The sequence below is a fragment of the Trachemys scripta genome, chromosome 4, assembly GCF_013100865.1.
Source record: "Trachemys scripta elegans isolate TJP31775 chromosome 4, CAS_Tse_1.0, whole genome shotgun sequence".
NCBI lineage: Eukaryota > Metazoa > Chordata > Testudines > Emydidae > Trachemys > Trachemys scripta.
Genome location: NC_048301.1, coordinates 20969538 through 21113716, shown reverse-complemented (window position 1 = coordinate 21113716; position 144179 = coordinate 20969538). Strand labels below are relative to the sequence as shown.

Genomic DNA, 144179 nt, shown 5'->3' with positions numbered 1-144179 from the left:
CAGACTTCATGACACAGACCCTCCTCCTCACTTCAAACCTGATGCTGCTCTGGTCAGTCGCTAGGCTCTTGTCACTTTCAAACTCATGCAGGGTATCTGGCTCTTTTTCAGTTCTCAGGTTAAGAAAAGCCTCTGCATTTTGTGAGGGCTTCAGCATTCACATTCCTACTTCACAAACTGTCTGCCTGACACATTGCTCCCAGGACATTCATCTTTATTCATTATCGGCAGGTCCATCAGATTAACAAGCAACACGGGGAGGCAACACAATGGTGTCAAGGATTTTTAATTTTTCAAACCACTTTGGCCTCAACAGGGATAACAGCAAATCTGGACAGAGCAGATGGGTGTCAGGATGGGTTTGGGTATTTATTTATTTTTTTAAGTGAAAATGTTTGGGTCTGAGCAAAGGCTGCAAACTTCCCTTTGGAAACCTCTGCTGATCTTTTGCCCCAGGGGCTAACGACAGCCTGGAATCCGGGACAGATTTCCACATCCATGCAGGGTGAGATGATCGGGGTGGGGGGGGAGGAGGAGGGGAGGGACTGTGGGGGAGGCTGTTGGAACAGGAGCAGGGACTGAGGGCAGTGGATTGAGGGTGGGGGGCACAAGGGGGACACTGCGGGGCAGGCTGAGGGAACAGGGTAAGGATGGGGGCTGAGGGCAGTGAGTCGGGTGAGATGATCGGGAGGAGGGGAGGGACTGTGGGGGAGGCAGAGGGAACAGGGTCGGGGGGCTTAGGGCAGTGGATTGAGGTTGGGGGCCACAGGGGGGGACTGCGGGGGAGGCTGAGGGAACAGGGTCAGGGTGGGGCCTGAGGGCAGTGGGTCTGAGGGGAGCCCCCCCCCAAGGGACCTGCCAGGAGGCCAGGTGAGCCCAGCAGTGCTTACCTGGAGCGGCTCCCAGGAAGCATCCATCAGGCAGGTCCCTCCTAGTGTCAGGTCGGGTCAAGGGGAGGGGGGCAGGGATGGGGGGGCTATCTGCCTGGCGACCGCTGCCTGCTGCCGGAGTCTACAGGCCCCGCCCTGCTGCAGCACACAGGGGAGCAAGACCTCCTCGCTGCCTCTCTGTGTGCCGGGGCCGGGGCAGGGGCAGGGCTGTGCTCTGCAGGCTCGTGCCAGCCAGGCAGGGGTCCCCGTGGGCTGGCGCCGCCACGCTGGGAGCTCACTGCGCGCTGCCCCAGGGCTCAGGGAGGGAAGGTGAGTGGCGCCAGCGGCACCGGCTTGCCCCCGTCCCCCTCATATAGGGAGACCAGACGTCCCGACCTTACATTGGTCGGGACACGGGACATGTCCCCTAAAATCGGGACTGTCCCAATAATATCGGGACGTCTGGTCACCCTAGGTGTATGGGTCAAGACCCTTAGCAGGGAGCCCAGCTGCAGGCCCTAATGAGGGCTGTGTGACATTGTGCAGTCTATGTGGTTTTATAAAAATATGGTAATGAATGAATATAATGTAACTGGAATATGCTTCATGCAAAGGATCTCTTGTAAGGTATCATTACAAAGCTTATAATCTACAGAGTGTGGTAATCCTATTTGTATAACTGTACCACTCTCCTAGCTGGGACTAGAAATATGAAATATAACTGTGAGGGCCTATTGTAATTATGCAAAGTGTGGGCCATTAATGGTGGTTTGGAATCTTAATGGCTCCCATCAACCATGACAATTGACTGGGGCTCTGTTTGCAAGCAAGCCTTCCTGTGAGTCAGGCTGGAAGGAATGAAGGCTTGGGGTCCTATAGTGACATGTGATCATATCACATGAACTGCAATCCATCTTTAATCTGATGCTTTTCCAGCAAGGGGGTGGGGGTGAAACCCAGAGAGAGACAAAGGATTCCCGCTTTATGCAAAAGATATATAAAGGGGTGGAAGAGAACAAAGAGGGAGAGGAGCCATCGTGAGGAATCCTCTAGCTACAACCTGAGCTGGAACAAGAGCTGTACCAGGGGAAAGAATTGTGCCCAGGCCTGGAAGGGGTCCAGTCTGAGGAAAAAATTTACTGAAGCATCTCTGAGGGTGAGATTATCTGTATTCAGTTTGATTAGACATAAATTTGTGCATTTTATTTTATTTGCTTAGTGACTTACTTTGTTCTGTCTGTTACTACTTGGAACCACTTACATCCTACTTTCTGTATTTAATAAAATCACTTTTTATTTATTAATTAACTCAGAGTATGTATTAATACCTGGGGGAGCAAACAACTGTGCATATCTCTCTATCAGTGTTATAGAGGGTGAACAATTTATGAGTTTACCCTGCATAAGCTTTATACAGGGTAAAACAGATTTATTTGGGTTTAGACCCCACTGGGAGTCTAACCCAACTAACTTCTGTGAGCTGTTTTCAGGTAAACCTGCAGCTGTGGAGCAAGTAATTCAGACCCTGGGTCTGTGTTGGAGCAGACGGGAGTGTCTGGCTCAGCAAGACAGGGTGCTGGAGTCCTGAGCTCGCTGGGAAAATAAGAGCAGAGGTAGTCTTGGCACATCAGGTGGCAGCTCCCCCCACCTCCGGCCTGGGGAGCCATGCAGCAGCTCCCCACCCCAGCTCACCTCTGCTCCGCCCCCTCCCCGAGCCCTGCGGCAGCTCCCTCCTCCAACCTGAGGCACCCCCGCCCGCGGCAGCTCCCCCAGCCCGGGGAGCCGGCGGCAGCTCCCCACCCCAGCTCACCTCTGCTCCGCCTCCTCCCCGAGCATGCCGTCGCTGCTCCACTTCTCCCACCTCCCAGGCTTGCAGCGCCTATCAGCTGTTTGGCGCCGCAAGCCTGGGAGGGAGAGAAGCAGAGCGGGGCGGCGTGCTCGGTAGAGCAGAGGTGAGCTGGGGCGGGGAGCAGGTCCCCTGTGTGCCACCCCCCTTACTTGCTGCAGGCGGCCCTCCCTCTGCCCCCCTGCCCTAGCTCACCTCCACTCCACCGCCGCCCCGGAGCACACTTTTGTCCGCCCCCCAACCACTTGGCGCCCTAGGCAGCTGCCTAGTTTGCCTAGTGGTTGCACCTGCCCTGCTTTTGCATAAGGCGGGAACCCTTTGTCCCTCTGGGTTTCCACCCACCCCACTGGAAAAGCACCAGGTTAAAGATGGATTCCGGTTCAGGTGACATGATCACATGTCACTGCAAGACTTCATTACCCACTTGCCAGCACACACGTATACAGGAAGACTCTCAGGTAAAATGCAGCCATCTGCGGACAATGGTCCTGGTTAATGAGAGTCATCAAGATTCCAAACCACCATTAATGGCCCACACTTTGCATAATTACAATAGGCCCTCAGAGTTCTATTTTAAATTTCTAGTTTCAGATACAAGAGTGGTACATTTATACAAATAGGATGATCACACTCAGTAGATTATAAGCCTTGTAATGATACCTTACAAGAGATCTTTTGCATGAAGCATATTCCAGTTACATTATATTCACTTATGTTTTTATAAAACCATATAGACTGTACCGTCACAATGGTGCTAAGTTGTGTTGTGGGAAACTCCATCTACTACAGGGTGGGAAGGATGGAGATTCAAAGATGACTATTGAATGTAGGGCTACTTGAATCCGCCCCTGAATCTTAGCTACCTCTGAACAGGAGGGATCCTTCCACAATCCTGGAAGGATCTACAGGACTACAGCCCTGTGAAGCGTCAAGGAGCAAGACAAGGATGTGAAGTCTTGAGTAGTGGGTCATGGCGCACAGTCCATTTACACGCAGACTGTGCGCAGGGAGCTAGCGATGGCCCATGGCACTCACATGGCGAAGCCACAGCAGCACAGAACTATTGACATATCGGAGGAGAAGGTGGGCGTTTTACTGTGTGCTCCCTCCATCCCTGTTCTTCCTGAAAAATCCATGACAATCTGCCAGCAGTGTTCAGAATGCAAAAGCAAGGCAGATGCCAGCAGCAACATTGGATCAGATCCTCAGCTGGTATAAATCAGTGGAGTGCTATTGACTTAAACAGATTTATACCAGTGGAGGATCTGACCCGTTACATCCAGATTATGGGTATAGAGTTTACACAAAAGGAACTTATTGTCGCTTTGCCTCTAACCTTTCTATCCCCCTCAGTGATATGCCCCGGGCCTCTGCTTTGCTCCAGGGTCCACTACTCCAAGACCGGGTCTCTGGCGTCAGCGCATCTTTCTCACTATGGCTCCTTCAGCAGGGCCAATGCCCTTGGCCTTTCCCTCTTGGGAGCTGTGCAAGCGGCAGATGTCTGCAGTGACACAGGACAGCCTTTGCAAAACAGGACAGTGTTGATTAGACACCAGGTGGCTAAGTACTTTGGGTTCAAAAGGCAAAGCCAAGCCTAAATGCAGAGCTCTTGCCCCTGGTCTGGAAGGCAGCCTGCATGCACACTTGAAGCTAACCTCCCCCTCTGAATCTCATCACTGAGCCTGTCAGCTTTTCACTGACACCCTGGGCAGCCTCACCCAACTTACTCGACCCCCACGAGTGGCCAGATAGCAAGCGTGAAAATTGGGACACTTTTGGGGGGCGGGGAGGGTGCAGTATAGTTGCTTATATAAGACAAAGCCCCTAATATCAGGATGGTCATGATAAAAATCGGGATGTCTGGTCCCCTTAGACCTTCCCACCACCCCCCACCCCAAATCTGAAAACTCAGGCTTTAGGGATTCAACACCGAAAATAACTTTCTTGGGGTTCAGCTTAAAAGTTACAAGCTAAACAAAAGAATCTTGGGTTAGCACAGAGGAACCCACAAACCAAAATAACCAAAAAGGTTCCTAATCGCATCTGTCTTAACTTTTCCTGTGCTACTTACATATCTGGGGTTCCAAATGAGGAGTTTCTAGGTATGATGCTGATGATTTCCCATACCTGGCTTAAAGCTTACAGCTTGTTGCTGCCTTCTTCTCTCTCCAGCCCAAGAGACAAAGAAAAAACCTCCCACACCCAGCAGTTTTTTCCAATTTGAAAGGGTACAGCCTCCCTATTGGTTCCCCTGGTCAGGTGCCAACTCAGGTTAAGCTTCTCTAAACCCTTTACAGTTAAGGCAATTAGGGTACAACCAGGGGTAGCTCCAGGCACCAGCGCAGCAAGCGCGTGCCTGTGCCGGGAAGCCACGGGAGGCGGCCTGCCGGTTGCTGTGAGGGTGGCAGGCAGGCGGCTTTCGGCAGCGCACCTGCGGGAGGTCCACTGGACCCGCGGCTTCGGGGACGCCGATGGCGCAGCAGCGGCGGACCTCCTGCAGGCGCGCCGCCGAATCCGCGTGACCAGCGGACCGCCCACAGGCGCGCCGTCAAAAGCTGCCTGACTGCCGTGCTTCGAGTGGCAAAAAACATAGAGCCGCCCCTGGGTACAACTGTCAAGGAGGATTCTATCGCTACTGACTGGCTGGGTGTCCATAAAAGGGAACTACCTTCCCCCATCCCCATTTATCACACCAAGTCTTGTGATTTTATCACAAATCTTGCAAGATTTTGTTTTTCTTAAAGCTCCAGCTTCTGAGGCCTGGGTTCACACGGGAATCTCAGCTTTCATTTTCTAGCCTTGCTGGCTGCAGAGGAGAGCTTGGAGTTCAAAACATCACCCGAATGCACCCTAGAGCCTCAAAAACCAAAAGGCAAATGAAAAGCACCCCCTTGTTTATTTACTAATTTCAGTCTCATGATTTTCTGGACGAGACATGATTTTTCAATACCTAGAGGTGCAATCCTGTTTCTAGGCTTTGTGATTATGTGCTTAGAACTATACAAGGCGCCACTATAGACAGTTGCTGCTCTGGGCCTTTTCACCTGTTAAGCTTCCAGGAAAAATCCAAGCCAGCCTGGTACCAACAGAAGCAGGTGGAAATTGAGGAAAGCTCTCACCCATGTAATATCAGGGTGGCGAGGGCATTTGACAGCTGTGGGTGAGTGTTGATCAGCTTTGCAAAGAAGCAAATCTTGAGGCAGGATTTGAATGAGGAGATGACAAGGCCAGGGGCTCTTGAGTGAAGAGCTATTTATCCTATAACATGCATTTGAATGTTAGTGAATCGGCCTGGTTTTATTGGGAAAACACTTCATTTGCCAGGACAGTGAAAGCAAGGATTAATGATGTGTGTATTAGTAAGTATCTCACTCTTGGGTAGTAAGTAGCAGAGCACCATTAAACTGGTGACTTGCTGTGTTTGCTGGTTGAAAAATGCATTGTCTACCACTAACCCACAAGGGCAGACTGGGCGACACTTGTATTAGTTTCCGGAAGAGGGGCAAACTGCCTGCATTACTGCTGGATGCACTCCAATCCTTTTCTTAAGGATTAGAAACTTGGTCTGCAGATTCAGAACCAGCTCCTGCCTGCTGAGTGTTTTGCAAGCTGCCTCTGAAAGTCTATCTGCTCTGGTGGATTGGGTTGGTTTCTAAGCCAGTCCATACCTATGCTATGATGCCTTGATTTGAGGGCTGATAACATAGTCAGTAAGGGCCACATCCTGCTTGCTTTACTCCAACTGGCTTCAATGTGAGCACGTGCAGATTTAAGGCAAGCAGGGGTGACCTCAGAGTTACGTTATTACTCTCAGTAAGCCAGAGCTTTAGGATTCTGCTCTTTTCTCAAGTTTGTGTTGTATCCGATCTAGTGTAAGTTTATATGAAGTTGATCAAATATATTGAAAAAAAATTAAAAAGAAGGGATAAAATTCTGGCCAAGCTTTACCATCCCACCGGTGATTATTTTTTGCCCATTCTATAGAGATGATTTGAGAAAGTACAAACTGATCCCTAAGAGGCTCTTAACTGCCAATAGATACATGGTTTGATTACAGAAAAGGACAAACTAAACTCCTGGCATTAGAGGAAGTGTTAGAGATAAAGTTTAGCAATCTGGTCAAATCAAGCCCCTCCCGCTTTCCATTCATGTTCCACAGCAAGACTAAATATCTGTAAAATTCAGAGAAAGATCTAGTTTGGGGGCACTGACGTTTCAAGTAAGGAGCTTGATTCTCAACCAAGTGTTAATTATTCCCCAAGGACATGACTGGAATAACCTGCATTTATTCAAGACAGATGAAATGGTCTTGTTACAATGGTGCACAAAATCAGGGAAATGCAGTGAAAATGATGGTCTGCAGACCCTTTGAGAGAAATTTAGGGGCCCCGTACATCATGTTTGCTGGGGGTCCCACACCCTCCCATTTCACTTTATTTACACAGATGTTAGATGATTTGGGGGACCCCTGAGCTCACCTTTTCTCCCCCCTTCATCAACACTGATGGCCGGTTTCTGTATTCTAGATTGTAGTTTGTCTTTACTAACATTCCATACTAAGTTACTTAGAATAATAGCAGTGGCCAGCAATTCTTTGTACTTCATCAGGCAGTGCCTTTCATTGAAGCATCCCAAATCACTAACAACATTAAGCTTCTCAACTCCATTGTGAGGTAGGTAAATAATCTATTACACCCATTTTACAGATGGGAATGTATGAGGAGACAAATCTAGTGATTTGTACAATACCACACAGCAAGCAGGTAGAGTTGGGAATAAACTATCTAATAAATGCATATTATGGAGGTGCATACACAGCTGAGTTTTAAATTTATACACAGACATAGTCTATGCTGGGATTTAGGGGATATATAGTCCAGACATGCTGCTGACATCATGACCACACCAGATTGTAGGGTAAGCACTTTAATGTCATCAGAACCCCATGGTGTTAATATATTTTTTATTTGATAGGTCAGATGATTGATTTTCTATACTGTTTTTTTAACCTGACTTTTTTCTTCTTTCAGTTTATTTAAAAAAAAAAAACGAACACCACACACCACTCTCTAGCCTGCATTAGCTGAAAAGCAAAATCTTGAAATCACATATGTTGGTCACAATCCTGTATTCAGTTTCATGAAGTCAATAAAATGTATACACACAATTCTTCTATGTCCATCTTTTTGCCAGTTCTGTAATGTTTTACAGAATAGAAACAATGACACCAACCAATAGTTAACACTTGTATTGGTCACCCTTTAACTTTGCCTCAGACAAGTAAGATTACCTCAACATTTGCTATATTCCCTATACTTCCTTATAGTTAGCAGGGGAAATACCTCAAATCTAGTAAATACTGAGTTTCTTATTTGTCTAAAACAAAGTTAGCAGGTTTTGAAAGGGTGCCCACCGGCAGGGCTAAGTATTATTACACCATACAAGGTTATAGGACTATGGGGAAAAAGGCCACTTACTGTGCTTTCCATCTGCCAGCTACTATTAAATATTAACCAACCCTCAGCACACCTGTGTGAGTCAAGTAATCTCTTATTAACAGATGAGGAAATAAGTAAATTAAATGGCTTGCTTGGGGGATGTAGAGGAAGCCAAGGAGTGAACCAAAATTATCACTTTCAAGTTCCTGCTCCCGCCCAATCCCAGTTAATATTTGAAACAAGTACACCAGGGCTTGACACAGAAGTGTTTCTGGCACCATTACTAGACCCTGATTGTACAACTGGATCTGTGCAGGTGGGCTGCCATTGAGTGCATTAGAGGTCCATTGTCTCAGGCTGAAGGGGAACAATTAGATCATATAGGCTGATGGGCATATCACAAGTCATTAAATGTCGCCCAAATATCCCTATGGCAAACCAGATGACCTCAGTTAAACTAAAGTATTTTAAATTGATATAAAATTATTCTACTTAATTGCCAGGGGGCAAATTTGTCACGTACACATGGGAGAAAGAAGGACAAAATGCAGGGTCAGCTATAGGTAGTCAGGAAGTTCCTTCAAGAGGAAATGTAGCCAAACTCCAAACCTGGAGACAATGGACCTTTCTGTGCCTGCGTCCTGTAGATAGCTAACCCCTTAGTTTGCAAAATAAGCAAGGAGAAGGGAGCAAATAGATGAACATTAAGGGGTCATAAGAGGGGCAGATACATGTAGTTTGCTAATTATGTATGGTAATGATGGCAAATTTTGGCCAATCATAGAGCGATAGATTATCATAAGCAACTGCATATAATGCTTTGGCGTAAGTGTTTTCTTTGTTCTTGCTGACTTATGAGCTCGAACCCAATTGCAATTGAAATAAACGGATCGCCCCTCCCGGGGCTCCTTGCTTGATTAGCTGTGTCCGTCTCTCCTTATTCCTCAGCTGGAACTGACAGAAATTTCTATGACATAATCTTCACCCTAAGCTGTGGTGTGCCACAGGCAGCAAACAGCTGAGACTGAGGTGCCACCAATGTGGAGGCCCTGCAATGGCAGGGAATTGATTAGGTGAGATGCATCCAGATCCTCACAGATGATCTGTGCCACTTGTTGTGGAGTGTGAGGTCAGTGCAACAGAACCCCCATTAGCCAGGGAGTTCCTCTTGCTTGGGGTTTTCCCCTTGTGCTAGGCAGGGTCAGCTGGTCCTGGTGCTCTGAAAACCCCTTCACTTTTTAAAAAGCAACAGAGGGTCCTGTGGCACCTTTAAGACTAACAGATGTATTGGAGCCTAAGCTTTCATGGGTGAATGCCCACTTTGTCAGACGCATGTAATGGAAATTTCCAGAGGCAGGTATAAATATCTCCATACTGATTCTTGCCTGCATATTTATACCTGCCTCTGAAAATTTCCATTACATGCGTCTGACGAAGTGGGTATTCACCCACGAAAGCTTAGGCTCCAATACATCTGTTAGTCTTAAAGCTACCACTGGACCCTCTGTTGCTTTTTACAGATCCAGATTAACGCGGCTACCCCCTGATACTTCACTTTTTAAGTCTCTCAGGGGGCTGGAGCTGAAACTGAAAGGGGAACCCAGGCCAACCTACTCCACTGGGCTCCAGATCAGGGCCCTTAAGCTAGACAGGCAGATTTGGGCCTCATCAGCTCCCGCTGTGTCCTCATCTCCTTCCTACCTCCCCTGGTTGCTGTAAGCTTTTCTAGCTTGTAGTCCAGTTGTCTCTTCTCATGGTGTTGTCTCTGCATGGCTGGCCAGAAGTTTCCTTCTCTGGCCAGTTTGCTCCTCTGGCAGACAACAGGCTCCTCTGTATCCCAGCTCTTTTATTCTCCCAGCTCCTATGAGGCTGCCACTCAGCACTGGCCAGCAGTACCTGCTTTAACCCCTTGGTTGCTGGGCCAGCACCAAGTATATACACCCTATGACACAGAGGAAGGTGGGGGGGGGAACAAAACAAAGGTCCCTACCAGTGTGATCTGGAGGAAAATTCCCAGCCCCAAGTTTGGTGATCAGTTTGACCCTGCACATGTGAACAAGACACACCAGCCAAGCATCTAGAACAGAGGATTTTCTGTATGACCACAGAGCATCTGTGTGCCTCAGCTGGTATCCTATTTCTAGCTGTAACCAATCTCTCATGCTCCAGAGGAAGATGAAAAAAAAAAAAAACAGATTTCAACAGTGCATCGGGGGAGGGGGAATTTCTTCCTGGCTCCTGCACGTGACTGGTTTAAATACTGAAGCATGAGATTAGATTATAATCTTTATGATACAGAGCTACAAGTGTTTGGAATCTGTTGAGGGGAATGTAGGCAATCATGCTCTCCCCAAGGCTCATGAAAGAAAGAAATGAACACAGGAACTAATAGATTCACAGATTGCAAGGCCAGATGTACCATCTAGTCCAACTCCCCTCATATACAGGTTACAGAACTTCTCTTAAATTTCCAGCTACGGGATCTTGTTCAGTGGTGGATAAACGCATGGGCCCATGGGGCCAGGGCCCAGAGGCCCCAACCAATTTGGGGGCTCCCACGGAATGCCAGAACCTATATAGAAGTGCAGGGGCTGCCAACACTGGAACTGTGGCCCCATCCCCTGCTCCTCCTCTTCTGCTCCCCCTGGGGACCTGCCACCCTGCTGCTCCTCTTCCCCCTGAGGCCACGCCTGAAGCCAGAGCCGGGCAGTGGTAGGGTGACCATATTCCCCCAACCCCTGTACCAGAGCTGGCCCAAGCCACTTGCCCAAGTGTGACCAAGAGTCCCAGGGGAGCCACGCAGTAGTTACTCAATTAGGGTGAACTCCAAAGAATGGGGTAGACAATCCCCAAAGTTGGTGGATAGCCCAATACTTAGATTTACCAAATCAGCACAAAACAGCTTCTATAATACCTTACTGGTTACCCAGAAGTCAACAACACTGTTCCCTTAAAGCAGTGGTCTCCAACCTTTTTATGCCCAAGAACACTTTTTGCATTTAAGAGCAACCCAGGATCTACCCTGACCCTTCTCTGAGGCTCCTCCCCTTTCCCAAAGCCCTGCCCCACTCACTCCATCCCCCCCCCCATCTCCATCACTCATTCTCCCCCACCCTCACTCACTTTCACTGGGCTAGGGTAGGGAGTTTGGGTGCAGGAGGGGGCATGGGGTGCTGGCTCTGGGAGGGGAGTCAGAACTGGAGTTTGGGGTACAGAAGGGGATTCGGGGTACAGGAGGGGGTTTGCGGTGCTAACTCTGGGAAGGGGCTCAGGGCTGTGGGTTGGGCTGCGGCCTCCCGCCAGGCAACACTTACCAATGGTGGCTTCTGGTTGTTGGGGCAGTATGGCTGCCGCTAAGGCAGGCTCCCTGCCTACCCCGGGCCCACACCGCTCCCTGAAGGGGCCAATGCACCCCTGTGGTCCCTGTGGGGGGGCGGGCTGCACATGGCTCCGCACACTGCCCCCTCTGCAAGCATTGCCCCCGCAGCTCCCATTGGCCAGAGCTCCCCATTCCCGGCCAATGGGAGATGCAGGGGTGGTGCTTGCAGGCAGGAGCAGTGTGCAGAGGGAGACCCCTACCCACCCACCCCTGGGGCCACGCTGGCCGCTTCCAGGTGTGGCGTGGGGCTGGCGCAGGCAGGGAGCCTGTCTTAGCAGCAGCCCCGTTGAGCCACCGGAGATTACGATGGACTGGGAGATCCTCTAGGATCGACCAGTCGATCACGATGGACCAGTTGGTGACCACTGCCTTAAAGCATCCCAGCCTTAGGCTCCACCCAGACACCCAAGTCAAATATGATGAGAATTATTGAAAATATTATTCATCATATAAGAAAGTTCTACCAATCCCAAAGGACCGGACACATTACCCCCCAGGTTAATGAATATTCCAGATTTTACCCAAATACATGCTTACAGCCAATTCTTATTAACTAAACTAAAATTTATTAAAAAAAGAAGAGAGAGTTAAAAGATCAATATGCATACAGACTTGAGATCAGATGCATAGGTGAGCTTTGTAGTTGTAGAATTAGTCCATAGTTTATAATCCAATGTCCATATTCAGGGTGATCCAGATAGGACTGAAGATCTCAGTGTTATGACTTAAGCTTCCCCTGCATGAAGCATCAAGCAATTCTGAAATAAAAAGGATCAGGACCAAAGGGTTTTTATACAGTTCCAGGTCTTCTTTTGACAGCTCAGAGTCCTTAAACAATAGGTAATCAAGGAGACTTTGAAATAGACCTATTGCCTAAGTAGCACCGGTAGTTAGCTACAGGGATTAACACAAGGCAGTTGCCTGTTTTCCACCATTCGGAGGTGACTTGCTACACATTTCAAAGAAAGAATACAGTGATACCACTATGTTTACAGTTCATTTAAATGTTAAGATGTCCTTTTGATATCTCTGCATTAATAGCTATAGTAACAGATAGGAACTGTCTGTTTACATGGTTAACATCTAACAAGATACAAGTAAACACATACAATTAGTATCACTTCCAATTCTCTAACACTACAGGTTTGCATTTCAAAGTTCTAGTCTATCTATCATGGAATGGCCCTAATGACTATTCACATACTTTTCTAACATGTCTCTAAAGGTTGACTCTGGGTCATTTAGCCTGTGAGCCACTTAACCCTTGTTATTGACACCTTACTTAACACACTTTGTATAAAATTAGTTGTAATTATATAACAGTGGTAGCAACAGTTATTTGCATGGTCATATTCTAATCAGATAATGTCACACCAAGCTCCTCTCCTCGCCCATGCGGGCCTCATCTGAACCCCACCACTCAACCCCCTGAGTCCCACCGCTCACCTCCTCCCCGAGCCCTTTTTTGGCAAAACTGGGCATTTGTCCTGTTTGCTCTTGCCAACTGATCATCAATTGGCAACAGCAAACAGGACAAATGCCCAGTTTTGCCAAAAAAGTTAAAAAAGGGACTGTTTTGCTAGGATGTATGGTCACCCTAGGCTGTGATAAGAGCCGCCCAGGGATCCCTGGCAACTGCAAGGCACCACAGACCCTCCACCTGCTGTGGCCGGAGGCCTAGGGTGCCCAAGAGCAGCCCCCAGCCCATGTCCCTGTCCCGTAGCGCGCACCGCCCAGGGTAGATCGAGGGTCCAGGGATCCCCCAGCAGCCCAGGTTCCCTAGGCACCTCTTACCACAACTCAGCTTCCAGCCTGGAGAAACCAAACACTCTAATTAACATGTCTACCCTTAAAGGAGAACTTGAACAACAATTTAAAGGTTCTTACCTCAGAGTCTAGGTTTGGATTGCTCAAAACTTAAATTTCAAAACAAAAGTCTCTGCATAAACCCAACCCGCAGGGAGCTGGGCCAGAGATCACCAGCTGTGCTGCTCCTGGTCGCTATGCCCCATCACCTCAGCTTCCTGTTTTAAATAGAGCAGCCCTTGATTGGAGCAGGGAGGCTCCTTGATAATATGAAGGTGGTTCTCACTGCAGCACCCGGCTCACCTGTAAAAGGTAGTACACTCTGTAATAGCAGGAGATTCAAATTGTTCTAACAGTAACCTGTCTTCATTATGTACTACCCCACCAATCATTGTGTCAGCTGCAAACTTGAACAGCAGCGATTTTAAATCATCTTCCATCTGCATGGATCGAATTGCAGGATGAGTGAATCAGATGAGATTGTTGACTACACGAATCCTATGGCCGTATGAAAATGAGTTAGTGAATCTGATGTGACAACAATATGTTGAACCTGCTGCTGCTAACACCTACCTATCTTTTATACAGCACTTGGAATCTTCAGGGCACCATACAAACACAACTAACCAACCCTCCCATCACCCATGAGGAAGATCAACAGAACTGACCCCATTCCATAAAGGATGAAACTCAGACATGGTGGTTAAGTGACTTGTCCAAGGCCACACAGTGCATCAGTGACAGGAAAGGGATTTAAATTGGGGATTTTAGCGCTCAGTCTCAGGCTTAGCTCAAATAGTGCATTCAGTTTGCTCTTGTTCTATTGTAACCCATGTAATCGGATTTAAAAAACTGATATCTCGAGCAACTGAACATGGCATTCTGCATGGCTCATTGGGTGCATTAAGGGGATCTCACATCTTGGAATCTATTTGCCTTTCAATATGAGGAGGCTGTGCTATAAGCATAACATTATGCCATTTGTTGGGCATTCAGTGGATAATGTGTAATTATGGGATTATACCTCAGGGGTTCATTGGGGATTTGGATGGCCAAAAATGTCAGTGGATAAGTGCCTTTGCCACAAAGAATGTGGAACTTTCACACATGAATATCCCAGCAATCCGCTCTTTCTAGAACACATTGATTGCTCTGCAAGAATGCAATACACAGGCTTTCCTTATGAGACTCCCTATAACTGAATGGGTCCTAAGAATTTTATACCACCAGAGAGAGACCATGAATGAATTACCTGTTGGCATCTCAAGACTATCTCCAGATTGTGTATGTTCTCACTGAACACCTGGTTAGTAGTAGCAACTCACATGTTCCGACATAAAGTCACTCCAGAGGACCGACACATGTAATGTATTAACAGAGTTGTATGACAAGGAATGAATATTTCAGAAAGAATGTGCTGGATTTATAGTCAATCTAGAGTTACTCCACTCCACGACCTCCAGAAGGAGCCATTATTTGGAAAGTTCTCACTTTGTGACTCATTTAACCCAGCAGGAAGATGTTGAGAAACACCAAGCTGATGAGGGTGATTTTTCTTTGACCTTTGATGACTGTGAGGGGAGCAGAATGGTTGTGCACTGTGGGGTGAGGTGCAGAGAGCACTGTAGGGGAAAGGGGAGGCATTCAGGGATGCTATTTGTGCTGCTTAATCCATGCTCCTTCTATCGCTGATGTAGCCAATGGCCCAACCCTTCACTTGCCTCTGCCCCCACTGAGAAACCCCACGCGGAGCGATGTCTTTCTGAACACTAGTTCCAGAAACCTAGGATTTCAATAGCTCCCTTGGATCTCGTGCCTGGAACCGCTTGAATTTTCAGCCTTTGCGGCATTGTGCATGAAGCTCTTTTCCATGAAGTACATGGTTTCAAGTACCATTATTCCTTTGGTTACTTTCAGATGAATTCATTCTTCTGTTCTGCACAGCAAGATCCGTGGAGCCAACTTCAGCCCTGTAATAAGCAGGCACAATTCCATTGACTTTAGAGTAATTGCGCTGCTTACACACAGGCTGGTTGGGCCCAAAGAGCCTCAATCACTTTAAAGCTTGTCAAAGGCAAATTGCTCTTTAAACACAACTGGATTCTCAACTATTAGTCTGTACCTATGCTCTACTGAGACAGCCCTACAGGCCCTCAGCTGCAGCACTGTTTGATGGTGCCAGAGGCGATGTGTAGCTGTTGATAGAGTGGGGTCACAATGTAAAGGTTCTAGGGGGGTATGTGACTGCCCCATGCATCACCTCTGGATCTACTAGGTTTTCAAACAGTGGGATGTGTCCCCCTACGGGGGTGCAGAGGAATGTTTGGGGAGGATAGTGAGCGGTGACGCCAGGCAGCTCGGGGAGGGAGTGCCACCTCCACCCCCTGATTCACCTCAGCAGGGCACTCAGCCTGTCTGGGATGTGTGTGAGGAGGAGGGGGAGGGGGAGGTGCAACCAAAAATTGTAACTCAAAGGGAGCGGGGTCAGCTCAAAAAGTTTGAAAACCACCCTTTTGGTTGCAACCCCCACCCCCAATCCAGACAGGCTGGGTGGCCTGCTGAGGTGAGTCAGGGGGTGGAGGTGGTGCTCCCTTCCTGAACCCTGCCAGGCAGGGCTGGCCTGAGCTGCCTGGCGTTGCTGCTTCCCCCCACCCAAAAGTTCCTCCGTGCTCCCGTAGGGAGGTGCTCCCTACAGTTTGAAAACCTCTTATAAAGCTGTTGCTAAATGGAAGGCAGAAATCTGGGGTTGGGGGGGACACATGAGGAGAGATGAGCTACCAGCGAGGAGAGTCTGAGTCAGAGACTGCTACCTAGACCCCTGTGAAATTTGAATCTGCGACCCCTGCAGTCCAAGACCACTGCTCTAACCTCCTGAGCAACAGAGCTGGGCCCTAGGTCTGTAACTGAGGAAGCCTCACTACTACACTGAGACCAGGTAAATAATGGCTGTTTACTCATGTCTAGAGCAATCTCACTGAAGTTATGCAATACACCAAAGTCACCCCCGCATGTGGCCTCTGGGTGATGCAGATAACAGCTCGTACAGATCAGATGTGATAGATGTAGGGATCACACTTCTGCTATTGACTGGATCATTACAGCGCACAGCATGTGATGTTTTGAATCGATGGTGCAGAGCTCTGCCCCACAGAACACAGAGCTGAGCTGGCAGTTCATCTGTTGCCTGCCTCCCTCTTCAGAGCAGAAATGGAGCATTTCCACCGCACTTGGGCCCGGCCATGCATTCAGCCTGAGCAGGGCCGGCTCCAGGGTTTTTGCCGCACCCCCCTACTCGCAAAACAAAAAACAAACAAACAAACAAAAAAGCCGCGATCGCAATCTGCGGCACTTCGGCAGGTGTGAGGGACCCACTACCAGCCAAATTGCTGTGGAAGAGCCGGAGGTGCCGCCCCTCTCTGGTGTGGCCGCCCCAAGCACCTGCTTGGTAGGCTGGTGCCTGGAGCCGGCCCTGAGCCTGAGCAGTATTTTCTGTGTCCTCTGACAGTCTCTCTTGTGAACCATTCCCTATTTAAACAAGCCCACGGTTGCACATTTCTTTTACTGGATTACCATTAAGAAGCCCCTTTTGCTTGTGGGAGTACTGGATAGGTTAGTTTTGAGCAGGTGCCTGTTTTTGCTTGATTAAGCACCTAGGACAAAGACAACACGGAGCCTAATGGAACAGCTGCCTGCTGGCTATGAGCAAAACCAGCTGTAGTAAGTTACAGCTTCATAGAGTTACTCTCATGCAGCTACAAATGACAACTACTATTTTTTGCCCTTCCTGTTTAAGAAATTATCACAGCGCTCGGTAGGTAAGTTTATATTCACTGTTGCCGCTTGTAAATTCCTCCCTTAGCCTCCTAGCCCCAGCTCAGCTAATTTATTCACTGCAAATTTGTGAATGGGCATCGCAGGAGCCAAAAATAGCCTGGGAGTTTCCCAACAGCTTCCCAGCACCAGAACTTTTTGCTAAAGGAAATAGAGTAATTGTTTTGAGAGACATTCGTGCTATAAGCCCTATAAACAAAGCCTATTCCAGCAAGCCCTTTCTTACACAAGTAGCTACAAATGCACGTGAGTCCAGTGGTCACCTTTACAACTGCTCACATTTTGCCTTTGATGACTAGTTAATGCTACAATAATGGCACCGTTTTGCCCGTGCTTACGATAGGGAATGCTACCAATACTGTGGTAATGCTATTGCAGGCAGAGATGATTTAAGAATGGGCTCTGTACTCCTTTGGAGTTACTGGAACAATTTGCATGAGTGCTGGCATGGGTCCATGTATGTGAATCACCTCACCCGTCACTGCAATTTGACTCCCTCTGGGATGGAACGTAGCAACACTGCACAAGAGGGCAGGGCGGGAAAAGAACATTTTAACAAACTGACTGATCAGTGAGAGTTTTAGGGAGGCAGAATGAAGTGACTGTTATCTGGTCAGGACATTACAGCTACTGCTTTCTCTGAAATGGTCCATGGGAATTTTATCGTGCACAGAAGATCAGGGGGGCCTTAGGGTTTAAGTCTCATCCACAATCATCAATGGTAAAAGCCCCACTGACTTCAACTATTGAATCCATAGCGCCAGCGGGATTTTCCCTGGAAGACTTCTGTGCCCTACTAACCAACCCTGGTTAGGGTTTTCCCTGGAAGATTTCCATGCATTACTAACCAAGCCCGCTTGGCTTAGAATATGTGATGAGATCACAGCTGGAGGAGAGTGCCTGTGTAAATGCCAAATGTGAAGTCTGGGGAAAATAAAGATGCAATGCTTACAAATATAACAACCTTTCGCTTTCTCTCCCATGGTTGCAGTTTTGAAACCTTCAGAGAAAAATATATCTGTTTGTACAGTGCTTAACATAATGGGGTCCTGGACAATGACTGGGGTTCCTCCAATACCAATAAAATACAATTCATTCAATTTTTAGAACCTAGAAATCTCAACAACCTAATTTAACTGATACAAACAAACGGGATGTATTTCCTCTAGAAGTGTATTCACATAATGGACATCACGGCATTGTGCTGACGCTTGCACATCCACCTGCCATTACTGCCGCCCTCTCCCACTGCATATTGAGACAATTGTACTTCTTAAAGCCAGCGATCCATTTCAGAAGATTCCTGGATTGAAGGGGGCAGTGTGAGGGGTACTGTCCCCTTACACATTCAATGAAGAGAAGTTACTAATCTTGCAGCAGAACTCTTGCTAAGCTCTCAGAGAAGGTTTCTGATTTTGTCTCCAATCAGATATGCCACAACAGTGGTGAAATGCAACGTGGAAAGCACCCCCAGCCAAGGCAGGAGGATTCAAGTGAAAAGATACTGTGATCACTCATGGTAGGTCTAAATATTACATTGTAGGCATCACTGTATCCACATACTTAAGTCTCACGGTTGCTTCATTTCCATAAGATAGGCAGGATATAGGACTGAAAGTAACCTCCTGGGTCATCAAGTCCAGTCCCCTCCTATTACAGGCAACCCTGTCATATAATCCCAGGATCATTCAAGTTAGCTGTTGACAAAGCCCTGGCCCAGTTTTTCTCTTGGGGATTCCACATACCACATAAGATATTACAGAGCACACCAAGAATTCACAGTACACTTAACAGTGTTCAAACTAGTGACACTGATCCAGCCTCATTAGTAGTTATTCCCTGGCCTACTGCCTTCTTGTTGTTTGTAATGTCTCTTTCATTATGAGTGGAGTGTTTGCAATTATTTGTATCGAAACATGTATTGTAAGCGTCCAGCTCCAAAGAATTGTCTTTTGCCGCTTACTATAGTAACAATAACATAGAGTAATCATCCCAGAGTGCCTCCTCATGGCAAGACCCAGCATTGCAGCCCCTCTGTCTGACCCTCCTCCTACGGACTTTGGTGGTCGGTCCAGTGACTTAGCCCTCCAGCCACATCTCTCTATTGGTAAGTCTACACTGGTGTGCATGCCCCTATCGTGGATTGTGTCCATGCAGTCGCAAGCTAGGCAAACCCACCCCAAGAGTCCACATTTGCTGTGCTGGTCATGCATAGAACTCTGTGTACTGCATCCACACTGCTACTCCAGATATGCAATTCTGGGGCTATGGTTTCAGGGGGCATATCCCAGAGTTCTTTGTGTCAGACGGAACCTCCCTAGGAACTGGTTTGTGGCGTGTTGTTGGTAGCACATTCCTGTTCTTTCTGGACTCCTGTGCAGAAGAGAGTCTTTCCCCACCTTCACGTTGGCCAGTGACTCTTCCAGATCAGGTCTCTCCTCACTTCTGTCCATTCAAAACTGGGTCACAGCCATGAATCCATTGAATGAGCTGATCCTGATCTTTCTTGCAGGTACAATGTTTGTGTAGTGAAGTATGAGCACAGCGAGATGCTGGATTGTATTTCAGGAGCATTTTCTGAGATGTCAAAGGCAGCTGGACCTGGGGGATGAGGACTATTCATTCATGGCAGACTGGACAGACATGAGGAATGCTGCTATTGCCATGGAATAGCCTTGGGTTTACCATCACTGCTGGTGCAGGAGAACTAGTGCAATCTGGTGGGCTCACATTGTTCTTCAGACTTAGGATGATCAGCAGTGGCTCCAGAACCTCTGTATGAGGAAATAGATCTTCGTGGATCCACATGAGGAGCTTGCACCAAGCCTCGGCTGCCAGAAAACGCAACTGAGGAATTCATTAGCGGTACAGAAGCAGGTTGCTATTTCCCTCTGGGGGTTGGCTACCCCGGACAGCTACAGGCTTTCAGCTGACAGGGACCATGGCACTTGAACCCTGCTCTAGAGGGCTCTTTAGAGCTAGTAAGTTCCAACCTGCCACCCAATGACCTGCTAACAGTTGTCAGAATAGTGCTGAACTCTGACAGAGGACCCCAGTCGTGGGAGCTGACTGGCAGAACACTGGGGGTCCGGATTGGTTCAGCTTCTATTTAAATCAAGCACAAGAACAGGAAATTGTCCTGTTCTCCCTGCTTAGGACAGCTTCCCCTGCAAAAGCTGGTCTTACTGCCGATCTCCTGGTAACCTGACCCTGCCTGACACATAACTCTCCGATTTCCCCCTGGCCTGCTGCAACTCTGACCTCCTGTTATCTAGCAGGGGGAGGGATAGCTCAGTGGTTTGAGCATTGGCCTGCTAAATCCAGGGTTGTGAGTTCAATTCTTGAGGGGGCGATTTAGGGAACTGGGGTAAAAATCTGTCTGGGGATTGGTCCTGCTTTGAGCAGGGGGTTGGACTAGATGACCTCCTGAGATCCCTTCCAACCCTGATATTCTATGGGTATGTCTACACTATGAGAGTAGTTCGATTGTACTTAAATCAAATATGTGGAATCGATATTACAAAGTCGAACGTGTGTATCCAAACTAAGGACAGTAATTCGACTTTGTGAATCCACACTAACGGGGCAAGTGTCGACATTGGAAGCAGTGCACTGTGGGCAGCTTTCCCGCAGTCCCTGCTGCCCATTGGAATTCTGGGTTGAGCCCCCAATGCCTGCTGGGGAAAAAAAGTGTGTCGAGGGTGGTTTTGGGTAACTGTCGTCATCCAACCATCACTACCGCCCTCCCTCCCTGAAAGCGCAGGCGGGCAATCAGTTCGCGCACTTTTCTGGTGAGTGACAGCGCGGACGCCACAGCACTGCGAGCATGGAGCCCGCTGTGACCATCGCTGCAGTTATGGCCATTGTCAACACCTCGCACCTTATCATCCACCTTTTCCAGAGGCAGATGCTGAGAAATCGGGCGAGGAGGCTACGGCAGCACGGTGAGGACATGAAGTCTGAGAGTGGCACAGACCTGTCACAAAGCATGGGACCCCGCGCCGTGGACATCATGATGGCAATGGGTCATGTTGATGCTGTGGAATGGCGATTCTGGTCCCGGGAAACAAGCACGGACTGGTGGGACTGCATAGTGCTGCAGGTCTGGGATGAATCACAGTGGCCGTGAAACTTTCGTATGCGGAAGGGAACTTTCCTGGAACTTTGTGAGTTGCTGTCCCCTGCCCTGAAGCGCAAGGACACCCGGATGCGAGCAGCCCTGACTGTCCAGAAGCGAGTGGCCATAGCCCTCTGGAAGCTTGCAATGCCAGACAGCTACCGGTCAGTCGCGAATCACTTTGGCGTCGGCAAATCTAATGTGGGGGTTGCTGTGATGCAAGTAGCCAACGCAATCGTTGAGCTACTGCTGTCAAAGGTAGTGACCCTGGGAAATGTGCAGGTGATCATAGATGGCTTCGCAGCGATGGGATTCCCAAACTGCGGTGGGACTATAGATGGAACTCACATCCCTATCCTGGGACTGCACCACCAGGCCAGCCAGTACATTAACCGAAAGGGCTACTTTTCAATGGTGCTGCAAGCACTGGTGGACCATAGGGGACGTTTTACAAACATCAACGTAGGATGGCCGGGCAAGATTCATGACACTTGTGTTTTCAGGAACTCTGGTCTGTTTAGACAGCTGCAGGAAGGTATTTACTTCCCGGACCAGAAAATAACTCTTGGGGATGTGGAGATGCCTATAGTGATCCTCGGGAACCCAGCCTACCCGCTAATGCCCTGACTCATGAAGGCCTATACAGGCGCCCTGGACACTGAAAAAGAATTCTTCAACTACCATCTGAGCAAGTGCAGAATGGTGGTGGAGTGTGCTTTTGGATGTCTCAAGGGGAGATGGAGAAGCTTACTGACTCGCTCTGATCTCAGTGAAACCAATATCCCCATTGTTATTGCAGCTTGCTGTGTGCTCCACAATCTCTGTGAGAGCAAGGTGGAGACCTTTATGGCGGTGTGGGAGGTTGAGGCGAATAGCCTGGCTGCTGACTATGCACAGCCAGACAGCCGTGCGATTAGAAGAACCCAGCGGGACGCGCTGTGCATCCGGGAGGCTTGAAAGCTAGGTTCCTCAGTGAGCAGGGTAACCTGTGACTATTAAGTCTGTTTAAAGAGAAGCTGAACCTGCCCCCGTTTCTTTACCCACTTACTGTTGACTATCCTCTCCAGCTACATACCCCGTTCACCCCATCCCCCGCCTTCCAACACATGTTTAAAAATAAAATAAATGGAACTTTGTTAATGAACACCGTTTTCTTTATTACAGATTTCGCGGTAAAGTGTTGAAACTAGGATGCAGACTATGGTGCGGAGCGGGAGTAGTGATGGAAAGAACGCTTCTAAACTCTAGGAATGACAGGCTCCTGCTCCTAGAGTGGTCCACAGTGGTGGACTGGTTGTTTCAACAGAGCCTGCCACCCCTCCTTTTCAGGACTCTGTGTGTGGAGGCTATGTGACTTTGTGGCAGGGGAGGACAGTTACAGATCCCCTGCTGTGTGGCTCTGTGATCCAGGATAAGGACCGCTGCATAAGATCTCTATCCGCCCTCCCCCGCCACAAAGTCACATAGCCCCCCCCCCACACACACACACACAGAACATGAAAACCACCTCCCAGACTGACCAGGGTGCCTAGTGACTGCAATGTGTGTGTGACCTTCTGCTGAACCTGCCCCTGTGTCTGTACCCTGGTAAAGGTGACTGTCCTCTCCAATTACCAACCCCGTTCAAACACAGTCTCCCCTAAAAGAACATGATTGAAACAGTAATTAACAGAAACGTATCTTTTATTAGCAACTACATAGTTAGGGGATGAAACTGGGACGGGGGCTTGGGTGAGGCGGGAAGGAAAGGACTTATCAAATTTTTCAGAATGAGAGACTTGAGCGGTCTGCAGGGGTGGAGTAACAGTTTTCACGGCCCCTGCCGCCCCTCCTTCTTGGGACTTTGGGTGAGGGGGGTATGGGAGTTTGTGGCGGGGGAGGGCGGTTAGAGATAGACTGCAGCGGGGCTCTGTCCTCCTGCCTCTGGTCCTGCAGAACATCCACAAGGCGCCGGAGCGTGTCCGTTTGCTGCTTCATTAGTCCAAGCAGCATTTGAGTCGCCTGCTAGTCTTCCTGCCGCCACCTCTCCTCCCGTTTGCTGTGTGCTCGCTGGTATTGCGACATGTTCTCCCTCCACTGGGTCTGCTGGGTCGCATCGGCTCGGAAGCAGCCCATAAGTTCTGAGAACATGTCGTCCCGTGTCCTTTTCTTTCTCCGCCTAATCTGCACCAGCCTCTGCGAGGGGGATGCCAGGGTAGGTCGGGAGACAGTCACAGCTGTGGGATGGGAAAAAGGGAGTGAATTCCTCAAAGATATTTTTTTGTGAACAATGAACATAGTCTCTCTGTGAACAAGACCATGCACAGCACCTATCACATGCGCACTCAGGACAAGGTCGAATTTTCGGCCTTCGCATTCAGTGCCTGGGGTCTTGCAGTGGAGATCAGACAAACGGGGCAGGACAGCGGAATTTGGGTAGCAGGCTGACATAGTAAGCCGTAGACTTTTGGCTGCTTAAAACTTAAATTAGAGCAGTGCCCTCCTTTCACGTTCAAAGCAATGCTCCTATCATTGGCCAGTTCCTGCTGCCGGCAATCTGGCAAGCACGAACTCTGCCCCATCCCACCCCCTCGCAGCTGTCCCTGGGAAAGATCCCTGTATGCCGCCCTTCTCCCGCCTCCACCACCTGGCTGTAAACCGCCGGTGACAGTTCTGTAAAGGAACAGGCAAGCAGTCCCAATAGTAACATTCCCCTAATTCTAAGCAGGTCACCATAAGCGACATCACTCTGCTGAGAATTTCTGAGACTGAGAAAGAACGCATGCTGTGTGAAAGCCAGAAAAAAAACAGGGCCATATGCCTCCATGCTCTGCAAGGCAATGATCCCAGAGTACTTGATGATAGCCTGGTGAGGAAAAGTTTCCTACCACGGAGGACACAATAAGGCCACTCTACCCAGGAACCTCGTGCAAAGGCTTTCCAATGACCTCCAGGAGAGGTTCGTGGAGATGTCCCATGAGGATTTCAGCTCTATCCCCGGACATATAGACCTTCTTTTCCAGTAGCTGCACTGGCAAGGACTAAAAAGTAGAGCGCCTAGGACAAACTAATCATGATAAACCCATTCTTAATATTCCTGTTCTGTTCAAAATAAATGTTTACATGTTTAAAACACTTACCGACTGATCCTTCCCCTGATTCAGGGTCCAGGTTAATGCCTGGGGACGGTTGGTAGGGGATCTCTGTGAGGGTGATGAAGAGATCCTGGCTGTCTGGGAAATCAGCGTTGTAAGCGCTGTCGACTGCCTCATCCTCCTCCTCACCTTCCTCATCTTCCCCGTCAGCTAACATCTCTGATGAAGTGGCCATCGACAATATCCCATCCTCAGAGTCCATGGTCAGTGGTGGGGTAGTGGTGGCGGCCGCACCTAGAATGGAATGCAGTGCCTTGTAGAAACGGCATGTCTGGGGCTGGGATCCGGAGCGTCCGTTTGACTCTTTGGTCTTCTGGTACGCTTGTCTCAGCTCCTTGATTTTCACGCAGCACTGCGTTGCATCCCGGCTGTATCCTCTCTCTGTCATGGCTTTTGAGATCTTCTCGTAGATCTTTGCATTCTGTCTTTTCGATCGCAGCTCCGAAAGCATGGACTCATCGCCCCACACAGCAATCAGATCCAATCAGTCCATGCTGGGGCCCTCTTTCTATTCTGAGATTGCATGGTCACCTCTGCTGGAGAACTCTGCATCGTTGCCAGTGCTGCTGAGCTCGCCACGATGTCCAAACAGGAAATGAGGTTCAAACTGCCCAGACAGGAAAAGGAATTCAAATTTTCCTGGGGCTTTTCGTGTGTGGCTGGTCAGAGCATCCGAGCTCGGACTGCTGTCCAGAGGGTCAACAGAGTGGTGCACTGTGGGATAGCTCCCGGAGCTATTAGCATCGATTTCCATCCACACCTACCCTAATTCGACATGGCCATGTCGAATTTAGCACCACTCCCCTCTGTGACAGGGTTGGGACTCACCACCGCAGCGTCTCCTACTGGTCGTCTCAGGGAATCAGTTCGATCCAGTAGAGCACCTTCTTCTGGTGGTGTCCCGTCTGTCATCCCGCCAGGGGTTGGCGTGTGGACCCGCTGTGCTCCCAACGCACAGGGTCCTCTTTCTGGAACACTGCCCTCCGACAGTGTCCTTCTGTCTATTTGTGCTCCCTTCGGGGGGGGGGGGGGGGGATGATCAACAGTCCCACATCTTTAAGTCTGATCCCTACAGTCCAGGATCTGGCGTGGTTCCAGCTGGCCGCTCCCTGCGGCCTATGGTTGAGTGTATGGCCAAAGGGAACAAAAAAGGGGGAAGGGGGGGGAACCCAGGCCCACCCACTACTCTGAGTCCCGGTCCAGAGGCCCTCTAGTGACCGCCTTGCTGTCCTCCTTCTCCTTCCTCCTCTGACTGCTCCTCTGGACCGCTTCCCCAATGGCCCTCCTTCCCGCTAGGTCCTTTCCTACAAGGCCAGTCGCCTGGCAGGCTATGGAGTAGGACCTTCTCCCGCTCTCCAAGGCTGGCCTGCACGGCGCTGTCCGTGGTGCTGGCCTCCCAGCTCTGGAGAGAGACCTTCCCCTCTGAAGGCCTGGGACAGACTGACTGCTCACTCCCTGAGCAGTCTTTTATATGGCTGAGCTGGGCCCTGATTTGCTGGCCCCAATCTGTTCTCTGATTGGCTCGCAACAAGCCCTTCTCTCATTGGCTGCCGGAATACGCAGGCGCCTGGGCCTGCCGCAGCCCACACTCTCTGGGCGTGGGGCAGCCGCCCCACCACACCTTCGTTGGGGAGGAGTACAGAAATCGAATTTAAGAGACCTCTATGTCGAACTAAATAGCTTCGTTGTGTGGACGGGTGCAGGGGTAATTCGATTTAACGCTGCTAGATTCGACATAACCTCCTAGTGTAGACCAGGCCATAGGCCTCTAACCCAGCCTGAGTCCTGAGCCCTTCTCAGACCACTCACGTCCCAGTTGTGACACTAGCACACCACTTTGATGCTGGCAAGCCCACTATTGGGGTCATGATAGTGAAGGTTTGTGAGGCAATTAACCCTGTGATTTACACACAGGTGGTTGGCATAAGAAATGTGCCTAAAATATTTGCTGGCTTTCAGAGGATGGAGTTCCCAAACTGCACTGCGGTCATAGTTTGCCAGTCAGAATGGGCAAGAATGAACCACAATGGATATCATCCCATCATTCTTCAGGGCATGGCTGACCACAGAGGCAGGTTTCTAAACGCAGATAGGGAAACCACAGGAAAAATTCATGACGCCAAGGTTCTGAGGAGATCTGCCGTGTACTTAAAGTGGGGAGCAAGGACTTTATTTCCCAACAAATGAACTTCTGCTGAAGATCTGCTACCATCTTCTCTGAGACAGGAGGAACAGTGCCTCCAGTTCCGAAAGATGCAGGTGAACCCCATTCAGCTGAACTTCCTGGGGGCAAAGAGGTAAAAATATGGTAAATCTTAAAGTGGTCCAAGTTACTGCCACAGGACAGCTGTACAAGGGAGGGCCTAAGTGGGATAGAGACAGTCTCTGCTTGTTTGCATTCTATATCTAAAAGAAAGCGAATGTACCATACGGGCAGTAATACTCCTTCCCTTTACGGATTAAGGTCCTGATCCAGCAAAGCACATAAGCATGTACTGAATTCTAACCACTATATTCTAACCACTGAATTCTATAAGTAGTCCCATTGGCATTACGGCATGGTTAGAGTTAGGCACATGCTTAAGGGCTTTGCTGACTCGTCAGAGCCCAGGATGGATAGTTTATAATGTTTGACATAGTATGTGGTCCTTGTGAGGCTCCTTTGAGCCTTCCTCCCATCGCCAAGAACACTCTAATCTTTGCCCAACATCTCTCGCTACTCTTAGAAACCCTCCCTTCCTCTTTGCAAAAGATTTTGGGATCACAGTTAACAGGGCATACTCCCATATATGTCAGGAACTACTACCATCAGACAGGACTCCCCTATTGTAAGTTGTAGCCCAGACAGGATTTGGTATGGTTGGATGACCTTTTGAATCAGCACTTCATTCCTTCTGATCTAAAATTAGGCTCCTTACCTACAATATAGAAGCTACACTATGACACTTACATAACAGCCTGCATTTGAGCAACTGTTTCAGGGAGGTCAAAGACAAATCTGAACTAAAGATTTTTAAGGACATAAACATTTCTACCTACATAGGGGAGGTTAGCTATAAAAATGGCCCCATTTCCACTGAGAAACTGACAGTTTCAAAACTGTTTTCATGAACGGATGTGTAGTGAGGTTGAGTAGCCTCCCTCCAAGCAGGGAGGGAGGAACTATTACACGCCTCTTGGAAGACATAGCCTAGATCACCCTGCCCCCTTCACCGGAAGTACCGGGGCATGGCTGGACGTATAAGAGGCCGGCTCTGTGGCGCAGTTGGGGGAGAGCCTGAAAAGGAGGAGGACGCTCTGCCGGTTGTCCCACGTCCCTGAGAGGACCCTGCACCTGGCTGTTCCCAATTCCCAGACGCTGACGAGGACTGGCCCGGAGTACCTGCTGCTGTTTATCCTGAGGAGTCGGAAGAGGCCTGGAGGCTGCAGGTACCAAACCCCGGGGAAGCAGGAAGTAGCCCGGGGGCAGCCACGGAGCAGCCGGCTGCAGAGCCCGGTGTGACTCAGTCAGCGTGTTGTGGCTGGACCCCCACCGACGCAGGGGCAGCCACTCCTGCCCCTGCCAGGGCCCTGGGCTGGGACGCGGTGGGGTAGGGTGGGCCCACAGCCCCCCGCCACCCCACCACAGGACAGCTGACCCCCTACACTGTGCAAGGAGGCTCTAGCTCAGGAGAGGAGCTTCTCTTACCACTCACCTGAGAGACTGTTTGCTTGCTGGCTGCCTGAACCCTGCCCCAGGCCAGAGCCAGCCCTAAAACACTGTTTGTTTTCTGGTGGCCTGAGCCCCGCCCCAGGCCAAAGCCAGCCCTGAGAGACTGCGTTTAAGGGCTGACTACTAGAGCTACCCAAGCCCCGGCTAAAGCCAATAGTGATTCTTAATCACCCGACCCTATTGTGGGCTATGGGCTGCCTTGTAGACTCTGGGCCTGGCCAGACAGGGCCGGCCTGAGTGGCCTCCCTCTGAGCGGGCGAGGGAGGAACTATTACAGGATGTCAAAGGGTTTCAGGTAACAGCTATGCTGCCCGCTGGTAGCCAGGGTGTAGCAGGGTAAACAGAAGGCTGTTGAAAACGATTTGACTTGCAAGCTGCCGGGCACCATTTTAAATATCCGTTCTTGGAAACTATTTCAGAAGGTGTTGGATTGCACAGTGCATGGGCACCTGAGTCGAAGCACTTGCCTACCCGCACTCACATTAGGCACTAACCAGGAGGTACCTGGAGTCAAAAGAGGAAGGATACATCTGAAATACTGAGCAATGGTGAGTAACAAGCGGTTTTGCTGAGCGATATTTGGAAATCTGGGATTCTCTGGATAGCACCAGTAGCTTAAGTATTTGAGGAAAATATACAGCTTGCACATCCCCACCTCATTTGGTGTTGTAGAGGGTTAACTGCTGCATGTTTGTGATAATACCACAACAGGTGTGTGCCTTCAGAAGTTGTTAACAACGGCAAGTTTATATAAATAAGGAGCATGAACGGCATGAAGATGGGGTCATAAGACAACTATAGTGTGGTGTTTTCATATCGCTTTCTATTCCAGAATCTCAAAGTATTTAACATGCATAATTATGCCTCATACCCTTCCTTTAATATAGGTAATTATTGCCGCCAACACCCTAGTACAGATAGGGAAAATGAAGCACAGATGTTAAGTAAATTGCTCAAGATCACACAGCCGGTGGAAAAGCCAAGGATAGAATTCAACTCTCCTGACTGTCTTCTGCTCTAACCACTAATCAATGCTCCCTCCCTATTGAAAAGGCAGCACTAAGAATAGAAAGTGCTGGAACACATTTGCATTTTAATTCAGGTGTGCTGCAGCTTGAATAACCCCATTTCCGCTCCTTGAAAGCCTATCAGCACCAGCAAAGAGGAGAAAACTAATCTTTCTCTTTGCAAACCTCCAAGCACAGATTTCTCAAGCCCAAATCAATTCCTGGCAAAAGATGTTTCAGGCAAAGATGGGGAAGTGAGAATATTTCCTGTGCTAACACCGTTCACACAACTGTCTCCATTGACTCTGCCACAATGATAGCCACAAGAATCGTAGAAATAAATGAGAATACCTCTATCATTGGACTTTTTGCACAAAGGGTCACCATAGATTCAGAGTGTTCTCAGACATTATTCCTTAATATTCACCATTAAATATATTTAACAATAATACTACTTAGACCTCACATAGCACTTGACAAAAATAAAGTATCAGCGTCCCGATTCTATAAATGGGGAAACTGAGGCAGAAAGTGCTAAGTGATTTGCCCAAGGTCATAAAGCAGTTCAGTGGCAGACCCAGGACTAGCACACAAGTCCCTTGACTTCTGGGCAGTGCCCTAGCTGCTAGACTATACTGCCAACATTATTAGCTCCTGTACATTTAAAACATACCAATGACAGCTGGGCCCAAACTGAAACCTCAAATATGGATCTTCCTCCAACAAGTATCCGGGTGAGGATGTCAGACCAGCCACAAAAATGAACTCCTCCTCCAAACTACATTTCAGAGTGCTGCTGTCAGATTTGAATTTGATTTTGGTTTTGATTTTGGGTTGGGTCAAAACCAGATGGCCCTACATTGACAGTTCAGTACGAATGTGGCTCAAGATGGCACAAATATCTTGCACAGCTGATTGTGAGAGATTTATAGCATTTGAAGCCAAGATCTCAAAAGAACTGCTCAAGATCTTGGAACCATCAAGCCACCACCCTGGCTCAGGTTAGTCCTCTAACCCAAACCTAAAGTTTGGCAGCTGGTGTTCACAAGGCACTCTTACAGCACGTCTACACTATGAACTTAACTTGATCTATGTTAGGTTGACTTACAGGCACCGCAGCAATTACTGCGGTGGTTCATGTCCACGCTGTCCTCCCTTCTGTTGGTGGTGCGCGTCCTCACCAGGAGTGCTTCCATTGACTTAAAAGGGGCAGTGGGGGGCTGAGAGCCAGGGCTCTCAGCTCCGTGCACAGCTCCCCACCTGGAGCTGGGCTGCCCCCACCCTCGGCTCCCCTCTGGGAACAGGGCAGCTGCACCGGGCTTCTCGGCTCCCCTCTGGGAATGGGGCAGCCAACTGGACACCAGGTGCAGATCTCCCCACTGGGAGCCTGGCTCCCCCTGCCCCGGCTCTCAGCTGCTTGCTTCCCGCCAGGAGCATGGCAGCTGACTGGACTCAGGGTGAAGAGCTACCCGGTGGGCTCAGCCATGCTCCTAGTGGGGAGCAGGGAGCCGAGAGCCCGGGGAGGCAGCCAGGCTCCCGGCATGGAGATCTACACCCAGTGTCTGGTCAGTGTTCTGTTCATGGCAGGGAGCAGGAAGCCGAGAAGCCCGGTGCAGCTGTCCGATTCCTGGTGGGGAGCAGAGAGCCCCAGGGGGCAGCTGGGCTCTTGGTAGGGAAACCCGTGCCCAGAGTCAGCTGCCATGCTCCCAGCGGGTAGTGGGGAGTCAAGGGCCTGGGTGACATCCCTGCAGGGAGTTGGGGGGCATCAGGGCTCCTCTCAGGGAGCGGGGAGTCCAGGCAGCAGCCTGAGTCGGGAGCCTGGGTAGCAGCCTGGCTTGGAGTGGAGACCAGGCAGCAGCCCAGCTGGGGAGCCGGGAGCCAGCTTTCTTGTCAATTTCTCCAGCAGAATGACAGCCAATAGATATAAGTAGCGCAGTATCTATCAGGACACTGTGTTGCCCTAACTACACCAACATAAGCCCTATGCCTCTCGTGGAGGTGAAGTTATGATGTCAGTGAAGTAGGGCTCTTACACCGGCGGGAGCAAGGCTGTAGTGTAGACACTGACATAATTAGGTCGACATAAGCTTCTTTTGCAGTAATGGGAGGCGGGGCACAGGCACATTCCATTACTGGGGGTGGGGGGTGCGGGCTGACTGGAAAAGTTTGAACACCACTGGGTTAGAGGGAAAGAAACCCTGATTTCAGGTCAATATTTAGATACTACGTTGCCGAAGAATACTGATAGCTCTGTGCTCTGACTCATTTTGGATAAAATGCAAAGCAGTTTCAATAACTGGTTCCATTGCCCCCACCTCTTAAAGCGAGAGATCACATTTCCTCATTCACCCATCTCACAACGATCCCTTTGAGCTACCAGCTGCTTTCTTTCAGACACTTGACACTTTTGGCTCAAACGTCTCAGCCTCATCCTGCAGGCACTACCACTCCCCCCTCCTGAACCAGGTACCCCCTTTTCACACAGGTACTATTGGCTGATTGGCTGTTTCCCCTTACCGTCTGGGTTCCATCAATCAGACTTATTGAAACTGAAAAACCCTCAGCTAACACTACACCCCATACACACCTATACTTCTGGCCCAAAGACACAAAAATATGGTCACAGGATCTCTTGGCACACCTACCTCAATAAATTCACCAGGGCCCTCCATATTCTGTTGCTCTTGGCTGCTCCCACTCCACCAATATGCTCCACCCTAGCCAATATGCTCCATTCTTTTCTCTTAGGATCTCTGAACCAATGACCAGCTCAACATCTATGACCAATGCAGGGCACACAAGATATTGGTCACGTGTCCCACATCAATGTATCCAGCTCAGGCACTCCCATCAACAGATTTTTTGGGGAGGTAGGGGAAATGGAGGTGTTTGGAAGGGGACACAAAAATTGACCTCTGCTGTTGTATGTGGTTGGCTGTAGGATTGCATTGTTAAATCTGATTATGGTGACCAGGAAGTTGATGCTGGTGGGGGACTGTTCCAGAGGGGGTTTAATGGATGGGTGATGGTTGTTGAAGTTGTGGTAGGAATCTATGAGGGATTTTAAGCCATCTGTCCAGAGAATAAAAATATCATTGATGAATCTCAGGTATATCATTGGTTTTGTGATGCATTTGTTCAGAAATTCTTCTTCAAGGCAGCTGTGGGGGGGCTTCCTGGACCCCGCATATCCAGTCCCACCATCTGTTGTTTACCCTCTCTTCTCCCCTGGTTGGCAGCACTTGCGGGAGCTCTGTCAGGAAAGCCACCCATGGGCAGAGGGTAGCTCCTCCTCGTCTCTTCCCCTTGCAAGAGGGGAGGATCAGGCTGGCACGAGGACCAGTCTCTCAGGCAGTCCCTAGAGATTCAACTCTAAGGGCTCAGTCTCTCAGAGTCCATTGCCCCTTCACAGGGTTTACCTTCTACCCCTCTTCCTGGGACATATTGCTTTGTTGTCAGTCAGGGCATCTTCAGGAGTGGTGTGTCTTGCAGCTGTCTCCTCCTCAGCTGGACTACCTCTGTTACCGGCAGTCTCTGGGTGGAGCAGCCTTCTTCTTGTTCACCACCCCTTCCTGTGGTAAGTTTCCCTCTTTTAAGCTCCTCCCTCTCCAGGCTGAACAAACCTTGCAGGTGCATCTCGTTAGCATGGAACAGGCCCAGAGGAGCCCATGGAACAGGCCCACAGGAGCCCTTCACAATGGCCCATGAAGAGGATGGCATATTGGGGAACCATCCTAATACACAGGGCTGTTCCCATGGTTTGGACAAAGTGTTTGTTGTTGAATGTAAAAGTGTTATGGGGAGGATGAAATGGATGAGTTTGGTGATGTGTTTGGGGTGAATAGCTGAGGGTTGTCCATTGTCTTGTAAGTATTTGCGGCAGGCAGTGATGCCATCATTGTGATGGATGTTGGTGTATAGGGAGGTGACATCCATGGTAGCAAGAACGGTGTTCTGAGAGAGGTTGTTGTTAATGTTGCGGGGTTTGTGGAGGAACTCGGTTGTGTCCTGGAGGAAGCTGGCCCTTTGTGTGGTGAGTGGTTTGAGGGTGGTTTCTATGAGTCCCGATATTCCTTCAGTGCCGAGGCCAGATATGATGGGTCTGCCTGGGTTCCCTTGTTTGTGTATCTTGGGAAGCATGTAGAAGGTCCCTAGGATGGGTTCGTGAAGTTTGTAGAATGTATGTTGGAGTTGTTAGGAGAAGGAATTGATGATATCCTTAAGTTCCTGGGTAAATTGTGGTGCAGGGTCTTCTTTGAGTTCTTTATAGTTGGTGGTGTCAGAGTTGGCGGTTAGCCTTGTTATTGGAGTCATCAAAGTTGAGGCCTATAATGGTGCCCCTTTGTCTGCTGCTTTGATCTCTATCTGGTAGTTAGATTTCACGGACTGTATGGCTGTCCTCTCGGCAGTGAAGAGATTATGGTGGATGTGAGCTGACATTCAAAATCTTGTAAGGAAACGGGTGTCTTGCTGAGTTTCTGTGAACCCACTAAGTGACTTAGTTACTCTCTTCTGCGCAGAATAGAGCAACTGTTTGATCGGTTTGGTCACGTGAGCAAATTCCTGTGTGGGCTAAATTGATTCCAGACTTTTTTCTGTTTGTGACATATGATAAGCTCAATCCATGTATCCATAAGAAAAAGGCTACTGCATTAACTCAGCTCCCTATAGCCTCTATGGAAAAGCTAGTTTAGTGTACAGTAGTTTTTCCAGTTCAACCTGCTTTGGGAACTATTCCATAAACTCAGCTACAGGGCTGCACTTATTTTGTTTTTATGCAGTTAAACCCCTCCAATTATTTAAGACTCAGAAAGTGAATGTGTTTCCAAATCAGATTCTAAGATATCTGAAACAGAGACCATGGCTAGCTATGTGTTAGCACATGGTTTTAGTCTGTAATCAAAAAACAACCTGATTGTACATGTATTGGCATCCTAGAACTTATTCATGGGCAGCTGGATTCATGCAGGATTTAAATTAGCTCAGCTCTTGGAAAACCCCAATGAGGAAATAAAATTACCTATCACTGGTAATCCAGTTAATTAAACGTGCTTAACCAGAAATCTCAGACACATCCCAGTGAATAAGTGTATTCAAATAAGAAAGCACTTATTCTTTTATAATTAGCTTGTTGACTCTGGAATGTCACAAGAGGAACTTCATAACAAACCTGATCATATTCACACAGTAATTGTACCAGTTTCTTGCCTACACCATAATGGGTATAAAAAAGATGGTTGCTTATACAGATAGCGAGGTTATCTTGCATTTCCCTTATTTTTGAAGGGGAACTGATTTTCATTCTGTTGCACAAAATGCAAAATCAGTCAATCTTGCATGCATTCATTACAGGACATATCACATTTGTATGATCTTGGCCATTAGAATGTAGATATCAGGACTGGCTCTGGGTGTGCAGAAGTGATCAGTGAACCTTAAAGTCTGCTGTTCAGCTATGGGTAAGGATCCAAAATGCTTATCCGAATCTTATCAGATGGTTTATCCTCTGAACCCTCTCGAGCTTGCAAAATGAGGATTTCCAGACTCTCTCTCTCAGATAAATCGCCAGCTGGTGTAAATAGGTGCCACTCCACTGAAATCAATTGAACTGCATTGATTTTACACCGGCTGAGGATCAGACTAACGGACAGATCCCATAAACTAAGATAATTTACATCCTTTCATTCATTTGCTCATGAAACAGTGAAGGGTACCACTGCATGTACGCCTATGCCTATTTGCACCAACTGAGGATCAAGCCCTCCCTCTCCTCAGTTCTTCTGCAGCATCTATCACTTTAGCATCTAGAACATTAGTTCTCAACTTTTGTACTGGTGATCCCTTTCACACAGCAAGCCCCTTATACATTAAAAATACTTTTTTATATATTTAACACCATTATAAATGCTGGATGCAAAGCGGGGTTTGGGGTGGAGGCTGGCAGCTTGCGACCCCCCCATGTTATAACCTTGCGACCCCCGAGGGGTCCCGACCCCCAGTTTGAGAACCCCGATCTAGAACCTTTGCTCTTGGCCCGGAACAGAAAAACTGCTTCAGTGACTGTCCCGTCCCCTGATATTGTGATGCTGGTGGAGGAGATGAGATCTCTCTCTGAATACAACAAAGCTTTAAAAAAGGTTCAACGCAAGTTTGGGTCTGGAATGAGTCGAGAGGCTGCTTCACATTCCTGAGCCAGTGCTTTCAACCCCATTATCTGCACTACACCCACGTGGGGATCCACCTCTAATCTTGTATGTATGCCCCTGAATGCTGCCTGGAAAGCATTATCCAGGAGGTAGGGCCTGCGGGAAGTGGTGCGGGCCAAGGGATGTGCTTGCCACCGCTTCCCGCAGCCCCCATTGGCCAGGAACAGCGAACCGCGGCCAGTGGGAGCTGCGATCGGCCAAACCTGCGGATGCTGCAGGTAAACAAACTGTTCCGGCCTGCCAGTGGATTTCCCTGATGGGCTGCATGCCAAAGGTTGCCAAACCCTGGTCTAGGCTTCAACCTGGGCCGGAATATCTTGTATGGCCCCACAGCCCAAGCCCTTGAGCCCAAGTCATCTGATCTGAACCAGCCACAGCTGTGCCGTGGGTCTTTTATTGCAGTGTAGACATACCTAAAATTGCATACAGGTGCAGCTGCCTAATGACATTCAAATGAGTGCAGCAGCTGGGCAGAGAACAGTGAATGGGAGACAGATTGGTAGAAGGAGGGAAAAACACCCAGGCTTTTCTTCACTTCTTTCACAAACCCTCCTGGGCTGTGTTCTCACCAGGCAAGCCTGCATGTCAGAACTGCATGACCTGTGTATCAGAGTTGGACTACCTTTTGGGGGCAGGGACACTGTCATCATCTTACACATTCTGCAAAGCTCCAGGTGCATCTCCAGTGCTATATGAATAATATATCTGACTTGAATTGAGATAGTATGCATGGCACAGCACATTAGCCCTTTCTGGTGGCCTGCCATGGTACTCAGACCAAAAGCATTGATGCCTGCCCCCCACCCCCACCCCCTCACAGCTTCCTCTGAGCAAAGTGGGATGGAGGGAGTGGGCATGAAACTGGCAACAATAACTGTCATAGCCCATTCCCCCTCCCTCCATCTCCTGCTTCGTGCATGTAGAACAGGACAGACAGAGGTGTGAAACAGCAGGAGACCCCATCTGGCAGGGCCAGAGGATCAAGCAAGGCCAAAGGACAGAGCACTGGGGCTCCAGGTCTTCCCCACTTCAAGAAGTCCCCAATTGGGTTGGTGCTTAGGAAAGCAGAAAAGCAACAAATGGATGTTATTAATCCCCTTGAGCACCCATCTGCCTTTTCCCCCCTTGTTGCTCCTATAGGGCTTAATATACCTTCAGCCACCTCTCAGCTGTACCTCCTTTAGTCCTAAAGTAACCTACATTCCACACAAGGAACGTGCCCACCTACATTTGGAGGATAGGTCCATGAATGACTATTAGCCAAGATGGTCAAGGATGCAACCCCATGCTCTGGATGTCCCTAGCCTCTATTGCAAGAAACTGGGACTAGACAATAGGAGATGGATCTCTAGATAATTGCTCTGTTCTGTTCATTCCCTCTGAAGCATCTGGCATTGGCCACCGTTGGGTGACAGGATAGTGGGCTCGATGGATCATTGGTCTGACCCATTCTTATGTTCTTCTGTACAAATTTGGTGCCACCTATTGAAGCTTATTTATCCCAACGATGCAGAATCCTGAGGCTGAGGCAGTGGAGAGTCATTTACACTGGGGATGGGGGTGGGGATGACCCCCAAATCATTAAGTTTTCTACATAGATGGGTTAGTTTTAGACTGGTGCAGCACTGGGATTTTCATCCCGGGGAAGATTTCTTATTTCTGAAACCTTTAATGTGATATTTTACATGGAACAGGATGAACAAAAAAATGCCATTGAATGTTTTGAAAATTTTCCACTGGCTCCCTTGGTGGCAATGGCAGGCAGTTGAGGGCACCGGGAAACCACTTACCCAGCAACTGTGAACCCTGGTGATTTGAGCGGAATCAGCATTTCCCAAGAGAAAGCACAGAAGGGCATGAGACCAGCCTGTGGGTGTGGACCATGTTCCTTTTGCGGGGGCGAAGGTTCTTTTGTTTTAAGTTACTATGTAACTATTTGGGGAGGGAGCCATGGAGAAAGGGAGGCCAATGCTGGAACAGGAGATGGAATCCTCCCAAAGGGATATAGCAGATCAAGGACACGCTCCTAACAGGCACCTAGCAAAGCAGGGATGAAGGAGCTGAGGCCATCTTAGACTGTGTCTTGAATGGGAATTTACACGGAGCGATGACAGCCTTGTGACTATGACATCGCAATAAATTGCCCAGTCGGTCAATCAGAATTCCGCTTTGGACAATCCGCGGCTGTGACGTCACGGGGATTATTGACCAATCAGTTTTGCCAGGTCCCCTCCTGGGTATTATGCTCGGGTGCCTCTCATTGAGGATGAGAGCTTCAGGCAGCCGTCGGAGCCCAGCCCTGCTCCTGCCATGGGGGCAGCAGCTGTGCCGTAGCCCCACCTCCTGGCCTCTGCCCCGCGAGCCCCCGCTCCCCGGCGCGGGGGAATTCCGGGCTCCCCCTTTCCGCAGCCCCCTGCTCGGGCCCAACCGCGGGCGGAGTTCCCCAGTGGCCGCCCTCCGCCCCCCGCCCCCCCTGCGCTGCTCGCTATATAGCCGCGGCACCGAGCTCCTCCTGCGGCAGTGGAGCTGAGTCACCTGCAACAGGAGCGAGCGCAAGCCAGGCTGGGACTGCACGACAGAGTAAGTCACCCCCAACTCCTTGTGCCTTCCAGCTGACCTGCCCCCCCCCACTAGTGGGGTCGGTGTCTTCTCCCCGCGTGCCCCACTCTTCCGCTCCCCCCTCGAGCCTGCCCCTGCTGAAGGGCTTGTGACGGGAGTAGGGAATCCACTGCGGGCAAACGCTAAACCAGGGGTCGGCAACCTTTCAGAAGTGGTGTGCGGAGTCTTCATTTATTCACTCTGATTGAAGGTTTCGCGTGCCAGTAATACATTTTAACGTTTTTAGAAGGTCTCTTTCTATAAGTCTATAATGTATAACTAAACTATTGTATATAAAGTAAATAAAGTTTTTAAAATGTTTAAGAAGCTTCATTTAAAATTAAACTAAAATGCCCCCCTCCCCCTCCTTCCGGGACCGGTAGCCAGGACCTGGGCAGCGTGTGAGTGCCACTGAAAATCAGCTCGCGTGCCGCCTTTTGGCATGTGTGCCTTAGGTTGCCTACCCCTGCGCTAAACCCTGGATCTCCCTGGAACCTCCAGTTTTTGTCCCCTTGAAATAGAGACCGAACCTAACTGCTCCCACTACATCACAAAAGCCCAGCCCACGCAGCACGAATCCTGGATCTGGCCCCTGGAGTCTGGTGGATCCTGTCAGATTTTGGCCCCAAGCTCCCAAATTTTAAAGCTTAACACGGATAGCTGGTCCTGGGGCACTGAAAAATCACCAACCCCCATGAATCCCACTGCAGCAGTATTACACAAACCCAGTTCTGTCTTCCTAGATCCATCCTATTTTTGGTATTCACCCCCTAAATTCCATGACAGAGTACACCTGTAGCTGCTCCTCCAGCACCAAAAATTCCAGAGAAAAGTGCTGCAAAACCAGGGATCCAACATGGAGCTCCAGCTGGATTTTAGCAGTTTGGGTCCCAACTCCCAAATCATGCTAGGGAGAAAACAGTTCCTCCTACTTCACTACAAAAATCTAGACTGGTCCTGCCCTGACACATCCCAGCCCAATAACATTGGAAAGACATCTGGTGCCTGGATTCTGCCAGTTTTTAACCACAACGGCCAGTTACGGTATTGCTGTATACTGCTGGACATACAGTATGTATGTCCTACCCCCTGATGTTTTAGCCCCCTTTTGAAGGTGCAAAGGTAATTCCCATCCTGGAATCACTCTACTTGGAGAGCTCACCTCACCCCAACATCTCCTACCTTGTGGAATCGCACCATATACCTAGGAAGTGATCCTTTCATCAGCTATCAGGGCAGTTAAGTGTATGATGTTTTCAACTCCAGAGTTAACTATCTTCTTAACGTTTGTATAGAGGGCTTCTCCTTGATGCTGTTGCAGAGAGGGCTGTGATTAAAGCATATGACTGAAAATCACATCTGGTTCTGTTTCCATTGTGCCCATGGAGAAATGGGGCTCACATTTTATGGTCAGATGTTAAGAAATACTCATCACCCAGCAGCTCCTCTGGGATTCTCAATTAAGAGCTCAGCTCTTTTGAAAGTCTGGCCTCTTCATATAACTGACCAACTGGGAGTCAAGCTCTTTTGAAAATCTGCCCCTTAATTTCGGTGCTTCACTTTCCTCGTTGGGGAAAACAGGGATAATAGCTGCTTCCTAGAGCTAATTTTTTTTCGCAACAGGCTGAGCCATCCTGGCAAGGAAGATGCCTTGTAAGTACAAAGTATTGTTAGAACTGTTAAGTTGCCTGTATCCTTCTCGCATTCTCTTTGTTTACATCTTTTAATAAGTTTAGACAATGTTTCTAACTACAGTACTGAAGGAATGTCCTACAGATACACTAGGAAAACGGTGTGTGGGGAAAAATAAAATGAATAATAATTTACCTTCTGCACACACACTGGTATTTATTTAAATATAGTACTGAGAGTTTTGGCAGGCACACAAAGTAAATCCATTACAGGAACCAGTTTTTAAACAGCTAGAAAGTTGTCTAATATCCTGGGGCCAGATTAAGCTCACTGATATACATGTGCCGGTCCCACTAATGTCCATGGATTTGTGTTCAGGTCTGAGAGCACAATTTGGCCCTTGGAAGACTGTGTTGAAATGGAGTCCTAGATTCTCAAGATGCTAATTTCTCTGGCTGTGATAGCAAGAGAGAGAATTGTTTAAATTTAAACCAACTTGAAACCTAGTTTCAAAGGGAGGTGAAAGAAATTTCAGCTACTACACTTTCCTGAGTCCCCTGGTAGGTTTTATGATTTTTTTTTTTTTTAATTTTCTCCCCAATGTTTTTTGAAAAATCCTCATTAACAAGAGAAAATGACTTAGATGCCTTAGTCACATAGGGGAAAAATTTCAAAAGCGCTTAAGTTCTATTTTCAGAGGTGATTTAGGAGCCCAAATCATTGGGACTTGCTCTCCTAACTGCCTGAGTCACTTTTGAAAATAGGACTTAAGCACTTTGAGAACTTTACCCACAAGCTCCGATTCTGCAGTGAGATGTGGCTGTGACAGCTGCCATTTTGGCTGACACCTCAGGAAATGATCTGGGAACTTCCAGAGCTAAAGATTCCGAACTGGAGCTGAGCAGATAAGTGATTTTTGGTTTGGTGGTGGAGCCAAAAAAATCATGGGGGTGGAGTGTGGGGGGGAAGATTAGGTTTATTTCATATCGAAACTGGATGTTTCAATTTTTCTGTTTCTAAGCAAACGGTCATTCCCAAATGTCGCTTCAGTGAAAAAGTGTCGAAATGAACCATTTCAACTTTTTATTCTCTCCCCCCCCCCCCTCAGTTTTTAATTCAGTTGAAACTATTTGCTGAGTTTGATCTGAATTTTCAAATAGTTTGGGTTGCCCCACAACTGCATTTTTCAGTAAATTTATTAGTTGCTGGAAAAAAATGTCACCCAGCTGTACTCACACCCTCTGTGGATCAGCAGATTTGGGGACCTGTAACACACACACTCTCCAGGGGGTTACACAGAGGCAAACAGACCCCTATCCCTCTATGGAGCCCCATTCATTGAAAGTCGCTAGGAATACTTGCATGCTAAAACTTACACGTGTAAATGTTTGTGAGATCGGGACTGTCCACACGGCAGCAGTCAGCGAGCCTCCCAGCACAGGTAGACAGATGAACATTAGCAGGACTTAAGCTATCACGCTAATGGTAACTGTGGCTATTGCAGTTTAGGCAGCAGCACGGGCTCTCAAGCCCCTGGCTCTGAGTGTGGGTGGCTAGCGTGAGTCTGTGCCAGAAGCACAACATGCACGCTGCTGTTTCGAGTGTGCTAGTGTAAGCCACACACTTTCTGGGTGTGGTGTTCTGTCCCATCTAGTGGCACCGAGACCACTTAGAGAGAGAGTTAAATGAGTCTGCTCTACAGCCTTCGCTAAGAGCCAGTTGGCTTTTAGCTCTTGCGGTAGAGGTTCATGCACTAAGCTCCAGAAGTCCCCAGTTTGATCCTGCCCACCGATAACCGGGGTCTGTCAGTGTTCCACTAGCTCAAACCCCACTAGTGCCCATCTATCTACCGGGGCTGGGACGGTCACTCCCAGCTGCAGTGTAGACCATTATCTAAGTGGTTATATTATAGGGGGGAAAGTGAAACTGACTATACACAAAGTGCTGTCATATACACAAAAGGAAGCAAATTGGATGGGATTTTCAAAAATGCTCAGCATTAGTTTGACTCTGCTCTCAATAGAATTCATGGCAAAACTGATTTTGAGTTCAGTGAAAGCAGAGTCAGGCCAATGTTGAGTCTTTTTGAAAATCCAACCTTTGTTGCAACGGAACGGAAAGTTGGTAGACAGCTTTTCAAAAGAGCTCAGAACCCACATGCTGAATTCTTCTGCAAGTGTCATGTGGCACTTGTATGTGAAACGTGTCAGAGTTGTCTGCAGTGTTGTTGTAGACGCGTTGGTCCCAGGATATGAGAGAGACAAGGTAAGTGAGGTGGTAAATCTTGTTGGTCCAATAAAAGATATTACTTTACCTACCTTGTCTCAGACACATTTCAGACAGAAGGATGCTAAGGCTGATGATGTCTCTTTTAAAGCCGAGGGTGTAGCAATATGGATTTGATAAATATGGTAAGGTTAGAGGCACTGGGAAAGTAATGCCCAGGCCAACCCACAAGAGAGGGCTTAATACAGTTAAACTGGTGCAACTTTCTCATGTAGACAAGACCTAAGCTGGTTTGAAGGGAAACAAGCTATACTTGTATAAACACACTTGTACTAGTAACTGCACCCACACTAGGGGACTGCACTCATTTAACTGTAACTGATTTTCTACTGATTTAGTTACATTGGTCATTATTCAGTTTTTGCACCAGCCCTTGACATGAATTCATTGAAGTCATAACTGTAAAGGAAAATGTAGATACAACAGTAAACTCTGCTGAGTAACTTATCTTGGTTTTCTGAACTCCTGTAGAATAGAGGTAAATAGAATTCCTGAAACAACAGAGATCCATAAATATCATCAAGCCTGTATCATCAATAGGCTGGAAGTAAACAAGAAAATAAGACAAATTCCTGACAATACTTGCAGGCTCCAATGGGGGAGGATAGGAAATAAGAAGGGGAGAAAGCCAGCAAAGAATCTTATAAGAAAACAAATCTAGTAGGCTTATTTTCCTGCTTACTAAGCCCATTTTCTGGTTTGCCTAAATAAATGTGCTAAAATATCCATATGGCAGGAGACAGATTACTAGTTCTCTGAAGGTTCTGTGTGTGTGTGTGTGTGTGTGTGTGTGTGTGTTGTTTTTTTGCAAGCTAAAAGTGGTAAGAGCCCTTTCCGTGTGGTGTCCAGATCTTCAGAGTCTGTCATCCGAGATTTATTTCAAGCATTTCCCCTGCCCTCCACACCACACCACACCTCTCCCACTCCCAAAAACCTCAATGTTGCAACTTTTCAGGAGTTGGGAATTCGGAGGAACACAAAGCTATTTGCACAATCCAGAGAATCCAACCACTAACACCAGTCAATAGCAATATTGATTCTAACCTTATTGTTACTTAATATGGAATGGCAGAGGGCTCCATGTACGCTCCCGACTGTGATTCTGGCTATGATGGACCAAGTCAGAAATAATTGTGCCCATGGATGTTTCCACACATCACTGGGGCACCTTTTGAAATGGTGTCACTTGGAGAACTCTGTTACCAATGAAGCGAACTCTATCTAGATTGCATGCTTCTAAGGGAAGTGGCATCACTTGCTGATTCCTGGGCTGGGAGAGGAGTTTGCTCCATTTCTGGGAAATGATTCAGTACTGCAGAACTTCTGCAGCTCACTGGCTTTAGCCAAGAGGAGCTTTAATAACATCAAATGCCACCTAGCTGTTATACAATGCTTTTCAGCAGTGGATCTCTAACTGCTTTGCTAAAGAGGGAAACTGAGATACAGGGAGGAGAACTGACTTTCCCCAAGTTCCCAGCAAACCAGTGGCAGAGCCAGGAACAGAATCCAAGTCTCCTAATGCCTAGTCTAGTGATATGGCCATTAATTTACACAGCTTCCCTTTGGAAAAGTGCAGTCAGGTGAAGTGTAGCTGTGGTGCTGTATTTACTGAGCAGGGAAAACCAAACTACAGCGGAGAAGCAGGTGAAGAGTTCAGAGGCTCTTGGCTTGTCTGTTTAGCCTGGGGTAGGGGAGAGTGGAGTCGCCTGCATTCCAAGTTAGCCCAGGTGGCTGAGATACCTTGGGGATTCCGGCAGCATAAATTAATGCAAAACCGCTAAGAGTTTCATGTTTAGATAACTACTGGGACTAGTGAAAGAGTCAAACATAATTGACTGTGCCCCCTAGCACTAAGCAGTATTTACAGGTTTGGGGTAAACCTAGTTCCTGATATTTAATTACTTTTGCAATAATCATCTAGCCATTTACAATCTGTACAGAATAAACCATATAACTACAGGGATTGTCACTCACTGCTGAAATGCAGCCCTCTGGGTTAGAAGGCTGGAGCCCTAGGACTCTCCATTGTTTTGGTTTTGAACTTGGACTTGTGCCCTTTTATGTTTGTTTATTATTTGTCGATTCGGTTTTTAAATTTTGCTCTTTTTAACCTTAGAAACATCAGGAATGTCAAGTCTGGCCTCTCTGGAGGACTTGCTGAATGATCTGACAATAAACATGTTAGACCAAGCCCTTTAATTGAAGGAGTGGAGATGTGCTAAATGATGTTTTCACAAGCCCATCCTTTATCCAAAATGCTGATTTGTCATTGACGTTAATATGTTATACAAACAAAGCTTTAGTCATTCTGACTACAAACCCCTCTCACATTTCCCTCTCTAGCCTTATACTGTCATTTTGCTAGTTCTCCAATCCTCAGAGTTTTCCGAGGCAGACAAGAGCAAGGTTTATTGTTGTCAAAACAGGTAAAATTCTCTTCAAAACCTACCTTTCAAGTCTTCATCAAAACAATAAAAGCATAAGCCCATTTTTTTTAATTCGCATGTCACCTTTGAGAACAGCAAATGGAGAAATGTCTTTTTCCATTTAGAACAAGAGGACAGCTTGCTTGGAGTGCCAGATGGAAGTGAGGTTATTCCTAACTAATTCTGCCGTTGAACAAACAGAAAATACTTGTGTGTGTGTGTGTGTGTGTGTGTAATACCTCCTATGAGATCAGGAACAAATATGGTGTGTGTGTGTTATATTATTACAAGGCTATTGTCGTAATCTGTGTTTTCCAGATGTGTGTACACACACACACACACACACACACACACCATATTTGTTCCTGATCTCGTAGGAGGTATTAATTTGGCCCAGCAGAGCTAGATATAAAGAAGTTTTTGTTCTGGAAAACACAGATTAGGACAATAGCCTTGTGATAATATAACCACTGGGCATCTGTCTAGATTCTCTATTACAATGGCATCCTTTGAAATAAATGACAAATAAAAGAGGAAGATGTTTTACATCATAAGATTCCTAAAATTGGAGTTGATGTACCTTATTGAGTCTAGCTATAGTGAATTGCAATGGTTATTTCCCCCCCCCTCCCCCCGCAAAAAAAATCCCCAAATTTCTTTTGTAAGATTCCAGAAGGGGAAATTGTATCCATTGTTTAAAGTCATAATTAGTATTACATTAGCGATCATGACAACATCCTTAAGAGCCTGAGCATCTTCGACCTCCCATTTTTCTCTTCTTGTGTGAGTGATGCCACAACTGCCATGAAGGCTGGTTTGAAAGAACTCCCATTCTAATCCTCTGTTTCTGGCCATTGTGGTAACATTCCTGCTGGCAGAAGAATCGGCACACCTGCCCCTAGGATTTCCCAGAGTTATCCACTTATTCCTATTAATTTGGAATGCTGCTCACCAGGTTTTAACTTTTAGCAAACCTTTGTGGTCACTTGCAAATAAATGAACCTGTTAAACAAGGTGTGCCTGGTAATTTTCATAAGCCAATTATCTTGAGTTGATTTCTGCATGTGTAGACTGACAGTGGCACTGAATATAGCCAACAGGTTTTTTCATTAATAAAATTATTACGTTTCTCGCATTCTCTAAAAGCAACCTGCATTATTTCTTCCAAATCCTGAATCTCACCCCATAGATCAAAGCAGGGAGACAATACTCCTATGTAAAACCGAATGATGTAAAGCTGCCCTTTCCCAAGTGCCTGTGAGTCATTCATACAGTCGCAGCAATCAACTTGACATTCTAGAGTCGTTGTTTTTTGGATGATGAAAATGTCAGTAATCAGAATCCACAGAGCCATAGTCTTCCAATGGACGTCTCTACACGTCAGTGCTTGTATCAATGGAAGCTGCACGTAGGGGGGTGATCAAGCATATAGCCTAGTGCATGGCCCTAAATCTTACAGCGTAAACTGAAGAAGAGCATTTGAAGGGCTTGATATTATAAGTTCATTTGTTAAGGGTGTGGTCATAGCCAAATTCTTCCCCCACTTCTAACCAGGCAGCTGCCCACTGTTCTGATGCTACAGTTTCACAGCAGATGCTGAAGAGTGGCCAGTCTGCATATAGCAATGCATTAGATGTGACCTGCACGAGAGCCAAAGAGTGGTGTTGGCAGCAAGGGCTAGAAACTTAGCATTGGTTTGGGTTTTGTTATTTTAAATTATTATTTGTATTGCAGTAGTGTCTAGGAGCCCCAGTCAGGGACAAGGACCCTACTGTGCTAGGTGCTGTACCAAAAGCTGATGGCTTTTGTCCCTCATTCACCAGAGAATGCACCAATAGGGAGTGGATTTTTCAAGTACTGGATATTTTATAGTACCAGACATTGCAGTACTGATTCCAGTACCACTGGAAATTCCTATATGGTTAGGGGCCTGCCTATCTCAAGAAACTCTCCCTCTTCCCTGCCATAGGAGGGTGCTCTCACTATAGAAAATTTGAGCTGAATTTGCTTCCCGTGCTATTTCAAGCTAGTGCCTGGAGGTCAGCATTTGTGCTATGTAAGGCCCATCTCTTCTGAGGGTGTGGGAGCTAGAGATTTGGTTTATTTGTGTGGGAATTTGACAGCAGCCAATCTGTATCTTTTTAGATACTGTAGCTGCACCAAGAGGTTTTCTGGAATGGAGGTTCTTACATTCCAGAATATATTGAAAAGGGGACCAAAATAGTCTACAGTGCATCAGTCATTGCAGGGATGTATCCTGCTTTGTTTGGACAGCATGGAGTACAAAGGGACCCTAACTCTGACCCGGGTCTTTGGTGTTTCAGTGAGACTAGTAATAAATATTATGCTAATGCAGGAGAATTCATGCCCTGCAGACATTAATATTATTTGATAAGATTTTTTTCCCCAGGACGTGCCTGGTTCTCCTAAACATTATAAATGGGATTTTCAAAAAGCTCTCAACATTGGCTGAAGTCCGAGAGTTTTACTATTGACTTCATTGAGAGCATAGTTAAACCCATCCCCGACTTCCCCCAACAAATGCATTTGCACACCTAGCTTTTCTGATTTTTATGATTGCGCTTACAGGCAACTGCCGTGTACCATCAAGTGCAGATGTGCATGCATTTCTGTGCTCATATCGATTAGAAGCAGGCCCAGATTAGGTGCAGGACTGGGCCCCAGTGTCCCTATATTACAGACTGTGTGTACTAACCTCACTGAGTTCCTTGTTTCCACCATACTCTGGTAGAAAGACGTGTGTTTATACAGACTCCTGAAGATTTCCAATAAAGACAGTTCTGAATCATCACTTTCAGGTTCCACAGGAGTACATCCACCCACCTCGGTGTTATTAATGTCAACAAGGTTGTTGTCTTGGGTCCTATCTAACTGACACACTCTTGGGCCATGTGCTCTAACTCGCTCAGTGCAGCCCACACATGTTTAACGGCAGATTACCGTAGCAATTTTCATTTCCAGGAATAGGCCTTCAACTTTGTGCCACTGATGTGTTGTTTTTTTTTATGCAAGCATTTGGGCCTGACAACTCTTTACTCTAATTTACAGGCTTAAAAAACAAAGATGATAAAAATGATGCCCTTTTTCAACAACAGTCCTTTTGGGATGGGTAAGATTTCTAAGGACTGTATCACTGGAGTAAAGCCACCTGGAAAACCTTCTACATCATCAGAATCCGAGCCAGATACTGTATCTATTGAATCGGCTGTGGAAGAGACCCAGCCAAAAGATCAGATGAAAACTGAAAGCCAAGGACAAGATTCTGCTCTTGGAGACTCACATGCACCTTCCACTGAAGCCAATGGGAGCTGTTCTCATTCATCTGAGTGCAGAGATAGTCCCAAAAGGAAAAAGGGGGGGATAAAGGAAAAACTAAAAGATGCCTTTTCCAATTTTCGGGGTGGTCAGAAGATAGCGAATCTAACAGAAAAGGATGGAGCAGTGACAGACAACAAACCACTGGCAGGTACAGTATGCCAGTTCTATCTATCTACATATATGGCCACCCCACAATCATTAGTGTATTTTATCCCCACAGTGCCCCTCAGGGATAGGGAAGTATTTTCCCCGTTTTACAGGTGAGGAATGGAGGCATAGGTCAGATTAAGTGACTTCCACTAGATTTCTTATGAAGTCTGTGGCTGAGGCAAGAATTGGACCAAGGTCTCCCAAGTCCACTAGACTATCCCTTCCTCCTTCTAAGCAATTAGTATTGTGTAGTCTATGTTCAATGTAAATGTCCAACCCTGATACAGATAACAAACAGGCTTGGCAAAATGTGTGTGTGTCTGACCACCAGGATATATGTCTGGAGGCCAAGCAGGTTTGCTGACCATTTCAGCATCCATGCGGCCTCGAGGCTAGCTGGAAACCACCTGTTGTTGTCAGTTGTTCCTGGAAACCACGTCATCCCCAAAGCCAGGCCTCTGTAATGGATGATGTAGTGCTGGACAATGATACCCCTTTACTGGGAGGGGTATTCTAACATAGCAGCCCCTCCAGTCCAGAGTATAGTGCCTGAAGGAGGATTGGACACTTTGATGCTTACCTGCTAGCACCAAGTATTTGTATTCTGGCCAACGTCTCAGAGTTTGTCTATATGAACACTTAGTTTGTGGTGAGCTGTGGTGTAAATCTACCCCACACTAGCCTGCCGTGCACGAAGTGTCTGTCTGTGTGGACCTTGCTAGTGTGCGCTATAAATTCCTTAATGCACATGCATTTTGACTTACCCCGCTTTCAAACGAGTGTCGATTAAAGCACATCCTGGAATTTTTAGTGTGCGGCAGCAGGGCTCACACGGATACGAAGTGTGTGGCAGGCTAGTGCAGGAGAGATTTATACCTCAACTTGCTGCATGCTCACTGTTCTTGAGGGCTTGTCTACAAGCATGGCATAGGATGAAAAATCAGTTTTCCCTGCGGTTTTTTGTTCTAGTGTCCAGCTCTTGGTACAACAGCAAGTACCAAGAGCTGGACACTGGATTCTGAGTACTTGCCAACCGTTTCTATCATTCTGTTCCACAATCCTAGCGGAAATCTAAGTTCAGGAGCAACAACAGTTTGAAATTTTTCTCTAATATTAGGACTTCATGTGCCAAGCTTTTTAGTTGTATTCTGTTTGCTTATGCTCGTTCTTCAATGTCTTAGTATGCCCGTGATCCATGTGTCGAATTCCCAGTGATGTCATTGGGCGTGACATGACTGGAATGAGCAGATCGCCTTCACTGTTGGTCAGTGGTGCTATTAATGGACTTTGAATGATTTGTAGTCCTTCTGGTGACTAAGGTTTTGACATCTGTTCCGTCCAGTGTGATCTTTGAAGAGCAAGCAGACACGGGTGAGACCTGAGGATGTATTGTCTCATTTCCACTCCTCCCCATCACTTACACACACTTACAATAAAGAACACAACTGGCTGAGCTTTTGGTGTGTTTGTGTGCGCTTTCCCGTAATCTTCAGTGTTCCTGCTATAAAGATGCAAGTACTGCTCAGTTTAGTAGCCTGGATCTTGTCTACTGCTAGATGGATGGCAGAGGGTAAAAACAGATCTAGATATCCCACTTGAGTTTTGAAGCTATCTAGCTATAAGCCCTGAGTAGAACCTCTAGTAATTTAGCATAAAATAGTTGGCAGCACATCCAACCCCTGGATTTGTAATACCTTGGCGCAGCCTGAGTCACAGCCATCTCTAGTGAGAGAGCTGGCAGGAATATTCAGAGATCTCTAAAAGTCATCTGAATGGCGCTTTGCTGTGAAGTCTAAGAATCAGCATTAAAAGGGGTATATAACTGAATGCGCTGTAGTATCGTGGTGCCATTTTTGTTGAGCTTTGGTCGTAAAGCAGTTGGGTACAAATATTGTTGTTCTTTTGACAGTTGAACAAATCAGAGAGCACCTTGAAAGTGACCAATTCTTCAATGCCAATCAACAGCTGATGGCTCTGGAGTGGGCCCTCTACAACAACATAGGTGACAAGAGTGAAAAGGAATTGTCAAGGGAGCAAAGCGAAGTGGAATCACTCTATGAACTACTGAAGTGTAAAGTCTTCAGCATCATAAAGAATTCAATAATCCTAGCGCCAGCTAATCCAAAATTACTACGGCATGCCGTGTACACAATAGAAGAGCAGGAGGTGGCGGATGAGAAATACAAGTCAGAGAAGCCATCTGACAAGATCGTGAGTTACAGACCCAGAAAATGGAAGGAGGTTTGGATGGACACGGTGAAGCAGTCTGTAGCTGATCGTATGAAAGACCTCCAGCGCACTAGCTCTGCTGAGAACCTGTCTACAACTGCTCTTTGCTTTCTGCACATGGGAAGGACAATGAAAGAGGATATGATAACAGTGGTGGAATGCATTAAACAACATTACCATGCTCAGTTTAACGTGTGCAGCACATATGCAGAATGTTACCATGGCTATTTCTCTTCTCAGCTGCAGCTGATTGCTGAGTTTGAACTGGGAGATAAGGACGTATATCTCCTCCTCACCTGGGTGCAGAACCTGTATCCAAAGTAAGTGGTGATTATATCTGTATGTTTCTCACTAGAGTTGACTGATCTGCATTCATGTATTCCCATACCATACATGCATGGGGCGTTTCATCACTTAGTCTGTTATCTTTGGTGGTTTTGCCAATGCCAGATTTTGGATAGTAGATTCCAGAAACAATCAGTAAAGGTGGTTTCTCTCTCTCTCTCTCTCTCTCTCTCTCTGAACGTTTAGAGATGGTATCTGAGCAAAGTGTATCCTAATAAGAGAACACTTAGGCTTGGTCTACACTTAAGTTATGTCAACATAGCTGAATCCAACAGGGGTGTGAAAAAAACACACTCCTCACCAACATAGCTATGCTGACAAAACCCCTGTGTAGATTGAGCTATGTTGACAGAAGATGGCTTCTGTCAAGGCAGCTAACATTGTTCAGGGAGGTGGTATTCCTAGACGAACAGAAAAAGGCCTTTAGTCGGTGTAGGCTGGGTGTACACTAGAGGGCTGTGCTGACACAGGCCACATGGTGTGGACATAGCCATAGTATAGGGGATATTTATGGCAAAATCCTTCCCAGTGTGCCTGCTTACAACAAAGGAAGTGGGTATGTGTTTGGAACCCATCTGAAGGTGTATGAGCCATCCTGCCAGTGCAGGATGGGCAACGGCAGCTGGGAGACACTCTACAGCATAATTTACGGCTGGTCCCAGAAAGGAGCAGGGTTCACCCACCTCTGGAGCAGGCTCCATGTTGCAGCATGTGTACAAGGCACCTAGGGGTCACATCACACTCCATGCTAGCAGACCATACTGTTCTGCAGGCTGGTGAGAACTGGCAGGTGGGCAGCCAGGTCCCTTTCCCAGTACCTTGTGGCAAGTGCTGCCACATGTGTGTGTGCACCCTCACATGCCCCCACCAGTCACACTCACACGGCCCCGGGTAGGAGTTTGCCTGCAGTGATTAGTAAGGTACAGCATCAAGTACGATGTTTACAGTATCCAATTCAGAGAGTAATTTTGAAACTCAAAGAGCTCTTGGGTGTCTTGATAGCTGTGCCGCGTTATACACTGTAACTTAACAGCCTGCAGGTGGCAGAAGATGCCTCTCTGTCTATGCTCTGTAGGGGATCATTTGCCACCACGTACAGTTACACTTTAACGTCATGCTCCCGTGCACCGAGTCATGCCAATTACACTCCATTGCTCTTCAGCCAATTGAGCGGGCATCTAAGTAGTCAGGGAGTCCCCTCACCTGACCCTGTGGCTTAAATACAAAGGATGGTATTCCCCAGGTCTTGTATTGTGTGGTCCTTGGGCCTGATGCTCCACTAATGTAAATCCGCATAGTTCCATTGGCTCCAATGATGCCCATATATTTATGTGTAAGTTGACTTTGCTCCACTGGTGTCAAGTACATGGCTGATTTTTTGGAATCAATGGCACTATGCTGATTTACCCCATCTTGAGGGCCTGGCCTGAAATCCACACCTGCAGTTTATTCTAATCCTCTGGGGAGGATTTTTCACTTCCCCTCAGAGTGCCACAACAGCAATCTTTCAGCCCAGTGGGGCTGGAAGGGAGTCAAGTCCATTGCTGCCACTCTTTAATCAAATAGCTCACTACATCAGGCTAGCCTGGGCAGGCTCCCTGTCCTGATCACCCCTCCAGCTGTCTGATTGAACTCTTCCAGATTCTGCTTCTCCACCCCAGACACCTCCTCTTGGGGCAGCGAAGGACCTTTTTTTCTTTTTTCTTTCTGGTCCCTCATTCAACTGCAGGCCTGTGCTTCTGAGAAACATGATGTGAAGTCATCTGGGAGGGTGGAGCATGTGAGGCATTACCCACAGTCCCTGTGTACCTCCGAGGGTATGTCTACACTGCAGCTGGGAGGTGTAATGCCCAGCTCAGGTAGACATAGGCGAGCTCTGCTCGAACTAACAACTAAAAGTAGCAGTGAGGCCGCAGCAGTGTGGGCGATGGCTCGGATTAGCTGCCTGAGGACAATCCCACCTGGCCCCCCTGGGGGTACAGCTCAGGCAGCTAGCCCATGCCACGGTTTGTGCCACCCTGGCCCCCGTGCTATTTTTAGCATGCTAGCTTGAACTCCGCTTGTGCATGTATGTCTACCCACACTGGAAATCGCATCACCCGGCTGCTTAGTAGACACTCCCTGAGTTAGGAGAACAAGGAGTGGAACCCAAGTCCAGCAGAGCATTAGCCAAAGGACTGTTATTGGGCTAAACTACCACATATTTTGTAAAACTGAACTCCTCCATAGCCCTAGACAAAGCAGTTGCTCTGCTGTTAGATATGGTTTGTGAAGAAGTCTTGTTTCTTATCACAAACTGTAAATACAAAAGCTGTGTTACTTGATTTTAAAACCCCAAAGTGTTATTTTCCTAAGTACTGCTTTGCTGTAAAATGGATTGACTTGAGGTTGATTTTAGAATTTTTCCAAAAGCGCTGCTGCACTTGGGGTAGAAACACTGATAGACTAGTCATGTTTTAACTACTTTCATAAGGTGCAACATGTGATTAAATTGGTATTGCTAAATATGGATGTGAGAGTTTCTCTTCCCGGAGACTGTCAGTGTTTCATACCCAGCCTAACCTACTTCCTATGTTAAACACGTACTGTGCAGTGGGGGAGGGTACATGCACAAGGCGCTCACCTGCCACTGGTAAATGAGGATACATGATGTTGCTGGGCATTTCATAGGACACCACAGGATATGTACACCAGGGATGAATTTACCCCAGTGGGTTGAAATTCTAAAAGCAAGTCCGTTTTTCCATACACACAAACCTCAGTGTCCTATCACTCTGAGTGACTTTATTTGAATATATGGAGATTTAAACCGGATGACTGTAGATTTCCTCTGTGAAAGATTCTCCTCAAACCATGCCTCTCATCTAACAGCCTGAGTGAAACGTAGCAGTCACCTGTAGCAGAAGGCAGGCTTCTGGGCCCAGAGCCTGAGCTAATTCTAAGGAGTGCTCAGTGCAGCTGAGGGGAAGGAAGGTGTACAAAGTTGGCCTTAAAGTCATTGTTGTGCCTCCCCTCCCACCTGTGATTCTGGGCACTGGTTGCTCCCCTCACAAAATAGGTTTAAGTTAGTTGCCTATGGCCCTAAGGGGCCATTTCACCTGTCAGGGAACAGCAGAGTGGAGAGAATCCTTGGCCAGGCCTCCTGCAGCAGGCAGTAGGAGGTACAGCAGTGATTCATGTTGCCTCAGGTTCCCCTTGCACTGGGTGAATCCTCCTGCAGCTGGCTATACAAGTTTTACTGCAACTTTGCACCAGGGAAGCAGCACAGCTCTGATCCCTAGACATTTTAAAGGAGCAGCACACGGTGGGGAGGGGGAAATAACAATGACATAGTTACATATACCATGCAAGCCTCCCTCAGTGTATTCCATTCAGAAAAGTTCTGGCATAAGCCAAAATATGTGGCTTTGTTTTGAAAACCGATTGGGTGGTTTCAGGAGTAATTTGGGAGGGGCGAATCAGTGAATGTTTCAACACTCCAGACCACTGGATTAGGGTAGGATTATCTAGAACCCTGGCTATTTTCTTACACAAATACCCTGCGAGGGATAAACGATAGAGCTGAGTGAATGTTTTTGACTGAACTTTTATCAACAAAAAATGAAGATTCTGCACCTTGGCCATCTTCCCCCTCTAAACTGTTCCTGGCACAGCACTACTGCTGCTAAAGATCTGGTAACAAGTTTCTGAAATTGTAGCAAAGCAGCCCATGGATTGTTGCTAGTAGTACAATGTGATATTTGTGAAGTGATGGTTGGGTAATCACTAACTTTACTCACTGCAGCTCACAAGAGTAAGGCCAACTTTGCCAAGCCTGCCCTCAGTGTACATCTCCTTTGAGGCTGATGGAGTGATTCCACACTGACACCAGGGTAGCAGATGATTTCTATCTCCATGTCAAGCCAGCAGTCCTCCCTTCAATAGGCATTTCACAGAAAGAATAACAGCAGGATATGAGACACCAAAAGCAGCCTTTTAGACATTGAAATTCTAAAAACTGCTTGTTCAATGTTCCTTTAGTCACTAAAACCCAGGGTCTCATCAGATAATTCAGCTATTGAAGGAGGAAGGGTTTCTTTTATTTTCATTGTTTTGAATTCTCCCTTTCCCACCAGAACTCCGCTGTTGGCACAAAACTCAGCTCCTGGTTCCATTTAGGCTAGAACACTTCTGCACTATTTGAATTCCCACAGCAAGCTGTGCCAGTGTCCATTATTGTTTAGAGGCACGAACAAACTATAACTGGAGACTTGGGCTACAAAGCCTGGGCGCTGTCTCCTTTCCGCCAAGGTCTGCCTGGGTTTAAGGGCAACACCCATTTTTACATCTGGCTTTCACTAATTTCTTTAGCAATGTTAGATTTATGTAAACCAACTGTCTTCAATTACACTGACTCTATGAAATGTGATTGCTTGGCTTGTTTATTCCAGTGACATAAGAAAAAATTCCATTTTAGTGAAAGAGTTGGATGAAGCCAAACTGGGGAGCCTTTTGCCACCCAAAATGATCAAACAGCTTGAAGCTAAATACCTGTATAATGAAGCGGTGAGAATCTGTTCATTCCTTTCTTACCTTTATTTCTGTGACATGCCTTAGTGAAGCTTTATTTTGTCCAGGGCACAGTTCCTGTGCATTGCTCTGCTCCTTGCGTCATTTTACATACCATTCAAGATCAGACATGTCAGCTCAACCTCGCCAAACGGGTGGGAAATGAATCATGTTCTCTCTTGCACAATGACCTACATAACAAAATGCTGTTGTCTTGATGCTCAGCCCAGCCTTGGGGGCTGCATGGCTATTTACACAGAAAAACAATTATCCTATCCCTGGAGGCCTTACCCTAAGAGGGAATAAACAGTCAGATTTTTTGGGGGGCCCAGTGCTAAGTAAGGCATGCAGAGAGGGCTCAGTTCTCCTCTCCTAGCCAGGTATGTCCAGTGTAGCTCCAGTGGCATTACTCCTGATTTACGTGCTGTTGTCAGAGAAGACTCGTACCCAAAGCATTTGTGAAAGCAGGTTGGGTGCATGCAAAGGTGTGCAACTGTGCAGGCCTGCTTTTTGAAAATCTAGCCCTTAACTGTACTGAAGAATCTTTGCAGAAATGGCAGAGAGACTGTTAGTCTTGGGTTGCTCTCCCCCTTCCCCCCCCCCCAAAAGACCACAAGTGGTGACCATTCTAGTAATCAGTGCTTAGAACCTTTTGATCAGTCAAAAACATCAGGCTAGAATTCTTGGAGACTTGTAAATAGAGAGGAAGTTTAGACTGGAACTCCAGACTATAATCCCTTCCAGATGTGAGCTGGGACAGGCAAGTTGTAGAGCAAACAGAATGCAGCAGTAGCCTCTCGGTGTTAATTACTGTATGCGCTGTGCGGCTCTGCAGTTATCCATGTCAGGAGCAGGAAGGGTCAGCGCTGAGAAGCAGCCACTATATGCAGCATGCTTCTCCTCCCAACCTGGCAGCTATTCAGGTGGTGATGTGTCCAGAAGACTGCTGCTTTTTGTAGCATTATCTTCTGCACTCTGGCTGGTAGAGGAGCCACAAGGGAGACTGAGCAGGACCCACAGCACTGGAGCTTCCATTTCCCATTCCCCTGGGAATAGGGGGCAATATCCTGTACACCTTCCAAGCCTCTCCCTGAGGAAACATTAATTGGGAACACTGAAACAAGCCTCAAATTCCAGAGTTCTTGTATGCCCACCCATGAGCTAAGCACAGGAGGGTACAATATGGTCATGAATAAAGACTGGGCCCTCTGGGATTAGGGTTTTTACGAGTCTCTCAGATGTTAGCATGTAACTGGCAGAGAGTAGAGTTTCAAGTTCCTAGCAGGGTTTGATGTAAAATTCCGTTAGGCCAGACAAATTACATGACTGATCAGTAAAATGTAGCCCACAAACTGTGAGCATTAAAAACCATGTACATGGGCTGAGGTAAATGTTGTTTCTTTTCCTTCATTCTGTCAAGGCTTCTGTCAAGAACTGGCTGGCCAAGAGTTTAGAAATGGAAGTACAGAGGTGGACAGAAGAGAGAGAACCGGAAAAACTGGATGGACATTTTCATAGTGAATTAGCCATAGATGTCATCCAGGTAACAAACACACTGAAGTGGGTTGTTTTACTTGATCCAGGATATATTTAAAAATAACTGTCGTGCAGATATTAGGATTTGAAACCAAGTACAATCCATTCAAAAAGCTCTAGATATCCACGTAAAGGGAAGACCATGTAATGCTATGGAAAAATCTCTCTAAGTATTTATGACATCACCATAGTAACTCTGCACTTCCTAACCATCAATGGATTTTATCCTCAACACCCCTGTGACCAAGGACAGTGCTGTTATCCCCATTTGACTGATGGGGAATGGAGGTACAGGGAGACTAAGTGAGTTGCCCCAGGTCACACAGGGAGGCTATACCAGAGCAGGGATTTGAACCCAGTTCTCCCACAGCACAGGCCAATGTTTTATCCACTAGGCCTGCCTCAGTCAGAGGCTATGGGCTGATTGCATGGGTGGTTATTCATTAGGGACTAGCGGGTCCCTCTGTTCTGCAGTGCTGGGAAACTCCCCTTCCCCACACCTCAAACATGTTAAGGGGAAAAATCCTGCCTTTGTTTGACCTGACCAAAGGGGAATGCATGTGTGTAACCAAAACTGAACCAGTAGGGCCTCTTGTACACAAATGAACAAAACAACAGTTATTTGTTGATGAACTTGGCTGAGTTGCAGATTGTGTTAGACAAATCAACTCTTTTCCTTCATCTTTTCTTGGGTAGGACTCTCTTCCCCCTCCTTCCGCCCCCCCCCCCCCCCCCGAGATGATTAGAAGATTTTTTTCAAAAAGTGTGCGTGTATTTTTATATATATATATAAAACCATTTGACGCTATGGTCACACTTTTTCTTCCTCTAAATTCCTGTTTAGTTTCTCCTTCTTCTTCATTTATGTTCCTGATTGAAACTAGAGGGTGGAAATATTGCACTAGTGTCCAAAATAAGTACAGTTCCATTGCTTATTCCCAGCACAGGCAGTGTCGTTCAGCAGCTAGGACCCTGTGCTGGGACTCGGGAGAGACCAGCATTCTGTTCCAAGCTCTGTTGTGTGACTTTGGACACGTCACGGCACTTCTCCACCATCTTTCGTTATAGGCACCTAACGCAGACAGCTGCCACTGGCTCTTGCTTTGTGTTTGCGCAGCGCCTAGCGCATTGATCGCTACTCTTCTAACACCAGTAACTAATAAGAAATCAACATCAGCCACCTTAGCCACTCTCCTGTGGGGTTTTTTTGCGGGGGAGGGTTGATGTAGAAATTTGAAGTTGACAGTTGATCAATTTTATGTCCTAGACTATTCATGGAGGACAAAGGCGAGCTGCAGAAATTACTCCTGAACTGGGCAAACAACTGTCCATTGTACTGTTGGTGGAGCTGTCAACATTTTTGAAAAGGTACAGTAACAATCTGTTGCAGGAAACAGCTTCGTAAGCGCAACGATGACATCCAGTTGCAACGTTACTGATCATGATGTCTTCTTTCAATCTCTCCCCTTTAGCTACCAGAAGGCCTTAGAAGAATTTAAAGAGAAAAACAGGCCACACAGCTATTTCAAGGCTATGATCATTGCAAATATTAACAACTGCATGATTTTTAGGTAAGCGTCACACTGAAAATGCTTAACTTGTTGCTTTGTAATCAATCCGGGTGACTGCAGCTGTGGAGGTAAAGAGCATTACAGTAGCAAACACACCTAAACCTTTAATTGTATTTAATATTTACATACTGATTTAGAGAGAGCGAGAGAGAGAGAGAGAAGCTACAGTGCAACTTCCAGTATCTAATATCCAAAAAGCTTAATCAAATATTTACACTATATACTTGTCCCCCTTACACTGATTGATCATGGACAAGTCACCTAGTCTCCAAGTACCCATCTGTAGAATAGATATTCGCTTGGGTTAAAAGAAAAGTGCCATTTGATTATTTAGGAACAAGCCGTTTCATTCCATTAGGACAGTTTCCACAACTGCATTTTCCTTTGTCCAAGCTGTGCATCATTAAATATTTTGCTACAAAACTAAGGTACCCTTTGGCTCTCCTAATAGAGCGGAGATATTATTATCTATTATTTTCTTTAAATAACTGAAAAACAATAGACCGAATCTTGCGTGAGAGGTCAGAGCCTGAGTCAAACTGTTCAAAAGGCACCAGGCCATAAGCACAGCGTTTCTATTCTGCCGGGGGATGCTGCCCCTGGCTCCACCCAGGCCCTCTCCTACTCCACCCCTTCCACTAATGCCCCACCCCCACCCTGCTTCTTCCCACCCCTGCCCTGCCTCTTCTCGCCCAGTTCCGCCCCCTCCCCAAACACACTGCGCCCTTGCGCCTCTCCCCTTCCCCACCCCCCCCAAGCACCTCCTGACGCCACAAAACAGCTGATCTCTGGCAGGTGGGAGGCGCTGGGAGGGATGGGGAGGCAGTGATCCGTGGAGCTGAAGGTGGACAGGAAGCACGGGGGAGGAGGGAGAGGTGTTGATGGGAGGCTGCCAATGGGTGCAAAGCCCTCACCATTTTTTTTTCCCCGTGGGTGCTTCAGCCCTGGAGCACCCACAGAGTCGGCGCCTATGCACAAGGCTGAGGAACTGAATCCTACGGCCCAGCCTGTAGTAGCCAGTGTCCACCAGGGCTATAGGAAGGCGCATCAGATATTGCCTGTTGCCACTCATTTTGTGAGGGTTTGAGTCCATGTATCTGCACTGTGTGCCCCATGAACCTACTACAGCTCAGCCACCCACAACTTCATTCCTGCACTCCTGTGCCAAGAACTGCTATCAAGCTGGCAAGGAGGTATGGAGTTCCTGCAGCGGCTGGGTCCTATGTAGCAGGGGATGTTATTTCCACTGCAGTTTGGCCTTTACGGGGGCAGTGGCAGGGCTATTTGGATCTGCCCTTTTTGCCATTCACATATGCAATGATAATTTACATGCACATCCAATAATAACAGAACAATTGCCAGACATACAAATTAAAAAGTCATCGTCATGTAATCAGTATCCCTCCCATTAACACTGACCATCACTTCTACTCTAAGACATAGAAGCCACTCAGAATTCTAGTTTGCTTTTTGGGTAATGACCAAAACTTGATGTCCTGGTGCTAAGTTGCATTTTCTTGACCTATTAAAAATGTGTCTCCCACTAGCGTTCCTCTTTTGGGTAACAAATCTATTCCTGCATCTTGTTTCAGAGACCACACAGAGAAAACCACACCATCAGCACAAGACAGCACGAGATTAAAAATACTTGGTACGCTTAGTGAAATAGAGAACATTGGCTATGATGTACTGCTTCAAGACTTGTTTCTGGAGTTAAAGGTAACCTGTGTGTATTACATGAATAAATACCAAGCATATAGGGATGTAATTGTATCATATGAAATATTCCTGTAGAGGAAAAGTCTAATATGTTACTGATTTGATTTGGGACAAAAAAGTAGGTTCAACATAATTTTCCCAGAATTCTTCTTTTTTGGGGGCGGGGTGTTTAAACACATGGGAACCCAGTGTTCCAGGGTTTATACTGCACATCGTAGTATCTGATCACGTTACTTTGCTGAGGTCATCGTCATCATGCTGTCTTTATCAAAGCAATGAATATACATTTCAGGTTGATTGATTTAACTGAATGGGAAGTTTATAGTCTAAAGAAAAATCTGATCTTTTCTCATCTATTAGAGAGGCGCCCAAAGCCAAACCCCACAACCTATCACACCCAAACTTGGGAAAAGATCAGAGCCAGATCTGAACTTTAAGTCTCAGGCCCCACCTTCATTATTTAAAACTCAATTAGGATATCTCCATTTAATTGAGAACTATCTCCTAGAACTGGAAGGGACCTTGAAAGGTCATCAAGTCCAGCCCCTGCCTTCACTAGCAGGACCAAGGTGACCAAATGTCCCAATTTTATAGGGACAGTCCCAATCTTTGGATTTTTTTCTTATATAGGCTCCTATTTACCCCCCATCCCCTGTCCCGATTTTTGACACTTGCTGTCTGGTCACCCTCGCCTCAATCCTGAAAACAAATGTAACTTAACGTGCACAAGTAGTCCCATTGAAGTAACTGGGACGCCTCACATGTACAGCATTATTTACATACACCCGTGTCTGCAGCAGCAGGGCCTTTGCCTGTAAATTCCTGGGGATAAGATACAAATCTAGAGATGATTTGTGAAGCATTTAAAATTGGGCTCATTCACTTTTTTTGGCTTCTTCTGAGCTTTTCCTTTCTTTGAAATAAAAGGCTTTTCTCCACTTCTTGTTTCTAATTAAAGAAACATCAGGATGGTCAAATCTGATCTTCCCCGCTTTTCCTCGAGGACCTCTTGGGAGGTCTCAGAGAAGTTCATTGTGAACTCAAATCTTAACTGAGAGGACCAAAGGGATGGACTCTTAAGGAAGACAACCTGCTCCAGTGTCATTATTGGGGCTATGGTTTTTTGTTTGTTTGTTTGTTTTGGTTGTGGGTTTGTTTGTTTGGTTTTTTTTTGTAAATATCTATTTAACTTCCAACAAAAGACAATCTCTGATTAAAATCTCTTCCCTCGACTTTCATCCCCTTGGAACTCGATGTCATCAGTCCTTGTCAGTCACCATAGAGTAGAAAAGACATGAAATTCTAATGTAAGAAATGCAAACAGAAAGATCGTTTTTAATTTAAGCCTTTCAGGGCCTCTATCCTGTTCATCAGAAGGAAGAAAAGAAGGGCACAACCCCCATTCACCCCTTCGCCTTTAGCAGGCCATCTTTAATTTCTCTGTACAGCACCATGTACACCTGTTGTATAAGATGTTAAATCTCTATGTATATACTTGCATGTAGACTTTGTTTTGTAGAAGCTGAACAGCATGTTTTTTCCTCAGACTATTTTTAGAAAGTTCACACAAAGTAAATGGCTTTCGGGCAATGAAACGATGGATGAAATCATTCAGGCCACCAGCAACCACCTTTCAGAATTCAAGACTCTCCGCGACCCCTTTTACCAGGTAAAATCAAAGGGAGACATTGAAAGAATTCTAGGGGATCCAAGCTTGGCTTGTCAGCTAGGGACCATTCTGACACTCGGCTATGTGGACACCAATCTCGGTTTTGCAAGAGGACTCGGTGTGCATGTTGGCAAGTGCCAGCTTAACCCCCATTTAAATTGGTGAGTTTTCACAATTGCAAATCCCATTCCCAAGGAGGGGTTTCCATTACTGTGCAGATTACCTAAATCATCCCAATGGCCAACATCAACTCCTATCCATCAATGCCAGTTCCACGGAGCTCCTTCTGACCCTGGTTTCTTAAGCATGATGGCCAAGCACATTAGAGAGGCTTCAGTGTTCAGCCAGCTTTTCAGAATAAGGCCTTGTCTACACCAAGGATCTGGGCTGTGGTTCTTCAGCCCCAGCATGGCTGCACATGTGCAAATTAGTTTTATAGTGGCTTTGATACCCCTAAGTATTTGCAGGGGTGATTGCAACGGGAGCCAATCCCAAGAACAGGCCATGTCTAGATGTTGTGATTTGCAGTGCAAGCTTCTATCCTCAGCCACAGCCAAGGCGAATTTAAATGTCCAAGTCCATATTTCTTGTGGTTATACAGCAAGCCTCAAATAGACAATGTACAGACCCCATGTGAGAATTCTGTTTCCTGCTTTTGTCTCTCTAATAATCTGAGCAAATTTAGTAATATATGTAATCAAATAGGGGACCAGGAGGAGCTGAGGCAGAGATTCCTGTTTCCCTGCGATATTTCTACCGCTGATGCATCACTTGTTCCCAATAGGAAATCCCCGTTCAGGGAAAGAGCCAATTCCCAGAAATAATTTGCTTTGCTTGCAAGGGGCTGGGAGGGTTTGTGCACTGGGTAGAACAGGACTCCAGATCAGCCAGTAATAAGGAGATGAGCGAGTACTTCAGAACTAATGAGAATCCAGCATGGCTGTCCAGGTGTAACTGAGGGCAGGAATTTGGCACACCGTGTTTTAGCATTGGAACCATATTGCCATTGATCCACGTGTACAAAAAGGGGCTTAATGCTATTCAAAGATGTCCCAAACAAAAATTCAAAACAGACCCCCACCCTCTCCCTGAGCTCATGTATGCTAGCCCAGGCCATCCTCTCGTCCCCCTGGTGAATTTCACCTCCATTCCCTCTTTCCTCCCCTAACTCACCCAGCTCCAAGACTGCTCTTGCTATGTTCCTTGATGGCTGGCCTTGGAAAGAGGCTGTACATCTGCGAGTCCTCTGGGTGAGTGGGCAGGAGCTATTACCTTCTCTAGGTATTCACCTCCTGCATCAGCTCCACCAGGGACAACTATGGAACTTGGGGCTGGGAGCAACTGAAAAGAAATTGCCCAAGGTTGTCCTCTCTGACAGCGGTGGGGGAGGATTGTCCCTCTGTTGCTACTCTTTGGAACCATCTGAGGCTCTGCCCATTCCCTGCCTGTTCCTCCTGTCAAGTCAAAGGCGAGTGCTTGGAGCCTCATTGTAACTCCACATCTTCCCCAATTGCAGGGCTTGGCCCCTGTGTCCCCACCCCTCACCACCACTGGACTTGGATACACAGTAGGAGGGGGCTATGGGGCTTCTGTACGTCAGTGCCGTTGAGATACTCTATGCCAGACATCTGGCATAATCTGTAGCCCTCGCAGTGGGTTCCACGCATATGATCCTACTGCATTAACTCCCATTTCCTCTCCCCAACAGGGCATTATGGAGAAGATTCATGGTCACTTGGTGAAAGAATACATTGTGAGGCTAATGAAGAAGAAAGTCAGTTTGAAAACCCCAGAACTACAGCAAAATTTGTCAAATCTCATTTCAGCTCACGCCTCCCACTTGCAAAGCTTCTGCAAAGAGAAGGTTAGTGATGGCTCACCATGTCCACCTTAGAACTTAGTCCTATGAACTTCTGAAGGGAGTTTTCTTCAGCCTCTAGCATTAATTCTTCAAATGCTATGTAGGTTTTTCAAGTGGATGTTATACGGAAGGGGAGTTTTCTGCGGTTAGGGGGAGTTAAAGTTGGAATATATGCCCGGGGACTGAAGGTTACATAGTTTACAAGTCTAACACCCTAGTAGCAGAAAATGGGCTGCCAAGTACGATGGTGATTTCCCACTTCCTCCTGATTACATGCAGTTGGTTCCTTTCCTGTTATGCTCAGTTTACACAGATTTAAGTTTATCTAATAGTTATCTATTGTATATAAAGATGCTGCAGTTCTGTGGCATAAATACATGCACTGGGTATGTTTTGCATGCAACTTGCCCCTTGATTTCCCTGGCCTCTGCTGCTTTTAGTCTAGGCTGGGTCTGGAAATGCCAGTTTTTGTTTTCAGAACAGTGTTTTGGTTAAGAGAATTAATTATCAACTCACACTTGTTTAATCTCAATCCTATCCCTCCTTTCATGGCTCTGTACTGAACTGCAGTGAACCCAGTTGGAAGGGGGGGATAGTAACTATGAAAAGCAGGTGGTGTGGGAGGGAGGCCAGGACTCATTCTAAGTAGGGTTTCCAGCAGCAGGAGGGCAGGTCTGCTTGGGCTTTTTTCCAGGGGAATAAAGGAAGGGGTTTAGCAGATAGTAGAGAAGTCAAAGATCTGGCACACATCCACTGATGCAACCTGCATTTGTCATGTCACTGCAACTATCCAGGGGTAACAAACAGACTAAGTAGCTGAGAAGATGATCATACTGGGGAGTAGCAAGTAGACCAGTGGCTAGGGAAGAGTGAACTGTGTACAGTTTAGAGAACGTAATAGGTTTTTAAACAAATGTCCAGCTAAATAAGTGTTTTGTTTTGTTTTTTCAAAGTCTGGGCAAGGCTAAATCCAGTTTAGAACAATGTCTCTGAAAACTATAGGGCATTATTTCTAATCGCTGTTTGGTTCCTTCCTTCATGGTGAACCCAATTGTGTTAGAAACTGGCTTAGCTGGAATCCTATTGAAACAGCCTTCCTTGATTATGTCCCCACCCCATGCAGACCGAGTTTTGTAATCCCAATGGACCTGTATTAGACTGTTTACTCTGGTTACTTTTTTCTGATAGGGGTCCAAGGCCACATGGTTGGATTCTGCACTCCCAAAACTGGCTGAAATAATCAGACTTCAGGATTCAAATAGCATTAAAATAGAAGTTGCTACACTTGCTAGTACATACCCAGATATCAGGTAAGAGGTACTGAAAAATATTTGAACATTAATAGGAATGTCCACAGTAGTTCCATGAAGATACTTGAGTATTAGATGAAAAGCCGCTAGTTTGAGCATCAGCTTTTCTAGATCAGGTTCAAGCATTTCAAGACCTGCTACAAAGAGAGCAGAGAGTTCATCGTCCATGCCAGGTGCCTAGGAACGCTGCTACATGTTGGGTAACGACTCCCCTTTTAGCAAGGTACAGTTCAGAGATCTTGATAGGAGGTATATATAGATATTTTTTTTTCCCTAAATGTTCCTGACCGCTTTTCCAAAGTACATACAGATCCAAGTTCCATAATTCAGCTGTGCCGCCACTGATTTTATAGCTCAGATTAGGTGTCCTCCAGGCCACCCCACAACATGTAATTTTTTGTGACTGTTTGGCTGGTGACCCATCAGCTAAAAAAAGTTGTCTTAAGCAAGACCTCATCTAGAATCTACACATTCTGAGCCAGGTATCGGGGGTAGCCATGTTAGTCTGTATCCACAAAAACAAGGAGGAGTCCAGTGGTACCGTAAAGACTTCAGATATGCCCAAATAAATCTGTTAGAAGTGGGGTTTTTTTACCCACAAAAGCTTATGCCCAAATAAATCTATTCGTCTTTAAGGTGCCACCGGACTCCTTGTTGATTCTGAGCCAGGTTTCTCCTCTTCATGTTAACTGAGGGCAGGGAATGGTGCAGTGGTCAGGGTGCTAGCCTGGGATTTGGGAGACCTGGGTTATATTCCCTGTGCTGCCACCGACTTACTGTGTAACCGTGGGCAAGTCACTTAGCCTCTCCGTGTCTGTTGCGATCTACAAAATTGAGATTGAATTATTTGTATTACCGTAGTGCTTAGAAGTCTCACTCCTAGAGCAGAACTGCATTCTGCTAGGTGCTGTATAAACACAGAACAAAAAGCACTTCCCCTACCACACAGGGGTGTTGTGAAGATAAGGACATTAAAGACCTTTTAGGTGCTCAGATGATGGGGGTGGGGGGCGTGGCCACATAAGAACCTTAGATACATACATAGAGTGGCACTAACCTTGGAACTTTTCTGTTCACTAGCAAAAAGCACCTTGCTGCCATCTTGTACATCAAGGGAAACTTGCCGAGCAGTGAAGTAAGAAGCATCCTGAACATCCTGGATGTCAGCACAAATTCCACCACTTCCTGTGAATCCCTGTTCTCAGCTATAAAGATTTCCTAGGCTTGATCCCCGCACCCAGCACTCATACTGTATGCGGCTATTTGTGAAGCTAGTAAAAGTCACAGCATGGGGCCAGGTTCAACAAGCCTCATGCATGGGCCATGCAGCTAACCAGTGCAGCAGCATTTCTCTACTGAAGTCCTTTTTTTTGTCATTGTAAGATTGACTCCCCTGTGGGAAGAGATTTGCTCTGTGCTTAGCTATGAAGGGATGGAATCTGATGGAGGGGCTGTGGCTTAGTTCTCTGAACAGCAAACCAAGCTCTCAGATCAAACCCTGACTTCCTCTGAGGTCTCAGGCAATCCCACTATGCCTCAGTTTCCCCCTGGGTACAATATTAGTACTCCATTTAATTCCCAGGGGCGTTGCAAGTATTACCTAGCTAACTAATTATTTCACTAAGAGCTATAAAGCATGGCTTGTCCTGTATGGAGGAAGAGGCTCTTTGCTAAGTTTTTTTGGGGGGGAAATTTAAATGTAAAGTGATTGAAAAAAATAATTTCAGAGCATGCTCAGTAGACATCTGCTAGGTTTTCTTTTTAAGCAGAGGCTAAGAAGCTGCATTTTCTATTAGATCAATAAGATGTGGTGAAGGGATCAGGAAGGAACAAAGCCTGCCCTCAGGCTGGCTTGCAGGAACAGTTTGGATAAGGAAAGTTTTAAAGGGTCTCATTGAAGGTTGTGACTGCATGCGTTTCAAAAAGTGAAATTGCCTTATCGTGGACAAGAGAAAAGTCACAGCACAGGAAGCTGCCGATCTTGGAACTTCAGGAGCTTTCTGCATTTTGTAAAAATCCACATTTTAAATTTTAAAAAAATCAAATTTCTGCACCTTACTTTTGTGAGGCTACAGCCAGCACAGTGTAAACTGATGGGCTGCTGCCCAGCTAAGCAAGCCTTGCAGAAAGCATTCCCGGCCTAGCCACACCATCGCAGTCAGCCAAAGGTGGGAATTTACCACTCCTGTACCCCATTCACCTCCATGAGGTGTGAATTTCTAAGCCTGCTTGGCCAATTAGGATCCAATCCTGCAAGTGCTCTGCACACAGAGCTCCCATCAGAGTTCCATGTAGGATTGGGATTTTAAGTGCTCACATTTCTGACTTCCTCCTGTTTATATTCAGTAGTTTCCAGTGCTCTAGATTAAGGGTTTCTATAGCTAATTATACATTACAATAGCTGTTGTAGCCTAAGGCCCCAATTCAGCAAAGTACTTACCTGGCTTACATCCACAACATTCAGCAAAGCGTGTGTTTCAGTTCTATTGCTTTCAATGGGATCTGAACATGTGCTTTACCTGTTTTGGGGGCCTAACTGCATAAATGCAACACACATTTTGTGTTATCTTTTTGTATAAAATTTCTCTCTCAGGAGCCCTCTATCCTGCTGCTGTTGGTCTAGACTAGGGCTGGAAATACTAATCTTGGGTATGTTTTGAAAGCAAGTTTTTGTTTTCAAGACCTAATCTTTTAGCCAGAGAATTAATTACCAAAATATCCAATTTGTTGAATCCAAGACCTTTACCCTCTGTATCAAACTGTAGAAAGCTCATCTGCAAGGCCTAGGATGACCAGATGTCCTGATTTTATAGGGACAGTCCTAATTTTGGGGTCTCTTATATAGGCTCCTATTACCCCCCCCCCCCGTCCCGATTTTTCACACTTGCTGTTTGGTCACCCTAGCAAGGAGGATGAATGACTACGGAAACTGTGAAATGGTAGTTGCAGACAAAGCATATTGGCATTAATGTCACTATAAAACCACTTTAAATGTGACCACATCTTATGTATACTGCATGTAAGCTTTTGCTTTCTAAACCTGAGGTTGTATTTGGAAAGGAAGTTGTAGATAAGAGGTGTATTTTAGAATCAAATTTTATTTTCTCTAATTAGTTATGTTTGTGTGCAATATTTATATTTAAACAGTATTAAGATTATACTGGAAATGTAGCTGACTTACCTGTGGTTGTGTGTATGTACTATATGTACCATATGCATGGGTAACCCTATGGTATTCCTTCAGAGATGATTCCCTTAGTACTTGCACCCTGATGAATGCTAGGATAAGGTTGCCAACTTTCTAATTGAAGAAAATCCCACCCCTTCTCAGAGACCCTGCCCCCCACTTACTCAATCCCTGCTTCCTCTGTCACTCACTCTCCTCCACCCTCACTCACTCATTTTCACCTGGCTGGGGTGTGGGCTGGGGGTGCAGGCTCTTGGGTGGGGCCAGGGAAGAGGGATTTGGAGTGCAGGAGGGGGCTCAGGGCTGGGATAGGGGCATGGGAGGGGGTGTGGGTTCTGGGCAGCACTGACCTCAGGTGGCCCCAGCATTTCCCGGGGATGGAGGAAGTACACGTGGCTCCTGAGAAGCGGTGGCACATCGCTCCTAGGCAGATGGGCGGCCAGCGAGGCTCTGTGCGCTGCCCCCGTCCACAGGCAGCACCCCAAGCACAGGCTCCGCAGCTCCCATTGGCCATGGCATTCCTGGCCAATGGGCGCTGTGGAGCTGGCAGTCGGGGCAGGGCAGGGGCAGCGCACAGAGCCCCCCCTCACCACCCTTCTGCCTAGGAGCCAGAGGAACACGCTGGCCACTTCCTGGGAGCCATGCGGAGCTGGGCATAGAGCCTGCCTGCCCTGCTCAGGGTATCCAACCAGACTTTTAGCAGCCCTGTCAGCTGTGCTGACTGGAGTTGCCAGCATTCCTTTTCGAGCGGGCATTCCAGATGCCTGGCAACCCTATATTAGAGTCCAGTGCCTAGTACACTGAGGGTACTACTGGAATACAAATAAAGAGAAGCTGGTACTGCAGGGCCACATGCTACGTGTGTGTATTGTTAGCGCATACTCTACCTTCATTCATTTGATACTGTAGCCTGGCTTCATATGTTCTTGGGAGCAGGGATTGTCATTTCCTATGTGTTTGTGTAGCACCTAGCACAGTGGTGCCCAGCCTAGGTGTAACTGAACTATAAACATTGAATAATAAAGACAGATCAGTATATTTTTTGAGGATACATTTGTGACAGGTTGGACCCCCTTAGGATGCCACCTGATGTGCTGAGATACCACTGAGCCTGCCTCTTATACCAGCTTGGGCACCCTTTTTACTTATCTTGCTGAGCTAGGCTATTAAGCCTCCTCCAGCAAACACACAGGCAGGGCCACACCCAACTGCAGAATGAAACAGACAAACAGTTCTGGGAAGGCTTATTTAGCACTCAGGTGTCCACCTCCCTGGGAGTGTAAACCCTAAGATATATTATGAAATCCGCCTCCTCCCTCAATGTGGAGAAAGGAATGCACAACTTCTCACTTCCCCCTCCCCTGCCCCAGTTAGACATTACAGAAAATGGGTTTAATAATAAACAAAACCAATTTTATTAACTATCAAAGGCAGATTTTAAGTGGTAAAAGGGGTAGCAAACAGAACAAAGCAGATTACTAAGCAAATGAAACCAAACATACAAACTAAACTAGTTTCACTAAATAAACTGGTTACAAATAATATTTCTCACCCTAGATATTGTTGCAGACAGATACAGAAAGTCTTGAAAGTCTCCCTCTTGAGAGGCTCCCTTCTAGCTTGGGTTCAACCCTTCTCCCCTCAGTTCAGTTTTTGCTTCCAGGTCTTTTTTAGTGTCTCTTTGGGTGGGGAGGCAGAGGAGAGCCATGATGATGTCACTCCCCTGCCTTATATAGCTCTTGTGTAAGGTGGGATCCCTTTGTCTTCTAGTGGAAAACCACTGGCATTACAAAAGGGGAGGAGGGGTATCCAGGACCAGGAGACTCAGAGTCTGGTCTCTGCATGGCTGTGGCAGCCATTGCTTGTAGGCTGTCTCCAGCAAGACTAAGCTCTTTCACAGTCCACTGTCTCTGCTAATGGCCCATGAGCCCCGGCTGGCTTTTCCTTTGTTGTATCTGAAGTGTTAGCAGTGGGCGTCACACAAAGTAGCATAGTCGAAATACAGATTTTATCTCATAGAGCTGGAAGGGACACTGAAAGGTCATTGAGTCCAGCCCCCTACCTTCACTAGCAGGACCAAATACTGATTTTGGCTCAGATTCCTAAGTGGCCCCCTCAAGAACTGAACTCACAACCCTGGGCTTAGCAGGCCAATGCTCAAATCACTGAGCTATCCCTCATAATCAATAGTCTTAACTTCAGATACAGAAATGATACAGGCATACAAATTGGACAATTACATTCAGTAAATTATAACCTTTCCAATGATACCTTACAGACCCATCTTGCATAAAGTACATTTCAGTTAGGTCATATCATAAGCATATTTTCAAAAATAATATAGAGTGAAACATCACACCACTTAATTCTGGTTATTCATGCACACCCTGTTTCCACTTTGTATTCTTGTGTGGCTGAAAGTACAGTTCACCACATATTGTCATTTGTGCTCCTAGGCCCAACCGCCATGCTGAGGTTACTAAACTTCCATGGAAGCAGTCTCTAACTCTCTGGTTACTGTCACAAAGAAGATACACTGAAAGATGAGAAGTTGGCCAGAGGGATCCGCCATCATTTCACTGCCACAATTTACAACATCCCCAACCCTACAGATGGCAGTCACATGCCTGACTGATCCTAAAGGACTAAACATCATGGGCCAGTCAGGCTCTCATTTAGTAACAGACAATTCCAATTGAAACCGATGGAATTATACCCATTTTAACAACAAGCATCAGGTCCCAGAAAGCATGACCAACCATTACTAAATGTTATCAACATGGCTGAAAAAGCAACACCATAAAAAATTTCAAATGCTGTGAGTTTGGAGGCAGCCAGGACTGTCACCCCCTGCCTCCAGTGTAAGGGAGTCTTGCCTGAGCCTGGCTGGGTGTCAGCTACTCAAGCACTCTCCTCTGGGCTATGCTATCCCTGTCTTCACCTTGCAGGTTAACAATAGTTGCCCCCCCACCTTGAGTCCCTTTGAATCATTCCCCTGTGAACTCAAGCCCTGACACTGGCTACTCACAGAAATACCAGCTCCTCACAGGGCCGGCTCCAGGTTTTCTGCCGCCCCAAGCGGCGAAAAAAAAAAAAAAAAAGCTGCAGCAGCACCATCGCACCGCTCCACTCTTCGGCGGCAATTCGGCGGTAGGTCCTTCACTGACTGAGGGACCCGCCGCCAAATTGCCGCCAAAGACCTGGACCTGCTGCCCCAATAGCGGCTGGAGTGCCGCCCCAAGCACCTGCTCCTTTAGCTGGTGCCTGGAGCCGGCCCTGGCTCCTCCACACCCAAAGGTGCAGTTTACCCCAGTTTACAGTTTTATCTGAAACCACCACTCCTGTAACCCACACAGCACTTATAATCAAACCAAAGTAGGTTTATTTAAGACAGCACAAAGATTTAACTAGAATTGAGAGTAAGTCATGGAAACAAATGGTTACAATACAAGACGAAAAATCACAGACAGTGAATCTGGATCTACACTTATCAACAGTTCCCTTTCCTACCTCAAAGTAGGGTGTTCCTCTCCTCCCCCAAAGTTCAGACAGTTGCAAAGTTGGCTGGTTTCCCAAGAAGCAGGATCCAAATATTCATGGAACACCGCCCCTCCGCAAGGGGGTTTCTCAGTGAAGAGTGCTTCGCCCACCTCTGCGTTATACTGAAAACAGCCTCTTGTTTCTATTCACAGACTGGGCGAACCCTTGTCTTACTGTAATGTTCCTTTTTTAGCTTCAGGTGGTTTTGGTTGTTTGCATTTGCCTCCGATGGTCTCCCATTGAAAATCCTAGTACCGTGCAAGGCGAAAGGTTGAGCCTTGCACTGCATCACCAACCATCGCAGGGTGAGAACTCCAACCCTGCTGGAATGGACCATCACTGAGACACATTATCCCTGGTGACTATTTTTACACCAAGTGCATAAAGCATACTTTCAATATAAAATACATGATTCCTTAAATATTACCGGTACATATGTTCACAATTACACCTCTACCTCAATATAACGCTGTACTCGGAAGCCAAAAAAATCTTACCGCGTAATAGGTGAAACTGCGTTATATTGAACTTGCTTTGCTCCACCGGAGTGTGCAGCCCTGCCTCCCTGGAGCACTGCTTTACCGCATTATATCTGAATTCATGTTATATCGGGTCGTGTTATATCGAGGTAGCGGTGTATTACAAATCTTGACAAGTTATGAGCTTTCTGTAGATACCTTGCATATTACTCTTTATGCATAAAATAGCCTGTAAGATGTATTTGGCGTAATGAGATTATCAGGTCTGAGGTGAGAGTTGATTGCAATCTACATCTCTTTACATACTTACAAATCAAACTCTGGATGCAGTGCTGACTTTTTAACATTCAAGCATGAATGCTCATAGCATCTATTAGCCATTATATGACAGTTTATACCCCACTTAGCCAAATAACATTTTACTTGATGTAAACAATTTTTGCAGTGCTTCGTGCTGTCCAAGTTTTGATTTAGAGCTCTGTTAGTAACTAGAGAAACATCATGTAATTGTTATGTTGGTCTTAAAAGTAAACATTCCACTTCAATAAATGCTTGAAGGAAAATAGCAAATCTAAATATCTTAGGGGAAGGAACAAATGATCTCACACACATTTCATATGGCATGAGCAATTGCCTTGTATGAGTCCCCTTATAAAATCTTCATTTTCAGCTTCAGTGAGCCCAGGAACAAAAAAGTCTTTTAATCTTATTGTCTGACCTGACACTTATAATGGCATTATTTATACGTAGCATACTTCATACACATTTTCAAGGCACGCTTATGAGGATGTACGAATGGCTTGATTAGATATTAACACAAATAAACCAGTGCTCCTATAAGCTAAATAAAATCAACTTCAGTCGTCAGTAACGTGGCTTGTTTAGTTACCTTAGGATGTCTATTGATGTTGGCATCTACCCTCACTTGGACATTATCAGATAAAGTAGCATTTCTCTTCTGAAAAACTGACGGGGCTGGGTGGAGGAGGAAGGGGAAAGTATGTTCCTTGACTCATGGCATTGTATTCCCATGCCACAGATTCTGCTAAGGCAGAGGGAAGAAATGAAAAACCATGCTTAAGAAGGAGTGGGCTGGGGAGAACTCAACCTTTGTGGAAGTAGGGGTAGGCACTGGGAGACACCCAAGGGAAAAGAAACTTGGAGCAGATTAAATGCCAGTTTTATTATTTTACATTGTTAACAGTATCATTTACAATGATTTCTTGTTAAAAAGCATAGATCATATATGAGGAGGGCAGCACTGCCTTTTCTCTGGAGCTGCTAAGTAGTGAGATCCAAACACCAACCTTCATCCAGAGCCTAATACATTCCTCACTAGATCCTACTGAACATGGGACATGCAGAAACATTTTAAGTCAATTCAACAGGCCTCTATCAAGCAATGCTCACATTAAAATCAATAAATTTATTAGAGCATAAGCTTTCAAAATCAATGGGAGTTCTGTTTAAATAAAGATCATTGACTCTGGCCCCCAACTGGTTCCTGACTTTTAGAAAGTCTCTCCAATGCCAAGAAAAGTCAGCAAGGTCTCTGGAGCTGCTGCCAAATCAAAGAAGTTTGTGATGAAATTAAAGATTGTGTGTTTGAGATTTCTGGGCAGCTGAGGAATGAGTTGTTAAAGCATGTTTCTGATGAGAAGGCATAAAAAAAATAAAGAATGCTTTGTCAGATCCAGTCAAGGCACTTATGGGCTCTGGAGCCTAGAAATAAGGGTTAGAATCCAAAACCTTTGAATTCTTCCATCACCAGACTGGACTGCTTTGCCAAGCTTCCTTATGACTTGGTAGGATTCTCTCTTGCCAGATTTAAGTCTATATGATTTATTCAGATAGAACCCTAAGTTTACTACCAGGCAAATTGGTTGAAACTTAGTAAAGAACAGAATTATCAGATACCTAGATAAACATGATACTTAGCCCTGCTTTGAGTGCCGGGGACTGGACTAGAAGACCTCTCGGGGTACCTTCCAGTCATACATTTCTATGATTCTATGCTGCTTGGATTCTCAAGGGCAAAGTTTTCTAGGTAAAAGCAACGATCCCCAGTGTTTGGCCTGGGTTAGCTCTAAAAGACATATAGAGCTTGCTTGTTATAGAAGCTTTTATTACCTTTTGAAGCTTAAGACTGGAACTTGTTTGTGTATCTATATGTTTACATGCTTTAACCTTGTAAAAAACTCTCTTATTTGCTTTCCTTGATAATCAATCTTTAGATAGGATTGTCTATAATAAACTACAGGTGTTATCTTTGGTGTGAAATCTAAAGTGCAATTAACCTGGGGTGAGTGACAGATCCTTTGGGACTGGGAGTAACCTGAATATTGCTGGGATCTTTGATGTAATGGGCCATCTGTCACAAAGGTAAGCTTACCCGGGTGACAAGACAGATCAGAGTACCCAATGGGACTGTCTGTGACTCCATATTTAGGCTGTTACAGTGTCTGAGGAGTTACACTTGATAATTGGTTGGTGAAATCTAAGTATAGAACTCCCAGCCAGTTTGGGGGTTTGTGACCTGTTTCCCCAACAGTCTGCACAGAGGCTGGCACCCATGCTCTTGAGCCATGGTAGCACAGCTTGACAATGAGCATGACTGGACACGAGCTCCTGGTGTCCTGACATTTAGGCCTTTCTGTATTCAAAGGTACAGCAGTTTAACGTTAAATCAAGTGAGAAACCAATCTAGTTAAAATGATGCAAAGCTATAGGTGGACACTCATAATTTGATCTAAATCTGGTTTGTCAGTTTAATTCAGTTCCATATCAAGTTAAGCTAAACCCAGCTAAACCAGACAATCAAATTAAGAGTGCCCACACAGGGTTGGCATCATTTTAACTGGATCAGTTTAAAATGTCACCTTTAGGTAACTGGTCCAGGCTGCAATATAGACAAAGCCTAAGTGCTACAATCCACTAGAATAGCCACCGAGCACCCTAGCAACACTCACACAATAAAGTAAATTAATTCAAATCAACTAACCAAAGCAGCTAATTAGTGCCAACAGCTACTGCATGGATATTTTTTCTCTGATGACTGTGTACTAGGAAGTCTTCATGTCTTCTAGCTGCAGACAGACATAAGTTCAGTTAATGTAAACAAGACATTATAGCAGCATTTACGTGTCCCTCACTGTATTACCTCGCTGCACTTTACATAATTTAGATTCACAGCAAACACTTCGCAAACTGAGGGAGCAAATGACCCCATGACCTCACAATGCTAAACAGAGATGAAGAAAATTTCAGGAGCAGACTGGATGCTAGAGATTCCAGATGTGGCAGATGGCAAAATCCTGATCAAAGAAGAGCCTCGGAACACTTTAGCCAGAGGCTTTGGAGTGATGACTACATACATGGCTCATAAAGAGGATATGGCCACACCCCCTATTATGGCACTTTTAAAATATTGACTATATCTTGTGTAGTTAGCTGTACGAGAAGTGTCAAAATAGGCGGCAGCTTAATCCATCGCCTTTGTGAATAATTTAGCACTGCAGCTTTTTGAACAAAGAACACTGCCCCCAAGCGAAGCAGTGATTCCACAAGTCTAAGAAAAGCTCTGAATCTCGCCAGCCACATTGCTATGGAGATGAGAATGCACCTGTAGAAATGTGTTAGAACAAATACAAAAGCCAGTCTGATCACGTGGGTCATCTGGGAGGTTGATTTGAAGGCTGGGTAATTACACTGTTTAAGCAGATGAGCTCTAGAAATGTGAACATTCCTGCTTGTGTGTTACAGTCTCCCTGGGCTTTAGAAATTGGGTAACAATAAAAATTCCTTCATTTTTTTGATCAGCCTGGAGATCTCCTCATTGTTCTCATGACCCAGCCTGTCAGCTACTCTTCCACCCTCCACGTTCCTATGGATTATAGTAAGCCCTACGCACTGTAGATTCCTGTAATTTGACTTTTGAAGCTCTCCAGTTCCTTCAATGCCTCTCCTCTCACTAGTCACTATTCTGCTCTTTTTCTCACTCCTGTGTTGTTCTGCTTCTCTGCCTCCAGCCAGACCCTTTGTGCTGATCATCCATCTCTCCAAACCCCTCTTCTCTGCTCTTGGTCCCAAGCAATGTGGTCCCTGCCCCTGCTGCTGCTCTGGCACTCCAGTATCACCCACTCTTTTGTCTCACATGGCAAGCTCTCCAACTCTTTCCCTCGTTCTCAGTTATCTGCCACAGGGAGTAGCTGATGTTTTCAGTCAAATCTCTCTGCTCAATAGCTCTAGTTTTCCTTGGCGCTCTTTGCCCTTTCTCCACCTTGTTGCCATTCCCTCTGAATCTTTTAATTGCTTCTAGTGCCTACCCATAGCAGCAATTCTGGCCTTTGTCTCCCCCTGGATGTTTTTTGAATCCCATCTTAGCATTCACTGGTAGTTCTGTAGTTCTTATCCCATGCGTTCCCTCTGCACTCTTGAACCATTCCCCCATTCAGCCAACGTATGTAATGCAGCAGAGCAAGCAGTAAACAGTGTCCTAATACGCCATCTGCTTTAGAAGGAATGAGCCACAAGCTCCAATAATATTTAGCTAACTAGGACAGAGCACTCAGACAAGAATAACTCCTGCTGGAGACGGACATGTTATTCAATCTTCGACAAGCAAAAAGAGTGAACTTTGAGCAAAAAAGCTGAGCTCTCCAAGTGCTCATTAATGTTGGAATGCCTGTGAGGGAAAGGAGATTAATTGGGAAAGGGCGGAGATGCTGTAACTCAAACCATCTGATAGAAAAAATATTGGTCCTGGAGTCTCTCAGAGTTGCCAGATCCTATCCCATAGGCACCAACCCAACCCACAAATCCCACAGATGAGAATATTGACGCTTGACAGCTCAGCCAAGTGCAAGAATAAAAATGATTTTGTAAAGGCCGCTTCAATGTCCTATTTAATAGGGACCTATTTCTGCTAGATTCTGGTCACTCGGTTCCATCATGATCCCACCTACTCACATACCTTCATTATGTTTCTGAACTATGCTGAGCACAATAGGCTCCTCGTCCTTGGCTGAGATTTCTAGGCATTACTGTAACATAGGAACATAAGGCATAGGATGGGAAGGGACCTTCTGAGTCATTGAATCCAGTCCCCTGCTAACACAGGCAAACCTGTCACATCCCATTCATAAATGTAGCAAGCTCTAGCTTAGAATTAGTTAGATTGTTTGCCCCTCTCCCCCGCCCCGCTCCTATTGGAAGGTTGTTCCACAATGTCACTGCTGTGATGGTTAAAAACCTAATTTCCAGTCTAAATTTACTCCTAGCCAATTTATACCCATTTGTTCTTGTACCAGCTTAAATAGCTCTTCCCTCTCCCTGATGTTTGACCCCCAATATATTTATATAGAGCAAGCAGATCCCCTCTCAGCCTCCATTTTGCTAGGCTAAACAAGCCAAGCTCTTTTAGTCTCCTCTCTTAACATGGGTCCTTCCTTTGCTCTGCTCATCCTAGTAGCCTGGCTCTGCACCTGTTCCAGGTACAATTAATCTTTTCTTGAGCATGGGTGATCACAATTATACACAGTATTCCAGAGGAGGTCTTACCAGTGACTTGTAGAATGGCATTATTACTTTTCTGCATCTACTGGAAATACCTCACCTGATACATCCTAGGATCATATTTACTTTTTTCACAGCTGTATTTAATTGGCAGCTCAGACATCCTGTGATCAATGAATACATATAATGTAAGTACATAACTTGCAATCCTCGTCAGCCTCAATTAAGTCTCCAATGCTTTTTAAAGCTTCTGGTCCACTCTGAGCGTATTCTTCCAATTCCCACTTTTGTAATTTTAAGATTATTTACAAAGCTCAAAGGGAGGGAACTGAAATGTGGAAGATGAACAAGAGGAAGTGAAAATGGAGGCCTAGCCCTAATGCTGCCCCTTTCTGTGCCTATCTCTGGCATCTGAATTCCAGCCCAGCTTTGACATTTCATCCCCAGCAAGCAGAGCTGTTATTTGCTGTATATTCGGACATCCAAACTTTACCACACTGATGGCCACGTTGGCAACATGTCAGCAGCCTGAAGGCAGCCCCAAACTTGCATGAAGCAGAATAGGTTGAAATTGCCCTTAATTTAAATACCGATCTGCAGCCCACCGAGATGCCATTAATTAATGGCAGCTTCAACCTATTCTGTTTCATGCAAATGCTCCATCTTGGAGACACATTCCATCTTGGATCCAGATCACAGACATTATTAGAGCAAGTCCATCCTCCAGCACATGTGGGCTATAGTTTCCAGTTAGGAGCGAGGCATGCTGGGAGCAGCTGTCTCCAAAGGCTGCACCTAATTAAAGGGTGAATGTCACTGTTTTTGACCCAGTTAATCATTTCCAAAGTTTTCAATATTTTCTCTCTACCCTTTTTCTAGCTCCTTCGCTGTCTGGTTCGAGCTGGGGGCTGCTGGTACTGCTCTAATGGGGCCCAGTTCATCATTGTCCTGTGGGTCCCCTTGCATAAAAGGGCTGTAAAGCAGGCATGACCCCCCCCCCACGTCCTGAGGAATATTCCCAGCATAGGGAACCTCTGCACCACTTCCAAAGGAGCCCTTGGTTCACAGAGCATTCAGGGGAGGGGCAATAAGTGGAAATACCTATACCTATCTCATAGAACTGGAAGGGACCCTGAAAGGTCATCAAGTCCAGCCCCCTGCCTTCACTAGCAGGACCAAGTACTGATTTTGCCCCAGATCCCTACGTGGCCCCCTCAAGGATTGAACTCACAATGCTGGGTTTAGCAGGCCAATGCTCAAACCATTGTATCAGGGGATCAAATTAGCATAACCTTAGCAGCCACTGAGAGGGCAAAGCCATCCCTTGGCAGTGTCTACTCTGGGCAGCTCATAAACAGGGGAAGCACTCCCCCCATCCCAGTGACTTTCTAGGCTTCACTGGGAACAGGAGCAAACTAGAAGTTAGCAAAACATTGTATGGCACTAGCAACAAGCACAAAGACAGCACAAAAAACTAAGGAGTTGCCCTAGAGAAACAGGGCTACATAAAACAGAGAATGCATCAAAGAAATTGCAGCCGTCAAAGCACTCACAGTGTTTATAGCTATGCTCAAAAGCCTTTTATTCGTCTTTGTTTAATTGCCCAACTCAGGATCCCCTTTTAATCTATTAAAACATCACAAGGGCTAAAGTGATATTGTGGAATGTATGAACCATACATTCCCCTTTTGTTTGATTTGATCTCCTTACTAAAATCTCCCAAGGAGCTCAAATTGCCTTTATGCAGGAAATGCTTCTCTAGTTGAGCACATACAGCATGAAACCCACAGGAAATTGGTTAAAGAGAAAACCACAGCAAATTGGTTCTTACTCTAGAAGCTGAAGCTCGTGGTTCCAACTAGAAAGCCAGACTGGGAAAGTACTGTAATTAAAGATGTTGGCCCTGGTTCTCAGTTCCACCGTGACTCTCTTATGCTGGCTATGCCTGCTATGGCCTGCAGAAAGGCCGGAGACATTTGCTGGCTACACGATTCAACAATGACAATCCATTTATGTATTAAAGAACAGAACTGGATAGATCTTTCCTGACGCTCATCCCCCTGAAGAGCTTGTCTGGATACCTGGGGCTGATGAATGATCTAGAGTGCTTCCCCGTTGCTAATGTAGGCTAAACCATTTTAAATTCTATTCCTGCCAAAAAATTATTTATCATTTCTATAACTACAATGTGCACCTAGCTGATAATGGAGTAAATGTCCAGCAGAGCTTGAGATGATACAGATTCTTATCAATGTGCACTCTCTGTTGTCAGTGCACAAATGGGAAAGCATGTATTTATATGCTGTATGTTAACCAGTGAAGGAGTAAAGCTTCACTCTTGTTAAATCCTCCTTTCTAAATCAGACTGAAGCAAATTGTATGAGGCGTCTGTTTTTCAAAGGGAATTTGCCAGCATTTGCCACAACTAGCATTGTGTTAGAGCCTGGGAAGTAAAGAATACTAGTAGATAGCATACGGCATGCAGCGCAATACTAGCTGCAAACTCTGAGTATGCTAGGCAGCAGTGCACCCCTTGGGTACCTTTTGGAATACTGCTAGAATATTAGCATAGGTGATGGAGGCACAAAGTCTGTTCACATATGTTACATGCTGAAGGACCAGTAGGATGGGAGTAATGTGGCTACACCATTATTAATCAGAAACAGACTGTGCCTCTTTTTGTTTTAAATGGCAAAGCTTCCCTTTGGTAAGGCCTCACAGGTCTAGAACTCAGACGTGAAATGCTACTAGGCAGTTGGCAGTTCCATACTGCCACCTAGCAACAGCTGTAACCAGCTCACGCACACTGCCCACAACCCTCTGCAGACACAGACCATGGGAAGTTCCGTCACAAGGGATCGGACAGGGAGCAACCTCATGGCTGCTGATTGACTCCCCACCCTATATAATCCTATGGGCATTCCAGGAGGTGTCCAGGCAACAGTGTGGATTTCCTGTAACTGTCATGACCATTCCTGGCTCCTTAATTCCTGGCTTCAACCTCAGCTTGATTTGGAATTTGCCTTCTGACTCAGACACTGACCCTTAATATCGACCCTGGCCTGGAACCTGATTACACTTTACTCCATGCCTCAGGGTTGCTCCTGCTCCAACCCTTGGTCCTGACTGCCTGTGTTGGGATGCTGACACCTTTAAGACTAACCAAACATTTTTGATTTTTTTGGTGTGTTTGATTTTTTGGAATGGCCAATGAAGTGCACAGCTCCCCACAGAGAAAATCAGGACATAGAAATGGGGGTTCTGAAAAGAGACTTTGGCAAAACAACCCCCCCACACACACATAGGGCCAACATGTTATGCCTCGTTGTGAAGTATCTCCACTCAGACTACACCCAGCAGAAGCCAGTCTGCGTGCAAGTGGCTGGAATGCTAGCTGCAGTTACAGCACCTCTGTAAATAGTTCTCTTAACAAACAGTGTTAAGTTTTAGAAACATGGAGTCTTCATGTTACTACCCAACACATGGTACAAGAAACATGGCAGCAGTAGGCACTCTAGTGAGGCCCACACCAAGGAAGACTGATTTAGGACATTCTGGTACTTCTGGGAATGGTGTGGGCCCACCCCTGCCTGCATGACCTCACATGCACCATCATGTCACACAGGGGAAACCATTTTGAAGAGCACACTGCTCCATCCCTGCTGGCATGACCTTACACACACAATACATGCGAGTTCAAGCTGGCGGGACTGGAGCAGCACATGCTTCAAAATGGCATCTCCCATCCAACACTGGACAAAACTATGTCTAGTTTTGTTTCAGTACCAGATGGAGGTAAAGCTTTTTTTAACTATCTCTATAGGAAAACAGGACAAGAAGTGAGAACCATTGCCAGGAATAATGCCTAAAATGCTGGAACAGCTGGTAGAGGTGTTTGAGGAGTATCGTGACACCAGACAAAATGAAATTGTGAAGAGATACTGGTCTGTTTTTTTTAAACCTGAAACCACAAACAGAGAGAACAGACACTTGCATTGCAGAGCTGAGAACTCTGTTGTCCACATGTAACTTTGAACACATAAAAGATTCCCTGATTAGGAGACAGGATAATTTATGGGACATTTGATTCCAGCTTCCACAAGTGAAACAGATCTAACCCCAGAAAAATGCTTCCAAATAACAAGGGCAGATGAACTGCCCGGGGAAAGGATCAAAACAGCGATAGCTACTAGTGCAGAATAGGCTCAACCTAAAGGAACCCAGGAAGCAGGACAAAGATGGAGTGACTGAAAATGTGAACATCATAGTCCAGTGTACATACTGCGGAAAGCAACACAAAAGGCAGAAAGAAAAATGCCCAGTTTATGGACAATGGGGTAAAAAGTGTGGAAAATAGAACCATTGTCTGTTCCGATGCTGAAGCTACCCCAGGAAGAAGGGGAAAAGCAGCAGAATGTGCAGTGACTGAGGGTGTAGAGACTTCTAGTGAAGAGGAGAATATCTGCAGTTTGACTTGGAGACTCTTTGGGATCTGCTAATGTACACACACTACAGAAGAAGGCTGCCAGTCATTTAATTGCATATTTACAGCTATGCTATTAGAACGACTAATTCAATCCCAGATGGATTCCTGAGCCAGCTGCAGAGTAATCCCAGCAACCCTGATAAACAGCAAATGTGATCAAGTGCTGGTGACGTACAATAAAACCATTCTGAGGCCAGTGGGCAAATACACCCTGTTGATAAGAAACCCACAAAACAAGAGATTATCTCTGGGAGTTATAGTAGCTGATGCATAGGAGTATCTCTCACAGCTGGGCAGTGCAAACCATGGATTTGGTTGCAATCAGAATATCCCCAGTTTGAGAGAAGAAGGAGAACGGTCACTGTGGGTCCTGTCCAGCATTCAATAGAAAATATGGACCTAGAAAGCCTCAGATAGCAGGTAGCCTGATGTAGGCGAGGTAGAAGAAATGAGGTACATATGCAACACAAAGGACAAACAGGACGCCACCCAACAGAATGAAGGCAGCAACAGAATGGAAACAATCCTAGGATTACCATATTTAAGGTTTTAAAAAAAGAGGACACTCCACGGGGCTCTGGTCCCGCCCCTTCCCGCCCCAACTCCGCCCCTTCCCTGAAGTTCCCGCCCCAACTCCGCCCCCTCCCCTGAGCGCCCTGCATTCCCCCTCCTCCCTCCCAGCCACGCGAATCAGCTGCCCGAGCACTACCGGCTTCACGGTTTGCCGGGCAGCCTCCAGACCCACTGCACCCCCAGCCGGGCACTTCCCCAGCGCAGCCGAAGCCCGGGAGGGGAAGCGCCCGGCTGGAGGCACAGGGTCTAGAGGTCTGGGGGCTGCCCGGCAAACCATGAAGCCAGTAGCGCTTGGGCAGCTCGGCTCTTCAGCTACACAGAGCTGAGGTGCCTGGGGGGAGCAGCAGCAGCCGCCGCCGCAGCGGGGAATCCACCTGAAGCTCGCAGCCTGCCGGAGCCGCTCAGGTAAGCAGGGAACTGGGGCAGGGATGCCGGCATTTTCCCGGACATGTTCGGCTTTTTGGCAATTCCCCCCGGACGGGGATTTGAGGACCAAAAAGCCGGACATGTCCGGGAAAATCCGGATGTATGGTAACCCTAAGCAATCCTGCAAGAACAATGACAACACAAACAATTGGGATAGTGGTTTGAAGCCTGTAAAGCTCAGCAGGCTGCAATGGGCTGGTGGTAAAGGCCATACACTAATAACCTCTGGCCCCAAGTCAGTAAATCCTGTCACAAAAGACAGCCAAAGTTGTTAAAAGGAAAGATGGATGTAGCAACCTGCATGGAATTTGGAGGGAGGAACACAGGTTGCAGGAGGGAAGAGTTTGAAGGAGACACCAGGAAGTCAGTCTTCTGTTCATGGCTAGAATGTTAGCTGCGGTTCCAACATCTTTATACACAGTTTTCTTAATAAAGAGTCAGTTTAGTTTTAGAAATATGGACTCCTCTCACGTTATTACCTAGCACGTAGTATGAGAAACATATTTTAAGTCCAAAGCTTACTCATAGATAAGGCTGAGAGTCTGTCACAGAGGTCACGGATTCCGTGATTTTCTGTGACCTCCGGGACTTCTGCAGCGGCTGGTGCTGGCTCAGCCAGCAGCAGCAGCAGTTTGGGTGTGTGGGAAGGGGCTCAAGGCTAGGGGCGGAGGGTTGGGGTGTGGGACGGCGCTTATCTCAGATGGGGGGCTTCCCAGCTCCCACTGGCATGGTCCTGCAGCTCCTAAGTGGCAGAGGGGACAGGGGGCTCTGCGCGCTGCCTGCAGGCCCTGCCCCTGCAGGTCCCATTGGCTGTGGTTCCCAGCCAATGGGAGCTGTGTAGATGGTGCTTGTGGCAGGAGCAATGCACAGAGCCCCCTGGCCCTCCACTGCCTAGGAGCTGCAGGGATACGTGGAGCCAGGTACAGAGCCTGCCAACCCCACCAACCCTACCCTGCCCCAGCACCAGCAGGGGTCCCGGGCTGTGCGCTGTCGCCTGGCTTCCCCTCCCAGCACCAATGGGGGGCCCGGGGGGCGCTCTGCCACCCAGCTTTCCCCCCTCCCCCAACACCAGTGGGGGTCCAGGGCCACCTCCTCCAGCACCCCCAGACCACCACCCCCCAGAATACCCCAGCCCCTTGCCGCCAGACCACTCCCCCAAACCACCCCAGCCCCTTGCCACCAGACCACCTCCCAAACCACCCCAGCCCCCCACCCAAGTTTTAGTTAGGGGTATATAGTAAAAGTCATGGACAGGTCACGGTCCATGAATTTTTGTTCACTGACCAGTCTTTGACTTTTTACTAAAAATACCTGTAACTAAAACATAGCCTTCGTTATTGACCATAAATAATCTCTGGGTAGTGCTTTACAAGCCACAGCATACTCGCTCACCAATTTAATTTCATAATGCTCATTTGCATGATCCCAAAGGACCACATTTTCAAGAGTCTAATCTGCCATGCTCAGAAACCTGGATGTGGATGCATGTGGCCTGCACCACTGTTAAACATAGGCCTGAGCTGCAAAATTCATATGTGAGCACAGACGCCAAACCCATCCCTAGCTCCCAGAAAAAGTTTTTGGGGTGTTTGTCCACTAGAGGAGGGAAGCTGAGCCACAAAATCCCAATCTGGGTCAGATCAGCATCTGCCTACAGTTTGGAGGGAGGAAGATGCAAGGTGTCTGGCTGGTATCCTTCTCCAGTTTCCACACTCAGTTCAGGCAGTTAGGCATCTGACTACTCATCCTGTACACAAAATACTGGCTGGGCACCACATCTACACGGAGGCCAGGCTGCGGTCACATCTTTAAATAGTAGCAGACACCGGCACAGTCCAAACAAGCTGCAGTTCCAACTGATAGAGTCAGTTTAACTCTGCAGCAGCAGCAGAGAGCAGAGCTTGGGCATCTTCTGGCATTAAGCTGTCACGGCACAATTTTTGGGAACCCCAACTGCAGATTTACAGGTTCATTTTAAGCACACTGTATAGACCCCTGTGCCATGAAGAACAAGACTCTACCTTGAGCCCAAACCAACATCCAGCTACATGTGTCCAGAAAAAAAAAAAAAAAAGGCTCTTTCAGGGCTAACCAATCATAACCCGCATTGGCTATTCTCTTTCCAAAGCAAGACATTTTCTGAGAGACAGGGACAGGAGCTGCTCAACACACAGGGACAGGAGCTCTCACCAACTGCTTCCCATCAGGTTGAAGTCAGGTGAGTCCACAATGGAAGTCAGTAGGCCCCAGTTATTCTCTCCCCAACGCAGAGATAAATGTCAATCAATGGAGAGAAAAGTGGAAAACAAGAGGAGTCAAGAAATTAATCCAAACTGTAACTGCAAAGCAAAACAGCTTTCACGTACACAGCACTCTACTGATGTAGGGCTAGAATCCAGGGGATGAAGTACCTATGGGTTATACTAAGCATACCATTAATGTGCTACACTAATACTGTGTTAACTATGTGTTAGATCATGAGGCCTAACAGTCTAGGCTTATGAAGTCATCTTTTCTTACCTCAGCCAAGAGTCCTGGTGCTCTAACTAAGGCAGGAAAGAGATGAGAGTAGCTCATCCCAAGCATATCTGAGCATTCTGGGTAACAGACCCTGCAGAGGGGAAGGGATAGAATACTGAGTACCTTCACCTGAGTCCCACTCAGATAGTGCAGCTCCAATGAGTTGCCCCAGAGCACACCTGACTATGGGAACTGCTTCCAGTTGATAGATTGGGATGGGCTAGAGGAAGCTGAAAGGCTAATTAACTCATTAGTCCAGATGGTGCAAAAGGTGAAGGAAGTGGAAAGGGGCAACTAGAGATCTCCCCTCACCTAGTCTGATAGCTCCAAGTTACTGTTGGGAGGAGGTGGTATAGTCTGGAGGTGGGAAAGGACCCAATAAATAAATGGTCCAAGGTGTTTTACCAGAAGAAGGTCTTTGAGCCATTTTGTGGGGCTAGAAAGTAGGTAGGGGCAAGTCCACCCTGCCACAGGGGCCTGGAGCTTGAAAATCCACTTACAGAAGGTGATGTCTGAGGCAGAGCTAAAGGCATCATTCCAGTCAGAAGACGCGGTCCAACTGCTAATTCCCACAGTGAAGTTATAAAAGATCAGGTCCAGAGGAACTCTGAATGTGGGTCTCCGAGGAGATGTGCTGCTATGGAGATGCTGCCTGGTTTGGAAAGCAGATGGTCTTTCTTGCCTATTGATAGAGAAGGGGAAGGTTATTTAGGAAGCGGCAGATGAACTTTAAAAAAAAAACTGATTTGGCCTATTGGCTGTAGAGGAGAGTATGCCTATATTTAACAAACCCAGAGAGTGGGTGTCTCTGCATCTTCCCCCCTCAGAAACAGTTTATTATGGATAGTTGGTCACTGTCAAATAATGAGAACAGGATGATGTGAATCCCTAGGTGGGATTGTTTAGGAGGAATATGCAGCTGCACCAGTTCTGTTTCTCCTTCAAGCCAGCAGTTCTTTAGTTGTTTAGGCTGTAGGTATTTTATTTAATTGATAATTAAGGACCTACTTCATTTGCGATATTGCATACATTGCCAATCCTGCAGTTTTAGGCTTCCATCACAATTTTGATTTTAATTCGTATCTCAGTACGGACAAGTCTTCACAAAGCAAAGATGGGGCGTGAAGGTGGGGTGCATGCCACTAACAATCTATGTCTGTGAAATGTAAAAGGCTAAAATGACGGGACTCGATTCTTCAGCAGTTGTTTGAGACTTAGTCTTCTGAATTTTACATTGTACTGGTCACTTTTTTTTTTTAATGAATGTAATATAGTTGCAGCAAAATGTCTGGTTATCAAAAGAAATGATCAGGCATATCATAATACTTGAGTATTTATATCATTCCAGCAAATTTTTCTTAAATACTCGGGCTTTTCCAAATTACCACTATGAATAAAGGTCAATTATTATTTTTCTGCGATTTTTTCCATGTCTTGTCTGCAACTCAGCCTCAATTATTTAAAGATCATTCAAGTAGGGCCTTAGCTATAATTGATGGCTCCTCCACTATGGAAAGCTATAATGGAATGAGCTAATAACCAAAATAGGTTAAAGTTCAGCATTGTCAAAAAACTTAAGAGGGCCCAAATTCAAGCATTATACAAGCGGGTGCGGAGCTGCACTTACATCAGGGCTGAATCTGACCTGTTGTTCTTCAGGGAATAAATAAAATTTGACAGGAAAAGGGGTCTTTCTGTCAGGGAATCCTGATGTTACAATCACATCTGCTACGATACATACAGAAAATCAGAACCAGGTAACAGCTAGCCATGTGGCAAGTTCTCATCACTGCTGCTGACTGGCTAAAACTGTGCTGCACATCCTCTTGGGTGTGTTATCCCGTCTCACTTGCCCACCTGTTTGTCTCTCCCACCTGTTATGACTTGTCTTTTAGGCCCTGTCACAAAGAGTTTATCACTTATTATGTTTGTAGAGCACCTAGCACCGCCTGGTTTGTATGCGTTTCTGCAATATAAATGTTAAATAACAAGAGTGGGAGAATGTAACTTGTGGCATTGCAGTATAACAGTGCCAGATTTTATCATAGGGTATTTCAGCTGCAGGCATCCAAAGCATCAACTTGTTCTTTCCTCTGCACATACTCATATACTAGAAAGATTAGAGGACATGGGGCTTTGTTTGTTTTGGAAACCCTCCAGAGCGGAAGTGCTCTGCCAATGTGCGTGTTTTATTTGCTTTTTATCTCATTACCAGGAAATACTGACACTTTCAGCACTGATTAATTCTGATTATACTAACAATAGCCAGGAGAATTCCTGCCAGGAAGTGGAAACCTGAACATCCTACACAATAGTTCATGAGCTGAACTAACATGTCCTCACCCTCGTGTTGGAATTATTAATACTATTTGAATGTATTAATATGGGAAAACACCAAACACTAATTTAACCATAAATTCCTTTATTAAATCCTAAGGCCAAATGGTATTTATACAATTACTGTAGACATGCCTAAAATGCCTAGCTAATAAAAAAATTACTACCCAAACAGTAACAAAATATTATAAGCATTTGATCAAGATACTTACAAATGGACCAAACCCAGGAGTGCTTAGACCCATATTGGGTGGGTCCAGTGTGGTCAGGCAGGTATTAGCAATGAACCCCTTTGAAAGTTTAGTTTTTATACCCTTTAATAGACAAGCAATATCATTGCCAATTACTGACTTCAGCTAAAAACCAACTGGAGACAATTCACCCTTATTTCCAGTCTTCATCGAGACAAGATGACCTGCTGCTTGGAAACAGGGAAGAATTGGTAGGGGAAGTAGAAGTGGGTGGCAACCTGGGCAACAGTGACCATGAGATGGTTGAGTTCAGGATCCTCACAAAAAAAAGGATGATGGGATGGATTGCACCCTCCGCAAGTTTGCAGATGACATTAAGCTGGAGGGAGACGTAGATAGGCTGGAGGGTAGGGATAGGGTACAGAGTGACCTAGACAAATTGGAGGATTGGGCAAAAAGAAATCTGATGAGGTTCAACAAGGACAAGTGCAGAGTCCTGCACTTAGGACGGAAGAATCCCATGCACCACTACAGGCTGGGGATGGACTGGCTAAGCAGCAGTGCTGCAGAAAAGGATCTGGGGATGAGAAGCTGGATATGCGTCAGCAATGTGCCCTTGTTGCCAAGAAGGCTAATGGCATATTGGGCTGCATTAGTAGGAGCATTGCCAGCAGATCGAGAGATGTCATTATTCCCCTATATTCAGCACTGGTGAAGCCACATCTGGAGTATTGCGTCCAGTTTTGAGGGCCCCATTACCAAAAGGATGTGGACAAATTGAAGAGAGTCCAGCGGAGGGCAACAAAAATGATTAGGGGGCTGGGGCACATGAGTTACAAGGAGAGGCTGAGGGAACGGGGCTTGTTTAGTTTGCAGAAGAGAAGAGTGAGGGGGGATTTGATAGCATCCTTCAACTACCTGAAGGGGGGTTCCAAAGAGTTTGGAGCTCAGCTGTTCTCAGAGGTGGCAGATGACAGAACAAGGAGCAATGGTCTCAAATTGCAGTGGGGGAGGTCTAGGTTGGACATTAGGAAACACTATTTCACTAGGAGGGTAGTGAAGCACTGGAATGGGTTACCTAGGGAGGTGGTGGAATCTCCATTCTTAGGGTTTTTTAAGGCCTGGTTTGACAAAGCCTTGGCTGGGATGATTTAGTTGGTGTTGGTCCTGCTTTGAGCAGGGGGTTGGACTAGATAACCCCCTGAGGTCTCTTCCAACCCTAATCTTCTATGATTCTATGATTCGCAACTTCCTTATCGCTTCCCCTCCTTCTTGCTGACCAGTACAACAGCTTTGTCATTGGACCTGGGTTCACATGGGAGATAACACTGGTATGCGGGGTGGGGAAGGGCCGTGTTAGCTTATTTTATGACAGGTTCTCTTTATTTTATTTAAAGCCATCTTCAGTCACCCATATCAGTCAAAGGCCTTCTTTTTAAAAATTCCCTTTGTCTCATTAGTTATTCTTTGAACCAGATATTCTCCTGACTTCTGGCCTTATAACTCATTATTTTCAAGGCCTTCCTTCTACTGGCTAGTCAGGGCCGTTAGTTACAACACCTTTCCTTAGCCAAACTTAAACTAACTTTAATTTTATACTTATCCTACAACTTGCCTGCATACTTGACTTTAAACACAAGTAGTCCCATTGACATCAACAGGACTACTCCCCCATGTAGAATGAAGCATATATAATAGAATCTCAGCGTTATGATCAACAGAGTTACGAACTGACCAGTCAACCACACACCTCATTTGGAACTGGAAGTATACAATCAGGCAACAGCAAAGACCCCCACCCCCCCCCAAAAAAAAATGGCAAATACAGTACCGTGCTGTGTAAACTACTAAAAAAAATAAAGGGAAAGCTGCATTTTTCTTCTTCATAGTAAAGTTTCAAAGCTGTATTAAGTCAATGTTCAGTTGTAAACTTTTGAAAGAACAAACATAATGTGTTGTTCAGAGTTGCGAACATTTCAGAGCTATTAACAACCTCCATTCCCTAGGTGTTCGTAACTCTGAGGTTCTACTTTACATAAGTCTGTGCAGGACCGGGGCCAAAAATCCAGTAACACAATATACACTCCTGTATATTTAGGAACTATAAACAACATGGTAGCCAAATTGCTATTAAAACACAATTCAGTCTTGTAGTGCAGAGGGGGCCAAATTGTGCCTTACAGTTGTTTATGAAGCACATACCATAGTCCTAGCAGGCCAGATTCATCCTTGGAGTAAACCTGCAGAAGTCAATGAAATTACATCAGTGGTGAATTGGGCTCATTATATATGTTACTTGTTTCTTCTATAAACGTAGTTTTACAAGATTTGTTTGGCTGTATTTAATTTTTCCAAAACAACTCTTTATTTAGATGGCCCTTTTGCAACAGTACAGGGCACTTCACTGTTTCTAATGTATTTATTATCACACATCTCTCTGAGGTAAAGCAGAGCTATAATTGTACAGATGAAGAACCAGGCACAGATAGATTGATGGTACGTCTACACTCCAGTTAAACACCTGTGGCTGGCCTGTGTCAGCTGACTCAGTCTCATGGGGCTCCGGCTGCAGGGCTGTTTAATTACAGTGTAGACATTCGGGCTTCGGCGGACCCCATGCTCCGGGACCTTCCCTCTTCATAGGGTCCAGAACTCAGACTTTAGCCTGAACCTGAACGTCTACACTGTAATTAAACAGCCCTACAAAACCCAGTCAGCTGGCACAAGCCAGCCATGGGTGTTTAATTGTAGTGTAGACATAATCCACCTGATTTACCCAAGATTACAAGGGGGTCTGCAGTAAAACAGAGAACTGAACCCAGGTCTACCCAAGTCGTAGGCTAGTACCTTAACCACTAGATCATCCTTCCTTTTCAATTATGCTGAAATAGGAAGTTCTCAAATGGCTGAATGGAACAGTCTCTCCCCCCACTCTTTGAATAGCTACTACACTGTGCTGTTGGAGGTGCCATCTCTAGGATGAGTTTTGATTTTAAGACCTGTTTTCCTATCATTAAAGTTCTCGTGGCATTTTGTTATAAGAGATGGCCTGTTAGCCCTAGTGTTCAGCCATATTCCAAGTAATTAATTACATTTGGCCTAGCTACAATTTCCCCAGCAGCATAAATTATATACAGTGTTGTTCTTCACTTACTGCCTGACCTGGCTGCGTAATGCTCCTGTAGGCTGTTAAAGAGCTGCCACCTTGCTTTCTAGAACTGGCTGCATTTCAGTGACAGCTGAAATGACGGATGTATAATTTGCACAGAGTGTAAAACGTGTACAATGTTTGGTTGTCATAGTGATCGCGATGGGATATCAACATGAGTGTGTCTATTTTTAAATGTCACTGTTGTTGGGTTAATGGCAGGGCCGGCTCCAGGCACCAGCGTGGCAAACAGGTGCTTGGGGCGGCCACTCCGGAGAGGGGCGGCAGGTCCAGCTATTCGGCTGACGATCCCTCACTCCCACTCGGAGCGAAGGACCTTCTGCCAAATTGCCGATCACGATCGCAGCTTTTTTTTTTTTTTTTTTTGGCTGCTTGGGGCTGCCAAAACCCTGGAGCCGGCCCTGGTTAATGGTAGAGCATTTCCCAGTGCCTTCCTCTGCCCTCTTACTCATTTCTCTTTACTCAGTTCCTTTTGTTTGAGTAGCTCTGCCCTTCCCTGAGGCCCGTGAATCCGCCTCACGAAGTTTGCCTGTGAGTTTTCTGGTTTTGGTGCCACTTTCTCTTGTCCTTTCAGCCAGTCCTCCTGTCTGTGGTACAATTCGGACAGAGACTCGGGCACAGCCTTTTAAAGATCCAGATGTAAAACCTGATGATGTAGATAGGCGCCTAATGAGATTTTCAAAAGCACGTAGGCAGCTGCAGTTGTTGAAGTTGCAACAGCAACAAAAATGGTATGATTGGCCAAACAGACTGGCAATTGCACATCTCTGGCTGTTTACACTGTGAAGGGGCTGGAGCAACCTAAGACCATTAATTCCTGGAAAATGCCTTTCTGCTATTGAAAGTCTAATTACAGTGAGCTGCTTTACTTTATAGAACAATCTCCTTCCTGGAACACCTAAATCTTTGTTCCAGTAAGTGGTCTATTTGTTGGGGGGCTTTATACAAATGACAGTCTAAGCCATTGTTACAATGATTGGTTTGGATGTAAACGATCTTTTCCAGACTAGAACATGCAAATTACAAACTGCAAAAACACCCTGACAAGGCAGTGGAAATTCCAAGCACAGTGACTAACTGCAGAGTCTTGCTGAGAGGGGAAAACTCATCCAAGGTTGGCCGGGAAACAGTTACAATTAAGAGACAAACCTGTTTGAGATGCAAGCTTTGTGCCTCGTCTTGCTGCTGCTCTGTGTGCTGAATTCTCACAGACTCCAAACCAGGAAACTCAGCTGCTTAAGTTCAGTTTTAAATTTGGGGATCCATCTGAATCCAAAAGTGAACATTAAAGTCAGGGGACACAACGCAAGCAGCCCCGAATCCCCCCCCAAATTTATATGCATCCCTGTACAATTCTTAAACTATCAACTTTTGAACAGACCAGGACCTAAAACAAGGGCAATCAAACTAATTCATAGTGTAGCCCACGTCTTAATAGAATGATTGTTGCATGAATCCCACTCACACGTAGGCAGGCTGCCTCCCATTCACAATTGCATAATGTTCCTGTGGCAACTAAAACAGCAACCAATATAGAAAAGTAACATCTGGAAAGCATTTCATATATTTGCAGCTGTCATTAATAGCATCCCTGCATTGTCCTCTCTGAAAACAATTAGTGGCCCTCTACTTTTGCTCTTCATTTCATCTCCCCTTCCCACCTGTTCTGATCCTCTCTTTCCCCTGCACATGCTCCTTTACTGACTGGTCCCCTTCTCCTCTATTTACTCACCATCATGGGTAGTGGGTAGCATAGGCAGGGGAAGGCTGTGCCTCTCCAAACAGCCTGGCGTGGCCCTGCCCACGATCCGCCCCCAGACCCCCTTCTGCCTGCTTCCAGTTCCCTTCCCGCCCCCAGTACCCATTCTTCTGTGGCCGAGAGGTTGGGGCAGGCAGGCTGGAGCCAGTGCGCACAAGGCTGGGGGCTGGGGCCACGCCATGCCGCCTCTCGGTCCAGCGCTGGGAGTGCTGGGGGTGGGGGCACACTGGAGCTGGGGGCTCCGGGCTCTGACAGGGGAGAGGGCGGAAGGGGAGGAGCAGGTCCTCAGGCAGAGGGGGAGGGGCCGGGGGGGCTAGCCTCCTCCAGGGCATGTTCAGCTGCCATCTACGCTCACCATGCTTGATTGTTTCACAGCTATGGTCTAAAGCAGAACAGGGAAAATTTGGCTGCTGAAGTGTAGGGGTTTGATGTAATTACCCACCCAGTAAGAAAAAGGAAGCCCTCAGTAGGAAATGGAGAAAGGAAAAGCAGACACATTTCCTCTTGGCACCATGTGCCCTAACTGCAGAGCCAAGTCCACATCAGAGCTAAGGTTCACATCATTTAGTGCTTGAGTGATGACTGCAAGGATTTGCATGAACAGGCCAACAACAGCAAAGAGGGGAAAGAGACTGGCAAGACAGTGGAGAGTCCTGGGAGTCAGGAGACAGGTATGGGGCATGATACCTGAAGGGAGAGCGCCTTGTCCATATTCTGGACCAGGACTGGCCCCGTTACTTGGTTAGGAAAGCGAGAAGGTTGCTCACAAAGGTCATTGTGGCTCCTCCAGGTCCAAGGAAGAGAAGGAAAGATAACAAAAGATGTAAAATAGAAACATTATAATCTCTTCCAGCTGCTGAAGGTATCCAGTCTGACTGGTTCCAGCCCCATTCCGCAGGGATGGCTTTCAAACGTAGCTATCATTTCTTCCTAAAACACTGAACCAGCTCCAAGCCTCACTTGGACTGTGTGTGTCTAACAGGCGACTCCAGCATACTCTGGCTTTTGAATTTTGATGGAACAATTAGTCTGGTATTTGAGGCAGTGGGTGCAGCGTGGTACAATGTCCACTCCCTCTAACTGGCTAAAGAAACAGCTAGCCCCGTAAATTCCCTTGCATTTCCAATAACTAAACACCAAGATTAGTTACCGTATAAAGAATGACACGTGTGGGTCGATCTTCCCATGAAGGTTCCAAGGCCTGTTTCTCATTCACACTAAGACCCCTTTACATTGCATCAGATTTCCATAGGGTGCAGATGTACAGTGCTACCTGCTCACTTTTCTGAGTGAGCTAGTGGAGAAAATCTCCGTGGCTCCTAAATGGAGCTTTCAGGACAACACCCAGCATATCTACAAAACACAAAGACAGTGGCACACACCAGCACATCCACAATGTCCATATTTTTCACAGTAAAGTTACTACAGAGGAAGGTTGCTGTAGTGGTCTGAGCCCTGGAGACAGGAACGCCTGGATTCTACTCCCAGCTCTGACACTAGTTCCCTCTATAGCCCTGGACAAATTACTTAACTCTATCACACCAAGAGGCTTGTGAAGGTGAATAACGCCCATTATGTGTAATGCCAGCAATGGAAAGGAGTCAGGCGGCTTCTCTCTGCTTCCCAGAGCCAGAGAGTTACCCAAGAACTGTTATTACATGAGCACTGGAAATTGTAAGGGGTCACTCTCAGGTCCTGCAAAAGCTCTATCAATCACACTCATTCCTGAGGTTAGGAAGTGAACTGGAAAATAAATAAACCTTCATCATTGTCCTTCCTAAAATCTTTCTCTCCTGCTTTTTCATGTTGCCACTAGGGAAAAAAATATTAAAGACCTTAATTTGAAGGAGGAAATATATTTAGAAAATACAATTGGCCGTGTCCATTTTGGTCAGCAGAGAATCCTGAACCTCCCTCTCATTCAAAGAAGTTCTGGCCATGTGTACAATTGGAACTATTCCTCACACTTCTGAGGCTGAAAATGTTTACAAGAAAAATAAGGATTTATGTTTCAGGCATTCCAAACACCATAACAAACGGATTTCTTGCTTCGGTCCCTTGAGACTACCAGTCTGTGGGAAATTCCACTTTTACCACAGGGTTTCTGATCCCAGCTGAGGTCTGGATTTTAAGGAAGTGATATGAGATGTGAAAGTCTTTTGACGCTCAGAGACATCAAATTAGGAATGTTTGGCTGCCATGGCGAATTCTGTAGTCTTTTAGAAGCCGTCCCGCTTCCTGGTTTGTTGGTTGGTGTGGTGCTGCCTAATGAGGCATTTGAGAGATCTGTCACAGCCTGGTCCAGCCCTGCTCTCTGAATGGGCATCAGTCTAGTCTAAGGGGACTGAACCGCTGTATCCCACTGGCTGTTGAGCTCCCTAGGGCTGGGTAGTTACTGATCACTGCTCCTGGCTCTGGGTCACTCAGATGCACTTGTCAGATGCAGATCCCATGTTTGACACTCTTCTTGTCCCTGTAGTAAAGTGCCTAAACCCTTGAACTAGTGTCTCAGCCCTCCCAAGCCCCCAGTTGCTTAGACCTGTTCCCATCAGTGTCCGCCTGGCTGGGTGAGCTCTAATTACACCCTTCAAGGACCACGTGACTGTTCAAGTGAGGAACACACAGGCTTTGCACAGGAACTTGGTAAACACATGCACTCTTCGTGCATAACCCCACACAAGAGTTACCCGCACGCAGTCCCCGCCCTCAGGGTCCTCACCTTTCCTGAGAGCTGTTTGGGTCTCAGGACTGTCCATGTGCAGACTAGGTGGGAACTCTTTTTGTCTCCCCGCAGCAAGGCCCCACTGCTGCTGGCAGCAGTTGGCTCTTTCCACACAGAAAGCCTCCTACTTACAAGGGCGCCACTGGAAGGCCCATGCCTTCATGTGCCCAGCACCCTTGTTGCATAGAGAGTGGATAAGAGACATTGGCAAGTCAGTAATCCTTGGCAGCCATCCGGGAGGTGACTCTTCCTGTGTTAGTTCTCCATAAGGTGAGAAACACCCCATAAAATATGCACATCTTTCTTCTTTCGGAGTTCCTTTCTTATCACTGTTGCCTTCCTCCTCCCACCCTCATTCCCTTGAATTGGTTGTTGTGCCCACTTGTCGCATCCTGTATTAGTTTAGATTGTAAATTCTCCTGAGTGGGGACATATCTTGTACAGCACCTAGCACAAAGAAGCCTGAATGGGGCCTCTGAGTGCTGCTGTCAAACAAACAATAACACATAGGATAACTCACATTTTGAGTTGTGCCACCCCTCCCTGAATATTCTGCACATCTCTCATTACAAAGCAGCTACAACCTTCACAAAGGTACAGGGTAGGTGGCAACACACCTGCCAGGGTACATTATACTCACAGAGATAGATCGGATGAGCTGTTACTGTGAAAGGCTAGCACTGTGCTATTGGAAGCTGTGCCTTCAAGGGCTGAGCTTCCCAGACAGAGTCTGGGCAGGGCACTGTGAAGCTCAGGTTATGCATAGCAACAGATCCAATTCCTCCACGGTATTTAGACTCCCAGCTTCCACTGGGAGTGATCACTGAACCCCCTAAGGACAGTCAAAAGGCCTGGTGTATCTGAGGAAAAGACTCCATGCTTCCCAAGACATTATGTTTTTTGCAGTGAACAATTTACAGTCTCTGGCCATAGTGTAGTAACACCGGCATTGACATACGATCAAACTAATAATCCATCTAGGCCAGTATCCTCTTTCTGACAATGGACAATACCAGATGTGCCATGAGAAGGCCCAAGAAACCCCCTCAGGACAATTATGGACAAACTCGCCCTTATGGAAAGTTTCTAACCCCAGACAGTAAGTGGTTGGCTTATGCCCTGAAGCAGGAGGATTGAAGTCCCTTATTCATTTTTATCCTAAGAATGACTGCTTAAGAACTACTTTATTGTCCCTAATTAATATCACCCCAGAATGAAAGGGTTAAGGGTCTGCTCCTGCTTCTATTGAAGAGACTCCCATTGGCCTCAATGGGGTTTGGATTAGGTCCAAAGCCATCCAATTCTAATGAACTCAATGGGGAGTTTCCCAGTTCACTACAATAGGAGCAGGAGCCAGGGCCTCAGCACCATTTGGGAATGAAATACTGTTGTAGGATAATTGTTGGTACAAGAGAGACATGCATTCTGCGGGGGTGGGGGGAATGGAAGATTCTTTATGCTGTGACACTCCAGGGTCAGACATCATTAACTGTTCTGTGTTTCCCCTCTCCGAGCTGATAAATGGGAGTGGGCGGTAAGCCTGATTTGCATTTCATTTCTAGATGACGCCGCATCAGATTGTCTCAGTTCAACAGCATCTTTGGGATGCCAAAGTTCATGCCAGTGGGATACATTCCACCATGTCCTGTTATGAGAAATAACACCTTGTGGGTTTACATCTGGCATTTTAATCATCCTGTCACATAAATGTAGCACCATTTTTATAGCTGCACATGGATTTACAGGCGCTTGTGATGCACACACCAAGGCAGCCATAGCTGGGGAGTCTAAAGGACAGTTTAGTTATTCAGCTAATAGAGCTGGAGGAGGATGACTTCAGAGTGACACTTTAAAAGCAAAAACAACGAGGAGTCCTTGTGGCACCTTAGAGACTAACAAACAATGTTCCACTCCGTGCATCTGATGAAGTGGGTTCTAGCCCACGAAAGCTTATGCCCAAATAAATTTGTTAGTCTCTAAGGTGCCACAAGGACTCCTTGTTGTTTTTGCTGATACAGACTAACACGGCTACCACTCTGAAACTTTAAAAGCAGCGTCTGTTGCATTTCCAAGTCATCTGGCTCACTAAGGCAGAGATTCTCAACCTTTTTCTTTCTGAGCTCCCCTCCTGTCCTCTCCCCAACATGCTATAAAAACTCCACGGCCCAGCTGTGCCACAATGACTGTTTTTCTGCATATAAAAGCCAGGACCGGCATTACGGGGTAGCAAGCAGGGCAATTGGCCGGGGCCCCGCAAAACTAAGTTGCTCCAGGCTTTGGCTTCAGTCCCAGATGGTAGGGCTCGGGGCCCCAGGCCACAGCCCCATGCGGTGGGGCTTCAGCTTTCTCCCCGGGACCCCAGAGTGTCTAACGCTGGCCCTACTTGGCTGACACCCAAAACCTGCTCATGGCCCCCCAGGTACATTGACCAAACCAGACAGTCTCTACGCAAAAGAATAAATGGACACAAATCAGACATCAAGAATTATAACATTCAAAAACCAATAGGAGAGCACTTCAAGTTCCCTGGACGATCAATAACAGACTTAAAAGTGGCCATTCTTCAACAAAAAAACTTCAAAAACAGGCTTCATCGAGAAACTGCAGAACTGGAATTAATTTGCAAACTTGACACCATCAACTTAGGCCTGAATAAAAACTGGGAGTGGCTGGGTCACTACAAAAAGTAATTTTCCCTCTGTTGATACTCACCCCTTCTTGTCAACTGTTGGGAATGGGCCACATCTACCCTGATTGAATTGGCCTCATTAGCACTGACCCCCCAGTTGGTAAGGCAACTCCCATCTTTTCATGTGTTGTATATTTATACCTGCCTACTGTATTTTTCACTCCATGCATCTGATGAAGTGAGTTATAGCCCACAAAAGCTTATGTCCAAATAAATGTGTTAGTCTCTAAGGTGCCACATGGACTCCTCGTTGTTTTTGCTGATACAGACTAACATGGCTACCACTCTGAAACCTATTTCAAATGGGTTACCTTGGGTGTCACCCCCAACTAGCCTTTCACGTATAACAATGAGAAAGCCAGACAGTGCTAATGGCCCATTAGCAAAGACAATGGATTGTGAAGCTCAAGACAGCCTACGAGTATTGGCTGCCACAGCCCTGCAAAGACATGGGTCCCAGTCACCTGGTACTGGACACCTCTCCTCCCCTTTTGAATTGCCAGTGTTTTTCCACTGGAAGACAAAGGGTTCCCGCCTTACACAAGAGCTATATAAGGCAGGGGAGTGACATCATTGTGGTTCTCCCCTGCCTCCCCACCCAAAGAGAGACACTGAAAAACATCTGAAAGCAAGAACTGAACTGGGGAGAAGAAGGGTTGAGCCCAAGCTGGAAGGGCATCTAGCTTGTGTGTAATAATACCTGAGGTCTCAAGCTGCAGACCAGTGCAGCTGCCTTTCGAGACTTTCTGCAATCTGCCTGTAACAATATCTAGGGGGAGAAATTACTATTTGTAACCAATTTCTTTAGTGAAACAAGCTTAGTTTGCGTGTTTTGTTTTATTTGCTTAGTAATCTGCTTTGTTCTGTTTGCTATCTCTTTAACCACTTAAAATTCACCTTTTGTAGTTAATAAACTTATTTCTTGTTTATAATATAACCTTGTTTGTACAATTCATAATTGTGGGGGAGGGGTAAGAGGCTGTGCATACCTTCCTCCACATTGAGGGAGGAGGCGGATTTCATAATACACCTCTACCTCGATATAACGCTATCCTCGGGAGCCAAAAAATCTTACCGCATTATAGGTGAAACCGTGTTATATCGAACTTGCTTTGATCCACCGGAGTGCGCTGCCCTGCCCCCTGGAGCACTGCTTTACTGCATTATATCCGAATTCGTGTTATATCGGGTTGCATTATATCGAGGTAGAGGTGTATATCTTTGGATCTGCACTCCCAGGGAGGTGGACACCTGAGTGTTGGGGCAAATCCCTTATTCTGAGTCTTCCTAGAGCTGATCTCAGTGTCTGTGTTGTTCTGCAGTTGGGTGTGGCCTTGCCTATGTGTGTGCTGGAGGAGGCTTAATAGCCTGGCTCAGCAAGACAAGTAAAAAGAGTGCCCAAGCTGGCAGAACAGGTGGGCTCAGTGGTAACTCAGCACATCAGGTGGCATCTTAAAAGGGAGCAACCGGTCACATTCTGCCCTTCGAAGAGGCAAATGTGCTCTTCTCCTCTGGCCTGCCTCCACTTTTACAACAGGGTTTCAGGTCACTGCCGAGGTCTGGATTTTAAGAAAGTGATATGAGATATGCAAGGCTTTGGTGCCCAGAGACATCAAATGGGGAACATTTGGCTCTCAAGCCAAATTCTGTAGTCCTTTTGAAGCCATCCTGCTTCCTGGTTTGTTGGTTGTTGCCATGGGTGGCAGGTGAATAAGCTGTTGTGGGAGGCTCGGCCCCGGCCCCTCCCACTCTGCCCATGGTCCCACCCCTCCCATTCCCCACTGGAGCCCAGAGCACACCCCCATGGCCACCAGCCCCGACACGCCCCCAACCCTGGAGCACCCCAGTCCCAGCGCACCACGGCCAGAGCACCCGCAGTCCCAGCCCCAGTGCACTGGGTGAGCAGCGCGGCCGGAGCACCCCCTGCCCTAGCCCAAGAGCGCTGGGCAGGGAGAGCGGCTGGAGCACTCCCACCTCCACTCCCAGCCCCAGGTCTTGTGAGCACTGGCTCCAGCCTGCCCCAGCCTCTCCACCACGGAAGAGCACTGGAAGAAGGCAGGAGGGGGCCTGGGGGCAAAGTGTGGCTGGGCCACATCAGGCTGTTTGTGGAGGCACAGCCTTCCCCAGCCAATGCTACTCACCACCCATGGTTGTTGGTGTGCTGCCTAATGAGGCACACGTGTTTAAGAGATCTGCCACAGCCTGGTCCAGCCCTGCTCTCTGAACAGGTATCAGTTTAGTCCAGTGATACTCCGAGCTCAGTGACTCAGGAGCCAAATTATCAATCAACATTATCCAAAAGAGCCACAGTAGTGTGACTTCATTGTTTCACTTACTATGGTCCTATATATTCAATATCTAAACAGTATGACAGGGGGAATATTTAGTTTTTATATATTTTATTCTCACAGCAAAATGGCTAACCAAGTATTCTTATTTTATCAAGTAAAATTGGTTAACATAGTAAAAGCAGCCTGATTGGTTAATAACTAAGCCACACAGCGTTTTAATATCATGTGCTGCAAAAAGCCACAGGAGACCCATTGAAGAGCCACTTGCGACTCGCAAGCCTAACTCTGAGTATCACTGGTCTAGTCTAAGGGGATTGAACCGCTGTATCCCCACTGGCTGCTGAGCTCCCTGGGTCTGGGGAGTGACTGATCACTGCTCCTGGCTCTGGGTCACTGTCTTGCCTCTGAGCCTTCGGACCTTCCTGGTAACAGCTGTTTTCACCATTTGGACAAATCTCCTGAAACTGTGGCTGAGAAATCCTACACCGGGACCTGCTTTATTAACCCTTCCAGGGAATGCTGTTAAGTTTCCAAAGTTGAATATCTGATTTTGTTTCAGATCACACCCGATCTCTTCAGATGCACAGCACACTGACATGGAGAGCTAGCACAGGGAGCTGAAGGAGGGGCTGGGTGAGGAACACAACAAATCTACAGCTCCAAGAGCATGGCTGCTGGGTTAGCAAACCTAACAGTTGTGCATTTAAGATTGTGGTGAATACAGTCTTTCAAAGGAAGCTAATGGAGTTAAATGAAACCCTCCCCCTCCCCATTGATTTTCAGTGAATCTTTTTGCTAACAGGAAAATATTGGAAAGTGCACATGCTAACTTTACTCTAAGGGTACGTCTTCACTATCCGCCGTATCGGCGGGTAGCAATCGATTTATCCGGGATCGATATATCGCATCTCGTTAAGACACGATATATCAATCCCCGAACACGCTCACCGTCGACTCCGGAACTCCACCAGAGCAAGCGGCGGTAGCACAGTCGATGGGGGAGCCGCGGCCATCGATCCCGCGCCATCTGGACCCCAGGTAATTTGATCCAAGATACTTCGACTTCATAGCGTAGCTGAAGTTGCGTATCTTGGATCAATCCCCCCCAGTGTAGACCAACCCTAAGTCTATCCTACTCCTTTGTAAGATAGAGTAATGTCACAAATAGAGCACATTTTTTTAGCGAATAGAAATGTCTGAAAAAAATTCATTGTGGGGGCTCCAAATTATTTGCAAAAAAAATTCAAATAAGGTGAAGAGTTTCATTTCAACTTTTCATTTGGAAATGGCATTTTATTATCAACTGTGGCCACATTTTAGAAGAAAAAAACCACATAAGGGTGAAAAACACCTGAAAACAGCTAAATCGAACAAAAATTTAAAAAAAAAAAAAAAGTTTTGAGTTAACCAAAACATTTTGGTTGATTCAAAAATAAAAAGGAAATTTTCAATGACAGAAAAAAATTAAAAATTGGTTTTGGTTGGAACCAAACACAATGTCTTTTCTGTTCAGCTGCCAAACCAAAAAAATCCATTGTTTGCAAGTCAGAAATAGTAACCCAACCCTAGGGTTACCATATTTCAATCCAGCAAAAAGAGGACACTCCACGGGGCTCTGGCCCCTCCCCAACTCTGCCCCTTCCCCGTCCCTGGTCCCACCCCAACTCTGCCCCCAGGGTAACCAGAACAAAAAAAAAAAAACACCAACCCCCCCACCATTCCTCCTCCCGCCGCAACTTCCGCAAGCGCTGGAGGGAGGCCCGGGAGACGGTGGTCCCAGCACAGGCAGGACTCGGGCTGTACCTGAAGGGAGAGTAGGGGTCGGCCCGCAGGGCCATGCGGCGGCTGTTCGTTCTCCCCACCTGGGCAGCCGGACTGGGGAGCAACCGCTGCTGCAGCTCCCATGGCTGCGGGGGGAGGAAGCGACCAAGCACATGGCGCTCGGCGGCTGCGGCTCTGGTGCCTGGGCCCGAACCCTCCGAGCCCGGGCCTGCTGTGGGGACCCAGCAGCGCACACGCTGCGCCCAGCCCCTGGCCAGTCGCGTCTGGGCTGGCTGCCCAGCTGGTGCAATCCCGCGGGCGGCCCCGGGGCGGAGGCATCGGCATTCGGCAGCCCCGTTCGTTCCCCTGCGGGACCCGAGCGGGACAGGGGGACTGGGGCCTGCTGCCCCCACTCTGGGGCCACCCGCAGGATTGCACCAGCTGGGTCCCCACAGCAGGCCTAGGCTCAGGGGTTTCACGCCCCGGGCACCAGAGCCGCAGCCGCCGAGCGCCACATGCTTGGCCACTTCCCCACCGCGGCAGTGGGAGCTGCAGCAGCGGCTGCTCCCGAGTCTGGCTGCCCAGGTGGGGAGAACTAACAGCTGCTGCCTGGCCCCGGAAAGTTGGAGCCCGGAGAGGAGGTGGTCCCCTTACCATGCCTCCCTATTTTCCCGGACATGTCCTGCTTTTTGGAAATTCCTCCTGGACGGGGATTTGAGGACCAAAAAGCCAGACATGTCTGGGAAAATCTGGACGTATGGTAACTCTACCCAACCCCCAGCAGAGTTTTTGCCCGGAAAAGGGAGATGGGCCAGAGGCTCTATTAAGATCATTAGGGGCTTTGCTATTGCTATTAAGGGCACTCAGATACCACCCTATAAAACCCTAAGTCAGACAGATAAGGACTTCATTGAAGAATCCATGTAAGATAGAGAGTTTTTATTCAAATGCGAATAACTGAAAGAGCAGTATGGAAGAGGAGTGGGCAAGCAGAATCCCTTTTATATACACACATTTCCTTTTATTTCAGATTTGCTCTAATGTGAAAAATACACTGAAGGCTACACCCTCAGCTGCTGTAAACCAACATGGCTCTGTGCTACTTCGCAAAAGCTGAAGAACTGACTCATAGGCTGTTTTTTTCCCTCTAAGTATGGACAAGTGAGAGAGAATGAAAAGCTTCCTTTTAGGCCTTGTCTACATAGAGAAGTTGACCAGAACAGCTATGGCAGAATAGCTCCCTGGTGTGGACACTTATTCCGGAATAATTGGTGCACTTCCAAAGCAGAGTAATTTTTGCAGAACAGAAGTGACTTTTATTCTAGAATAGTGTCCACACATGGAGCTATTCTGGTCAATTTCCTCATGTAGATAAGACCTTAGTCTAAAAGGGCACTTCACCAGTCAATCTTCAGTGTCTCTAACACAGTGAAGAGGGTCGAAAGGGACCATAAGCATCCCTTTATAAGTGGAAACAGAACAGCAGATGGCACCCAATTGAAGACAGCATTATAATTTGCTCAAGGAGTTCTCTCTAATTCACTCGTAGGCCAGACAAATATACCTTGAGCAGGTTATAGACAGGGGCTGAATCCAAACAGTGAAGATAAAGTGCATGTTTTTTCTGGGCTGCCCTCTGGGAAAAGAGACTTAATTTTTTTCAATCAGAATGTTCTAGACAGGGCCGGCTCCAGACACCAGCCCAGCAAGCAGGTGCTTGGGGCGGCCAAGGGGAAGGGGCGGCACGTCGGGCTGTTCTGCCACCGAATTCCCACCAAAGAAGAAAGCAGAACGGTGGAGCTGCCGCCGATTGCAATTGCGATCGCGGCTTTTTTTTTTTTTTCCCCCTGCCGCTTGGGGCGGCAAAAACCCTGGAGCCGGTCCTGGTTCTAGAGCAGTGGTTCTCAAACTTTTTTTTCCACGGACCACTTGAAAATTGCTGAGGGTCTCGGCAGACCACTTAATGATCTTTCCAAATGTTGTTTGTACCATTAGCTAACTACTGTAAAGCACTTTGGATGAAAGTGTTACATAAAAAAAACAATAATAATTAACTTTTTTGTTTTACAATAAAAGCACACAACTCATATTTTAATATCAGCAGACTTATCTTTCTAATGCGATGGATATGCCCTCTCTCTCCTGCCACGGCAGTCTCCGAGCTGGGGCTGGGAAGGAGGGGGATTTCTTGCTCTCTTCCCCGCTGTGGCAGCCACAGAGCTGAGGCAGGGAAGGAGGGGTGGGGTCTCTCCCCCGCCACAGCACCCACAGAGCTGAGGCTGGGAAGGAGTGGGGGTCTTGCCCTGGCAGCTGCAGCCCTGAAGCTGGGGAAAGTCATCTCTTTCTCTGGCCACCGCAGCCCTGCATGTCCCAAATTCCCCTCACCCTCTCTTCTCACCCCATTGCCCTCTCCCACCTACCCCTTATTTCCCCCAAGGCCACCACCTCAACTTACATGTGCCTCTTCTCCAGGGTTCAGCCATGCCTACATGGCTCCACAAATGAGGTGGGTGGCCCTTCATTCTCTCATGTGGGACCACCCAGGCATACATCTTAGAGGGAACTATCCGCGGACCTGCTGAATGGGGGTCCACGGACCACCGTCTGAGAAGATCTGTTTGAGAGAGGAAACACGAGCTTTGTTCTCCCATCACATATCTGGGTGGGATCAGACAGGGTCACACAAGGGGCAATTGTCATGCTGCAAATAATAAATGTGCTTCTCTTAGAGAAAGTGAACTTTTCCAACTCTATGACTCATCACTTTCCCCCCCCCCCTCCCATCCGCCTTCTGCTGCTGCTGGCTTGTCTGCACATGCACTCTCCAAATTATGCAGCAGGTTTTGGCTTGTGTCACAATTGAGAAAGGAAGACAGAGACCATGATTTCCAGAATTGCCTCTTTTCCTGTAAACTTCATATCAGTGGGTTTTAGCAGTGCCAAACCTTGGCCAAAATAATCCAATCCTTCCTCTAGCCCTGAGTCATTAACCTTAAACTCAGCATCCCAGCACCAGCAGACAGTGCACTGTGTGGAAGGTAACTAGGCTGAAATAAGAAATGCTCTTTCACCGATAACAAGCAAGCATAAAGCCGGGGGTGTAGCAGGGTGCGCAGTAGCAGTATTGTAACCCAGAAGGTTACACGGAGGATTGATTATTGCTAATTGAAAGTTTTCCCCAGCACATACCCCCTCATGGTGCACGGTGGCACTGCAGTCACCCTGCCTCAGTTTCCCCTTGTCTCCAACAGTTCCCTCAGCATTTAGCACAGCTCAGTTGCTGAGGTGACTTAGCCCTCTGGCCATAGCACAACAGTTCATCCCTTTTGGGATAATCAGAGTGCAAAGGAGAACATTAGCATCAGCCTTCTGCCCCCAGCTCACACCAGGCAGCCATTCCTGAGGGTCGCTTCAGTTACACACAACAGTCTCCAGCCTCTTTCTTGGCTCCAATTCTCACCCTCCTGGGCTCCAGTTGGTCCTTTCCCCACCCCTTAATAGCAGGGTTTATTAGACCCCTTGACCAGGGTAGCAGAATGGGGGGACCCACACCCAGCCTTACTATGGGCTCCCAACCCTAGATTACTTAGCTATCTTTCCTTCCCCTCTTTCTACATACCAGTTTACAGAGTTTTTCCCCCCATGAGGCTTCCCAGTCCTTGGCCCAAAACTTCTTCCCCCTTAGAACTGAGCTTCTGCAGGTGGCCAGGCCAGGCTATAACCTGTGCAACCCACTGGCATTTTACCTCTATATGACTCTCTCCATCCTGACTGAGCCGAAAGCAGCCTTTATAATGCTCAGGAGGTAATCACCTGACAGTGGCACCTGGCCCACATTCCCAGTTTGGTCTGCTGATCCTTCCTTAACACCTTCTCTGACAGGGGCCAGGCCTTGGAACAGGGTTGGCTGGCTCTGGGTTCCCACTGCCCTTAAATAGGGGCAAAACAGTTTTTTCCAGGAAGGTTCAAGTCAGAATTTAGGCTTCTGTCTTGGGTTTTAGAGGAAATTAGGAGCCCAAATATCTTTGAGGACCTGAACCTTAGTGTCTCTGCAATCTGAAGCACTCCTCATGCTGTGTGTGTCACACCCTCAGCCACAGGACTTTGCTTTTAAAAAGGAGAACTTGGTGTATTCTGGGAGGTCAAACGTTTGCTTTAGGAGCTTCTTTAAGGCTGGGATGTCCCCAGTACCCTGCTAAATCCAGCTTCCTCCTGCAGCAGCAATATACGCGGTGCTGCTCACCCCTGCAAGAATGCCCTCCAAGCCTCCCCACCCTATTCTTAATGGGGCTGCTCCCATTTCTCTTATTAAAATGTATCCAGCTACTAACAAAAATACCAAATACAAACAAATATCCCAAATGATTACTAGATAGCAACAATATGAACCTCTTTCTAAACCATTTACTCCAGGGGCCCCACATGTCCTGGATATGGAAATGACAGGGTTGCAGCATCTGGTCTCACTGACTATGTTTCACTGCAGAGCTCCCAGGTGCACCCTACACTTGAGTGACACTGCCAAAAGCGGAAATGCTCCCAAATACTGTCCAGTGCTGTGCACGCATCACATGGGAACCAAAATTGTGTAATTCAATTCTTCTCACGCACACTTCCTCTCCATTAGCCTTTGTGGCTAAACTGCTGTGACTGTGAGAACAGCGTATGCAGCTTCGGGTTAGCATTTGTGCTTTCAATAGCCTTGTGCACCTGGTTTTTCTGTTGTCTGGTGAAACTTCGGATTCATTAATACTGTTACATTTCTGGTGTGTAGGTTTGAGGACCGGAAACACATACTCAGCGTTCACCAGAATGGGTTTTGAGGGAAGGAACTGTTGAAAAAAGCCCCATGTTGTATCTACTACAGTTCATCAGTGTAAGTCTGAGAGCTCCTGGCCACTACTCCCAGCTTTGTCAAGGTCCTGTTCTGTGACCTAAAGTCAGTCATTTAACCACGGAGTTTCCTACCCCCTCTGTGAAATGGGCACGCTGCTGATTAGCCATTTCCCAGGACGGTTAGACAGGTTAGGGCATTGTGCTGTAGGGCTTGCTAATTATGATAAAGGATTCTTATTCCAATTACCTCAGCTACTTATCTTCAAAAACTCACAAGCAGAGCTGGGGAATTTTTCTTCAGGGAATAGGAAGTTCCCTCCAAAGTGAAATTTTCAGGGCCTGGAACTATTCGCAAATTGGGGTCAAATTAAAAAAAATAGTTAAGGGCAAAAAAGACAAAACCTGAAAAAATTCAAGGTTGTCAGTGTTTCAGTTCTATTTTTTCATTTCAAAACAGCATTTCATTTTCAATTTGTCCTACTAAAAAAAAACAACAATCCAGAGATGGGTGAAAAAAAAAAACAAAGATGGGTGGAAAACCCGTGAAAATGCTTGAGTCAAAACAGAAAAATTAAAACAATTAATTTACAGTCATCCTAAAACATTTTGGTCAACTTGAAATAAAACTGCTTTTCAGTGTGTGTTTGTGCACATGTGTGCGCACATGTATGCTTTAAATTGAGAGGAAGAGGAGAAACACAGCTCCTTAGGACACAGAACTGACAGAAGGGGCAGACTTGGAAATTGTGAGCAAGGAAACTGCCTCCTGCTGTTTGTTTCTAGTGTATTCAGAAGAACAGGACTTTGTGCACAAGCTTGGTAAATAAAATAGTTCCCCAAAATCTAAGAGTAACTGTCAGGCCATTTATCCAGGCCCTGGGTCACAGGCCTACTATACTTATGCTCAGGGCCGGCTTTAGGAAGTGCGGGGCTCAATTCAAACATTTTCGGCGGGGCCCTGGCAGGGATGACTAAAAAAAAAAAAAAACATAAAAAAAACCCTTTCATTTCTTCCATGTATTATTTACTTTCCATAACTATATAAATAATAACAAAATTGTATATTATGTACATTGCTGGCTGGAGACAGGGCAGGGGCTGACTGGAGGTAGGGTCTCGCTGGAGGCAGGGCAAAGGGTGCGGGGCTGGCTGCGGGCAGGGCAGGGGGTGCGGGGCTGGCTGGAGATGGGCTCTGGGGGCTATTTAAAGGGCCCGGGGCTCCCCTGCTTCTACCGCCCCGGCCCTTTAAATAGCCGAGGGAGCCCTGGGGAAACGGCGGGACTCCAGCGGCTATTTAAAGGGCCAGGGCGGTAGAAGCAAGGGGAGCCCCAGACTTTTTAAATAGCCCCTAGAGCCCCGCCGCCCTACCCCAGGGCTTCAGAAGTGGGGCTTTGGTGGTAATTTAAAGGGCCTGGGGCTCCAGCCCCTGCTAGGAGCCCCAGGCCCTTTAAATTGCTCCCTGGGGAAGCTGGCCGCCCCAGTACGGAGTACCGGCGGCAACAAAGACGCGGGGCCCTCTTAGGTGCGGGGCCTGATTCAGGGGAATCGCCTGAATCGGCCTAAAGCTGGCCCTGCTTATGCTAACTTGCTTAAGCTCATGTCTTGCAGGATACAGGCCTGTAGGTGCCTAGAGTTACTGCTGAGTCTAATAAAGGCTAAGCTAGCCCTATGGCCAACAGTCAACTTCCACTAACGCAAAAAGGGAGAGCCCCATTTCAAAACTTGGGCCAGAAGCTGGGTCAGGTGAACAAGGGTGGGAAATTGCTGCCGCTTTAGTTTTTGCCCCTAATATGCCAGCCAGAGATGGCAGTAACTTACTGCTGGTGTAGACCAGCACTAAATTACTACCCCCACCTCTTTCCTATAGCACGGGGGAAGCAGGGAGAAAACTGGGGCCCTGCGAAGGGGTGTTCACCCCACACCAGCTCTGAAATAAATAAATAAATTAATGGAGATATCCTATCTCCTAGAACTGGAAGGGACCTTGAAAGGTCATTGAGTCCAGCAGGACCAAGTACTGATTTTGCCCCAGATCCCTAAGTGGCCCCCTCAAGGACTGGGCTCACAACCCTAGGTTTAGCAGGCCAATGCTCAAACCACTGAGCTATCCCTCCCCCCAACCACTGAGCTATCCCTCCCCCCTGAAAGGGGTAAGGAAGCTCAGAATGGGTCAATTAATAAGACAGACCCCCACATGAAGGGCTTAGACCAGTGGTTCCCAAACCGGGGTTCGCACAACATTACAGGGGGGTTGCCAGAAAAATTTCCCTAATGGCGGCCAGAGGAGCGCCGGGCTTGGGAGGCAGCAGGTGGGACCCAGGAGTAGGGCAGACTGCCTGATCCCCCTGGAGCACTGAGGAGGCAGCCAAGCCCCGGTCAGTGGGGGGCTCGGCAGCCCGAGCCCCATGGAGAGCGGGGCTGGGCAGTTGGAGCTAGCAGCACAAGCCCTGCAAAGCACACAGCTGAGCTCCTGTCAGCAGGGGGTCCAGCAGCCCAAGCCCCATGGAGAGCAGGACCGGGCAGTTGGTCCTAGCAGCCCGAGCCCTGCCCCCGTCAGCGGGGGGGATGCAGCAGCCCAAGCCCCAGCGATCAGCATGGGGGTTGGCAGCCCAAGCCCCATGGAGAGCGGGACTGGGTAGTTGGGGCCGGCAGCCCAAACCCCAGTGGTCAGCGGGGACTGGCAGCCCAAGCTCAGTGGAGCGCTGAGCGGGCAGCCTGAGCCCCGAACAATGGGGTCCAGCAGCCTGAACCCCGGGGAGTGCGGAGCCAGCAGCCCAGATCCCAGCGTGGGGCCAGCAGCCCGAGCACCGTGGTGGGCAAGGTGGCAGCTGGGACCCCAGGCACGCAGGTGACAGCTCAGACCCCTGTCCTTGGCAGACAGAGGAAGTTGCATGAAGGGCAGAGTGAGCAGGGCCCACCCTGTACGTGGGGGGTGGTCCAGGCTAATTTGTCCCTCGTGGGGCACCCCCCTAGGGACACCCCTGGTGGCAGAAGAAAAGGTGTTTGCGCGCCAAACCAGCCGGAACCACGATGTAGCCAGTGAAGCAGCATTAAGCTGCCTCAGTAATTCCATACTAAGTCATTCTCTCTGGAGTGCTGTTTTGCTTCAGTGAGACATGAGTGAATCTTCTCATTTGCTAGTTGGTTGGTTGTTAGCAGTCTCTCTGTGTTATTGTTATTAGAACTTTTGTACACAAGTTCAATGGATAAGTGGCTGAAAAAGGAAAGTGTAAAGACGCAAGAATCGGCTAATGTTTCCTCAAGTCCACACTGTGGAAAATCTAAGTGTAATGATCATGATGGTCCTGGAAAGTCACTTGCAAAGAAAAGAAAATATGATGATGATTATATAAAATATGGCTTTACATGCATTGGTGATGAAGAATGTCCAAAACCACTGTGTGTAATTTGTGGTGATGTTCCAGCAAACAGCAGCCTCAAACCTTCTCTACTTTGGTGCCATTTAGAAAGTAGGCATCCTGCACAACTCGACAAGCCTGTTGTTTTTTTCAAGCAAAAATTAGCTGAGAGGAAAAGTGGAATTACCAATTTTCTATCCAAAGCAAGTACTGATAATGAAAATGCACTTGAAGCATCATACCACATGAGCTACCGAGTAGCAAAAGCATCAGAAGCCCATACCATAGCAGAGAGCTTGATTGGCCAATATATAAAAGACGTAGTTCATTACATGCTCGGAGAAAAGGCTGCAAAAAGGATTGACATGGTACCTTTATCCAATAATACATTGTCACAAAGAATTAATGACATGTCAAATAATGTAGAGACCACAATTGTACATAGAGTGAAAAATAGTCCATATTATGCCATACAGTTAGATGAATCAACTGATGTAGCTAATCAAGCTATTTTGCTACTGTTTGTACGTTATGTGAATGAAGATATGGTTGAAGAAGACTTGTTGTTTTGCCAACCATTGGAAGAATGTACAACTGGAGAAGATATCTTCAATCTGATTAATGCATATTTTCAAGAAAAGGAAATAGATTGGTCTCGTTGCCTAGGCATTTGCACTGATGGGGCCACATCAATAATGGGGAAGTATACTGAATTTGTAGCTTGAACAAAAAAGGTTGCATCAAAAGTCTCTTGGACTCATTGCAGTATCCATAGACAAACCCTCGCAACAAAACACATGCCTGAGAGACTGAAGGAAATGCTGGACAATGCAATGAAAATGGTGAATTTCATAAAATCACAGCCAACAGATTCCAGAATATTTCACGTACTTTTTGAAGAAAAGGGTAGTATACAGAATTGTCCGTTGACCCATACCGAAGTTAGATGGCTCTCACGGGGCAAAATCCTTGTGCACTTGTTTGAGCTTAGAACAGAAATCCTAGTTTTTTTCAACAGCTACCTGGCTCAATAATGTTTGGCTCCAGAGCCTAGCTTATTTAGCAGATATTTTCTCAAGAATTAATTACCTAAATTTATCTCTTCAAGGCCTCAATGTAACAGTTTTCAATGTGCAAGAGTGAGTTGAATCCATGATAAAGAAGTTGCAGTTCTGGGAAAGTTGTTTGGAAAACCATCAAATGGAGTGTTTCAGTAATCTTCATGACTTCCTGGCAGAACATAAACTTCAGTTGGATCAGTGCACTAAAGCCAATATAACTGCACACATAAAAGGACTTTGCACAACTTTCAGGGAATACTTTCCAGCTATGTCAGGCGATAATGACTAGATACGCAACCCTTTTGATGATACCACTTTCTCAACACAGATCTTGAACACAGGAAAAAGAGAAATTGATTGAGCTCTCCTGTGATTACGAACTGAAAAGGAGTTTCAGAAATCTGTCACTGATCAACTTTTGGCTGAGTTTAAGAAACAAGTACCCCCTTCTGGCAGAAAAAGCTACTACAGTTTTGTTACCATTTTCAACAACGTACTTATGCGAGAAAGTGTTTTCCTCATATACACATCTGAAAACCAAATACGGAAACAGATTTGATGCCGAACCAGACCTGAGACTTTATCTTTCTCCAGTGGTTCCAGACTTCCAAGAGCTATGCTGAGCAAAGCAAGCGCATCCATCACCCTGAGGAAATTTAAACTTAAATCCCTGGAAATATTCACATTTAGGAGGGGGTTCACGAGATTTCACAATTTAGTGAAAGGGGTTCGTGGGTTGTTAACATTTGGGAACCATTGGCTTAGACTGAAGAAGCAACCCCTGATGGGTGGATGAAGCTCAGCTGAGCAGATGGCCTGGCTAGTATAAAGAAATGGTAGCAGTGAGGGAGTCTGCAGCCACCCTCCTAAGAGCTTGGCCCTGAGGGAAGGTCATACTCAGAAAAGAGAAGGTTGGAGAAGAAAACTGGTGGGAAGCGAGTAGGAAGCATCCCAGGAAAAGGGCAGCAAGGCTGAAGACCGAGCAGACCTTGGCTGCGTGTTGTAGGGTCCCTGGGCTGGAACCCAGAGTAGTGGGCAGGCCTGGGCTCCCTACCAGCCACAGCTGGAGCGGCATAGCCTGGACAGCTGGTCCAGTGCATCCCTATACCCTGGAAGGAAAAGCATGCAGTGTCCAGTGGGCTGGGTCATGAAGAGGAAGCTGCAGTCCCTGGTGTGAGAGGTGCTGCAGAGGGAGAAGAGGACAATGGGTGGGGAGAGACTGCAAGGGGAGGTGTCAGACCTGAAAAGCTAATCCCCAGAACAGCCAGGAGGAAGCACCACCTAGTGGTGAGTAGAGCACCCCAGGGCAGGCCTGCAGAGTTTCGTTCAGTATGGCCACTGTATTTCCACAAGTGCAGGGCAGCCCTGTCTGCAGCACGGCATCTCCACAGGACCAAGATACCACTGTGCTTTTGGCAGTAAGCACTCCATTACTCAGAACAGAGCTTTTGTGGAAATGAGTCTGCTGCAGTTCTCTGGTCCCCGAGGCTGTCCCACCAAACCTAGTCCCATGATGGGCACCACCCTTCCAGGAACAAACTTAGCAGCTGGTCACTTTGGAATAACTCACCCCAAAATATGAGAAGGATCCTTTTCCTAAACTATTGTAAGTCCTATTTTTCATTTTCCTATCAGACTCTTTATAGCCTGCGAGGAAAAGCAATCAGTTGTCTGTCTGGCATGACTCTTGGATTGACTCACAAAAAATATGACCAAAGGAAAGCCCCAGTGCAACAATCCAAGGCAGAGAAATCTAAAACAGCCAGGGAGATGGAAAATTCAGAAGAGCACAGAAGCAAAGTCAAGTTGATGATGTTACTGATCTTTTTGATCTGGAATAGGTCCAGTTCTTCCCCATAGTTTGCACTTGGGGGGCAACGGGATAGATGCACCTCCTTGTGAACACTATGTGCATTATCAGAGCTTTACAAACAACCAATAAATATAATACCCAAATGCACATAGGGTAGTATTCTAAAACCATTGCACTAAGTAGAGTTACCTTCTTTTGGGAGAAAGTGTGCTTCCTGGCATGCTCTGGTAACTGTGTCCTGCTATTTGTATCTAAAGTTTGGAGGCAGGCCATAAGAAAAAAGTGACCCCCGCTACTATGTGTAACAAATATGAATGTTCTGATTTAAGGATCCATTATAGGAAATATTTTCCAGGATAAACATTCTGAAAGTGTTCCAGGGACTTTCTTCTGTGAACTGGAACTGGGACAAACCCTGAAGTGAGCATTAACTAGCCGTACTGTCCATGGGAATGAGTAATCTAGTTCAGGAACATACAGAGGGGTGCCTGCATGATTGTGTCACTGACATGGCTCTGCCATAGCAACCCCACTGGCTAAATGTGGCTTTGCAGCTCCCTGCCTCAGTTTCCCCTTACCAAGGTTTTCTCTCTCCTGGGGATTCATGTGGCTCAGCCAATGGCAGATTAATGCACAGGCCCAATTTAGGGGCCCCAGGAATGCTGGAAGCTGGGTAGAAGAGGGAAGGCCACCAGTGCTGGAACTGTGGCCAGGCCCCTATGCCTTATCTTTCCCTGGGGCCCCACCCCCTGCACCTCTTCCCCTGAAGTCCCACCCCCTGGCCAGGCTAGAAACCAGAGACAGGCCAAGGTAAGAGCTGCCCCAGACCCTCCACCTGCCCTGAATCGGGAGGCCTAGAGGCCCGAGAGCAGCCCCCATTCTGTGTTCCCCCTACCCCCTGCGGCATACCACCCCGGGCAGGTGGAGGGTCGGGGGCTCCCCACAGCAGCCCGGGCTCCCTGGGCGGCTCTTAGAAGCCTCAGGGGAGAGGATGAACAGGGAGAAGGACCCACAGTGAGGGAGGGTGCTACGGGCCACCTCATGCCCTCCCCCCGGGAAGAGGCTGGCACCTCTAGCAGGGGCTGCGCTTTGCAGTGCGGGAGCTAATCATCTTATCAAGTCCCCCAACGCAAAGCCTAGCCCCTGCCAGAGTCTCTGCCTATGTTAAAAAGTGGGCAGGTATGGCCCTCCCACAGTTCTGGCATCCCTGGGGTGGGGGGCCCCCCAAATGTTCTTTGGGTCCAAGGCCTTAATAGATCTTAATCCACCTCTGGGCTCAGGCCTCCAACTGGATCACTCTCCGGCTTCTCCGCACATTGGAGTTGGTGATGTGGTTTAGCCTTCTGCCCAGGTTAATAACTAAAATTTACCTCTTCTGGTGTAAAGTAAATCCAAACAAACAGTTCTTTGGTTCACCTTCTGGGCTACCTTTAAGTCTTTCTGCTCTGGGGTAGAGTGCTGATTCCCAGGCTCCTTTCATAGAATCCTTCTCACAATCTCAACCCCACAGGGCTACCTTTCAGCCTTCCTGGCTCTGGGATAGTCCCCTGTTTTTTCCAGACCCTACTTCAGAGCCTTCAACAAGAGCCCAACTTGCTCCCTTCTTCCTGAGTTCTCTCAGTCCTTTTATGAGGTCCTACATAAAGTAAAAAATTGATAAGGGAAGCAAAGGGACACAAGGCAAACTCTATGGCCAGCCAAGTTAAAAACAAGGAGGTTTTTTAAAGTATATTAGGAACAAAAAGAATCCTAACAATAGTATTGGTCCATTACTAGATGGAAATGGTAGAATTATGAATAATAATGCAGAAAAAGCAAAAGTGTTCAATAAATAGTCTGTTCTGTATTTGGAAGGACCAAACAGATGATGTAGTCAGATCATATGATAATATTCTTTCTATTCCACTAGTATCTCAGGATGTTAAACAGCAGCTACTAAAGTTAGACATTTTTAAATCAGCAGGTCCAAATAACTTGCATCCAAGAAGTTTAAGAGTTGACTGAAGAGCAAACTGGACTGTTAATGTTGATTTTTCAATAAGTCTTTGGAAAGTTCCAGAAAACTGGAAGAAAGCTAATGTTGTGCCAATATTTAAAAAGAGTAAATGGGATGACCTGGTTAATTATAGGCCTGTCAGTCTGAAATAGATATCAAGAAAGATAATGGAGCTGCTGATATGGGACTTGATTAATAAAGAATTAAAGGAGGGTAATTTAATTAATGCCAATCAACATGGGTTTATGGAAAATAGATCCCGTCAAACTAACTTGACATCTTTTTTGTACGAGATCACAATTTTAATTGTTACAGGTAATAGTGTTGACCTAATATACTGAGACTTCTATAAAGTATTTGACTTGATACCACATGACACTTTGGTTAAAAAGCTAGAAAGATATACAATTAACATGTCACACATTAAATGGATTAAAAGCTGGCTGATAGGTCTCAAAATGTAATTGCAAACAGGGGATCATCCTTGAACAGGTTTGTTTCTAGTGGGGTACCACAGGGTTAGGTTCTTGGCCTTACACTATTTAAAATTTTGATTAACAATCTGAAAGAAAACAAAATCATCCTGTAAATTTTCAGATGACCCAAAAATTAGGAGAGCACTAAATATGAAGAGGACATGTCACTGATCCAGAGCGATCTGGATCTCTTGGTAAGCTGGGCTCAAGCAAACAATATGCATTTTGGTACAGCTAAATGTAAATGTATACATCTAGGAAGAAAGAATGTAGGCCACACTTACAGAATGGGGACTCTATCTTGGGAAGCAGTGACACTGAAAAACACTGGATGTCAAGGTAGATAACCTGTTGAACATGAGCTCCCAGTGTGGTCAAAAGAGCTAATGCGATCCTGGGATGCATAAACCGGGGAATCTCAAGTAGGAGTAGAGAGGTTATTTTACCTCTGTATTTGGCACTGGTGTGACTGTTGCTCTGTCCAGTTCTGGTGCCTGCAATTCAAGAAGGATGCTGACAAATTGGAGAGAATCCAGAGAAGAACCATGAGAATGACTAAAGGATTAGAAAACACGCCTTATATAGTGATAGACTCAAAGAGCTCAAACTATTTAGCTTAACAAGGGGAAATTTAAGGGGAGACTTGATTACAGTTTGTAAGTTCCTACTTACAAATATTTACTTCAGTCTAACAGAGAAAGACATAATACAGTCCAATGGCTGGAAGTTGAAGCTAGATAAATTCAGACTGGAAAGAAGGCGCACTTTTAATAGTGAGAGTAATTAACCTTTGGAACAATTTCCCAAGGGCTGTGGTGGATTCTCCATCACTGACAATTTTTACATCTAGACTGGATGTTTTTCTAACATTATTTTGGGAAGTTTTGTGGCCTGTGTTATCCAGGAGGGCAGACTAGAAGATCACGGGGTCCCTTCTGCCCTTGGAAGCTATGAAATCTGTGAATGTTGATATAGCTGTGTTCTAGGGCAGAAGCTTATCTATAGTAAGAAATGCTTTTTGAAAATGGGGAGCTGACATTTCTCCGTTCAATGTATAAGCAGATTCTGGGTTCTACCTTGTCCCAGAACCATATCTGCAAACAATGAGTTGCCCCCCACAGAATAACTTGATCATGTTCTGATGTTCACTATATCCACAATTATGACTTGCAAGTTGCAGCATATTAAATCTAGGTGAGACTTTCTTTCTACTTGATTTTAAACTAACTCTGGTGAATCAGAGTTCACTATAAGCAAGTTCTGTTCACAGAATGCCACACTGACCTGGAATATTAAATACATGGTGTGCACAGTGGATATAGTGATGCATTTTTAAATGAAAAAGATCATTTCCCCTCCCTTCATGGCACAGGGGGAAAGTGGAGTATTAAAGCCAGGGAACAATCATACAGTGTTGGAAGAGAACGCTACCATATTTTGAGGCAGTTTATTGTGTTCTGTAGCTCCATCTAGTGGATGGTTTGCAATTTCACTTCAATATCGAAGCTGAATTATCATATGGATGGCACCAATAGACTGGGCCGGCTTCCAGTACGCCCTACAGATTAAAATGTAAAGTAATATTATGTACCAATCATGCATTCCTTTCCCAGCCTAAATTTCCAGTGATTTTAATAGAGCCTTGTTTCCACTTAGGAAATTTGGACCCCAATACACCTGAAACGCATCATCTCCACACATAACATTTCTCTGCCTGATGCATAGGAATTCTCTCCACCACCTGGAACACAGCTGACCAGAACTGTGCTCTGAACACAGTGAACCAACATGCAATCCTCCATTGTGTCAATTTCTACTGGTGCAGTAGCCAGGTAGATGACAAGTCTTAGAATAACGGCCCCAACAGATGTGATGAGCAGTGGGTGCAGAACTTTTGGCTGTGCAAGGCCATTTTCCTGGGTCTGTGTACCGAACTCGCCCCAGCCCCACACCAAAATGAGAGCTGCACTGACAGTGGAGAAGCGAGTGGCAATTGCACTGTGGAAACCTGTAATGCCAGATTGCTTCCCATCAATTGGGAATTCAATTTGGAGTCAGGAAATCTACCATGGGGTCAGTTGTCATATAAGTGTGCAGGCCAGGCAGGGCCATTAATCACCCCCTGCCATGCAGGACTGTGGCTCTTGGCAATGTGCAGGACAGAGTGGATGGCTTTGCAGCTATGGTTCCTGAACTGCGGTGGAGCGATAGATGGCGCGTGACGTATGTCCCTATTTTGGCAGAATACGTCAGCAGAAAGGGCTGCTATTCCATGGTTATACAAGCATTGGTGGATCACTGGGGACACTTCACCAACATCAGTGTTGGCTGGTCAGGGAAGGTGCATGACACACACATCTTTAAGAACACAGGACTGTTCAGAAAGCTGCAAGCAGAGATTTTCTTTCCTGACCAGCAGATTATCATTGGCAATGTTGAAATGCCAAGTGATCCTGGGAGACCCAGCCAGTGTGTGGGTTCTGTCGTGTCTCTTGTAATAGACCGAAGATAGGACTCAAATGTGGTACCCACAGAAGGGATTCTCCACTTGGGATGTCGGCGGCATTGAAGTTATTATTAATTCTTTATATTACAGTAGTACCTAGAGGCCCCAGTCAAGATCCAGGCCCCATTGTGCTGGGTGTTGTACAAACATAAAATAGTCAGTCCTTGCCCCAAAGAACATGTGCAATCTAAGGTTCTGATCCTACAAGCTAGGGATGGGCTGCGCTGGAGTCCCGCTGACTTCAGAGGGACTCTGTGATGGCTGAGGGAAGAATGGCCATACTGGGGGTGGGGAGAGAGGACTCCCCTCAGCCCCGGGGCTACGGCGGGGAGAGAGGCGGGATCTGCATTAATTACCCCTCCGTTTTTTGTTTCTATTGGTTGCGCACATCCGCCCATCACCTTGATATTGGTGCTGCACATAACAAAATTCATTCCGCACCTGGATGGAAAAATATGAGCGGGAACTTCGTTACAGAAAGTAAAACTTAAGATGCTGAACTCACTCCCCTTGTGCCCCCAAAGTTTGAGGCACTACATTCCCACTTCTGCTTGGGATTGCTTGTTCCCAGGGCCAGTCACAGCACCAGCCATGGTGAGTATGGCTCTCTGAGTTGGGGAAATGAGGAGGGAACTGCTCAGGTGCCCTATACTACTAGAATCGTGCAATGTCACTGAACACTGGCACCATTTTCCACAGGTGATGGTGATTTTGGCTGATATCTCACGCCTGAGAATAACAGAGGCAAAGCTGCTGCTGGTGTCCCAAAGCTGCCCAGGTCCATATGCTGGTAGCCTGTGTAATGCAGTGGTTCCTGCTGAAGTTATCGCTGAGGGTGTGGGAAAATGTCCTACCGCGGCAGAAGAAATAAGATAGCTCTCCCTAGAAACCTTCAGCAGAGCACCTCCTTGAAAGTTTCATCAAGATCTCCCCAGAGGATTCATGGGATATCCCGCTGCACATAAACAATCTGCTCCTTATGCCCCGCCTACTCAAGAGGGGAGTGAACAGCAGATAGCAACTCTACCTCCCCTGGTTGTACCACTACCTCTTCTAACACAAGTAAATTAATAAGTCCAAAGATGTCTCTTGCTACTGTCAGGGGGCATCCCTGATACTGAAAATTAAACTACACACTTCCCCGAGATTCCTTCCCCTGCAGCAGGCTTGCCCATGCTCAACTGGCTGGATCTGCATTGGAGTCAAAAACAGGTCCTGGCTCGCTGTGCAGCTGGATCTCCTGGTCACCTGTCCCCCATACTCCTCCTCCTCTTCCTTGTCCACCTCTTTCTCCTCACTGTTCATGGCAGGGCCTGTGACTTGGGCTCCTCGGAGGTATCCATGGTGCTGTCAAGGGTGTTGGAGTCAGAGTAGCAGCCGTGTTAGTCTGTATCCGCAAAAAGAACGGGAGTACTTGTGGCACCTTAGAGACTAATAAATTTGTTAGTCTCTAAGGTGCCACAAGTACTCCTGTTCTTTTTTCAAGGGTGTTGGGGTCTCTGCCGAGGATGGCATGCAGATCTTTGTAAAAGCAGCAGGTCTGAGGCTTGGCTCCAGATTGATTGTTAGCTTCTCTGGCCTTCTGGTTTGCCTGCTGCAGCTCCTGGGCTTTTTCGTGCCACTGCTGCTGGTCCCTGTCATAGCCCTTCTCCTGCATCCCCTGAGCAGTCCGCTTGTAGTTGTCCACGTTTCTACAGCTGGATTGGAGCTTTGTCTGTAGAGCTTCCTCTCCACACAGGCCCAGGAGATCCAACATCTCCTGTCTACTCCAGGCAGGAGCAGGTCTGCAGGTTATGGTCACCTGGGCAGTTGCATTGAACAATGGATAGCTACTAGGCGTGCTCACCAAGCCAGAAAAAGGGATTTCAAAAATTCACAAGGCTTTAAAGGGGGGGTGGGATTCCCTGGGCAGCGGAGTTCACAATGGTGACCAGATAGTTCAGTTTGGAGCACTGTGGGACAGCTGCTGGAGGACAGCAAGGGCTGATGTACATAAAGCAGTGTCTGCACTGCATCAACCTAAGTACTTCAACCTTGGCTCTATGCCACTCGCGGAGGTGGTATTAAGTCAACATAACAGGACACGTATGTCAGCAAGAGCCAAATGTAAGTGAAGACATATACACAATTAGGTCGATGGCTAATTTTGTAGAGTAGACCAGGCCTAACAGTGAAGAGGGCCTGAAGGAATGATAAACATCCATTTATAAGTGGAAACAGAACAGCAGATGGCACACAATTGAAGCCAGCATTATAATCTGGTCTAGGGGCTCTCTGTAATTCACTGATAGGCCAGACACGCATACTATGAGCAGGTTACGGACAGGAGCTGAACCCAAACAGTGAAATGCATATTCTTTCTGGGCTGCCTTCTGGGGAAAGAGACTTAAATTTTTTTCAGTCAGAATATTTGAGAGCGGTAACATGAGCTTTGTTCTCCCATCACCTATCTGAGTGGGATCAAACAGGGTCTCGGAAGGGACTGTTGTCATGCAAATGTAAATGTGCTTCTCTTGGAGAAGCTGAGCTTTCCCAGCTCTGTGACTCATCACTTTCCCCCACGCTTCTGCTGCTGCTGGCTTGTCTTCTGCACTTGCACTTTCCAAACTACACAGCGGGTTTTGTCTTGTATCACGATTGAGAAAGGAAAGTTTACAAGACAGACAGAGACCATGTGATTTCCAGAATTGCTTCTTTTCCTGTTCACTTCATGTCTTAGGCGCCGACTCCGTGGGTGCTCTAGGGCTGGAGCACCCACAGGGAAAAATTAGTGGGTGCCCTGCACCCACTGGCAGCCAAGCTTCCCTCCCCACCCCACCTCACCTCCTCCTCCGCCTCTGCCTCCTCCCCTGAGCGCGCTGCGTCCCCGCTCCTCCGCCTACCTCCCAGAGCTTGCCACTGCCAAACAGCTGTTTGGCGGCATAGCAAACGCTGAGAGGGACGGGGGAGGAGTGGGAACCTGGCGTGCTCAGGGGAGGAGGCAGGGAAGAGGCGAGGCTGGGACGGGGATTTGGGGAAGGAGTCAGAATAGGGGCAGGGAGGGGGCGGAGTTGGGGCAGGGACTTCGGGGAAGGGGGTGGAATGGGGCAGGGCAGAGGCGGAGTCGGGGCAGAGGAGGGTCGATAACCCACCAGCGCAAGCAGAAGTTGGCGCCTATGCTTCATGTCATTGGGTTTTTTTGCAGTGCCAAATCTTGGCCAAAATAATCCCATCCTTCCTCTAACCCTTAGCCATGAACCTTGGACTCAGCATCCCAGCACCAGTGAAAACAAGCAAGCATAAAGCGCAGTAGCAGTATTGTAACCCAGGAGGTTACATGGAGGCTTGATTATTGCAAACTTTCCCCAGAGCATACCCCCCTCATGGTGCACGGTGGCAGTGCAGTCACCCTGCCTCAGTTTCCCTTTGTCTCCAATAGTTCCCTCAGCATTTAGCACAGCTCAGTTGCGGAGGTGACTCAGCCCGCTGGCCAAATCACAAATGTTCACCCCTTTTGGGATAATCAGAGCACAAAGGAGAACACTAGCATCAGCCTTCTGCCCCAAGCTCACACCAGGCAGCCATTCCTCTGAGGGTCGCTTCAGTTACACACAACAGTCTCCAGCCTCTTTGTGGGCTCCAATTCCCACCCTCCTGGGCTCTAGTCAGTCCCTTTTCCCTTCCCTGAACAGCAGGGTTTGTTGGACCCCTTGACCAGGGTAGCAGCATGGGGGGGACCCACACTCAGCCTTACTATGGGTTCTCAACCCCAGAAACCCTAGATTACTTGGCTATCTTTCCTTCCCAGACATAGGTGCTGGAACTGGGGGGAGTGCCGCACCCCCTGGCTTGAAGTGGTTTCCATCATATACCGGGTGTACAGTGTGGTTCAATGGCTCTCAGCATCCCCACTATAAAATTTGTTCCAGCACCCCTGTTCCCAGGGCTTTTCTATGTGCCAATCTGGCCTGTCTGCAGAGTTTTTTCCCCCATGATGCCTTTCTAGCCCTAATCATGGGCCCAAAACATCTTCCCCATTGCAACAGAGCTTCTGCAGCCCTCCTTCCTAGGCTATGCTTTAACCCAGGCAGCATTCCTCAGCCCACTGGAATTTTATCTCCATGTGGATCTCTCCATCCTGACTGAGCTGAAAGCAGCCTTTATAATGCTCAGGAGGTAATCACCTGACAGTAGCACCTGGCCCATATTCCCAGCTTGGTCTGCTGATTCTTACTGAACTGTTCTTAAAGGGGCCAGTCTTGGAACAGGGTTGGCTGGCCCTGGGTTCCCAATGCCCTTATAGGGGACAGACCAGTTTGCTCCAGGAAGGTTCAGTTCAGGGTTTAGACCCAGATCCTCAAAAAGTAGTTAGGTTCCTCACTTCCATTGGTTTAATCTAGGAACAAGAATGTAGGCCATACCTGCAGATGGGGGACTATCTGGGGAAGCAGTGACTCTGAAAAAGATTTTGGGCCTGTGGCGGGTAATCAGCTGAACATGAGCTCCCCGCAGTGTGACACTGGGGCTAATGTGATCCTGGGATGCATAAACAGGGGGATCTCAAGTAGGAGTAGAAAAGTTGTATTTGGCACTTGTGCAACCGCTGCAGGAATCCTGTGCCAGTTCTGGTGCCCACAATTCAAGAAGGAGGTTGATAAATTAGAGAGGATTCAGAGATAGAGTGACCAGATGTCCCGATTTTATAGGGACAGTCCCGATTTTTGGGTCTTTTTCTTATATAGGCTCCTATTACCCCCCACCCCCTGTCCCGATTTTTCACACATGCTGTCTGGTCACCCTATTCAGAGAAGAGTAATGAGAATGATTAAAGAATTAGAAAATGTGCCTTATAGTGATAGCCTGAGCTCTTTGAGTCTATTTCGCCTAACAAAGAGAAGGTTAAGGGGTGACTTGGTTACAGATGACAGTATAAGTATTTGAACAAATATTTGATAATGGTCTCTTCAATCTAGCAGAGAAGCGTATAACATGATCCAATGGCTGGAAGTTGAAGCTAGACAGATTCAGACTGGAAATAAGGTTCCAATGGTTAAAAAATTACACAATATACCAAGGGCTGTAGTAGATTCTCTGTCATTGGCAAGGTTTACATCAAGGTTGGATGTTTTTTTCCAAGATCTGCTCTAGGAACCATTTTGGGGACGTTCTCTGGTCTGTGTTATACAGGAGGTCAGGCTGGATAATCCCAATGGTCCCTTCTAGCCTGGGAATTCTGAGTCTCCAGCCTTTGTTTGCTGCTGCCCTGAGCTAGAGCTGGGTGAACAATTCACAGAAAATAAGTTCTCTTGTCCTATACTTGGATTGTAAGCTTTGTCCTTTTGATCTATGTCCATACAACATCTAGCACAATGGGGCCTGGCCAGTGACTGGGGCTCCTAGGTGTTATCACAGTACAAATAATATTTTTCCTCCTTTGCTGTTTGCAAACAGACTCTGTTCCTAATTCACCCATTATCTGGGTGGCAGAAATGGTTGGGTGGCGTGACTACATATTTGCATGAGTATTCATGACACTTTCTCTCTCTGCACATCAAATGTGCTTGTCTGAACGTTGGCAGAAGGTGCATCAGAGGGCTGTCCAGACTGCATTCATGGATGTAGTCCAACAAATGGTGGCTAGTTGTATTCGTTCCATTGCTGCAGTGGCAGAGCACACCACACAGGGGTTAGCCGCGCATTGCAGACAACACAACACCAACAGTATCTCCCAATCTAGAAAGCTCATAGTCTAGAATGTGGACACAAACCACAGGTGAATAAACTGACAAACAGAAGTGGGAAGGACAAGGTAACAGCAGAGAGAGGTGCATTAGTAGTCACCAGTTTGACCGAGTGACTTTTGGGGCACTTTTGACCAATCTCTGCTCAGCACCGAGGTTACGTTAATAGATTCAAAGATGATAATGCAGCAGGGGTCACCGTGATCTCCCAGTCTGACCTCCTGTATAACACAGGCCATAGGACTTCCCTGAAGCTCAACTCACAGACTTCAGGGATTGCTGCTGCTGAAAGTGGACACTCACAGAAACAAGAGACAGTCCGAACCCCTGTTTTTCGCAAGGTAACTTTCAGGCTATCACATCATCTGCTGTTTTCTTATTGCCTCTTTATTATTATAGCAAATTCTAGTATCTAGTCAGCCCAAAGCATGCATCCTTTGTAGACTGGGAGCTATAATAAAAGGGATCACAACCTGCTAGTCCTCTCTCCTCCCCTCCCCAGCTCCACTAGATGGCAGCAATTGTGTATCTTTTCCACTTCTTTTTATTGCTCCCATTGTACTTTTGTAAGACACACACTAAGCCAGGAGTAGGCAACCTATGGCATGCGTGCCAAAGGCAGCACGCGAGCTGTTTCACACTGCCTGGGTCCTGGCCACCAGTTCGGGGGGCTTTGCATTTTAATTTAATTTTAAATGAAGCTTCTTAAACATTTTAAAAACCTTATTTACTTTACATACAAGAGTTTAGTTATATATTATAGACTTATAGAAACGTTAAAATGTATTACTGGCACGCGAAACCTTAAATTAGAGTGAATAAATGAAGACTCGGCGCACCACTTCTGAAAGGCTGCCGACCCCTGCACTAAGCTTTAAGGCAGCCTTTAAGCTGTCCTTTGTGCTGTCGAGTGCCCTTCCCCTCCTGGTAAATAATTGTCTTTATCACAATTTCTAATCAAAGGGCTCTTTCTTATACTCTGCTACTTCTGGAATCTACCCTACAATGATGTCCTGGAGCCACAGCTCCCCACAATTTTCAGTTCCTCCTTCTTTGACCATATTAATCAAGCTGTGACACTCTGGGGACCTGGCTTTCCCAGACCTGAAGAGCTCCGTGTAGCATGAAAGCTTGTCTCTCTCACCAGCAGAAGCTGGTCCAATAGCAGATATTACCTCACCCACCTTGTCTTTTTTGTATTAATCAAGTGTTTTGTAGAGTGTTTAACATTATTAACTTCTATGGATGTTTGTTGTAATAAAGATTAGTTGGCTTTATCCGTACTCTTAAGTGTTGTTAAGACATGAGTGTACCATCCAATCTGGCCTTTCACTGTCTTGTCTGTCCTGGATGTTTACAATTCTCCCATGTCAAGAAACTGATGACTGGGCTGGGGTTTTCTGTTCTCATCTGTAACCTGACCTGCAAAGTCACAGCTAAGGACAAAATCTGAAAGAAATTTCCACACACAAGTTATTCTGGCCAATGTGGTGACAGACATGTGACACAATGTTTGACTCACTAGCTCCCTGGATTCTCCTTTTTGGGAGGGGGGGAAAAATCACAAATTAGTATAGTAACAATACCTAGCTCTTATAGAGTCCTTGTCAACAGTAAATCTCAAAGCATTTTATAAAGGAGGTCAGTATCATTACCCCTATTTTACAGATGAGAAAACTGAGGCACATAGAGCACAGGTGACTTGCTAAGGTCACCCAGCAGCAATAGACGCCAGCTCTCCTGCATGCAGGCCAGTTTCCTATCCACGAGACCACACTGCCAAGGGAATTGTTCCTAAAGAGGTACAACTGCTGTGGGTCTTTTTTTCTTCCCCCAGAGGATGTTATATGTCTGATGAAACTGAAAGGCTGACACACACTTGCCTTAAGCACTATATCCTCCTTCCCCATTCATCATACTGCCTTGGCAAAGCTATTGAATAAAGCCTTGATGTGCACATGACTCTGCACATCTCACTAAGCCTCTATTGAGAGCCTCTGCTTCTAACTTACATCTAGAAGGTGCACTAGTGCTTGCAGTGCAATTCAGGGGAGTTAGTTTCATGGCGTCTCAACCCTCTTGTGAGCCAAGGTGGCCGCTGTAGACATCTAACTAACCTGGGGGATCAGAAGTCTCTTGGAAATACAATGTGATTCATAATTACCCTTTTTCTAGACACTACGTCACTGTTCAGAGACCCCACTAATAATTAAACTGAGCCCCTACAGTAGCTGTAAGAGGGTTACCTGCCAAGCTATTCTGGGAACAGACGAAACTAGAGCTGGTCTCAAGGCACAAAATTCAGCTCCAACAGCCCCAGGCTTGCAGGCTCTGTCTGTAGAAAGCCCCTCCCAGGTAGGGAAAGTAGGCAACTGATAACAGTGAGTCAGCAAAACCCACTTAACCCTTTCCCTTCACTAAGGATTCAGACCTGTTAGCTGGGCGAGTGGTTTCAGATTAACATTGTCAGCCTGTCACTGGGCTGTTTCACATGCTTTCCTCAGCAGTTCTTAATAGACGCTCCCTCAGAATCCCACAGGATTTGTATCTCTATGAATGATATGGGGTGGAATTGTGCTCACCCACACAGAGCTTAAGTACATGTGAAATGTACAGGTGACCTACAGGAGTTTGAGGCCCTCTAGCCCTTTAAGTAGTGAACAGAGAAGATGCACAGCTGGGCTGTGTCTGCAATGTACACCACGTTCACTGGGACGGGAACCAGTTGATCAGCACAGTTCACTGCCAATGCCCTTTCCCATCCCCAGCCTGTCCCCTGTCCCAGAGCCCCTCCCTGGTGCCATAGAAAGATGTTTTGGCAGTGTTCCATGGTACACCGGGGCACAGATTCCCCTCTTTTAGGGCCTCCTGACAGGGTTTCTTTGGCCTGGTCTACACTAGGAGGTTATGTCGAATTTAGCAGCGTTAAATCGAATTAACCCTGCACCCGTCCACACAACGAAGCTATTTAGTTCAACATAGAGGTCTCTTAAATTTGATTTCTGTACTCCTCCCCAACGAGGGGAGTAGCACTAAATTTGACATGGCCATGTCGAATTAGGGTAGGTGTGGATGGAAATCGACGCTAATAGCTCCGGGAGCTATCCCACAGTGCACCACTCTGTTGACACTCTGGACAGCAGTCCGAGCTCAGATGCTCTGACCAGCCACATAGGAAAAGCCCCTTTTCCTGTCTCGGCAGTTTGAATCTCATTTCCTGTTTGGACATCGTGGCGAGCTCAGCAGCACTGGCAACGATGAAGAGTTCTCCAGCAGAGATGGCCATGCAATCTCAGAATAGAAAGAGGGCCCCAGCATGGACTGATTGGGAAGTCTTGGATCTGATCGCTGTGTGGGGCGATGAGTCCATGCTTTCGGAGCTGCGATCGAAAAGACGGAATGCAAAGATCTACGAGAAGATCTCCAAAGCCATGACAGAGAGAGGATACAGCCGGGATGCAATGCAGTGCCGCGTGAAAATCAAGGAGCTGAGACAAGCGTACCAGAAGACCAAAGAGTCAAACGGATGCTCCGGATCCCAGCCCCAGACATGCCGTTTCTACGAGGCACTGCATTCCATTCTAGGTGCGGCCGCCACCACTACCCCACCACTGACCGTGGACTCTGAGGATGGGATATTGTCGACGGCCGCTTCCTCGGAGATGTTAGCAGATGGGGAAGATGAGGAAGGTGAGGAGGAGGAGGAGGCAGTCGACAACGCTTACAATGCTGATTTCCCAGACAGCCAGGATCTCTTCATCACCCTCACAGAGATCCCCTACCAACCATCCCCAGGCGTTAACCCAGATCCTGAATCAGGGGAAGGATCAGTCGGTAAGTGTTTTAAACATGTAAACATTTATTTTGAACAGAACAGGAATATTAAGAATGGGTTTATCATGATTAGTTTGCCCTAGGTGCTTAACGTTTTAGTCCTTGGCAGTGCAACTACTGCAAAAGAATTTAACAATGTCCGGTTTATCATGATTAGTTTGCCCTAGGCGCTCTACTTTTTAGTCCTTGCCAGTGCAGCTACTGGAAAAGGTGGTCTATATGTCCGGGGATAGAGCTGAAATCCTCATGGGACATCTCCACAAAGCTCTCCTGGAGGTAATTGGAAAGCCTTTGCATGAGGTTCCTGGGGAGAGCGGCCTTATTGTGTCCTCCGTGGTAGGAAACTTTTCCTCACCAGGCTATCATCAAGTACTCTGGGATCATTGCCTTGCAGAGCATGGCAGCATACGGCCCTGGTTTTTGCTGGCTTTCACGCAGCATGCGTTCTTTCTCGGTCTCAGAAATTCTCAGCAGAGTGATGTCACTCATGGTGACCTGCTTAGAATTAGGGGAATGTTACTATTGGGACTGCTTGCCTGTTCCTTTACAGAACTGTCACCAGCGGTTTACCACCACGCGATGGAGGCAGGAGAGGGGCAGCATACAGGGATCTTTCCCGGGGACAGCCGCGAGGGGGTGGGACAGGGGCAGAGTTCATGCTTGCCGGATTGCCGGCAGCAGGAACTGCCCAACGATAGGAGCATTGCTTTGAACGTGAAAGGAGGACACTGCTCTAATTTAAGTTTTAAGCAACCAAAAGTCTACGGCTTACCATGTCAGCCTGCTACCCGAATTCCGCTGTCCTGCCCCGCTTGTCTGATCTCCACTGCAAGACCCCAGGCACTGAATGCGAAGGCCGAAAATTCGACCTTATCCTGAGTGCGCATGTGATAGGTGCTGTGCATGGTCTTGTTCGCAGAGAAAGACTATGTTCATTGTTCACAAAAAATTATCTTTGTGAGGAATTCACTCCCTTTTTCCCATCCCACAGCTGCGACTGTCTCCCGACCTACCCTGGCATCCCCCTCGTAGAGGCTGGCGCAGATTAGGCAGAGAAAGAAAAGGACACGGGACGACATGTTCTCAGAACTTGTGGGCTGCTTCCGAGCCGATGCGGCCCAGCAGACCCAGTGGAGGGAGAACATGTCACAATACCAGCGAGCACACAGCGAACAGGAGGAGAGGTGGCAGCAGGAAGACCAGCAGGCAACTCAAACGCTGCTTGGACTAATGAAGGAGCAAACGGACACGCTCCAGCGCTTTGTGGATGTTCTGCAGGACCGGAGGCAGGAGGACAGAGCCCCGCTGCAGTCTATCTCTAACTGCCCTCCCCCACCACAAACTCCCATACCACCCTCACCCAAAGTCCCAAGAAGGAGGGGCGGCAGAGGCCGTGAAAACTGTCACTCCACCCCTGCAGACCCATGGGGTCCCGTGCTTTGTGAGAGATCTGTGCCACTCTCAGACTTCATGTCCTCACCGCGCTGCCGTAGCCTCCTCGCCCTATTTCTCAGCATCTGCCTCTGGAAAAGGTGGATGATAAGGTGTGAGGTGTTGACAACGGTCATAACTGCAGCGATGGTTACAGCGGGCTCCATACTCGCAGTGCTGTGGCGTCCGCATTGTCACTCACCAGAAAAGTGCGCGAACTGATTGCCCACCGGCGCTTTCAGGGAGGGAGGGCGGGAGTGACGGTTGGATGACGACAGTTACCCAAAACCACCCTCGACACATTTTTTTCTCCAGCAGGCATTGGGGGCTCGACCCAGAATTCCAATGGGCAGCGGGGACTGCGGGAACTGTGGGATAGCTGCCCACAGTGCACCGCTTCCAATGTCGACGCTTGCCCCGTTAGCGTGGACTCACAAAGTCGAATTACTGTCCTTAGTGTGGATACACACGTTCGACTTTGTAATATCGATTCCACATATTCGATTTAAGTACAATCGAACTACTCTCGTAGTGTAGACATACCCTAAGTCACACAAGCAGCGCAGGAAGCTGTTATTCTTAGTCCCTGCAATTGCTCCAGCCAAACCGCAGCCATGGAACACAGACGAGGCATCGTCTTCTAGCAATCAATGATTCTATTCCGTTCAAGTCACAAGAGGAAATGGGAAGAAAGGATCTCTCAGAAAAGCTGAGATATTTAAACCTGTTTAAATCCTAGGAACCAATGTTATCTCCCTCCCTTTTAAAGTCCTGGTGCCAGTGGTCTCATGAGGTGACTTTAATGGGAGCAGAACCCCTGTGCCCAATGCAGGGAGGGGCTGAACATCTTCTGTTCCCATTGACTGGTGCGAATTGAGGGGAGGAATTCCTCATCCACTGCAGCCCCTATATGCCATGCAAGCATCATAAGCCCCGCAGCCAGTGTATCAGGGGAGTGGAGGCGGTTCATTGTCGGGGGAGTCTGGAGTGCTCAGAGTTACAGAGATTCTGTGCTGCTATAGACTGTGGAACAGCCCACTGGCAGTTCACTGACAGCTCCGAGCTGCTCTAATTTAGCTCTAAGGTACAGGAGGTCCTGGCTGCTTTAAAATTTATCAGCAAGACAAGATGGGGGAGGAAATATCTTTTTATTGGACCTTCTTCAGATCTGGGAAACTAACTCAGAGTGTCACAGCTAAGCACAAGAGGGAACATATTGTTTAGCACAGTCAGTTAATACATATTGCAAGGGGCCATTCAAAGTGAAGTGACCTGTTAATACCTCTCCAGTCATAGGAAGGGAGGAGGGAAAGGGCAGCTGAAGGGGGTTGTTTAGTGGATTGTAAATTGTAATAAGCCAGAAATCCAGGTTTCCTTTGAGGATGAGGACTGGGAGGTCAGATACAGAGTGATCACTTTGTGAATAGTTTTCACCCACAGCTGATAGGGTGTTTTTGTTTTTTATCATTTTTCTGTGCGAGTTCATCTGAGCGCGTAGCGAGTATCTTATTTCAGCCACTTAGATTTAGTGCACTGGATGAGGTACACCACATCTTGTGATAGGCATGTATAGGACCCATGGATCTTGAAAGGTGCATTGTGGGGAGTGTTGATCATTGTAGAAACAGAGATATGTCTGCAGGTTTTGCATTTGTTATTGTGGCAGGGTCTGGTGCCGCTTTGAGTCGGTGTGCCCTGGTGTGTGGGGAGTTTGCTTCTGATGATGAGCTTGGAGAAGTTGGGGGGGTTGTTTGAAGGCCAGAAGAGGAGGTTCAGGAAAGATTTATTTCAGGATAGGTCCCCATCAAGTATGGGTTGTAATTTTTCGATGATACCCTGTAAGGTTCCATTGTGGGGTGGTAGGTGACAATTAGGGGGGTATGGTTGGGGGTGGGGGGGTTATATTTCTATTGAAGTAGGTTTTCGCAGGTTATTTGTGTGGCCCGTTCCATGATGTGATCTACTTCTCTGGTGGATGTCCTTTGGTGCTTGCACTGGCTTCTACACAGTCCAGAAATAAGGGTAAAACAGGGCAGTTAAAGCCACCCTTGTCCCCTATCCTCCTGGAAGCACAGCACAGATGGGTTTAAATATGTCACAGGATTATGTCTAGAAAGTCCATAGGATTGAGAGCTTTATCAGATCAGGGCAGATTCACCTCCAAACTCTGCAGTCCAATATGCGGCGAATAAGTCTAAGAGTGCATTTTTCTTCATTTAAGTTGTATTTGAATATTTTATGGCTCCTTTGCAAAATAAGAAGAGAAATTTACAATGAAGAAATATTATTTAAAATAAATCTTTCACATACAGATATATATTACAGAACACATTGTATATACAGACACAGACAGGACTTACTTACATAACACTGTGTTCCAAATACACGCCAGTTTCCAATTTACATTTATTTATTAAATAATCATAATACCCTTCTCTGAATGTATCAGATAGAGTAGAAGCAACTAATTATCAATATTTATTTGGAAGAAATCTTTCCAGTGCTGTGGAATGTATTTTTAGACCAACTGTGATCAGGATGTCCAAGGGGTTTTGTGTGTTTTTGTTTATTTTCTCTGTAATGCTTGTTGATTTAAATATCAATAAACATGGGCTCACTATAACCCTATCTCCAAGAAATTGTAGATATAATGTATTCCCCGCCCCTGGAAATAAATGCGTAAATCATAGCACAGAAGGATGACTACTGTGACTGGCTTGATATACCCAGCACAATTCAGAGCCCAGCGCTGTATATTTTGACAGATGTCCATATTTCTTTGTGTGGCAAGAAGTTTGAGGCTGGATGAGCTCGGTGCAACATGCAGACCGTGTTGTCTTTCAACCTGTGCAAAGTGGCAGTGAATTTTTTTTAATTGCTTTACTGAGTGGTTTATAATCCAATTAAATGTTTAGCTGGACTAAAAATTGCACATTTATCTAATACCTGGACCAGCTGAAGCTTTAGAAACTCTGTTTTCAAACAGAAGAGGGAGTCAGCTGTCTTGGAAGAGTAGCCAAATGATTGACTTTTGTTAGAACGCTCTTCCTCATCTTTTAATAGCTGAAATTGACTGTTATGACTTTGAAGTTCTCACAATTCATTAAAAGCAATAAAGAGTCTATTGGGGATTAAATCATTTGGTCAGTGCGAATCGAAGATGTGCTCAGTATTGTACAAGACAAAAATAATATTAATACTCCCCCATCTCCTGTCCCTGTGAGGCTCAAAAAGTAAAGGCACCATTCTGCAAAACCTTACAACCCAAAGTAGTGCTTACTACTCACCCCAGTAGTAGGTATTTGCATGATTGGGTCCTAGAACACAGACATAGATCAGGACCAATTACCTCCACCAAAGCTCCACTCCCATCTACCCTCAACAATTAGCAGTATGGGAAGGACAGGGTGGTTCTGAACCCTTGACACCTGTTTGCAATCCCCAAAGAAAGATAAGGCTTTTTTTTTCCTTCATCCAATTATTTAATGTTGGGCTGCAGAAGGTATTTGGTCTTTACAGACCTCAGAGAAGAACAGGTCTTAGGAGGAGGTTAAAAAGGGAAAGGGAGGGCCAGCTGCCTTTGTATTGGCTGTGGAGGAAGGCGGAAGATGGGCCTGGAGAAATAAACTCAGAAGACTGTGAGTGGAGCTGTGCGAATAATGGATTTTCTGGTTCGTTGGCCATTCTGGAAAATTAAAAACACCAAACCGCTTGGGTTGAACTGAAACTTTTCAAAATTTTTGGCAAAACAAAAAGTTGGGAAAAAATATAGTGTCAAGTCAAACAAAATGTTCGCTTCACTGCTGACCACGTCTGACTATTTTACACATTTTCAAAACAGTCATTTTGAGTGGAAAAATCAAAATGTTTCATCTTTTTTGAAAGGAAACATTTTGATTTTCTCTGAGTCCTTTTTAAGGGATTTTGTTTGTTTTTCTCAGCAATTTCTCACAAATTTGGCAAAACCGAGACAAATTCACGAAATTCACATTGGCCGATTGACATGGAAAGGACATGGGCCATGTTAACAGATCAGAACCAAGGCATAGGCCAGGGCAGAGCTGCACAGGGAAAAGTGAATTAAGAGTTCAAGCTGAGATGGCAAACAAGGGAGAGCAACTTTTTGGTACGGTGTTGTGCCACTGTGGTTAATGAACAACCTCTGTAACTCGGCTGGTGTTTGTTGGTCCTTGAAAGGTCACATAAGGCAGATTACATGATAATTCTAATGTTGTTTGACTTGTTTTTTAAAACCCACATATTTGCCTACTGTGTGTCACCTTACTTGGAACAGGTCTATTTGGGACTACGTGTAGAGTGAGGTACCATTCACCAAGAGTAAGGAAAGCAGAATCTGGCCTTTAAAGCTAGGTTATTAAAGACATGAGCTTTCAGACTCAGCAAAGAGCACAGACGAGAGTTTATAGTTTTGTAGTGTGACACCTTTTAAAATTTCATTTGGATTTAGGGGACGTTCCCCCAAACATCTCACAGATCAGCTTGATAACAAGCTTTTCATACACACAAAAACCAACCAACTTGCTTCTCTTGTTCCGTTCCTAATTAATCATGAGCACATTGAACTGCCAGCAAAACAGGGGTGAAAGGCCATGTTTGAGGGAGCTGTCACTGATGCAGAATGGCTGCCTAGGAGAGTTGAAGAGTGTCTGAGACAGCAGTTCTTTTCTGCATGGCTAATTTGTTTACACTTGTCAGAGAGCACCAGAATGGCAGTGACCTCTATTAACACAATAGCAAATGAGGCCTTGAACCAAATCCAGCTCTGAAATTATGACCAGCCTATACATGGGCAAAAAGAAGGCCTATTATTTTCCCATACTGTACTTCTTGTCTATTCACATCTGAAAGCAGTTTACACCGACCCAAAGGATTAGCGGAAACAGCTATTTTAACTGTCCACTGCACATGAGATTTCCACAGCAAAAATTCCCACCTTAAAGAAATTAGAGCTTTACAGCAGGGGAAATTTTCAGTCAACTGAGTTATATGGATGGAAAGACAAACTCAGCTCTGAAGCCAGTTATAAAACGAAGATACTAATTACACTATATCCACAATCCATTGCAATGGGCTATTAGGGACTGAGATAAGGGCTGTGCTATTAGTATGACTTTCCATTTAAGCAACTGAATGGGACACAAAAGCTAAGTGCCACATCCTGCTTCCCCTCCGTGGGCGCACAAGGCCCAAATGCTGTGGAGATGCCACCTTCCTGCTGAGCAGGATGCTAGCTGGTAACCATGCACCAGAAGGGTTCCGCAGCCCTCTGCATGCCGCAGAACATGCTACATAGTGGCTCTCTGTGCAGGACTGTGGAAAGGAGCATTGTGGGAGGAGTGGGGAAATGGCAGGGGCTTACTGACCCAATCCCTGACCGAAGCAAGATGGGGCTCTGTCCAATGCTTCTCTCCCTAGCAGCCATAGCCCAACTAAGCAAGAATCTAGCTGCAGGTTTCAGGGAGGATTCTACCCCACTAACCATGTGCATTCCCCTTTCAGCTGGACTTTGTGCAGGGAACCACAGTTTGGGTTTATGTGATCTTCTTGTCTTGAACACTCTGGCACATGTTCTCGCATGGCCTACAGGCTGTTTTCAGCAGACAAATACTGTTTGCCACTCCTCGTAACTTTCAAGTAGCTGTGATCTCAGATGTTGCCTGCTGATGATGGAGTCTTTGTGACACAGGCAAGGAGGGTGGCTTCTGACTTTCCATATTAGACCTGAGTGAAAGAAAGGAAAGGTTTGTGAAACTGAAATAAAACAGTGTGCGTGTGTGTGTGTGTGTGTGTGTGTGAATGCACTTTCAGTACAGAGCGAGGAGATAAACCTACATGGGGAGAGGGCTCTAATCAGCAGCCAAAGATTTAACAAGATCCTAGGGTGTGAAGCTGAAGCTAGACAAATTCAGACTAGAAATAAGATGTAAATTATTCAAAGCGAAGGTAATTAACCACAGGAATGAGTAGGCATTGGCCATCACATGAAGTCTTTAAATCAAGACTGGATATCTTTTTAGAAGATATGTGCTAGTTCTCCCAGAAGTTATGGGCTTGAATGCAGGAGTCATGGTGAAATTCTCTGGATAGTGTTAAGGAGGAAGTCAGACTAGATGGCCATAAAGGTTCCTAATGGCCTTAAAATCTATGAATCTATGAACTCTGTTGAAATGCATTGGACTAGGGGAGATTTATGGAGGGACAAAATGGAAAAACATTAAGTATTTGTTTTAAAAGGATAGGAATTGTCACTCCTAAGCAGGGCTGGTTGGACTGTCTGACCAGGCCCTGTGCTCTGTGATTCACTCTGCTGTCTCTAAACAGGAAAAGAAAATTAGACTAGGAGCCAAGAGTTCTGGGTTCTATTCCCAGCTTTTCCAATGACCTGCTGTAACTTGGTCAAGTCACTTAAGCACTCTGTACTGCAGTTGCTCTATCTGCAAAATGATACTTAAAGACATTCAGAGATCTACAGGTGGAAAATGCTATATGAGAGTTATTAATGCAGATTTGTATTAGAAATCTAAAAAAGTGGCATTACAGTCACAGCAACTATTACATTATCTAGCTATAAATCTATTTACACACACCTATATGCATATGTATTCACACACACTCACCTTTCCTAATAGCAGCAGCAGCAGCCACAGATGCCATATTTTCCAGGCTTTATTTCTATCGCTTCAAAAAATGAATTGTGTCCTCTTTCAAATCCCACACAATTATCATAAACCACCTCCAACATGGCATTTCTGTCTGTCCCATTGAGAGATCCTTTGAGGTCCAAGATTATATTCAGATGTTCTTTCCTTTCCAAAAGTACCAGGAATCAGATCAGTAAAACAGAGGAGACAAATATGTCTGCTTGATAAGACCCAATTACACAGGGCCAAGAGCAGAGTCTTGGAAACTGTTAAACTCCAACTGCTGATAAACGGGTTTCTAACACCTATGGCCACCCAGAATGTTATACCTGTATTTAAAATTATGATCTCACCTAGCCAAAGCTGTTCCTAACCCAGTTCTCTAGTAAGAGCAGAGCAGGACTGTTTGATTGTTTGGCAGGTTGGTTTTTATGGTGACTCCACCTTTTTGTTTTTAAGAGCATTTTTTTTACCCTTTCTGCAAAGAGATGGTGACCTCTTGGTCACCTGGAAGATGGTTTTTTCCCTTGTGTGGTAGTTGCTTGGCTGAATGGGACTGTCACTTATCACCCTATTTAATGATGCGGGCAGTAAGAACCCAAGTCAGATGTGATGTAAGCAGGTGTGATGCCATTGAAGTCAATGACATTGAACCAGCTCTAACTTTGGCCTTAGGAGACTATGATCAGAATGGGTATTTTTCCAAGTATTGTCTGTGCATATAAGTTAACTTGGAAAAATACAGTTACTAAAACAGGACATCAGAAAAATGATGGAAGGAACTGAAGGAAAAAAAACAGAACAGTTTGACAAACTGAGATTAGCTACCATTTCATTTTAGGAACTAAAAGTCAATATTAATTCCTATTGTCAGTTTCCTGTGTGAAATGTAAGTGCTGAATGCATGCTGGATAATGTATAATTAATGACACACAAAAGAACTACGTTAAAAGAATGTTAAGGTTGCCAAGTTAAACATTCAAAAGTTCAGAACTGCCTGAATTAAGGTTGTTCGTCCAACGCTAATTTGGCCCCCCTGTGCATGTGCATGATGATGTAGTCTTTAATTACATGATCACATACAACTTTTTTCCCCTGGACCCCTGCCTCCTTCAGTGCACAGAATGGGAAATTTCACCCAAATGGTCAACATTTGATAGTTATAATCAGCCAAAACCAGGATCTAATAATGGAGGCAGCCTTCATTATAGATGTTTGTACCAGCTCTGACTATAATAATCCCAAAGCACAGCCAAGAAGGTGCACAGGTAGTGTATTGGATAACAAATATTGTTACAGGATTTATGGCTGTAAATAATCCGCTAAGCAACCTGAATAACTATAATCCATGCAATGCCTTACCTTATATCTGGAAACTTGAGGAGAAGAAGCACAAGCTGTATTTTCATTGCTTCGATGTCAGTAAGTAGAATAAAATCTAGGATACTTTCAATAGGGTCATCCAGTGAAGCAGTTTTAGGGCCCTAGGGATATAAGAACATATGCATTCAACTGGAGTGGCAGAGGAAGCAGAGTGCAATGTGAAGATCTGGCTTCAGGATCAGACTTGGGTCACCTACTTGTGGACCAGAAAAAGCTATGAGCATTGCAGGGGTTGTATAGTATTTTCCCCCCCAGATGTAAGAATAAAGTAGAATCTAACCATACAACTGCATTAGCAACCCCTACTGGCCAATACATGCAACTGCATTATGGCTGACTTTAAACAAGCCCACCGAAAGAGCAAGGCGGGAAGGGGTGGGGGGGAAATTGGAACAGAAAGCAAGTGAAAAAAGGGTTTGATTCTGCACGGATCTGTGCACTCCTGCAGGACTGAGCCCTATAAACGAAAACAAAGAAATATTACATTTTAATGACATTTGAAAAATGAGGATTGGGATGAACTACCCAGAGTTAGCTTCAGATCTTGCTCACATTTTGAGTAGAAAAGTAATGCGAGTAAATTGCTATTCTGAATTATTTATGCCACAATATCAGCATAACTTCTACAGCAAAGCAAACCTAGGGAATGTGCTGTTCAAATTACTTCAGGACAAAAACACATTCCCATGATATCACTTAGCACCGAGAATCAGACTGGATTTTCCAGGAGCTAGTGCATCTCTGCATTGAGCATAAATTCAAAAGATAATATTTAGATTCAACCCTCCTCTCTCTCTTCCTCTGCATTGCAGAAATACAGACTGTCTATAGCTCTGCATACCAAGAAAACTATAATTATTGACGGATTTTGCTCACTAACATACTCAAACTGTACAATATTCCCGGTTTGTCAAGCTCATCATTATCAAATGTTATTTATTACAGAGTGCCAAAAGGGTCTATACAGAGAGGTAGGAAGATAAGATCCCTGATCTAAAAGGGTCTACTACAACTCAGATAACCAAAGTGTAGGTGACTGAGCAGTAATGCTTAACACAATCTTGATAGATTTTCTTTTACAATATATATAATTATTATTTAGCAAACACTTCTTTGAGGAGAGGGCTAGGAGTTTCAAAATGTGTTTTGAGAAGGGACTTGAAAGGGGAAAGCATGTGCACATGGCAGGCTAGGTCAGGAAGCAAGTGCAACCATGGTAGTAACTGCATGCATAAATTAACTGTACAGTTGAGCATATATTTTGCATGCACAATTGTGCACCTAACTTGGGTGAACATCAGACCCACATTTTTAAGTATATTTCTTTTAGCAAGGTTTTCAGGGCTAATACCCTGAGCAATGAGAGAGGAAAGAGCATGGGTGAAGGGAGTGGCATTTTACCAACTGCATGCAGAGTTGTTCTTCAACCTGTGTATATTATAGGTTGTGTGTGTGTGTGTGTATGTATATATACACAATCATATTATTTTGGATTGCCTATGCATTGCCTAATTTAGATAATAAGATCAGCTCTTCTTCCATGTCTTATACAATGCTGAGCACAGCATGAATGGTAAGTTTAAGAGCTATCTTTTTTTTTTTTTTTAATAACATATTTCTGATGGTCTCTGAAAGTGTTAAGGTCTCTTTAAATGGCCTACGTGATACAATAGACCTTAAAAGTACTGGCAGTTTTCATTTTTCCATACGGAGACTAATGGGCTAATTGCAGTGAGTCTGAGCTTTTCCAAGGGAGGCTAAAAAATTATTTGTTTATTTACACAGAGTTTGAATCACTGACAACCAGCCTACTGCAACTCTCACTGAAGTAGAAAGCAGGATTGCCAAACCCAAGCATTCAAAAATAATGAGTCAGGCCCAAGAAATCATGTGATCGGCTTAAAATTCATAGATTCTTCTAAAAGAATTAATTTGGGGTCTTTTTATTTGCGCCATTTGGTTTCTGAGCCCTTTGGGTTCGTGTTTTCCAGTTTTTCTCTCCAACCATAAGACTAGTAACTTACTTTTTTTAAATGAAAGCTGAGAGCCTGATATAATCACATGACTCCAGTAGCTGAGGGATTATGGAAAATGCCAGATGTTGAGAGATTTGCTATAAAATCAAAAGTGCTGGCAACACTACGAAAGCCTCTTTTCACATCCCAGACTGCTGTTTGCATGCACTTCCTTCTGATTTCACACAAAACATCCAGCCTCCTTTGGGAATTCATCTGTTCTGGATCCACCTGGCCTCTGCTTTGCTTTATCTTGTACTCACCAGTAATTTGATTGGGAAAATGTATCAGGTAGCCAAGAATTACAGTATTTTTAATTAGAATAGGCCCTCTGCAGTGCATTTTACCCATCTCTCTACATGTGCTTTACAAACCTTCATGATAATCCTGATCCCTCTGAGATAAGTAAAAGAGATACAGCAATCCCTTTACCCACCACTGAAATGCAGTAACTTCTGTAGTGGAACACAGAAGTGTGCAACAACCTGTCAGAGCAGGAAGTGAGAAGGATACCGTATCCCACTGAAACTATACTACAGCAGACCTTTGAGTAGAGTGTAGGGTCTATAGGACTCTGCATTGCCCAACTGGCGAGAGCCGCATGGTAGAGCGCATGGACAACATCACCTGCTCTACTGAGGCAATTGCCCCGTGAAGTGCAACAAGCCTAGTTGATGTAATTAACACCCCCCAGTTTTGAGTCTCTCGCTGTTTCCTGTTGCAAGGGAAAGAGTAGAAAGCTTGGGGTCCCCCTACATTCCAAAGCTACAAACTAACAATATTTTGCACCACTGATAGCAGATTTGAACTGCCAACATGATGTCTTGAAACATGACTGATGTTTATGTATGGAGATCTGGGTATCAGTTTGTTAAGTGCTCCTGTTCCATTCAGAAATGTGCCGCTCATTGTCCAGGTTCTTGTACTCGGTAGTGGAAAGAGTAAACATAACACTGCAAAGCCAAATCAAAGACTTACGAAGCATTCTTCAAAGAGCGTTCGAATTGCCTGGTGATCCACTTCAATTTTGTTGGCAATTTTCCTCCGCTTTGCAGAAGATGACTTCCCAGAAGCAGTTAGGAAAGCCTGAACATACTCAGTGACAATGATGTGATGGACAGCCTGGATGAGGGTCTGTTCCAGACAAAGAAACAAAGATTAGCCTCTTTGTGCTGAGTGTGGCTATGAGTAAAGGCCAGATTCCAGCTAGAAAGACACTGGCCACTTTGGTTTCACTCAGAAGCAGGCCCCAATCTTCCCCCTCTGAGCCCTTTTAAAGAGTCTAGCAGTGCTAGTCTAACACATGGATGTACTAAGGTGGGCACAATCTACTTAGAGACAATGGGCGATGAGGGCCATGTAAGTACTTAAAGGGAGTGAGAGAGATCTAGCCCTCAATATCACTAAGAAAAGACAGTTCACTGGACAAAACTACAGTTCATTAGCAATTTAAATCAGGTCAGTTTTAGGCTGCCGTCAAAGCACATAGTAAATCTCTAGCACTGCCCCCAAACAAACTTAGCAACACAGAGTCAGTTCTGTCTTAGTGTTCTACCCCAGCACTGCTACTCGACATGGCATTCATGTGACACAATGTCCAGTGACAGGTTCTAAAGAGCAAACAGAATGTTGCAATGCTTTTTCTATCTTTGAATTGAAATTAGTGGTGGTGAAAGGTGCCATGTTTACAGACGTAGAATTGGAAGTCTTGTTTCTAACCACAAGACACACATAGCACAGGCAGCAGCAATGCAAACTTCCCCTATAATGAAAGGGAGGATAGCCCAGTGTTTAGGGAACTAGCTGGCTACATGGAAGACCCAAATTCAAATCCCTGCTGTGCCACAGACTTTCTGTGAGACCTTAGAGAAGTTATTTAGTTTCTCTTGGCCTTCATTCTCCACCAATAAAATAAGGATAATAGCAAGTCTCTACTTCATAGGGATGTTCTGAGGATAAATGCATTAAAGGTTATGAGCGTTTCAGATACTACAGTAATGGGGGCCTTATAAGTGCTTAGCTAGACAGATTGTTACAGCCATGACCGGGGAGGGAGGAGAACCTTTTAAGGTAGTCCAACTCACTCCCGCCCCCCGTTTCCATGCCCATTCATTTCCTGGCTTCTCTGCTAAGATCACAACAAGAGTTGTAATCGTAATAGTGGTTTTTGTGATGTTGACACTTGTCTGTTAGGAACTGGACTGAGACCATCAGGCCTTCTTCTAAACCATTTGGGGCTAAATGGGAGTTTGGGTTAACTTTGAAATACTTAGCAATCCCAACATCCAATGGCATGGTTTGTGGTGGTTTTTCTTAGTAATATCTTGCTTATTTCTTACCTCATAGGTCTCTGTATTTTTCATCTCAAACCTTGAAAAACTTGACCGTAAACAGTCTAGAAATTTGTCAAAATCACTATTATCTTTTCTGAAGTGATCCTTCAATGCCACCTGAAGAATAGGAAATAACTGAGGTCAATGGCAGGCCATTTAGAAACATCACAGAAGCATCATTTCTGTTTGCTCCATCCACTTTTACAGGTGGAGTCATTCAAGTGCTGCAGCATCTTCTTTTCATTCCTTTGTTTCAAATGATAAGCACAACGATGAAAACAGAAACAATTAAAACCCAAGATAGACTAAATTAACATGTTGAGCCAAACACTGGAAGACCTCAGGCTCTGGAAGAGACAAGGTGGGTGAGATAATATTTTTTATTGGACCAACTTCTGTTGGTGAGAAAGACAAGCTTTTGAGCTTACATAGAGCTCTTCTTCAGGTCTGGGAAACTTACTCAGAGTGTCACAGCTAAATACAAGATGGAACAGATTGTTTAGCATAAATAGTTAACACATATTTCCAGAGACCATTTAAGGTGAAGTGGCCCATTAACACCCCTCCAATCATAGGGAGGAATGGGTGGGGAGGAAGTGGGGGGGTTGTTAATGGGTTATAGATTTTTTTGTAATAAGCCATAAATTCAGGTCTCCATTCAGTCCATGATTTTTAGTGTCTAGCAAAGTTATGAATTTAAGCTCCCAGACTCATCGTCTGAAAGTGTTGTGCAGGTTTCCTTTGAGGATGAGGACTGATAGGCCAGATATAGCATAACTGCTTTGTGAAAAGTGTTCACCGACAGATGATAGGGTGTTTTTGTCTTTTATCATTTTCCTGGGTGAATGCATGCAAGACTGTAGTAACTGTCTGCTTTCACCCACATAGTTGCTACTGGAGCATTTACTCTGTGAGTTGAGGAGTGAAAACATTATCCACTGGATGAGGTACACCACCTGTTGTGATAGGCATATGTAGGATACATGGATCTTGAAAGGTGTGTTGTAGGGTGTGTTGATCATTACAGCAGTGGAGATATGTCTGCAGTGGAGATATGTCTCTTGTTCTGACAGGGTCTGGTTCTGCTTTAAGTTGGTGTGTCCTGGTCTATGGGGAGCTGAAGAAGACCTCTGAGTAAGCTCCAAAGTTTGTTTCTCTCATCAACAGAAGTTGGTCCAATAACAGAAATTACCTCACCCACCTTGTCTCTCTAATATCCTGAGACCAACACGGCTACAACAACATTGCATGCAATAATGGAAGATACCTAATTTTGCCATCTGAAATGGAAACTACACAACATAAAGAAAAAGGAAGCAAAACTTACCACGACATCTACTTCCTGAGCAAATACAAGAAACAAAACATTATCCCCAGCGGTCTCATCATCTAACACACTCTTGACCACTACATACAACTCCAAATATGCTGAACAGCTCGGCAGATGGACTTCAGAAAAACTGAAGAACCACTTACTGCACCTCACATGCTTCAGGAGGAACCACCTCAAACAAGAAATCATCACATACTCCCACACACTGACATATATTAATGATATTTTCATCCTCTGGAAAGACAACCTACGTGCCTCATAGATTTCCATCACAACTTCAACAACCACCACCCATCCATTAAACTACCTCTGGAACACTCCCACACCAGCATCAACTTCTTGCACACCACAATCAGTTTCAACAATGGAATCCTACAGACAACTATATACAAGAAACCCTTGGATCACCACACCGACCTTCATAGATCCAGTCATCATCCCAAACTCACCAAGAAATCTGTAATCTACAGCAAGACACTCAGGCCATGTCTACACTTACAAGCTTACAACAGCACAGCTGTACCGATACTGCTGTGCCGCTGTAAGATCAATGGTGTAGCCACATTATGCCAATGGGAGAGAGCTCTCTCATCAACATAATAAAACCAGCTCAACAAGCAGCTGTAGCTATGTCAGTGGGAGAGCATCTCCCACTGACGTAGCACTGTGCACATGAGCACTTATGCCGGCAAAACTTATGTCGCTCAGAGGGGTGTTTTTTCACATTCCTGAGCGACAAAAGTTTTGCCGACATAAGTGCTAGTGTAGACATAACTTCAGATACCACAGAATATGCTCAAAGAAGAGAGTCTAGGATATACATCTTAACACACTCAAAATCACCTTCACCAAACAAGGACACTGCACCAGACATGCAGATCGCATCATGGAATGGGCCACCCAAATATCCCAAGAGAACCTGCTCCAATACAGAAATAAAACTCCTTCTAATCACATATCCCTAGTTGTTATCTACCACCCCACATTGGAACCCATATGGGGTATAAAAAAATAACTACAAGCCATACTCAATGGGGACCCCATCCTGAAAGAAATCTTTCCTGAACCCCTTCTTCTGGCCTTCAAACAATGCCCAGTATCGCCAGGAGTATCATCAGGAGAAAGTTCTCCACAGACAAGGCCACACCAATTCAAAGCGAGACCAGACCCTGCCAGAATAACAGATGCAAAACATGCAGACATATCTCCACTG

General features: G+C 46.4%; 2 protein-coding genes and 1 long non-coding RNA gene across 4 annotated transcripts in view; 1 reads left to right on the top strand and 2 right to left on the bottom strand.

Annotated features, from left to right (window-relative positions):
- Positions 1-37789: 37789 nt before the first annotated feature.
- TNFAIP2 (TNF alpha induced protein 2) lies at positions 37790-67674 on the top strand. Its single transcript, XM_034768979.1, has 12 exons — positions 37790-37925; positions 47357-47774; positions 49686-50325; positions 54781-54895; positions 56319-56441; positions 57702-57802; positions 57907-58005; positions 59598-59724; positions 61271-61393; positions 63102-63257; positions 64443-64564; positions 65645-67674. Exons 2-12 carry the CDS (start codon positions 47372-47374, stop codon positions 65784-65786), a joined length of 2151 nt encoding a protein of 716 aa, XP_034624870.1. The 5' UTR covers positions 37790-37925; positions 47357-47371; the 3' UTR covers positions 65787-67674.
- A 5533-nt stretch (positions 67675-73207) lies between these two features.
- On the bottom strand, positions 73208-126303 carry LOC117877025. Of its 2 annotated transcripts, none has more exons than XR_004645597.1 (5): positions 126222-126303; positions 92136-92252; positions 90020-90057; positions 85790-85971; positions 73208-74856 (listed from the first exon to the last, which is right to left on the bottom strand). It is a non-coding gene; the product is annotated as an uncharacterized LOC117877025 (long non-coding RNA). The 2 variants fall into 2 exon arrangements; XR_004645596.1 differs by lacking the exon at positions 126222-126303 and adding an exon at positions 92719-92833.
- Positions 126304-131486: 5183 nt separating this feature from the next.
- LOC117875742 (exocyst complex component 3-like protein 2) overlaps positions 131487-144179 on the bottom strand; it is a 17418-nt gene continuing 4725 nt past the window's right edge. Inside the window, exons 2-6 of the mRNA XM_034767081.1 lie at positions 141640-141750; positions 140279-140434; positions 137265-137386; positions 135879-136067; positions 131487-134982 (exon numbers count right to left, since the gene is read on the bottom strand). Coding sequence (XP_034622972.1) covers positions 135884-136067; positions 137265-137386; positions 140279-140434; positions 141640-141663 — 486 coding nt within the window. The 5' untranslated portion in view covers positions 141664-141750 and the 3' untranslated portion in view covers positions 131487-134982; positions 135879-135883. The remainder of the gene's footprint in view (positions 134983-135878; positions 136068-137264; positions 137387-140278; positions 140435-141639; positions 141751-144179) is intronic.

Bases quoted from the DNA above. Each gene is read 5' to 3' on its own strand.
- TNFAIP2 (XM_034768979.1), top strand. From the start codon at position 47,372: ATGATAAAAATGATGCCCTTTTTCAACAACAGTCCTTTTGGGATGGGT. The intron at 56,442-57,701 runs GTAACAAACACA...TTTATGTCCTAG, and splicing joins TAGCCATAGATGTCATCCAG to ACTATTCATGGAGGACAAAG. The intron at 63,258-64,442 runs GTTAGTGATGGC...TTTTTCTGATAG, and splicing joins AAAGCTTCTGCAAAGAGAAG to GGGTCCAAGGCCACATGGTT.